Source organism: Echiichthys vipera (assembly GCF_963691815.1).
Source record: "Echiichthys vipera genome assembly, chromosome: 20".
NCBI lineage: Eukaryota > Metazoa > Chordata > Actinopteri > Perciformes > Trachinidae > Echiichthys > Echiichthys vipera.
In genome coordinates, this window is record NC_139845.1 from 13963264 (window position 1) to 14107442 (window position 144179).

At 41.2% G+C, this 144179-nt stretch overlaps 9 protein-coding genes across 11 annotated transcripts in view; 3 read left to right on the forward strand and 6 right to left on the reverse strand.

Moving 5' to 3' along the window:
- Window positions 1-5066: 5066 nt before the first annotated feature.
- Window positions 5067-35738, reverse strand: strip2 (striatin interacting protein 2). Of its 3 annotated transcripts, none has more exons than XM_083934841.1 (22): window positions 35593-35738; window positions 30745-30814; window positions 28273-28347; window positions 24810-24944; window positions 24350-24470; window positions 19552-19620; window positions 18519-18625; window positions 17703-17830; window positions 17343-17531; window positions 16610-16660; window positions 13152-13384; window positions 11657-11722; window positions 11507-11570; window positions 11094-11165; window positions 10870-10944; window positions 10031-10128; window positions 9500-9626; window positions 8520-8620; window positions 7917-7983; window positions 7673-7777; window positions 7096-7300; window positions 5067-5326 (listed from the first exon to the last, which is right to left on the reverse strand). In XM_083934841.1, exons 1-22 carry the CDS (start codon window positions 35611-35613, stop codon window positions 5076-5078), a joined length of 2430 nt encoding a protein of 809 aa, XP_083790967.1. In that variant the 5' UTR covers window positions 35614-35738; the 3' UTR covers window positions 5067-5075. The 3 variants fall into 3 exon arrangements, with proteins under 3 accessions (XP_083790967.1, XP_083790965.1, XP_083790966.1); XM_083934839.1 differs by having other exon boundaries at window positions 35503-35738; XM_083934840.1 differs by lacking the exon at window positions 16610-16660 and having other exon boundaries at window positions 35503-35738.
- A 4758-nt stretch (window positions 35739-40496) lies between these two features.
- On the reverse strand, window positions 40497-79227 carry ahcyl2b (adenosylhomocysteinase like 2b; the record flags this gene model as incomplete). Its single annotated transcript, XM_083934939.1, has 17 exons — window positions 40497-40621; window positions 42306-42426; window positions 43190-43268; window positions 43427-43495; window positions 44924-45022; window positions 45643-45737; window positions 46431-46501; window positions 46594-46682; window positions 47313-47376; window positions 47540-47656; window positions 48088-48194; window positions 48528-48622; window positions 48745-48847; window positions 48923-49023; window positions 49456-49599; window positions 54268-54376; window positions 78892-79227. The coding sequence occupies 17 exons, from the start codon at window positions 79225-79227 to the stop codon at window positions 40615-40617; spliced, it is 1806 nt and encodes a 601-aa protein (XP_083791065.1). The 3' UTR covers window positions 40497-40614.
- Window positions 79228-80251: 1024 nt separating this feature from the next.
- tmem209 (transmembrane protein 209) lies at window positions 80252-86426 on the reverse strand. The gene is made up of 15 exons (XM_083935638.1): window positions 86392-86426; window positions 85895-86056; window positions 85239-85297; window positions 85017-85148; window positions 84647-84876; window positions 84348-84552; window positions 83895-84070; window positions 83690-83761; window positions 83450-83546; window positions 82848-82973; window positions 82595-82692; window positions 82007-82121; window positions 81737-81834; window positions 81105-81178; window positions 80252-80899 (listed from the first exon to the last, which is right to left on the reverse strand). Exons 2-15 carry the CDS (start codon window positions 86032-86034, stop codon window positions 80845-80847), a joined length of 1677 nt encoding a protein of 558 aa, XP_083791764.1. The 5' UTR covers window positions 86035-86056; window positions 86392-86426; the 3' UTR covers window positions 80252-80844.
- Window positions 86427-87635: 1209 nt separating this feature from the next.
- Window positions 87636-94212, reverse strand: prdm4 (PR domain containing 4). Its single transcript, XM_083935419.1, has 12 exons — window positions 94171-94212; window positions 93767-93842; window positions 93534-93649; window positions 93217-93405; window positions 92348-93115; window positions 91912-92061; window positions 90969-91087; window positions 90795-90880; window positions 90430-90557; window positions 89733-90314; window positions 89206-89374; window positions 87636-89006 (listed from the first exon to the last, which is right to left on the reverse strand). Exons 3-12 carry the CDS (start codon window positions 93646-93648, stop codon window positions 88643-88645), a joined length of 2670 nt encoding a protein of 889 aa, XP_083791545.1. The 5' UTR covers window position 93649; window positions 93767-93842; window positions 94171-94212; the 3' UTR covers window positions 87636-88642.
- A 1592-nt stretch (window positions 94213-95804) lies between these two features.
- On the forward strand, window positions 95805-96353 carry LOC310962584 (achaete-scute homolog 4-like; the record flags this gene model as incomplete). Its single annotated transcript, XM_083935090.1, has 1 exon — window positions 95805-96353. The coding sequence occupies one exon, from the start codon at window positions 95805-95807 to the stop codon at window positions 96351-96353; it is 549 nt and encodes a 182-aa protein (XP_083791216.1).
- Window positions 96354-101566: 5213 nt separating this feature from the next.
- sapcd1 (suppressor APC domain containing 1) lies at window positions 101567-105452 on the reverse strand. Its single transcript, XM_083935164.1, has 4 exons — window positions 105227-105452; window positions 102091-102261; window positions 101841-101996; window positions 101567-101727 (listed from the first exon to the last, which is right to left on the reverse strand). The coding sequence occupies exons 1-4, from the start codon at window positions 105323-105325 to the stop codon at window positions 101638-101640; spliced, it is 516 nt and encodes a 171-aa protein (XP_083791290.1). The 5' UTR covers window positions 105326-105452; the 3' UTR covers window positions 101567-101637.
- Window positions 105453-117880: 12428 nt separating this feature from the next.
- Window positions 117881-123615, forward strand: cdkn1d (cyclin-dependent kinase inhibitor 1D). The gene is made up of 3 exons (XM_083935145.1): window positions 117881-118047; window positions 120120-120607; window positions 120712-123615. Exons 2-3 carry the CDS (start codon window positions 120124-120126, stop codon window positions 120768-120770), a joined length of 543 nt encoding a protein of 180 aa, XP_083791271.1. The 5' UTR covers window positions 117881-118047; window positions 120120-120123; the 3' UTR covers window positions 120771-123615.
- Window positions 123616-124082: 467 nt separating this feature from the next.
- slc37a3 (solute carrier family 37 member 3) lies at window positions 124083-132979 on the reverse strand. The gene is made up of 13 exons (XM_083935639.1): window positions 132802-132979; window positions 131357-131471; window positions 131177-131269; window positions 130986-131069; window positions 130027-130172; window positions 129511-129607; window positions 129344-129428; window positions 128714-128922; window positions 128469-128610; window positions 127533-127634; window positions 127062-127261; window positions 126654-126719; window positions 124083-125971 (listed from the first exon to the last, which is right to left on the reverse strand). Exons 1-13 carry the CDS (start codon window positions 132876-132878, stop codon window positions 125879-125881), a joined length of 1509 nt encoding a protein of 502 aa, XP_083791765.1. The 5' UTR covers window positions 132879-132979; the 3' UTR covers window positions 124083-125878.
- Window positions 132980-138320: 5341 nt separating this feature from the next.
- The window catches only part of LOC310962894 (DENN domain-containing protein 2A-like), a gene marked incomplete at its 5' end in the record, with an annotated part of 9435 nt that continues 3576 nt past the window's right edge, over window positions 138321-144179 (forward strand). The window contains 10 exons of the mRNA XM_083935504.1: window positions 138321-138379; window positions 139614-140699; window positions 140922-141013; window positions 141652-141746; window positions 141850-142056; window positions 142298-142391; window positions 142489-142539; window positions 142645-142850; window positions 143443-143552; window positions 143848-143917. Coding sequence (XP_083791630.1) covers window positions 138321-138379; window positions 139614-140699; window positions 140922-141013; window positions 141652-141746; window positions 141850-142056; window positions 142298-142391; window positions 142489-142539; window positions 142645-142850; window positions 143443-143552; window positions 143848-143917 — 2070 coding nt within the window. The remainder of the gene's footprint in view (window positions 138380-139613; window positions 140700-140921; window positions 141014-141651; window positions 141747-141849; window positions 142057-142297; window positions 142392-142488; window positions 142540-142644; window positions 142851-143442; window positions 143553-143847; window positions 143918-144179) is intronic.

Consider the following 144179-nt stretch of genomic DNA (forward strand, 5'->3'; position numbering starts at 1 on the left):
GCTACAGTGTCTTGACAAGTGTGGTCAACATATCTTCTCTACAGAGGGGGAGTGCAGCAGGTCTGCATCTGGGGTGATGATGAGGAGCGGCACTGGTCAACACACTTCAGCAGGGGGCATTGTATACACTGGAGAGTGGCTGGAAGACAAAGTATGCATCTACTATGTGTGTACTTGACTTCTTCTGATGTCTGTATGGTTGTATTTGCCCTGTGGTTGACCATACGTGATTGTACTCTCTGTCACAGATGCATGGCAGAGGGACCCTGCAGCATCCCTCTGGTGCACTTTATGAAGGCGAATTCAAAGACAACATGTACCACGGCACAGGAACATACACATTCCCAGACGGCTCTACTTACAAAGGTCACTTTCATAAGAACAGGTAAAGGGCAAGCCATTTTTGGCACTTTCTAAACAGAGCCATGTCCTCGTAGGAGTTTCCAAATGATTATACCGTAAGACTGTGGTCATCATTCATCATTGAATACTACTTCTTTCTCATTGCATCCAATGCATTTCACTGGACCGGCAATTTTTTTTTTCAGGAAAATATTTAGGCTAAATTGGACATGGGGTGTGTGCTATGGGCTGTATTCCTTGATTTAAAGAACGCATACAGTTAATCATGAGTTTCTAATGACCTAATGTAATTGATAAACTTATACAGCCCGAAAACAAGGTGTTCATATAGACCAGGGGTCTACAACCTTTACTATCAAAAGAGCCATTTTACCCCCTCTTCCCCCAATTAAAATTTGTCTGGAGCCACAAAACATATTTGATGTCAAAGCTTACAAAGGTTTATATATAATTATATGATATATTAAAAAAATAATGTTTGTTGCATTTACAAAATTATAGAACGAAAAAAAAAGAAAACTGTTGACATTTTATCCCTAATATTACCTGTTATAAAAAATGTTGTTTGCTAATTTCTCACCAAGTATCAAGCCTACAGGTAAGCCATCATCACTTGAAAGCAAATCAATGTCCACGTCACTATTTTTGGGGGGGATTTATCCATGGTTAGAATGGGCCATAGACGTAGGATGTGATGCATATTTTAGTTTCATAGAATATTTTATTAAAAATCCCCTTGAACTCCAAAATAACAGGTGTTCCCTCTGAAAGATTGTCTACTGTGCAAAAAAGCCCATGTTATGTATTTCCATGTTATTTTTTTGCAAAGCTAAAGGGATCCACTGAAAAAGCACGTAATGTTCATGCATGTGGCCCAAGAGCCGAGGGTTGCAGACCCCTGATGTAGACCATAAAATCTCACAAATGGTTGACAATTACGTTGGTGTACCCTAAGGGTTAACGTAGGGTTTTCTGTTATTTAGAGTATATGTTAATTACTGTGCACTGTGCCTTTTTAAATAAATAAACATAATTAATGTGCAGTGGTTCAGGTTAGCCCTCTTAACCAGAAAAAAGCAAGGCTCCAGTTTTACTAAAGCAATTAGTGGTTAGTGCAACTTAATATGACATGTGCCACTTACATTGTAATACATTTTAGCCATGTCAATCCTTGTTTCCAATATTTCCTTTAAATTTCCCCTTAAGCGGTTTAAAAGTTGGATAAAATGTTTTATTCAGTATGAACATGCTATTTTGAGGGGAAATATTGGGACCAAATACTTGGATGTTTTAATATTTAGTTTGCTTTATGGCCATACACTTCTTTAAATTGTAAGATAGTTGATGTCTTAACCGGTGTGTTCCAGGTTGGAAGGAGACGGGGCATTCACTAACGCGCAGGGGCTGGTTTGGACGGGGGAGTTCCATGGCAAAGCAGCGCTGGGCCTGAAAATGCAGCACAACATATAGGGAAACAGTGCATTCTTTTACATCACTGTATATGTTCTACATGGACAATAAACCCTATTAGAAAAGACTAATCTAAACATGTATAGGCTTTCACTTTATGTATGGCCTTTGTGGATGTGATCAATATATTTACTGTACAGATGGACCTGTTTCTGCACACACACACACACACACACACACACACACACACACACACACACACACACACACACACACACACACACACACACACACACACACACACACACACACACACACACACACACACACACACACACACACACACACACACACACACACACACACACACACACACACACACACACACACACACACACACACACACACACACACACACACACACACACACACACACACACACACACGTTACTTGCGCAAAACTTGAATTTTGACAAAGTTGTTATTCCGTCTATGATAAATCTGCATAATTTACGACTCATGTTGAAAAAAAACTCAACAAAACCCCCAACTATTTCCATTTCACGCTGCTTTTACCATATTTTGACTCCCATCATGGTGAAGGACATACAGGGCACTTTTACATCGTTACACCACCAGCAAATCACAAAAAAAGGAAAATGCACACGTCCCCTTCCACAACAGCTGTACCCGAATTGTTGGAACATTGACCCGAGGAAATGTGTGACGTGATATGAGTGTGTGGTCAGTTTGACCTTCAGTGTTGGTGGGTGTAAACGCAGACCCCCCTCAGCTAATGAATAATAACTTCAGAAACAATCACAACTGTTCAACATTGTTTAATATGCAACTCTGATAGTGTACTTTGTCATTCTATTGAATAATGCCTCTATGAATCTGTAATTGCACATACCCCTGAAAAAATTCAGTATTGAGTATTTCTCTTGACTCTACAGACATGGAAGTATGTGTGTAACAAAAACACATATATACCGTTGTAACACCGATAAATGCTAAACACTTCTGGCACAACACTGTACCAGATACATGAAACGGCTATTCTCACTGATTGTACAATTTTCAGGTAGAAAATAACATTTCTGTATTGCAAACCTTCGGTGGCGATTTGAATGAAAAAAAATCTTCCATATGATCATGAAGGCAACGACAATGAAATAAAAATAGAAAATGGCACTCAAAGTTTGGCACAAGATACAAAAAATACTTCTGAACTTGAAATGTCGCTGACATAAATAGACTCCAGATGAGTTATTGTGTTGAAATGAAAATACGCAGCCTGTGCAGTAAATGCTTCATGCTTCAGGTGTTATTCTCATGTAAGAATGTGATGATAAATGTGTATTCATCACTACAGGTAGTGAGCTAGATGATGGCAAGGAAGCTTTAAAACTTTTGCGATATATTATTTCTATAAACCTGAGAATCTATAAAGTATACAATATTATTTTTCAAAGATACGCCTTCCTGAAGAAACAAACACCCTTATAATGCAGAACACTGACTTTGAGAGGGAAAAAGTACACTTCTCATTGTGCTGGAAACATCATTAGACAAATTCCACGTTCTAAATACCATATCTAAATGTGACTAAGTACTCAAAACTAAACAGTGGCCATGCACATTTCCACAGAGAAGCACAAAATTATTGTTCTATACAGAGCTAATAAATGACCGTCCTTGACCCCCTTGAGGCAAGCAGATAACAAAAGGGCGACCATGCTTTTTGTTTTCTGTGCTTGTTTGTGTGCTTCAGTTTCAGACATTTCCAGGAAAACCCTCCGCTAAGGTAGTTTGGACGTGAAAGGACGGATAAGGTGCAGTGAAGACAAATAAGGATAAAGAAAAAGCATAATTTTTGTGACACCTGTGTTCTTTCAAGTTCTCACCAAAGGCCACCATCGAGGAGGACAGTGGTTAACGGATTGTGCTGTTGGTCGGGCAGATAAGAGGGGGAGTCAGTGGGTGGATCAGCACAGGATGGTTCCATATAAAAGCTCAGGGAAGTGGATCCCCCCTAATTACCACAAGGGGCAACTATGAGCGCATTCCACATTCAACAAGATTTTTTTGTTTCAGGAGCAATGTTGAAGAGCACCCCACAGCCACCTCCCTGAGCTTTTTATGGGACCATAAAAGGCCTATATGTGAACATGAATAAATCCTGGACATCGTTACAGTTTTTGTTCTGTGATTTCTGCATGTATAATTCAAAAGATATCTGGAATAGTAAAGATTCTATACAAGTTGGTATTGTTAAAGATAAAAATAGGATTTGTTTCTTTCAGAAGATTCTTATAGTCTCATACTTCAAAACCCTCCTCCGCACATCTGCTCATAATGCACCGTTTGCTTTTTCATACTTTTAACATTCACAGAAAAACCCATACACTTACAGTTGGTAAAATCATTTTGCTTTTTTGGTTCCATATTAGGTGAAATTATGCAATTAGTGGAAATACGTTTGGACTATCAAAATGACCCTGTGGTTTTGCTTCCAAATCCCCCCCCCCCTTAGAAAATACATTAAAAAAACCTTCAAATCCATCACCCACAAACTACAACCCATCACCTACAGTAGGCTTTGTGTAAACAAAACAACAACAAAAAGGACATAAACTGATTAGAAATCATGTAAATGTACATCTTATCACAAAATGTTGAGCCACACACATTGCTAAAAATAAATAGGAAAACACCAGGGGGTCAAAAAGCACCAACATTATAAAAAAAGTGAAGAAGAAGATATTTTGGGGGTAGTACAACTGGCTGAAACAGTCTCCTGCTACAGCGGTTTCTTTTTTTAACTGCTACCTCTGTGCTTGCCTGTCACGTCCATGTGTGTTCACAGTAGTCATAGGCACATGTTAGCGTCAAGTGTGTGTGTGTGTGTGTGTGTGTGTGTGTGTGTGTGTGTGTGTGTGTGTGTGTGTGTGTGTGTGTGTGTGTGTGTGTGTGTGTGTGTGTGTGTGTGTGTGTGTGTGTGTGTGTGTGTGTGTGTGTGTGTGTGTGTGTGTGTGTGTGTGTGTGTGTGTGTGTGTGTGTGTGTGTGTGTGTGTGTGTGTGTGTGCGTGTGTGTGCGATATCTATTTGTGCCGAGCTCACAGTACGAAGCCCCACTTGTTTGTCAAATTTGCTCCGTTTTGCCCGTCATCCTCTCCCATCACTGGATAGCCTGGGAGGCGGCTTCTCCATCTCCCATCTTCTTTCTCTTCACCCTTCTCCACCCTCCACCGCCCCCGCCCCCACCCCAACCCCCTTTTCAGCGACCCTCTCCCCCTCCATCACGGATTCTGCAGCAGCCCCTCCCACTGGATGGGCTGGGAGAAGACCTCTCTCTCCAGCCACATCTCGTAGCTATAGTGAAAGTCCTCCGGCAGCTCCACGCGCTGGCCCAGCACGCTCTGCAGGCAGTTGTCCACAGGCGCGAACTCTCCGTTCTTGTTCTTGTCGTAGCGGCGGCTGTTGAACTTCTCGATGCTCTCCCGCAGGGCGCACTCCTCCGCCTGGAAGTCCCAGGGGCGAGCGTCGATATCTGGGACGAGAGGAGGAGATATTTAATCAATCTGCTGTTGAATGTTCACACAATCTAACAATGATCCTTTTCGGAGTGATGGTGATACAATCCACCTGTGCCTTTATGGATTGATTGATCTCTTTCCCTGTCTTTCTTCCATTTGCCACCTTATTCTCTACATTCTCTCTTCACTTCGACCCGTCTTTCTCTCTAACACTCATGGTGACAGATCACTTGCTCTCCCGTGAGGGACGTGACCCTGAAAAGCCCCCCTTTTCTCTGTTGCTATGGCAACACATTCCAGGCTGTTTGCCAATGATTGTTGGAGCATTGTATTTCACACACGCACAGTACATACACAACATACAGACGAGTACAGTGGACAGCTAAGTGATGAGTGTCATCTACCATTAATTATACAATTAAAATGTATGAACCTGTATTAAATGTCATGTTCACAGAGCCTTGGGTAACTGTATTATTTATACTACAGTCTCTGTTCTATTAATCAGCTATAATGGAGGGTAGAGAAAGACCGCTGGGACGAATTATCTCCATGTATTATGACCATTTTATTTATGAACATTTGAGAGGCCAAACTGACCCGTGGGTCCAGGAGAATGACAAATAAGGGCCAGTGTGTTTTGTTCTTTCTAAAATAAAGCTGCCACACAAATTAACACAATAAACCAGCTCCAGTCTTTTCGTTTCTTCTTTCTGTGTATTTAAGACGTAGTTGATCACAGAAACTATACTACACTATACTACAGTATATACTATACTATATACTATATTATACTATACTATGAATCTTACTGTATGTTCCTTTTTTCTTTGCTGGTTATTTAATTGGCTGTTGTTTAGAGCGTAAACTCCCCTCAATTGAATTTTTTTATTAATTAATTTAATAAAATAAACCATTTAAAGAAGCGTGGATGTTTAATTGGTTAATGTCCAGTTTGGCACCAAACTGACTATTTTGGGATGTAAACCATAGAATTATAAAGAATTTCTGTCTGCCTTTTATTTATTTACTAATGTTTATTTGTTTATTTCAGGCAATTCACATGTCGGAAAGGGAAAGCGGGAGAAGCAAAAGCTTATCTAGAACCAGCCCTGTTACCCACAGAATACATTATCTTCATCTTACTATTTTTCTTATGACATTTGACATAACATGTTTTAACATCAGGTAGTTAGTAATCACAGCTGCAGTCTAGCTTTAGCTTCTTAGTGTCTCGATTTACAGGACTCAGCTGAGAGCTTCAGAAGTGACTTGTGATCTCTCACAATTGTACCAAAAAAAAAAGACAAAAACATCTTGCTTACGCGCAAGTAGACATTTGCCTGGTACTGTGCTTTTCACTGCTTTCACTGCTATTGTTTGGGTACAAGTGGTTTTTGTTTTTACTCACATTCCGTCTCAACACAGTGTCTGCTGATGCCTGCCTTTGACCTTTATCAACCCTCATCCTGGGTCATTCTGTAACGTTGAGCCATAAGTCTCAAAAACAAATTTCCTATATAAATGGATACAGTATATATATAAGTATACAGGTATATAGGTATACAGGTCAACGTATACACATATATATATGGACGAATGGTTCAGTCAAAGCGTTTGCAATCTTATGTTCTTCTTATGCTTTAAATGTTCTTTTAAGAACATTTAAAGCATGTGACTGCCCTTTGCAGCAATACCAGGGGCCAATCAATCGGCCTACCCTGAACAGAACCTGCTCTAGTCATGTTGAAGAATGAATCTGATTCCGCAGACTGCTATTTACCATTTCCATAGGCCCAGTCGTCATTGAGCCTGTGTCGGACCTTCTGGTAGATGGCTGACATGGTCTTCATGTTGCTCTTCCTCCATTGGCGACCCAAGTACTTGGTCTGGATCTTAAGCAGCTTGAGGACGTAGAGCTGCATCATGGCCTGCTTCACCTTCAGAGCTCTTTTCAGGATGGGGGCAGACTTGAACACCACCAGCATCTGAAAAGGGAATGAAGTTGACCTAAGGAGTATGGTTGAGCAGGCTGCAGTCTACCAGAGGCATACTGCAAACAAAATGCCCATCCACAAAGACCTTCACTGCGTCGTATACCCATGAAAATGCATATGGCTAGCTCATAATGGAAGATTTTATTTTTATTTTCCACTGCCCTGCTGGGCCCCTGGGTGGGCATCCAGATGGGGACACACAGAGGGTAGAAAAACATTAATTCCAGCATTATAAGCTTGTTTTTTTTTTTATACAAATGCCTGTTTAAAAAAACTCCATATGATTTATCAGACTCAATAGGATGGGTACATTTTACAGTGGAGCCAGTGGAAAATCCCACGATGTGTTGTAGAAGTACTCACCATCGTCCTTGAGTGTTTCCACTTTGTCAGCTTGTTTAATATTCTCAGCAGATTGATACAAGAAAACAGGTTTCTCCAACAGAATTGGTTGCTGTCTCCTGCTTCCTACACGCACACGTGCACACACACACACACACACACACACACAGAGAGAACAAACAAAGGTCACGATGACACTTGGAAGCCTTGAACCTTTATCCACTGAGGATCAATCAGGTGTCACGCTGACCGTGTTTTGACTCACCAGGCTCTCCGCTGTGAGCTCAGGCATCTCATGGACCACACAGTGGGGAAAGTCCAGCACACATATACTGCAATAAAAACACACACACAGACACACAAAAACACTGATCATTTAGCCCAGCACTAGCCCTCCACTGAACACTTTATATACTGTAACATCACATAAATCTGTCCAGTCTGAAAAAGCTCTGAAAGTACTAGATCAGTTTATACAGTCTACTTTATACAGAATTGCACCTGAGCTAAAAGAGACAGAGACTGCTATAACCTGCTGAGTAAGACTCCTGTCACCTAATTAGTTTTCCTTCACACCTGAATCTCCTGTCATCGCTGCTGTGATGCCGTCTGTGCCACCTCCTGGAAGCCTGCTGATTTTATGCATGATTGCATTCATGCCCGTAATACTTGGTTACATATCTAACCAACAGGTTCTCAAACACATTTTTAAAAGGTACAGTGGAGGCACTAAAGAGGTAGCCATTTCCAATGTGAGTTCAATGAGACAAAGGCACACTTACACAATTTTCCTTTGTCTGTCGCATTAAAACCGAGCTTGTCTTTTTTTGTAAGACAGAGGGTACAGAGTAAGAGAAAAGGGTCCTACCTGTTTTTGGCACTGATATAGGACATGATGTTCTGATTGAAGAACTTGAGGATGAGTGGGATACAGTTGGCAAACACCAGGTGCTGGGAGACAATTTCGAACTGCAGGTAAAGAGGAGGCGGCAGTGCGGAATAGTTAGTTTCACAGCGTGGAAAAGAGCAATCACTATAAATTGAATGTGAATAAATGAGTTTTGCACTTCTATTTCTTTATTATGATTCTTCTCTTGTGGTCGGAAAGTACTTTTCAGATAAGATGAAGGACATTTGTGATCATGATGTTGACGGGGAAAATCCCGGAACAGAAAATCCATATCTTGAGAAAGAATAGAAGAGGAATAAAATACTCCTATAGCTGATAATCCTGTATGATTGATTGACATTTTTTAATGTAATAAATGTATCTTTAAAAACTGTTCTCATCATGCAGTGTTTGTGCGCTTGTCAGATAATGTACCAGACTAATCCATTTGACTTCCCACTGCAATTGCATTCTGCTTTCTACACGTATTCCCCTTTTGTGGCAGCAGAGGGTGCCACCACTATGACTCTACAGAGCAGATTTTAAAACAGTGTGAAGGAATGTCTCTTCCTAGCAACTGAAAATATCTTGTATATACTCTGAACCCAATAGGAACTGATCTTTTTTTTAAAAAAAACCCAACAGATTTTAGACCAGATGCTCTCTCTCAGTCTGTTTTCTGTAATCATGCGATGAACAGATCAAATGTCAGTGTATCAGGCTCATGCGGTAGGTGTGAGGTGGGGGGTGAAGGTCCAAATGTGGGGGTGGGAGGAAAGTAATTGCATGTTTGACCGGATAATCAGGTGGAGGGGTAGGGAAGGTAGAAATGTGGGGAGAGGGGGTGCTAGTGTATGTGTGCGCTGAAGGGGGAGGTTAGATAGAGAAAGAGGAGTAATATAAAAAGGAGAGAACGATGGCAATGTGAGGTGCCTGCAGGAGGCGTGTGTGTGTGTTACCTGATAAATATGGTTGAGTTTGAAGTGTTTGAGGAGCAGCAGCAGCAGAGCAGAGATGGCCTTGACGATGATTTCCTTGTGGCGGTTAACGTCAATTCCCAGCTTCATGCTCTGAAGGACAGTGATACTGGAGGACACACACACACACACACACACTAAGGCCTTCAAAAACAATACAGCTTTGTCTCGGTAAAAGAAACTCTGCTTTGAAAACAAACAGATATTCTGATTAGTCTGTCGATGTTGCATCTGAGGTTTGGCCGGCAAGGAGTCTGCCAGTAAGTGGATTTGACTAGTGATGATGGGAAAAGTCAACTTTTCTTGCAGATAAATAAAAAAAGACGACATCAAAAATGAGCCTGATCATCTCTTAAACTGCAGGACACTGCTGCTCGACAAACAGGACATGTACCTTTTATCGTCAGCTGCTTGATCTGAACGTGGCTCTAGATGTGTGCGGACGCATAACAACGGAACGATTAAAAAAAGATTAAAATAGTCAAACTGTAGAAGGCTTTGTACAGTACTCACGGCATCTCCTCAGGCAGCACATCGGCCAAGATGTTGATGGAGTCTGTTTTGGCTTTGGAGGTTGGAGCTGCGGCCAGCAGCAGCTTCAGGAGAGCAATCTGATACGGGTAACAATGCACATTATTAGACCAAGGACCTGTTTGAGATCTATATTTTGTTGTGAAACAGGTACAACGTGCTTTGGATAATCTAAGATCACTGCTAAGTAGACTTGTTAATAACTAAGTGTTCACATACTTGTCTAGTTACAATATATGTGCATCACTGCAAGCAGCTATTGATGCTTTAAGGTCCCATGTTGTAAAAAGTGATATTTCCATGTTTTTTTTTTATTATAAAGTAATATGGGTGCCATATAAACACTGCGAAACTATGAAAACACTCAATCCACAGAGAAATACACACAGCCCGTATTCAGGAACTGTGTCTTTGCTTGGTTCTGTGTAAATGAACAGAAAACGCAGTTGAAGTGCACCTTCATTGCAGCGCTGTTGCGGCATCTCTGTGTGAAGTCACAACTATACTACATATAGGTATAAAGTGTATTTGTGTTCTTGGTGCAGAGACACCAAGAACACAAATACAGAAGACCTGGAAATGCTGACCAATGACCATTGAAGCATGTAAACATGTTCTTGCAGAAACACAAAATGGAAGTATCAACATGAAAATGAGCAAAATATGGGACCTTTAATAACTAATTTTCCCTTTTTGGAAGATACTGAAGATACTGTACGTAGATTCTGTCTGTTTGGAGTGTATTTAACGGCTCTCAGCAAAAAACACATTTGGTAGCAAGATGGTGTGAGGAGAGATTGTGTAAAAAGTGAGCCACTCACCACATACTGGGACAGGTTAGGAAGCATGCCTAGGTACAGCATCTCTGTCGGCGTCTCCTCCACCTCCTCCTCGCCCTACACAACACACATCAAAAAAAAAAAATCAGATCCGCACATTTCAGGAAACCAATACGACAGGATTGTTTCTTTCCTGATTACAAATTCACCACATTAAATATTTACAGATTTACAGTGTCACGATTGTTAAAAAAAAGAATACTTGCCAGAGTCATTGGACACTGTTGCAGTTCATCCTCTTTTCTGATCTGGACTTCAGCGATGGACACATATTTGTGCTGGAGTGAACAAGAAAACCATACAAATATAACACAGATTATATACAAGTATATAAAGGTATTGGAAGTGAAGTCTTAATAAGCATTGCTAATTGACACGCATAGGGGTATTCCTTTGTGTAACTACACTTCACAGTTTGTTAGCACGGTTGTTATGGATTTTTAAGTGGGATGTCAATGTCAGGGGGATTGAGCAGAAAGAGAGTATTGATTAAAAAAAAATTCCAGCCATAATGAGCCAAGGAAAAGACAGAAAAGGAGAAGGACATTTGGAAATGTGAATCTGTGTAGATTGAAGAGTGAGCGAGAGGCTACATGAGGCAGAGGTTTCCCCCACTCACCTGTTTGAGAGTCTTGACGCTCTCATGGATGGGTCTGGGCAATCCCACCAGGGTATCTGTGTCACTACAAAACAATACACAGCTGCACCAGACTGAAAAACTGACAGCACAATTTAAAGGACATTCGGTTGTCTCAAATGAAATACCTACTTTCCCAGGGTAAAACCGATGAACTTGTTTCTACTGGTCTCAAGGAAGTGCTCAATGTCTTTCTCCCTGCGCACAAACGCACAGACAGGCCGCGGTCAGATTTGCCACAGTTCTGCATCTGAACATGCAACTAAGCCATTTTTTTTTTCAAGGGAGCACTCACATGCGTGCGCTCACCCACACAAACACGTACAAGAGCAAAAGCACAGCGCATTGGCTTCCTCAAATCTCATCGGTCACACCGCATGCTGCTGCTATCTTTGAGCATCCTACAGATCAGCTCTTAATCAGCCCTTTATGTTGCAGCGCTCTGACCCAAACACATAGAAATACACACACTTAATGATAACCAGAAGACACACAGAATATAGGTTTTCTGATCATTAATTCGCAATAAATACACCGCTATGAAGCTTTTTGTGTCCTCTCTCAGATGCATTACTCATGTCCCAAAAGCAGAGGCGGCACGCTGGGAACACACCACGCGCTACTGTCAGGAACACACGTAGCGTATTGCCGGATGATAGCGAGAAGAGAAAACTGAGAGAGGATTTTTCTAATTTCGTTTTAACTTCTCGAATGGTGGTGATCAGGGTGGGAAACTGACACCAGCAGCCAGCCAAATTAAGTCCCGGCTGTGGGTGGGAAGTTTTCTCTACTGTATCGTAGTCAGGGCAGGCGGCCAACCTTCATTTACAGTAGAGGTTTTATTTAGTGGAATAAGAGCTCAATGCTTTGAAACTAAATCATGCAGGGATACTTTTTAACAGCTACAGTAATGAGAATCAGGGTTGACATAGAATGGTATCCCTTTACGCTAACTCCAGCAGCGGGGGTGTACGCTATACTTAGAATATTTCCAGCCTTTTACCTTTACGTAGTTTTGTGCTCTTTTCCATCAACAAAAGTGGTCATTTTACCTCACAGAACATGGGGATTGCTGGTCGTCCACTGCCTAGATCAGTTAGTTTGTTTGCGTTATTGTGTGACTTTTAAAGGGTAAGGAACTTACAAAACTGTTCGAGCCGCAACTTCCGTATTCTGAGGTAAAATGTTTTTTTTGGTCAATGTCGGGTGGCGTTAACGAGAGCGTAGACAACGTCTTCACTTCCCTCTGTGTAAACTTAAACTTGGCTGTCTGACGGCAAGATAAAGAGATGAAAATCTAAAAATTCAGCCTACACTTTAACTAAAATCATTTTTTTGAAGTGGACCTTTTTTGGTGGCTAAAATAAGTTTAGCTGCTGCCCCCGTCTACAGCAGTACATTGCTTAGCATCCGAGCCTGTCCTTCTGCCCGCCTCTCCAAATTGGGGACAAACTGACCAGCATCTACTGTAGATAATACACTGACAGATAAGTACCTCACACAACCCTACATGAAAAAATTCCAAATTATCCCTTTGTAATTGTTATATTGTAAAAAGTCAAAATACTTTTTATTTTACAGTCAATGAGTGTTTAATTCAGACTCAAATGAAAATTGTGTGATTAACCTGACTTTAGGGGCCCAGGGAAGACCCTTGGGGAAGTTGACCCTTTCTGTGGGGGGTCTGAGGGGAGGCGGCGGGGGCGGGGGCTGAATGATGACATCACGGTCCAAGGGGTCCACCTCGCCCTCGATGCCACTGTCTGTGTCCTCGGGGTCCTCTTCCTCATCCCGGGCGTCGTCGTTCTTGAAGGGGTCCCGCTCGTTGTACGTGTCCAGGCTGTCCTGCTTGACCAGCGGCTGGGAGAGAAAGAGAGGACAGGTGGTCAGCTGCACTGGGAGGGATTGCTTACGTCAAATTACCTAAATCTACCACATACACTTTATCTGATAGCGAATGCATCACCTTTAACTACTTAACAAGAAGACTCATGCTGTGCAGCCAACATTGTTCAAAACCACTTTATTTCCAAAAATATCCAATATTCAAAAGGTTTTGGGAAATTATATATAATGATGCACAGTCTTAAATTGAAATATTTCACCCACTGTAAACATATAGCTTTAATTAAGAGATGTGGGCGAGAAAACAGAATGTATATTGACTGATACTGTCAAGATAAAATTATTTTAACAACTTAAAAAATGTACCCAAAGAGGAAAAATCTATCACTATCCTGATACTACAGTACTAAAACAATGTATGTCCACTATTTTGAAGAGCACACAGACACAGTGGGCTATATTCATACTGCAGCTTTAATGACGAAACACACTGAATTCTGAATCAAATTAGTAGCAATGCAACCTCAGTCTGAACTCAATAGAACAATGTAGGTGAGTTTCTTCGAGACAAAGCATTTTTTAACTTTCTACCATTTTTACACTTTTCTTAAAAATGTGCACACTGAAATGTAAAAGAATCCACCAGGTGTTGAAACTCATCAATATTCAATTATCATATATTTCTGATAAAAGTCTGACCATTCGGTCCGAATATATTATTATTTGCCAAGCCTGCTGCCTGTCATCTGTCGCTCCATTTCACTTGCGCTGCTCATGATGTGTTCAGGTGTCATGGGAAGTCAGAAGTTTTTGACATCCAACTAGGTAAAGTGCACTGGAATGTCAATCTCCCCCAAATTAGCTAGTAGGAGGTTCCACTTTAACAGGCATTCCAGTGCATTTTGCCAATTTGGAGGTCCGAAACTTTGGACTTCCCATGGAACTTGAATGCAGCATTTCTCTCTAAACGCACAGGAGGAGGGAGTTTCAGAGGTCAGGCAGGGGGAAGAGGGTGGTACTCTTGAGGGAATCGCTAATTGCTCTAACTGACACATGCACGAAAGGTAAGAATTTAAAGACAAAGTTAAGCCTAATAAATAATAACATTTACTTCCAATTAAGGGAATATAAATTCAGCTTTAAGGCTTGCAGAGTTAATGTATTCAAAAGGTCTGGTGCACACTATTTACTCCTAATACTATATTTTTAGAAATGGTTCAACATCTTGGGAAATACTCCAATTCTCTTTCTTTCAGGGAGTGAGATGACAATTTATTTGTGGAATATGAAGCTACAGTCAGGAGACGTTTAGCATAAACAGCTACCCTGGCTCTGTCCAAAGGCAACCACAGCAACCCCAAGCAACATTTCGGATTCAACTTACCACACAACTGCACTTCAAAAGACATGGGGAAAAAATGCAAGCACGGCCCAATGAGGCTAAGACTTTACATCAAGCTCTTATCTACAAACAAACCCATTTAAGTGCAAAACAAACATTCACACACACATACACGTACACGCACGCACACACACACACACAGTATCGCAGTTCAAACTATTCCTCCGATGAATGACTGTGGCAGTAGTGCAAGCATCAGGCATGAGTCAGCGTTCTGGACATTAGTTGAGCCAGTGCAGTCAATGTATGGTGCACCAGTGGTAGTACTAATGCTGGACTAAGTGAGGAGCAGTGTAGTGAGTGTATGGCGGGGAGGAGGGAGGGAGGAAGAGGTGAAACCGAGTTGTGAGCCATTCTCTATGGAGAAGCCATTCACTGGGAGGTAAAGCTACTGTTTTGCTATCAGGGTTAGGGGACAATGACATCCATGTAAGAGAGAGGTCAACTGAAACCCAAATACAACACCGGCAGAAGAGAAAGTATGTTCATGACGATCTCAATTCACCTCCTCAATGAATGCATTTAAAAAAAGGACATTGACCCCTAGTCCAGAGTCTACAGTGCAAGGTGAGTGTTGCGGCCAAACCTGGTAGCAATGTGATGAAAACTACAGGGGGAGATGCTACTACAAGAAGATGTCTGAAGTGACTTTTACGGGAAAGTGGATAGTGACCGCTCCAATGCCAATGACAGCAGCCAGCAAGTCAGCCCTGTCTCTCAAACCCCCCAACCGCCTGTACTGAGGAGGCCAGAGTGGAGGAGGAGAAAGGAGGAAGAGGAAGAAGAAACAGGGCGAGTAGAAGAAGGGGAAAGACAGAATGAGGTGTTTGAGGATTGTGAGGAAGGAGGAGGAGATGAAAATGGAGGGAAAAGTATGGGAAGGAAGAGGGGAAGGGACAGGGAGAACTATAAGGAGGAAAATGAAGTGGAAAACTGGGAAGAATGAAGGGCAAAAGTAGGGCGGGCGTGTTGAAAGGAGTGGAGGATATACGCCGACATGTATGGGTGTGAATTTAAAAGATAAGCATGAAAGGAGGATATGCAAGTAAAGTGAAAAACAAAATGGAGGAAAAGATGCAGGTGAATGGAGAAGTTGGACGATTTAGGGAATGCAATTGTTAATTAATACCAATCTCATGTCTGTCGTCACTGTGACGTTGCCAGGCAACCAGCGGAGGCTTCAGGAAGTCACTGCCATGACCAAGAACTATTTCCAGCACGTAACTGCCATGTAAAATCACAAAACTGTTGTTTTTTTCCCACTTCAGTTATTGTGCATGTTTTTAGCAAGGTCAGATTAGCTGTTTCCCCCTGTTTTTAGTCTTTATGCTAAGCTAAGATTAGCTTAGCATAAAGACTAGAAACAGGGGGAAACAGCATAACGCTTGCTGTAGCCTCATATTTAGTATTCAGACACAAAAGTGGTATGGTAAAGTGGTATACTATCAGCAAAAAATGCAAATAAGTGTACTTCCCAAATGTCAAACTATACTTTAAATGAATTGTTAATGAAGCAGAGGGTAGGATTGCACCGAAACCACTTGGAGCATTACTTTCATTAAAGTGTGATTCATCTTTGCCAGAATAATGTAAAATTTTCAGACATGTTATATATTGCTTCCTCAGTTTTTGGTGCATCCTGTTATGACTGGATGAGGTTAAATGACAGGAGGAAAAGAGCAGAAGAGAAGATGAAGAAAAGAGAAAAGAGGGCAGGAAGGCAGAAAGAGGAGAGAGAAAAAAAGGTGGCACAGGTGTGGGGAGAGAGGGGTGCATAAAGTCCAGCTCAATGCAGAGAGAAAATGCAGAAGGACAAGAGGGAATTTGTGGGTAAAGACCTGCTTCTTGGGAAAGGGACTGTCTCCTTCCAAGCTATCAACAAAGGCACTCTGTGGGAACACAAGGAAGAGGGGCAATGAGAAACCAAAGGGCAATTAGAGAGAGAGAGAGAGAGAGAGAGAGAGAGAGAGAGAGAGAGAGAGAGAGAGAGAGAGAGAGAGAGAGAGAGAGAGAGAGAGAGAGAGAGAGAGAGAGAGAGAGAGAGAGAGAGAGAGAGAGAGAGAAAGAGAGAGAGAGAGAGAGAGAGAGAGGGAAAAAGAGAGCAAGCCTGTCCAGTTAAAAGTTCTACTAAAAACAAAGCCATCCCAGAACCAATATCACCTCTGGCGTCACTGACTTACGACAGAGAACCAGTGATGTTGGCGCAACACAATTTAGGAAAAACCTGACCAGGCAAAGAGTTAGAGGGATCACTTTACAAGGAACAACAAAAATAATGCAAAAAATGGAACAATTAGTTTGAAGTAGCCTTCACAATGCCATGTTAGTAATACAGTTCAGTTATACTGTAGGTTTAAAAGATACAAAACACACCTTCTGCAACACTGCCTCACATATGGTTGTCTTTAAGCTACAACACGCTAAATCACTGACATTTCCTGTTTTTGCTTTTTTTCAATGAATGCGTATTAAAATGCTGCATTTATAAGTTGAATTTAGGGGAGTAAAAGAGGAGAAGGATAAGCTCTGAACGTGTGTGGCGCATGCATGTGAGGTTGGGGGGGTCTGTACCCTGCGGCTGCGGCGGCCTCTCTTCTGCTGCTGCTGTTGTTCAATGAGCTCCATGGCAGAGGCCGGGGGAGAGGCTGCTCTCATCGCCCTGACCACCTTGATGCTGTCCTCGGGCAGCGGGGGCAGGTTGAGACCCTCCCGGCCCCGCATCTTCATCTCCTGGAGCTCCTCAAAACCCCCCAAGGTGAACTGGAAGTCAAGGATGGAGACAGAAACACAGTCTCGCTTTATGGCTTCTGTGCATTTAATCAAGGAGGAGTCAGGAGGAGGAACACACTCACAAATGCACACAAACGCCGATCCAGAAATGCACGGAAATAGATTTATGTGCTTTATGTGTCAATGCTATAATGTACTAACCAGTATTGTCTTCCAGAGCAGCAGTAGCACTTTCTTCATGGGGAAGTGTGGGGCATTCATGCTGCAGAACTTGGTCACCATTGTGAAGAGGAGCAGGGCGAATGGCTCTCCATTGTACAGAGGTGAACCTGATGGGTCAAACGTCAACGTATATAAAAAACAAGGAGGACGGCCGAGAAGCAGGGATTTTTTTATGTACTGTATATAAATAAACTCTAGTAGTCTGTATTATACAAAAAGGTGGTGGTGTACAAAGTCAGCTCAAAGGAGTGTACATTTATTAAAGCTCCCGTATTATTCTTATTTTCAGGCTCATACTTGTATTTGGGGCTTGTACTAGAACATGTTTACTTGCTTTAATGTTCAAAAACACCATTTTTTTTCTCATACTGTCTGTCTGAATATACCTGTATTCACCCTCTGTCTTTAGCACTTGCCTCTTTAAGGCTGAAAAAGTCTGTTCTGATTGGTCCGTGTTTCCGGGTCTTCCTATCCATGTTCTCGGTGTCTCTGCACCATCATTGCAGCTGGGGAATAGCTGTAACGGCACTATAGTGGAACTTTACCTATATATAGATATATAATATAGTTGTGAAATCACAACCGTACAGAAGTCCTGACGGCTCGTTTAAAAAACACAATTTCTGCATACAGGATGTGTGCATTTCTCTGTGGATTGAACGTTTTGATAATTTCAGAGTATTTATGTAGCACCTTGACCTGCTTTATAATAGAAAAAGAATGGAATTCTTACTCTACAATATGGGACCTTAAGTGCATACAAACACTGCTTGTTCCACACACACGAACACACACCTAGCTCATTCTTGAAGGCTTCTCTTGCTGCTCTCCACTCGGGTCTGTCGTCTTCCGTTTGAACTCTAATGGTCTCCACTATCAAGTACATGATGCTCAGTAGCACTCTGCAAAGAAAAGAAACACACAGTTGTCAGCTTGAACATGTGTGTGTATTTGTTTGTGAGAGTGTCTGTGTGTGTGTGTGTGTGTGTGGGGTAGACATTTAACTGGTGCCTAACACAATAACAATGGGCCTGAAAGGTCTTCAAATACAAGCGACAATAATATGGAAGAAATGATGAGTAACAGTAAAAGGGAAGGTCAAGAAGCAGAGGATTCTATGCAATCTGCTTGTGCATTTAAGTATGAGAGGAAATCATTTGTATTCTCTGCCAGGATAATGCACCATCCATTCAACATTACCTGATGGTAAGTCAGGTGGTGTTTTAGCCATTAAAACGCTTTGTTCGCTCAACAAAGCCTCTCAGTTCTAAATAACTATAATGGTTTTCAATTTTGTAGCAGCAATGAGGTGCAAATTTACACCTCTAGCCTGTAATTATTTGTAAGTGTTCAACTGGGGAATGCACAGACGGAGCTCTGTGTATGTGTGAACGTGTGTGTGTGTGTATGTGAGTGTGTATGTGAGTGTGTGCAGAGCAGCCGGTTTGGTCCAAAAATCAATTCCATTACACAGAAGGAGAAAATGAATGAGAGGGAAAGTGACAAAGAATATAATTAAGTGTGTGTGTGTGTGTGTGTGTGTGTGTGTGTGTGTGTGTGTGTGTGTGTGTGTGTGTGTGTGTGTGTGTGTGTGTGTGTGTGTGTGTGTGTGTGTGTCTGTGTGTGTGTCTGTGTGTGTGTGTGTGTGCTTGGGGTCGGATGATGAGAAGGTGAGCATGAGGAAATACTGAGGTGAATTCGGGGGAATTTTCAGAAAAAATAGCAAGACATGAGACATCAATTGGAAGAAAAGGAAGATATTTTTCCCTTTGTATGTGAAGTGAAAGGAATGTGGAGTAGCTGTGGCTCATGTGGTGATATTACTAACCTGAGCTCTGTGCTGTCTGCGAGGGAGATGGCAGGCTTTCTCACTGCACTGCTGCACGCCTGGTTGTTACTGCACAGAGGGAAACAAGGAAATAATTGCATCATTTTAGAGGTTTATTTGAAAAAAAACAAGAGCAAGTCTGTGCATACTGCCCACACAATTACCAAAACATGATGAATGATGCAGAGTTTTTAAAACATACACAATCAGACTCTCGTTTTTAATGTGGTGCCTTTTTCGTCCTTTGGTATAGTCGGCAGCGGGTGTGTTTACCTGACTGGCTTGCTTACACTCTGCTTTGCTGTGTACCATGCTGAGAGACCATATTGTGCCATGATGCCTAAGAGCAGCTTATGTAACAAAAACAAAAAGTGCCAGATCCCAACTGAAGCTGACACCAGTAGCAACAAAGCTGACTTGAAGGAGCCTCTGCCACACCGTGTCCTTGAAGTGCAGATCACAGACGGTGTGTTTACTGTATTCTGTCTGTCTCTTTCTCTCAGTGTCGTTCTGTGTTTTGCTATCCCCATAAATGTGGGAGGGAAGAAGTGGTTGTGTTGAGAGCTACACAAATATGGAGGATACTAAAGTAACAGTTCTTGGTTCTTGGTCCCAGTCCTGACTGAGGCTCTGCATGCCCTGTCACTCAGTTTTGCTCTAGGAAGTGTCTCGGTGGTGGATTGAGGCTCCTGGGAGCACTAAGCTTTAGAAATGGGTTTAATACCCTTGAAGTGATCTATTCCACTAGCTCTAGCTCACTTCATGGTTTGTTTTTTCACATGCAGTGTAGATGCTGGGACCTTAGTGTATATACACGCCTGTAGTGTACCTTTCTAAACTGTGTCCAATCTATTTAGTTTGCCACAGTTGGACTCAAGTCCGAGACACATCTCAAGGATAATTAAAGCAGAACAGCAAAGGGTCCTAAAAGTTATGTAGATGAGTTTTTAGTTTTTTTAATACATTAGCAAAACAAAATCTAATTTAATTGTCATTGTGAGTTATTGAGTGTTGATTGATGAGCAAAAATGGTATTTTATCCATTAAAAATTGTATCTACAGCACAATAAAGTGTGTAAAAGGGGAGAGGGTCCGAATACTTCCTGAAGCTACCGTACTCTACAGTATAATATTGGGTTTTATAAAGAAGTTACTAGAACTTATGAGAGTATTTAAAAAAAAGACTCAGAAATGTCTCGACATTTTGATAGAATTATTGTTTCTAAAATATATCATTTTATTGTATTATTTATATTTATTCATAATGAATTATACAAATATAATATTACATTATTTTTCTCTATGTGTCTCTGGATGCCAAGCCTCCTTAATCAAAACAAAAATGACATGTATTAAAATCGTAACATTGATTGGTTACTCTCCAAACCACAGGTAAACTGGTAAGCGATCTTTACCAAATCATTCAAGTTTGAAGCTGATGCGAGTCCAAGACATTCCTTTCATGGATAATTTTGTATACATATACACTGACATTCCAATACATTTTCTTATCATCAAACCTTGACTTACGGCAGTGTTTGAGAGACTCTAAAGGCACTAAGTGAACCTCCCTTGCCTTGAGCTCTCTTCGTAAACCTGCTAAATGCTAAAGAAAGAAATGCTCCAGTGTTTTAAAGCGTCTGTTTTCTTTGGATGACCAACATTTAAAATCAACTGAGCCAACTTCTATTTTCAGGCTATACGGTGCAAACGGACCAACTAAGATGACATCATTTTTATGTATTTATTTTTAAGGACTATTATTTGTGGAGCGGGCCATAAAAGAGCTTGTGGTGCCACTTCTTCCTCTGCTGCTTTTTGGGGAGCTGGAGATCTTCCAGCTGGGACCTCGTGGAGCTCTGGGCTTTCTCCCGTTCCTGCTCCTTTCTCTGCAGAGTCCGCCTGAGGCCATCTGTGGCCTGAAGGAGGGATGACTTTTCCTCCTGCCACTCAATGCAATGAACCTCCAACTGCTGCTCCGCCTTCTTCAGAGCAGCCACAAGGGTTTTGTTCCTCTGATTTTGCTCGTCTTGTTGAGCCACAAAGAAGGCTCTGGATTTCTTAGTCTCCTCCAGGATGGTCTTTTTTTCCTGCTGAAATTGAAGGCGCTCAGTCTCCAGCAGGTCCTCTGCCTTTTTCAGAGCTGCCGCGATCTTCCTGGAATCTGCTCTCTGCTCCTCCAGCTGGGCTCGATGGTAAGCCTGGGATATCTCCAGTGACTTCTTAGCCTCGTCCCTCTGCTTTCGGAGAGCTCCCTCCATCTTGCTGAGTTCATTCTGCAGCTTCCCAGCCCGAACCTTCTCAATCTCCAGGTAGCTTTCCAACTCTAACTCGTTGGTTTTAGCTACTCCAATGGGCCGCATCTCATCACGGAGCTCCAAATTCTTCACCTCCAATTCATTTCGAAGGGCCTCGTTCTCTCCCTTTATCTGCTCAATTTTGCCACGCAGGTCTTTGACGAAGCATAACTCCTGGCGGACATTTTCCAGTTCGAATTCCAGACACACTAACTCCAGCTGGGCATCCCTCTGTGCTCGGAGGAAATTAGCCAGCAAGTCCTGTTCCAGACTGACTATCCCCTCACCTAGACTTTGAAAGGGCCTTTCCTCACTGTCCTTCAGTACACGACTTAATCTTTTTGCTAATGAACTGTGGTAGACATTTACTGGAGGTTTAACCACCCTGGAGTTGAATTCCATGACTTACAGCTTTGTCTTCTGCTGGACTTCAGTGTTTTGTCCCCTCTGTCTTTTCCTGTTATGAGCACCTTCCACTATCACAGTGTAAAATTGGTCTTTGAACCAAACCGGCATCTGAGTGAAATGTATATGTGAACCAAACAGGGGTACCAGCATGTATAGAGTCTCAACATTCTAAGAAGTCTTGTGGACACAACATAACATTATCATTTGAAATATTTCATATTTTCAATCTTACTGGTTTCCAAGAGCAACGATGAGATCAATGATGGAACGGAACAGAATCTATTATGTGATTACTAAAATATGGCAAATTATGTAGACTAGGAAATAAAACAATGGCGCAAATTAATAGAACAAAATTGGATTCAGTCATGTTAAGTACAATCAACCAAATCAGACGACATAAACACAAATGATTTGTATTTAGTACATTTGGAAACACTCACTCTACATGTCAGCTATGCTTGATTGGAACATAGGGACCTGTTCTACCCGGTCCAGTGAGCTGCTCATCCTAAAGGTTCCCCCGAGCTCACTCCAGCCTGAGAAGGACTGCCTTTTTATATAGTGCCCCTACCTCAAGGAATGCTCTGCAGAGCAATCTAATAATGACTATTCTCCTACTGTACCTTTGGTTTATTGAAATCTATGATTTCAGATTTTTCCGATATACAGATTTACACATTCCACTTTACACATTCCACACTGAACTCCGTACCCATTTAGTGTTTTTTTCTATTTTATGATTGTTATTGTATTTATTGTGTGCTCGTCGCCACTGTACCTCAGTATCTCTCGAGCTGAAATAAAGGTCATTGATTGATTGATTGATTGAAATTCAACATAACTGTATGATTTAGCATTTGATCAAGACAGTTCGGTGAGATTTGGTTTGCAGCCTGTAGTAATAATCAATGTTCTAGCCTTTTTTTTTTTTACATGAATTCAACCCAGTTTTATGGGACCAGAGGACAAATAATTAAATTGAACAAACATTAAATTCCCAAGAGTGTAAGACAGAAATCATTCATCCTGCTGACGTTGTCAAATTGAGGCTCAATCTTTCTGTCTCTGTCCCATAGCATGATTTTGCCACCACCATGCTTCACCATAGGGATGGCAGCCAGGTGATGAGCAGTGCCTGCAGTTCACCACCGGACAGTTTGGAGTTCTGCCCAAGTTGAATTTTTGTCTCATCAGACCAGAGAATCTTTTCCCTCATGCTCTCAAAGTCCCATTTGGTAAACTCCATGCAGGCTATCATATGCCTTTTCATACTTCTACCATTTTACAATTGGAGAATACAACACAGTGCATACTTTCCTTCGCTAAAGGGTAAAATAAACTATATATATATATTAATGTCTCATCAATGCATGTTTCTAATTCAAATCTTCCCCAGAGTTGTTTGTGCTTTGTCGTCTTGCAGGTCCCTGCTGATCGTGGTGGTGCCTGCTGCCGTGGTCCTGCATGACGCTTCCTGCTGCTATTATAATCTATCACTTAAGCTGTGCTTGTTTCTACTATTCTGCTGTATTAATTGCCATAACATATAAGTCATATTCATATTACTATAGATATTATAATAGTTACTGGAAATGTGTCTGTCTCTGTCTTTGTGTCTGTCTTTATCTCTATCTCTCTCGCTTTTCTTCCTCTCCAACCGGTCAAGACGGATGGCCGTCCTCCACAGAGCTGGGTCTGTCTGACGTTCCTGCCTGTAAAAGCTGTACACTACGGGGGAATTGTTGGGTCTATGTAAATCATAAATAAGTCATAGAGTGTGGTCTATACCTACTCTGTAAAGTGTCCTGAGATAGCTTTTGTTATGATTTGGGACTATAAATAAAATTGAATTGAATTATATATATATATATATATATATATATATATAAATATATATATACATATATATATATATATATATACATATATATATATATATATATATATTGAGGGCATTATATTTATATATTATGCCCTTCACGTTCCTTTCTTTTACCCTCTATTGTAAATAAACAAGCATTTTATTGTAACTACTGAGGTAGTGACAAATGATTCATACATCCCCAGCATATGGAGTGTGCCCTACTCACTCTATCTCCATGCTAAGCAGCTCCAGCAGTGCCGTGAAGATGCCCATATTGTAGAGCAGAAAGACATTGTGTCTGGACCAGTGAAGCACATCCACCTCTGTATCACACTCATCAAACACTCCTGGGGATAAATGTGTGGGGAAAGAAAGGACACAAGAGGTGTGTTATTAGATTATTTTGTGTTTCCAGTTTGTGTGCACATTGTTTGCACCGGGGGTTTCCAGTGATTTACTAACCGAAGGCTCTTAAATAATACGCATTATATTACATTGTATTCTGTGGCTTACAGAATATGTGTCTGACACACATCATAGTTATGTGCATGCAGAGGGTTGTATATCATTTTGCCATAAAGTAGCTGCTACGGTGCATGGACCTTTTTCATTAAGGACTTTACTTAACTACTTTGACAAGACAAATATCAGCCTATTGCTGGTTGTACGATATTGTGCCTACGCACCCTGAGCCAGGTAGAGGATGGCCCTGGCCACCTTCAGCCTCTTGTCTCTGTCGGTCACCTCTAGCGCGTCCAGCAGCCTCATCACATATGTCCTCTGCTCCTCCACCGCCAGCTCGATCCACCTTCTGCCTCGAGCTGCAGAAGGGAAACAACAGAGTGAACAAGGTTATTTTCAGAAGCATTTTTTAAGTATCTTTTTCCTCTGCCTTGGACAATCCATTTAGTGTAGGCAGCCGCATCGTCAGACCTGGGCATTAAGGGCTATAGCCCACCAGCACACTCCTGAACATTGCCATTTTGGGATTTATCATCACTGCTAAAATATTTTTGTTGTGTATGATGCAGTTAATTGACATTATGACTAGAATACAGAACATAAAATGATGTAATTTAGGGCTGGTTTGACCACCTGTAGTTTTACTCAGTCACTTCACACTCACTATCTTAGTTGTTAGACTCTCACAGAGCTGGCATCTCATTGGTTCTCACAGAGATGGCATCTCATTGGTTCTCACAGAGCTGACATCTCATTGGTTCTCACACAGCTGGCATCTCATTGGTTCTCACAGAGTTGGCATCTCATTGGTTCTCACACAGCTGGCATCTCATTGGTTCTCACAGAGCTGGCATCTCATTGGTTCTCACAGAGCTGGCATCTCATTGGTTCTCACAGAGCTGGCATCTCATTGGTTCTCACAGAGGTGGCTTTTTGCACAATTTCAGTTTTTTTAATGTTCTTTTGTAAATTATAGGTTTTTAATATTCTCTTTAAATATTTAGCTTTTTTACATTTTGCAAAAATTAAGCTTTTTTTCACCGTAGCTTCAAATGCATTTTCTAGTTTACTGTAGTTATAGTTGTTAGCCTAGTGTACTATATTATCATACTTGTTACAGTAGCTCAACGTTACTGTAATTAGGCTATACTTGTACGCTTACTGAAGTTATTATACTTGTTAGCCTACTACATTGGCTGTTGTAGTTAGCGTACTTGTTTGCTTACTGTAGCTAGTTATCATGTTAGCTTTGTGTAGTTAACATATTTGTTATCTTACTGTAGTCATCATACTCCTTAGCTTACTGTATCATGTTAGCTTTCTGTAGTATTCATACTTGTTAGCCTACTGTATCATACTTATCTTTTCTATCACTCACTGTACTTGTACTACTCACTGTACTTGTACTACTATCACTTTGGGGCGGCAGTAGCTCAGTCCATAGGTGACTTGGCTGGGCACTGCCGAGGTGCTGTTGAGCAAGGCACCAAACCCCCAACTGCTCGGGGCACTGGTCACTGGCAGCCCCCTTGCTCTAACATCCCTCCTAAATTGCATGCATAGGTCCTGTCTGTGTGTGTGTGTGTTTCGGGCCTGTGTGTGTGACATGATTAATAATAATAGTGAAAAAATTCAATTTCCCCGTTGAGGGCTAAATAAAGTAATTCTTCTTCTTCTTCTTCTACTCATTATCATCTCTTTTATGTAAGCCACAGTGTCTGATAAACTGTTATGAGCAACACTACAATACATAACGACAACAAGGTAAGTGTAAATCAGCATGTTCTGCAATTTGGGGATTGAATAGTGCTTTCAGTTTTTATTTCCTGTAGTCGTTACCCTCACTCTTCACTCTCTGCATCATCTCATCTCTCCTCCTTTTCTTCCCTGTGTTTGGAAATCAGGTGACTGCAAATCATTTCAGTCAAACGGTCAAGAGAGAGAGAGAGTTAGTGAGTCAGTGAAGACATGAGGAGAAACCAGAAGTAAATATAGTTTATATATACAAAAAAAAAAAGCCTGCCATGCACTCCTGTCATGGATTTTTCTTTAACAGTGTAAGTCTTCTATTCTTAGACTCTTCACTTGATTATGCGGACAGTAATAGGCATTAAGCAGAGTAACATCATCATGATCGGTGGTCGGAGCTTAGTGCTTCTACTACTTAAGCTACTGACGTGCTGTCTAGTCATGTCAGAAGTAATTCTCGTTCTAATTTCACCACTGTCCCAAAAATGTCCCTTTCTTCAGTGTAGCGCTTCAATTAGACATGTGCTGATCACAGTGAGTTAGGTGAAATATTGATGAGCACAATGTCAATGGCCCTGACATATACACACACACACAAAGAGCACACGTCAATGAGGAGAACCACCCTCTGACAAGGAACATACAGTGCTCCGTCAACACACACACACACACACACACACAATCTAATGAAAAGAGCCTAATGTAAAGAGCCAGCTCTGCTCTATCTCTGTAAAACAGCAGTCAGAGAAGCTTTCATCTAATCCTGCTATTCATTACCGCTCAGCTGGGAGAGGAGGCGACAGATGAAGAGGATGAAGCCTGTCGTCTAGCTCTTTTTCTACACCAAATGGAAAGATGCCACAGTGAATTGGGACCTTTATGGCTTCTTGCTTATTCTGAGAGAGATAATTGGGGTATTTTTGCCAACATCATCACCCCAAAAACCTGCCTCTGTTGCCACCAAATACAACCATATATTGGAAAATAAGAGGGTGATACATTTAGATACTTTCTTTTCTGTTTTTTGGCAATATTTTACTTTCCTCACAAGACAAGTCAGATAGATTCTAAATATCTGGTAAAGAAACATTGTATCCAAGCATAATCTCTTGACAGTAACTCATGTTGGAAAAGCTGCTTTGCTCTTGGTATTCAAATGTTAATGTGAAAGGATGGGCCCTCCCAATAGTCATTCTTTGAACAGCTTAGAAAAAGCTGCACTTTGATGTTCCGGGTCACCCTCGCCTCACACAGGTTGGCTTAAAAAAAAAACACAGCAGCGCACTGACAGACTTGTGTTGCACTTCAGAGATGAGGAAAGTGAGTTGAACTGAGTTTAACGTCACTTTTACAGCTTTTAGTGTGAAGTTGAGAAATGCACTTGAACGGTAAAATGGTTTCATGATCACAGTACAATGTCAAATTTGTAAAAAACAAACAAACAAACAAAAAAAACAATTTTGTAATCCCAACTTCATGGAAATTTTCCTAGTTGAAGGAAAAAGAATAAAAACGTAAGTCCAAAAGTGATGGCGCCGACCAACGCTGAGCGGCAGTAACTCTCTGTGCTGCAATGTGAATACACACCTTCACTTTATCTATTTATTCCTTAATCCCTTCAACACACATTTTTATCACGTGTGTACTGTTTCATGAGCATTTTGTTTAGTTAACCTTCACAACCTCACTTACAGACACGGTTATCCAGCACTAAACTGGGACATTCAGAGCTACACAAAAGGACTCTGTCCTGTTCCGACAGTCAACTGCGGTCGCGCTGTTAAAGGAGTCATCAAGGTCTCTGTGATAAGCAACACCACTGGCTGTAGACTCCAGTGTGTTTGCCAAGACCCTACTTCGCAGTGCCACATCAGTATGAGCATTTTGTAACATGTAATACACTGCATACATACACAAACACACATATTCACACACTACCATGGCTCCTGAAGTCCTCCTCAAAGTAATCTCTGTTCAGGGCAAACTCTGGCTCCTCTGTGTAACTGTAGAGTTCTGTGGACAGATTACAATAGAAATGAGCTGTCAGTAAATCAGACAATATTGTGTTTCTTTGAACATTAAAGCATGTAAACATGTTCTAGTACAAAATCCAAAATCAAAGTATGAATATAAAAATGAGCATAATATGGGACCTTTAATCATTTAAATAATCTTTCAAGCAAAGACTCTCTGGACACAGTTTATGTCTCCAGTGAGGATTTGCTGTTTTTCTTGGTATTTTTCACAACTTTTGGACATTTTATTGATACAAAGAATGATTGAAAGATGAATCAATCAGGTAAGAAGAGAATAGAATTAAAAACAGTCGACAGGTTAACACCTGCAGCTAAACTGCGCTACCCTACGAAAACAAACAGACCAGCTCCTATCTCCTCGGAGGTGATCTCATCTGTTTCATGCAGCGTTTAATGATTCGTCACGCTTCTCCTCCTGTTCTGAGTGCAGTCGTCACCCCTAAATCTCTAGGAGCTGTGGCTAACCGCCGTGACTGTCTGTCTATTTGTGTTTGCCAATGTGACTAACACTCAACTGCTGCTCGCCATCTACCGGGAGGACAATCAGTTCGACTTTAAATCAATGTTGTTATTCGACGTCTCTCTCTGCACGTCACCTGGCTCTGAGGAAAAAAAGGTTTATACTAAAAAGGAACCTAATTTATACACTTGAAGGAAACTATTGTACCAAAGTACAGACACATGCATCAGCATTGTGGAATTCTGTTCTTCTGTCATTGATGCATCTTTGGTCGTTTAGAATTCAAGCTCCAAGTCGCGCATGAGCTAATACGAGACACAGATGCAGGAACAAAGCGGTTGTTCTGAATGTATAATCATAAGTCTTATTATTACGCATAACATTAGTGATACAGTGTGTCTTCTGTCTGGGATGTGTCAAATTGAAGATTTTGTTCTGTGCCTTCAGCGGTGTGTCATCTTATTGTCTTGTTTTTGTGAATAACACTGTAACATAAAACAGCTGAAGAATGCCTGAGGAATGCAGATGCAGAATTATATTTTTCCAATCAATAGCACATTGTAGTCTGTATGCGAAGTAGAAACAGAGGTATTACTGTAGGAATTCTGTGGAGGAAACCTTGTGTGAATCATCCATAGTTTTGGCTGGAAGTCTGACTCTGGTTTGACATGAAAAGAGAATCTGGACGAAAGCTGCAGAAGGAAAGGAGATTCATGGCAGTAACCGGGCCAGATGGGCGCATGAAGGTGCATCACAAACCAGGTTTACAAATGGCAGTTTGTGTTAAAACAAGACTAAGGGGCCCTATTTAGATGATCTTTAGGGTGTGTCCAACCCCACCTTGGCTAGTTAGATGGTTCATATTTTTGGCCCAAAGTAAGGAAGGAGAAAAGGGGTTGTATTTAGTCTCTTCATTACTCATTGGTGTGTTCTGGGTGTAACATGAATGAAAACAGAGTGTCATCTGGTATTCCATTCCCACTGTGTCGTTGACATAGACCAGGTTTTTGTTGGTAATTGGCGACATCTCTTTCTGATGACTCAAGACAGCAATGCGCCAACAATGCAGCGCACCACATTTTAAGACCAGCACACTCGCGGGCGCACAGATGGACGCAAGTTCACAGCGTGGAAGCTGGGCATGAAAATGAAAAATTAAATGCAATGATAATTGCGCTGTACATCGCCAAGGCTACACAATATGTATTTTTAAAATTAAAAATGGATGTAGCATACCCGTCAGGGTCCGTACTATAATGGCCAAACTACTCTAGTCGACACTTGGAGAACAGCAGTTTTTGGCACTTCTGTACTGGATCAGCAAGGAAGTCGCTGTGGTGGGGGCTTGGTGTTAATATGCCAGTATTAGCTAGATTGATGGAAATGTCTTTAGTTTTGCAGATAGTGGGTCATCAATTAAAATATTGGACATTTATTGACCAGTTAGTGGCAGAAATCTGTCATTAAAATTCATAATTTGGGCACCATAGATTTATATGTGCAAAATGTCATGGCATCAGTCCAATAGGTGGCAAGATATTTCACTAAAAAACAAAAATGTCAACCTTATGGTCAGAGGATCATCAAAGTCATTAGCATAAATGGGAGTATGAATGTCTGCACAACATTACATGGAATCCCTCCAACAGTTGTGATATATCAGGAATGACATTGCCATCAGTAGATGGCATGGCTAAATCATGGGAAAGCCACAATATGTAGCAGTCATGGTAGGAGAATCACAAATAACTATCTTAGACTACAGTCATTCCTTAGTTAACCAGATCATTACAGTACATTTCTGTACATTGAATGCATTGAATACAGTGTAAGAGAAGCAAATGGGGTACATAAAGGTTCATTTTCTAATCATTCTAAATAAAAGTCTAAAGTTTAGTAGCTGGTCAGTCTTACCTGAAAGCTCAGCAGTCAGCGTGTCTGTGTCTCCGTACTCAAACTCCAGGTTTGGAGACTCCATGGAGCTCTGTGAAGAACAAAAGCACACATGAGCATGTACAGTACTTTATAGTATGACACCGATCTCAGCTAAATCACAGATGTCTGTGACACCCACTCGCGCTACTCAAACATACTGCAGGCTATTCACATTTTCCAACACCTACCAATGCTCTGTACATCATTTGCGGTCACACACTAGGAGTTGGACGCAAATCACCCACGCACACTCTTCAGGCTCGTTCACAGTTTTGTTTCATCTTGTGTACTTTTGCGATTTTGACTGCCTGCTGAATATCCAGTCTGGGTTATTGATTAGTTGTTTACGTTTTCGTTCTCTCAGATTACAAGTGCTCTCTACGGGCACACACAGCTACAGCTTCGATCAGACTGACTGCACAGTTAAAGGGTACTCTCCCTAACGTAGATCCAGGTAACTGCAGCGAGGAAGGAGAGGGGAAAGAGAGGACACAGGAGCAGATAAGCAGCTTAGCTCCTGTATGCGGTCGAGGGTCTCTCTTGGCTCAGACTTTAGCCTCACCCTGTGATTAGCACGAGACGGAGCGCACACATTAAGATTCTATGAACTGTGAGCTATGCGCTTCACATGCTTTGGACCTTGCGTGTCCAAAATATCAAACCCTAACTCCTTGTTTTTATCCTGATGAAAAAGGAAGTTGGCAGGATTCGGATCTTGAATGGATCTTGAATGCTCAGATGCCCCTGAGGACCCCCAGATCCTCAACACTGTGGAAGGAATGCTCCCCTCCAAAACAGAGACGTGTATGACATGAACGTTGCGAGTGTAACCTGCTTACGATTAACGCCTGGGATCAAATAGAAGCTTGAAGGTACTATGTGATGCTCCATACTTTTAATTTGTGTACTTGGCTTGGGTCCTAAGGAGTTGTAGCATATATTCACACTGTACACACACTGCACTGCTACGTTCACAGCTAGAGCGTTATTGCTAACTTCATATTCACCGTTAACTGTCACTGTGTGCGTGCGTGCGTGCGTGCGTGGGTGCGTTGCTCACAGTGAAACTTCGACCCAGGCAGCAGACGAGAGGAGTTTTTTCTTTTCTCTCTCTCACTTTACACACACATATGCACCAAGTTCTTCCGTACAGGTGTCCTCTACTTGTTTAACACATTTTTACCAAGAGATATTAAAAATAACATTGTAACCTTTTTTCAAAAATCCCCAATGCTTAAGCCTGTTGGGGAGTCAACTTAGGCCCGGTGGGCACCGACACTGGCAGAAACCTTGACTAGAGCATGTTTAGCTCAGTCAGCTCTGATTGGTCTTTGTTTCAGGGTCTTCCACATTCGTGCTCTCAGTGTATCTTCACCATCATTGCAGCCGGGGGAATGACCTACCTATATATAGTATAGTTGTGACAACCATACAGAAGTCCTGACGCCACCTTTAAATTTGTGAATACAGGCTGTGTTTATTTCTCTGTGGACTGAGTGTTTTATTACTGTACTTTCACAGTATTTATATAGCACCACAACCTGCTTTATGATTTAAAAAAAGACATGGAAATCTCACTTTTTACAATACGTTACCTTTAATAATAGTAAGAGAATGAGCCTGGTGACTCGAACATTCTTGCTTTTTCTCTCTTTGTCTTTTGGGTAGAGGGTATGAAGTGATGAAATTTCCCTACAGGGACTATTAAAGATTCATGTTATGTTAATGAGAATTTAAAAAAAAGAAAAGAAAAAAAAGAAAGTTCTCCTGGGAGCACTGGGAGGCTACGAGTGTTAGATGTGTTTAACCCTGTGAAAAGTGCCCCAGGGCCAGGACTGTAAATAAGGATGTGCTCTGAGTCAGCTATCCTGGTTAAACAACACTGTGTGCTATCATATAACTGTCTATAAATATCTGCTGCAACCAAGTCAGCACAAACTGAAATATACAAGACGTCAGCCGGCCGGTTTGTTTATGATGCCGAGCCAAAGCAATGAGATTTGATGTCATTACTGCACTTGTAAACCAGGAAATGAGAACCACTTGGGAGCGGAGATGATACAACAAAATTACCCACAACTCTTAGTGCGACTGAAAGAAGCCTGGGAGCTGCGTCACTTTTACAATCTGCAATGAGCTCTGAAAATCATCATGCCAGAAGCTGAGCTGACAATCTACTTTTTCATTTTTCCACTCCTAAAGTTCCAGTGCATTGAGAAGATGGAAGTACAGTGTGGCCTTGAAGTTAAATCCCCCATAATGTTTCCCTTCAGCTCCACTACATGTAAATGTACATGTTTATGGCTTGTATAAAACATGTTAATACCGATCCAGCTGCAAGAGGCCTATTACGGACACCAGTCTTTATTTTGTATACTTTATAATATCATGGAAATTCACTTATCAACTGCCACTGTGCCTTCATATGAGGAACAACCTCAGATATATAACAGCCAGGCAAGACAAATTACACCACAGTCACAAAAGCCGGTTCGTAATTTAGTCACAACCAGGTCTCTTGCCGTTCCTTGAATTTGTCTGACGATTTCTGCCTTGGACCTTACAGAGCGAAGTTTCCAAATCTTGTTGTCTCTCCAGTTAGACATTTTCTTTGGCGTCTTCTTGTAAATAAGCCTTTTGGTTTTGTGCAAGCCGCATGGTAGAAACATCACCCGCCCACTCGCTCACTGTGAGTTCTTACACATGGGCTCAATTGGACATTACACAGTCTTTGCAGTGAGAGGAGGGGGACTTTTATAGTCTACAGCTCCAGCACCTCAGCTAAGTCTGATACTGGGCTAGTAGTGTTTTACTCTTTGGATTCAGTGATTAAACATTTATTCTGTTGTGTGTTGGATAATTGTGAACATTTCCTCACATTTGAGCAGCCTGAACACGAGAATGTTTGACCATTTTCCCTGATAAATGATGTTAACATGATTACAAAATGATTGCTGTCGTCAACCAAAACTGAGTAATGAAACAAGCGGCCTCACCCACCATCCATCTGGTGTCACCCAGGATCACACCGGGCAGGGGGGCTCGACTAATCCAAACCCACCTACTGAGATGTTACTTTAATTCCAGCATCAGCACAGGGAAACTCTGCCTGCCTTTCTCTGCGCTTCTACTGCTCTCTCTTTCTCTCTCCTTCATTTTCTCGTCCAGTCTTCTTCACAGCCCCCTCCTCAGCGTCCCCTCTCAGCCGCCAGCTGATAACGAAAGCCATCCTCGCTCCAAACTGGAACCGCTTCTGTGCAACCACGCTCTGCAGCACATCAGTGTGCAAACACCGGGCACAGTGTCAAGGCAGGCCGCCCCCACTGCCACCGACATATGCCACATAGACAAGAGCCGACTGCTCTCTCCCCCAGCAATAGTGACGGACAATTCACACACATGAATAAATCAGATTTGAGGTTAACCTAACGGAGACACACAGGAGCTCACGTCGACTTAAGTGCTTTCAACGTTCATCACCAAACCCCCCTGTCCCAGAATCCAACGGCCGTGAGATGAATATGCTCCAATTCCCTCAAAAGCATCCAATGTGCTCAAACAACACTCGTCAGGGGTGACTGGATTTTTGGCCTGGATGACAGCGTGGACCGCTTAACTTCTCTGATGTACTGTATCTGGGGTGAGCAACCCAGGAATGAAAACACCTCTTCTTCTATTTTTTTCCAGAGCCGCAAGGCATTAAAGAGAGGCATCATCAGACTGAGCACGAGCCACGCTGCTTTCACGTTTAGAGGTGGTGTATATTTCAGAGGGTGAATCCAAACACTCTTAAAATCACATCAAATATATAAATATGTTAGGAGGGCTCAGCCTCTGTGATTGGATATGAAAGGACATCTTGAAACGTTGCAGCTCACAATTTTTGATGGTTCCTGTTTCTTTGGTATATATTTAATTAAATTGGTTTGGACTGTTGGTGTGAAAAAATGACAAAGATAAAAGATAATGAGCATTTTTCACTATTTTCTATCCCGTTATAGACAAAACGATTAATTGAGGAATCAAGGAGACTGTTTACAGATGAACACATAATGAAATAATAAAAGTTGCTGCCCTAAATTCCAACACGGTAAAAGAAACAAATCATCCTCTTGAACATATAAGAACTAAAGGTCCATAGGATGATGGCCAAGTCTTAAACTGGTCACCTCATTTGACCATATCATTCATAAGGATATTCATCTATCATACTATTACTTGATGAATGACTTTAAAGTTGACCATCAAAATGTATTTTAGTTAACAAATCAATACGCTGAAGGGCAAAGGCCAATCTCAGTTATGAGGGATTAGAATTCATGGAATAATTGCCCCAAGAGAATAAAAAATCCATACATATGAAACGACTGTTATACTCAGATAGGTTTGGTATAGTAGTGATGTGGTCCTGACAACAGCAGCAGTCACATTTCACCACCTCCATTCTCCACGTTGAGCACCGCCGTAGGATTACTGCTGCTGGGTTATTTATAGGAGCCCGGTTGCCAAAATAACACATCGGTGTCTGCCTGCCTGACTGTCTGCATGCTTTTCCAGCCAAGACGTCGACTGTGCATGGAAAGGACATCCAGCTGGTCTGAAAGCTCCCCAGCAACAACACACACACATACACACACACACATACACACACACACACACACACACACACACCTCCAGTGCGCTCCTATACCATAAGCGGTCCTAACCAACTGTGCACAAACGCCTCTCCCAATTTACCTCCGACTCCTTCTGCTGATCCTTGAAAACATCTTTTCCTTTCGGTCTCTGTCTGTCGCCGTTATCGTTAAGGTTAGTAATGATAGGTACCTCCATGTCCTCCGACTGCATCTTTCTCGGTCGGCGCGGATCACTTCCTCCTCCGCGGGTAGTGCATACCGGTCCGGTGGAGAGCTGTGTGTGCCTGTGGTCTGCACCGCTACTGCCAGGAGGAGCACCGGTTCCTGAGCACCAAGTTTAGGCTCTCCTCCTCCTCCTCCTACTACTCCCCCTGTCTGTTTGGTTCACTGTCCCTGTGCGCCCCGAGAGGGCGGGGTTAGAGAGTCAACATGAGAGGGGAGCATCAGCTGACCAAAGTAAAACGAGCTGGTGATGCACACAGCATGGTACAGAGGGGGGCTGTGCACTGCTCTAGAGCAGAGATCTTTAATAGGGGGTCCAGGACCCCCAGGGGGCCAAATTGTTTAACATTAAAGGGTTGAATATGGAGAATAAGCAGAACAGCGCCATCTAGTGTCTCAAGATCCTAGTGGCAACAACAGAAAATAATTCCAGCACTCAGGTTGCCAGGTTGGTCAGACCGGGTCCAGCAGCCTACAGGAGGCCGGAGTCTGTTTGAGCCTGTTTGAACCCATCCCCTCCAGCAAATCACATCATAAAAACAAGCATTGCAGAGGAGTTTGACTGACAGTTACCGTCAGCCGTTACTGTTAGCTGTTACTTTTGCAAAGCTTCAAATGGTAATTTTCTGTGGCATACTATGATTTATTTTCTCCTGTGTTTTGAATGGCAGCAGGGTTGGGTACGTGCTCCCAGCTGCTGGTAGAAAACCATCAAAATTTACCAGCTTTGGTGTATAAATGGGGGTTTTACACCAGCTGTGTCATTACCATTAACGTTAAACAAGATTTTCTCCTTTCGTAATAATATGTCAAGTAATGCAGTCTGCTGTCAGGGGCCCAGATGAGTTCATGTGTCTTCCTCTTACGACACCTCCAGTTCAAATGTTAGATGGAGATGGGGCCCCCTCCTGCAGCCACTTCACCTCCCCTCACCCTCATTTCAGAGGAACAAATTAATTCTTTATATGTGGAGGTGGGGGTTGGTGTGTAGGTTGCCAAACACTCTGCCAACAGTACACACAACCCCCTGCCTGTGAAAAACCATTTACGATGACGTGATTGGACTGCACGGGTGAATGTGACCACATGGCGGGGCAGCGGGGGACCAGTTCATGATTAAATAATTATTCACTGCTGGTTGAATCAATTTAGACGAATTAAGTCTAACAGAGCTATAAAGCCATAGACACATTAATAATTCAAAAGTTTAAACCAATAGGACGTCCACAAAGGAGAAAAGTTGTATTTTATCGAAGAAATGTTTTCCAGCGATTGAATAGTGCACTTCAAAAGAGGTGGGGGTGGTCAAAATCAGAGCAGCCAGGGCCAAGGTACAACAGTGCAGTAGTAGAAAATTGATCTTGTGTATTATTGGTGGACTCCCCTTTTAAAAAACCTCTTTCTTAATAAAGCTTTGTAAAAATAAATAAATATATATTTTCCCTAAAAATCCAGCATTTAAAACATTCACCTTGTACATCTCAAAATATGTTTCAGTCAAACCTTGATTTTTTTATCACAGGGAAGAAAACTGAAACACGCCGAGAGAGAAGTGCTGACATGTGTAAATCATAGTTTGAATTGTTGTTAATGACATGTCATCTTATTGTGTGTGTCAAACATCCATTTAATCATGTGGTGTGGGTCTCTGTGTGGAGAATAACTAAAGGATCAGAGCCAGCTGTTGATGTCAGAGATGTCGCTGCTGGTCTCAGATGAGATCACTGTGGCTCTGACAGACCTCAGCAGCTGCACTCACAGGCTCCCCTACCCCAACATACAAACACAACTACTCAGAAATCCATATATATATATATATAAAAACATACTTCACACATCAAACACCTGCATAAGGAGGCTATTACTGAAAAGGAGTCAGATCAAGGAGATGCACACACAGTGGTTACAATTTTTACAACTTTATTCATTAAGATTACAGAATGTTTTAAATTATTGCTTATCATCTACCATTATCACTTGCAATATTTAAACATAGGTTGTTTTTTTTCTTTATTAGACAACTTAAAACATGTTTGAGAATGTTGCCAGTTTGCAGTGTATGAGGATTTACAACAATAAATACAGGAGTGGGTTCTTCTTGTACCTTCCTATACTTTTAAAGGTTGTCATATCTGTATATAGTATGTATATACATATACGATGCTGGTGTCTTCCCCGCCCAACTATCTGTTGGTCAGCTTACGGCTGACAAAACAACAACAAAAAATGGTTTCTCCCCCTAACGCACAGGCTAGGATCCTGAGGCAGCTGTTAAGCAACCATTGAACTACAAAAAGAGATGTGTACAAACACAGATATTTAGACACACACACACATCATCATGGGCGTACACTAGGTTTATCTGAGGTTCCAACTCACCTTTAAAATTTCAGTTACTTTAGACCTAAATTGCCTTTCCCTAATTAAAAAGGAATTGTGTAACATTTTGGGAAGTACCATTATTCATTTTCTTGTTGCAACAGTCATTTCTGTTTGCTAAATGCTAAATATGTGTCTGGGGCCAGCAGGTCGTTAGCTTAGCTTAGCATAAAGGCGGGCAGCAGGGCAAACACCTAGCCTGGCTCTGTCCACCTAATAGCGCCTTTAAAAATCACAAATTAACATGTTATCTGTTTTGTTTCATGTTTCAAAAGCTTTAGAATAGGTTTTGTACCTTTATGCTAACATAAGCTAACTGGATGCAGACTCTAAACACATATCATACAAACATGAGAGGTATTTTTCAACTCTCCGCAAGAAAACAAATATGTACATTTCCCAAACTGTCAAAAGTATTCCTTTAATGACTTTGGTTGGTATTAAATATGTAATAATATGACTCATACTGTCACACAGAAAAATTGCACGAATTATGTATTTTTGAATGAGAAAAAGTGTTTATTTCAACTGGTAAACAAAGCTTTTTGTGCTATCCCCTCCTGTTCACAATCTGTAAAATCTTCAAATTTGTTTTTCCATATAGTGAACAGTAAACTCTCAGACCTTGATAATGAGCTACCACGTTTGTTTAAGCATTTGATCCCTCTCTGAGAGAGTAGAGCTGGCAGCGTCTCTCAGCAGGTTAGCAGAGAATCTGACTGGTTTCGGGTGCAGAGCCGGTATAGCAGCGGGGTGCACTCGGCTGTCAGGTGAAATGACTGTCAGGACTTTCTAATTTCCTCTGTCAGGTCAGCTGGGGACAGGCTGCTGCAGAAGATGCAGCTCATTATACCAGTATAATCCAAGCCAGGGCTGCCCAACCCTGCTCCTGGAGGGCCAATGTCCTGTATGTTTTAGGTTTGTCTCTGCTCCAACACACCTGAATCTAATGATGTGCTTGTTTTCAAGCAGCTGAAGCTCGTCACAGGTTTGAAAATCTTTAGACTCAAGTGTGTTAGGATATGCAGGATAGTGGCCTTCCAGGAGCAGGATTGGGCACCCCTGATCTAAGCCTTTCAGGAGGGGAAGAAGGAACTTAAATATATATATATCAGGGCTAGCACTGAGATCTTTAAAAAGGTGAGAAGTCAGAATTTGCAGAGAAAATAAATGTGCTTCTTGGATGGAAAGAAAACAAATCATGGTCATTTCATTTTGGGAAATGAACCCCTTGACTAAATCTGAGTACCAAAGAGTTGTGGGGTGTATGGTAAGGTAAAGTAAGTCTTAACAGCACCATACTTTTCAACGAGGACGTGACTGATCTGTTAAAGTACCGGCCAGGCAGCAACTTGCTGCTCATTTGGTTTCTCTGTAAATATTTTATGTCACAGTATTCGAAATGAGGGTTTAAGTACATTTATTACACTTATCAATAGAACATTTAATTGCTTATCTTTATGACATGTTGATTTTCTTCCAAAAGTAAGGGTATTAGATGGCGCAGGAGAGAAAAAGATAGAAAAATCTTAATTTCAATATAAATATCTAAATATACAGTATACCCCTTGTAATGCTCTGACAACCTGCCATGCTTCTAATACAGTATAGTCATTCTTGGTAAAGGAAAGGACAGAATGAAAAGGTTAGCGCTCACTATCTTGAAATACTTCTCATTACTTCAACACTGGCGCCACGTGAGCAGCTGGAAGCCTAGAAAGAAGCAGCCAATGAGATGGTTTCACTGTGGCTTTGAGTGACAGGTGGGAAGAACCGGTCACCATCCAGTGTCACAAAGAAAAAAAGTTATGGAGGAACTACAGGCTGATCCGAAAGGGACAGAACGGATAAAAAAAGGTTTAAAAACAGACAGCGGTGAATCTCAATGAAACGATGAAATAAAATACATGATATGATTGGACCCTGAGATCCCACCTAACCCCACCCTCAGCCCCCGCCCCCACAGCTCTAACCCCGCCCTCGCAATATTACACAAAAGAAAATCACAGGTAGAAAAGAAAAGACAACAACAAAAAAAAGGACAGGAAAAAGCGCCTGTCGCTTAATCTTCAATGGTCATCTTCATTCACACAGATTTTTTTTTTTAAATCAAGTTTTTTTTAATATAGTATATATCTTTTTTTTAGCATCAATAATTTCATCTTTAATAGTTAAACAATAAAAGATCTGACAATGCAGGAAGGGAGGAGGGAGGATGGAGGATGGAGGATTTACATACAACTCAACACACAAATAAGAAAGAGAAAGAGATAATGGTGGTGAAATGACGAGTGGAAGGGAAGTAAAACCTCCCCCGGGAGAAGATGTCGATGGGAGCTAGCTAATGGGGAATGGCAGGAGTAGCTCCACAGAGTTAGAGTTAATGTAATCATTATTGTTGTCGAGCGTGAATAAATAAAAACGGCTGCCATAAGCACAGGGAAAGCCACGCCCCTCCCCCCCCTCAGGCTCAGTCAGAGCTCCTCCCCTACCCCCTGAATATAAAGCAGGTATGTTGACTGTTATGTCCGTCCGTCCTCCTGTTCTCCCTCTACGAGTGTGTGCCATTCATGGAGTATTTGTATTTCTTCAGTTCAACTCCAGCACTGGTTTAATACCTGAGGGAGAAAAAGAGAAAGCAGGCAAGTTAGGATGTTATTTGCAGTAAATATCTGGGGATGGGCGTGAGCAATCGATTTGGACGTCAGTATTCCTTCAAGGTATCAAGTACTTTCATAGGAATCAATGGGCTCTGTTTCCAGTTCCCTTCATACCTCCGTGAACAAATGTGGCTCAGAGTAACGTGAATACAACTTGGATGTGCTATTATGGAAAGTTAGCCACCAAGCTAATGTGTATGATATGTTGTAACGTTACAACAACGTTCAACACGCTCATAAAGTTATTTTCAGTACGAATGTTTTGACCACAGATAACAGTGCTGGGGTACATCGCACAACTGAATTTGCCACGTAACGTTACAGTGGCTGTATGGGTATTCAACCCATCCAATGGTTTGCAAGTTAATGCTAGTTTAACATATTACTTGAAACTCATTTCATTAGTATGAAATTATATAACGTGATTAAACTTAATGTGAATAAATAGCGTTCCTGTATCTTTTCCAAGGTCAAATTCAAGCACTTTTCAAGCATTCCAAGTTGCATTTTCGAGCTTGTCCAGCACCTTACAGCTGTGATATATTACATATTTATATACGGTTAATATAGTATATACAGTACACTGAGTATTGCACTTCTTCAGCACATTAAGTTAGATGTCATCGTGCTTTAAATAACCAAAATTTTGTTTTGTGACAGCTTTTTAAATTAGGGTGACATATCAAAGGAAAGGAGACTTGGCATCCAATATAACCTAAATGTCAGGCAGTTTCAAGCACTTCATTCCAAATCCAAGCACTTTTCAAAAGTTGAAAACACCACATTAAAATTCAAGTAATTCCAGAGGTATCCAGCACCCTTAAGAACCCTGAATAAAACTTTAAAGGAGACCTGTGATACTATCAGGTTTGTGATTCTACTACAACATATTAAAATGCTTTAATGTTCAAAAAACACTTTTTTTTTCTCATACTGCTCATGGCAGCAGTCTGAGAAGCTCTGTTGCAGCATTTGTCTATTTTAAGCCCCCCTCCCGATAAGCCCAGTCTGCTCTGGTCAGGCACTTCCTGGTCTCTTCCCCACTGTTTCTTATTACTGCCGCTAGCATATGTTACATGTAGTAAACAGTAGACTGTTGGGAAATAAAGCAGCGATTTCTACTGTAAGAATACACAAATAATAATTTATTAAACCAAACATAACAAACCCGGACATGTTGTAGCAGGCTCTCAAATTATGGCGCAATGAACAACGCAAGCAACAAATATTACAGCTTTCTCTTCTGCTAGCACGTAGCTACATCTAGTAAACAGTCTGGAGCAGATGACCTTATTCAAAAATCTGAGAAGGCTTGATGTCAGACTGCCAAGAAAGTAAAAGAAACTGTCTGAAAGAAGCCGTTAACAGCAGTCTGTATCCTGAGCAGATCTGCTCATTGGGGATTAGACTGGTTACACATAAACACATTTGCCTTTGGTCATGGTTAGCATGAACAGCCGACATAATAACAAGATATATATAAAGGAAAACCAAGGAAAAGCATAAGACCCCTTTAATACATTAACTCGTCCATGAAGATATTTTCTGCCTGAGTCATGTCACATAGATTTTTCATTACAGTTTTCTCTAACCACCTACAGGCCCGTAAAAATAAGAATACTACGTAGAAGTTTTTCCATACCTATAATAGTTTGGCTTGAAGGGCCCGTTCTTGTTCAAGCCCAGATACTTGGCCTGTTCATCACTCAGCTCTGTAAGATGTGCATCAAATGTAGGGAGATGTAGGCTGGCCACATACTCATCTGGAGGGAGAGAGAGAGAGAGAGAGAGTGAGAGAGAGAGATAGAGAGACAGAAGGAACATGTTAACATTCATCAGGCATCTGTGGTTGATTAATCATTCAAAATGAGAAAAGAGGCTTTTTTTCCCCCTTTTATCTTTCTCCTCGTCTGCTTTCCTCTCTTTATCATCCTTTGCGTCTCTTCATCCTGTCTTTCTTTCCCCATCTTAGCCCTTCCTTTCGTTGCTTCATTCTTGCTCTGCATCATCTCTCTGTCAGTGTGTGCTGTGGTGGTAGCAGCAGCAGCAGCAGCAGCAGTCACTGACAGGGTGACCTACATTTGGCTCCCTGTTTTTCTTTACTATGCATGTGCTCTGCTCTAACCCAGCGAGGGAACGCTAAGATATGTGACAGGCGACGCTGCAGACATGCTGTGGGCTGTATGCACCCACACATGAACTAAGCACTCATTCTACTGTGAACGATAAGCTATCCAGGGAGACGTCTCTGGACTGAACAGATGAGACCGACTGTGTTGACTATACAGATTAATGCACTATGCCTACAGGCTCTCTGCTGAGGCAAAAACTAACTCTCTGTAATCACTTCCTGCTTGGTGGCTACTTGAGTACCAAACCAGGCAAGTTTGTTTATCCCCGGCCTGATATCTTGCTATGTTTTTGACGCATTTATACTTCTAATTTGTGTATTTTTGTATTCTTACATTCAGCAGTCTGTTCAAGTTTTATTCCCATCACAAATTCTGAATGGACAAAAATTCTTACCCATCTTCTTGGGCAGCAGGTAAACATCCTGTTTGTAGCGTCCCTCTGGGGCATTGTACAGCTCTATCAGAGCAAGTGCCTGGGCAGACACACACAAGTGTTACTCACACAAAAATATAAACTTCTTGCATCAACATATTTACAAGTGATAAACTCAAACAACAAAAGAGCAAGGCACAAAATGTAAAATACAAAACTAATCATGACAAACAGACAGAAAAAGACCCAACGTTTTACCTGAGTGGTGGCGGTGATGGAAAGCACAAAAGTGGGCACAGTGGAACAGCTGAGGTTCAGCAGACGACCCTGTAGAGGAAAACAACACAAGGTAAAAGGGTGGAAAACACGCAGGTTCTTAAGGTTCTTAACTTTGCAGTTGAGGGAACAGAGTTTCAGGATATGTATTTTGGATGCGATGATGTATGTGTTAGAAATCTAAGATTTTCAAGCCCCTTGCTTTTTGAAATCTATCTGCAACCTTGTGTTTGTTTGTTTTCACTAGTCTTCCCTTTGACAGTTACTGTGGTACACGTTCTATGAAGAAAGATGTTTTGTTTTGCCCCCAAACACTAAACTATTGCTGCTGTCTGAGCTGCTGCATTGCAGTAAAATAATTTTTGAGAAGTGCTGCAGAAAATTATGTATCGAGTAAGTTAAACTGAAACCCTGCAGATAGGAGGAAGGGGGAACAGAGAAAGGTTGGGTTGGTTATGTAAGAGGAAGACAGACCTACAACAGTTCTTAAAGTCCAGTGCACACACACACACACACACACACACACACACACACACACACACACACACACACAAAAATAAACACATGACTGATCGAAAGTCAAACCTTTAATCGCTCCCATGCTCTTTTAAGGTGATGTGTGGTTTTAACTGTGTGGAGCTTTACTTTCATTATTGTGCCGTTTTGGCCCCTCACTCAGTACTGCACCAGAAAGAGCGTTTCTCTCTGTATCTCATTATCTTTATTTGAGAGATACTGAATTAAAAGCAATGCTTACCTTTCTGGAATTTTTACACTTTTCTTTTGTAATCTTAAAATGCTCCTTGTAAGCGTATGGCACACTAAAATGTAACAGGAATCCATCAGGTGTTAAAACTCAATATATATTCAATGCTCATATATTTCTGATAAAAGTCTGAGCAATCATTTTATTCAGACAGAATAAAAGGATTTGCTGAGCCGCCGTCCGTTTCACTTGCGCTGCTCATTCTGCGTTCAAGTGCATTTCTCTCTCAACGCACGTGTCAAGGAAGGAGGGAGCGTCAGGGGTCAGGCAGGGGGGAAAGGGTGGGACTGTGAAGTGAAGCGCTGAGTGCTTTAACTGACGCATGCAAGAAAGGTAAGAACTGCTTTAAGTTAAGTTAAGATGATGTATTACTTGTTTAAATTAATGGGTAATTTTTGTAGCAAAACTATTTTGGATCAGAACGGTTAGAACAGAGAGTGAGGTTGGAGGAGGTGGTCTACCGATATTAGATCAAACAGCAAGAGAGACTCAGGCATCAGTGGGCTGGCAGGTTGGCCCTGACAGACTGCTCTCATTCTGTCATGGTTTGTCTCACACGCACACACACACACTCTAAAAATAAACTTAATTTATTAACAAAACTTAAGTCTCATTATATTTGGTGTAACTAAATAACAGGAATTTAAAGTTCCTATACTGCTGTGTTCTTCATAAGTCCTCTTCATAAGAGTGTACGTGCGTGAAGTGCGTACCTCAGCCAGCAGCACTATCCTCTTGCCATCAGGCCAGATGACGTGGTCCACCTGGGAGCGAACTCTTTCCCAGGTCAGTTCAGGAGTCCGCAGGCTTGCCTACAGGAGAAGCAGAACATCATGAGCAATTATTTATTTTAGGCCATCATTTTTTCCCCCTCGTCTTTTTCCAATTCTTATTTCTGTCGGGCTGAGCTGTCGCAAGTCTATCCTCACGGGCCAGAGGTTGACTCAGAGTGCTTGGTCTTTTCCAGGACCGAAGTACTTCAAGCAGTGAGTCACAATTTCCTCTACTGTCTGAACTAATTACTATTTTATTCATTAAAAAGGCACTGTGTACGGTTTAAAACATAAATGTCACCTATGAATGCACATTACCAGATTATAGCCTGAAGTCAATTCACATCTTTAGTTTCATGGCAGTTCAAAACAAATCAACAGCACAATAACTAACAAACAGTAAAAACGTACTGTGGTACAAGTTATACAAGGTAGAACAAGCTGTCAGTTACCGCGACAACACTGAACAATCGTTGCCCAAGTTGAGACTTTTATTACAAGACGGCATTCAACGTGCTGTCACATGTTATCAAGAATTGCTGTTCTTTTGTTTCTCCGTCACATATTCTTGATTACGTTTTGATCTTCGATCGGGTCTCTCGCTTTGTTATTCGCTATTATTTTTGTGGCTTCTGTGTTAATGCAAGCTGGTAACTGACCACATCGATCTCAGTGTTGGAGTGCCCCATGTTGCAGACAATGCAGCCGTTCTTCATGCGGTCGAGGTACTCTCTCACCACAACGTTCTTGTTGCCTGATGGTGTGGGGGAGGTGATAAAGAGGAAGAAAGATGAGGACAAAGAGCAAAACAGTGACAGAGCAAAAAATGTGAAACAGACACAAATAACTAGTGTTTGAAGTTTTGTCCAATTACTTGTTGAAAAGGGGACTCAGTAAGGTTCAGAAACCCATTGTAGGAAATCCGGGGGCCGAGACTACAGGTTGAGGTAGTGCTCCACCTGTCAGCACTGTGCTTATTTAACAAAATTCTATATGTAGTTACATGTTTGTAAGTTGGGAACATGCTGAAGGATGACTGGAATTTAGCTGCAAAAGGATGGGAATGATTTAAGGTGTGATTTCTCAGCAGATTTACATATTTGTCACTCACATTTACACCACTTTGTAACTTCTTCTACATTATTATGCTCTAATTATCTTTTCTGTTCAATTTCAGTCAAAGAGCCCTCTGCTTCAGGCCTGCCAGCCACATTTGGTAATGAAGCAGAGAGACAAGTAATTCTCTGCTCCAATTAAGTGTTCAGTCCTTCTCCCTGGCTGCTGAACTGAGACCTTGATTAGTGACTGTTGGACACTGAATATCTGTCCAGTAATCCTGAATGGACACTGACAGAATTCTATGTTCCTTATAGATTTACAACCTCGACAGCCGAAAGTGAATGAAAGAGTCTTATTTATAGAAAAAAAAGAGAGAGGCTGAACCAACCTGTGCAGGTGATGACGATGTCCACTTGTCTGATGACTTCGTTCAGTTTCACCAGTCTAAAGCCGTCCATGCTGGGATCGGGAGAAAGACAAACAAAGAGCGTGAGACTGTTGTCAATCCCCGGACCAACAGTGAGCCATGAGAAGCTCAACAGGCATCTTACCAGGCCTGCAAGGCACAGATTGGGTCGATTTCCGTGACGTAAACGATGGAGCCCATTGCTTTGAGGGCAGCGCAGCAGCCTTTTCCCACCTGAGGATATTAGACATATCATTATCGTACAATACAACAGGAGGTTTCAAGAATTTATCCAAAATGTTGAGCTATTAGGTCAGGAATGTTACCGTTTACAGTATTGAAAAAAAGTATCTTATTTCTTTTTTAAAAAGGGAGACATTTTACAAATACTTCCATATTAAAATAAAAGTTTTCATTCCTCTAAAGGCAATTGTAACTGAAAATCTCATGCCATTGCAACCCTTATATATATATATATATCATAACCCAGGGAGGGGTTATATATATATATATATATGATAGCAAACCATGTGTCCTGGTTAATACTGAGCATTTGATGAAAGTATGATAAGTTCTAACAGACGCTGTCTCCAGCATTTAGCCTCTGCTACAGTCAGTGAGGATTTTCTACGTGCACAAAGCTCTCTAGTGATCTGTTCTGTATCAATAAAGTTGTTTCAAGGCAACAAAAAATGGGGAAATTATCATCTTATTTGTCTTTTAAGCAACTAAGTCTAAATCTCTCCACTTTCACAAGTGGAAACACCTGTTCTCTCGCCTGTATAACAGGCGAGAGAACGAACACATAGACCTCTCGGTGAACAAGCATTTGTGTTCGAGCCTGTGTAAAAATATCAGCCTTACCTCTCCGTAGCCGCACACCACCACCTGCTTGCCTCCAAACATGACATCAGTGGTCCTCTTCAGGCTGAGGACACAAACACAATTATTTCACTGGCAGCCTAATATTTATTCACACCGGAGCAGAGGGGGAGGTGGATATGTATTCGCCCTTCACATTCAAACAACCAACATGTTCTGTTTAATAATAATCCCTAATAAGGTGAAACAGCACAATGCTTGATTCGTACCCGTCTAAGATGGACTCCCTGCAGCAATAGAGGTTGTCAAACTTCTGCTTGGTCACTGAGTCGTTGACATTCATGGCTGGAACACACAGCTTTCCTGCCTTGGACAGCTGGTACAACCTATACACACAAAAATTGTGTAAAAATCCATGATATTACAAATCCATGATATTACAAATCCTTTTTTATGTTCTGACAATGCCATTTCAATCATTAGTCATATGTATTAAGGGATTCAATTTTAGGTTTTCTCACTTGATGTTTTTCATTACTTATTAAATAAACAAATATGCTACTTAAACGTTATCTCATATACACAGCAATGCCTCAATAGTGTAGTCACAGCGCAGTGTTAAAAGTGGTAATATTTTTACCACTAGATGGCGATGTTACCCCACCCAAAACTGGGTTAGACTGTGTCTCTCTGTTGGTGTGAGTTAGTGTTTACTTGTACATTCCTCTGGTTTAAAACAATGTAATATTTAACCACAGACATTATTAAAGACAACAACAAAGGCAAGGAAGGATTCTGAGAATGTTGTGAGTCCCACCTGTGCACACCGGTAACACTTTCCTCTACAATGCCCTTGATCTTCTTGAACATGTTGGGGTATTTTTTATAGATCCAGTGAGTCAAGTCTCCACCGTCATCCAAGATCTGACAATCGGAGACGGAGATGAGCAAAGTGGAGGAGAAAGAGGAAGAAAGATTGAGTGGAGAAAGGAGAGGAAAAAATCCAAAATATAAGAGTGAAAAGACAAAGACAAAAAAGTCTGTATACCTGAAACTGACTCTAAAGCTTGGAGTTAATTTGGAAATTTGCATTAACACACTTGCAATTGAGTTAAGTATTTTGCCAACATAATTATTCTACCCAGAATAAAAAAAGATGCATTGCATTTAAAAAACGATCTAATTGTCTGGTGAAAATACAGCACCACCAACTGTAGGATGGAAAAGGAAGCTCTATTTAGAATGAAAGTGTGCTACCATGTTGGGTTGCCAGCCTTCCACGTTGACGCAGCGATCGATGCACCACCAGAAGTCGTCCTCTGACTCACCCTTCCATGCAAACACACTGAAACCTAGAAATAGGCATAAAGCAATTTATGCATAGACAGGAAGTGAAAGCATCTGATTAGGTTAGGAAGTGAAAGACAGGAGGGAAGAAAAGGGCAGGTGTCACCCAGGGGACTCCCGGTCTCACCTCCCTCTGCCAGGGCAGCTGCCACTTCATTCTGGGTGGAGTAAATGTTGCAGGCTGCCCATCTGCACTGAGCCCCCAAAGCTGACAGAGTCTCCATCAGCACCTGAGGAAAAGAGGGTCAAGTTTGATTTTTTGGCTTTATGTTTGGGCTGTGTTTGTGTTTTGCATTTCTACTCACAGCAGTCTGGGCAGTGATGTGGGTGCAGCCCACCACCTTGGCACCGGCGAGGGGTTTCTCCCCCTGGGCTCTCTTCCTCAGAGCCATCAAGGCTGGCATCTCTGAGAGACACAGAGTGGATAATTGGTTAAATGGTTAAGAAATTGCAATCATTTAATCCTTTGAATACTTCACTAATCCATCGAGTTATCCAGCTGAAGGAGTTACTGATGTTAAGGGTGTGTGTGAGTGTGTGTGTACGCATGAATGTAGCCTGCAGGGTTCAGCTGACGCCCTCTGTAGCTGTGTGAAGTAATTAGGGGATGGTGTCAATAATGTGTGTTTATGTGTTGGCTCTTAAATGGTGGTCTCACTCACATTGGCAGGGGACATATGGCCTCTGAGCAGTGTGGAGGCAGCAACACACACACACACACACACGCACGCACGCACGCACACACGCACGCACGCACGCACGCACGCACGCACACACGCGCGCGCACACACGCACAAAAAAACCTGACCCTTAAGCCCCACCCCCTGATCTTTTTTACCTTGCTCTGCAATCTCAATCTCTCTGCGGCCAAAGTCGGCCTGTTTGATGTTTTTGATGCAGAAGTCTCCGTTGCCCTTGGAGTTCTTCTGCTGTTTGTCCCGAGGAGACGTCTCGTCATCAGAGCTGTCCGTGTATGACGCCGCTAAAAGAGAAACACGCATGTAGACAAAACTATTGTCAGTATGTCACATACACATTAAAAGGTTAAACTGCCTTAAGAAGCCCACAACGTTAACACGACTCAAACAAGAACTTAGTGGACTGCTGACAGAATCTCTCCAAACCCGATTGGGCCCGACCTTATCCGCTGTATTCGGCCCGGATGATAATCTCTAAAAATTCCTGCATACTTGAAAGGGGTAGTTTTTTTCTTCTTCTTGAGTTGAGCCATAACTGCTTAGTGCTGGGATCAATGAGCTTCTGTCATGCATCATTTGACTAATGTCTCATTGATTTTTCGCTGCTGTTCAAAAATCATGTCCCCGACAGCAGTAGGACAGTCCCGGGAATCCTGGCTCTCATTAATGAGGAGAAATGTTATAAAATCTCCATGTTATACAGCATTTGACAGATTTTGGGCTGTGCTGAACATTAGAGAAGGCGTATGTCAGAAACTATGTGGGTTCATGTAGGGTCGGGCCTGACTTTTTGGACCTGATCATAGCTCTATGCTGGACTACACTATACCTCTGTGCTATCAGAATGGACAAAGAGCACAAAGATTACTCGTATTTGAGCAAGGATATCTGCAATGGAGAAGTCTTCTGACCTCAACGACACTGCGACTATGGTCTGTGATTATATCAACCTCAACATTACAAGAGGAAAACAGGTTTGAACCATTTATGAATCTCCAAGACACAGGGGTGGAGGTGACTATTTATACATTTGGAGTGTTATGAACCAATCTGACAGTTTGACAGTCATTTAGATCTCGCCTTAATGCCTATATGTGCTGTGGGTGTGAATATGAGTGCGAATGGTTGTCAGTCTCTGTCTGTCTCTATGTGCCCTGCGATAGACTGCCGTCCTATCCAGAGTGTGCCCCGCCTCACGCCCAATGTCAGCCTAGGTCGACTCCAGCCCCCTGCGACCCTGTCAGAGACAAGCAGTTGGATGGTTTTTCGTAAAGCACATTGAATAGGGCAAAGCAAATGTATCTGTATGGACCTTTCAACAAGACAGCAATTCAGAGGTTTGACGTTTCAAAGTGCAGAACAAACACACTGTTCCTTTGCTTTCTTCCCCTGGAATAAAGCCTGTATTTTTTTCCCCAACCCTGCTATTTGACTCTGGTAGACCACAGATTCTGCATGGTACCAACTTTAATGGATTATAAAGCAGTCTGCAAACATTTCTGCAAATATTCCAGGCTCTTTCCAATACAAAACTGCAGTAGAAACAACACAGTACAAATGTGTTTTAACAAGAACAGAAACATGTCATAGAGCGGTATCTTTGCACCTCTGGGGGATATAAAAAGTAGTACCCAGAGTCTACAGCAGCATACTTAGTAATAAGATGCCTCCATGTCTGGAACCAGAACTGTGTTGTGTTCCTGTGCTTCAGGCTGACTCACTACAGGTGCAATTCCTTTTGTGTGGAGCAGACCAATGCCAATATCACTCCTACCACCCTTTCAGAATGACCATGGATCAGTACCAGACAACACTGGGTACCTTGCCAGCACTGTCACGATTCTGAAGTGTAAGAACATGCTGTACTGTGCCAGGAGGGGAAAGGCTTTAAGGGGAAAAAAAGAAGATAATAATCCCTGAGACTACCATTTTCTTTTGAAATCTTCCATCCGTACTGACAGAAGGAAAGGGTGGGGGAGAGCGTGAGTGGAGGAGATCTCAGGGGTCATGCGGGTGGATGTACTGATACTTGCAAAACGATAGTGGTAAAGAAAATCCTCTACAGTCACTCACAGAAGGACTTTAGTTGCAGCCAAGAGATAAAAAGGAGAACATACTCAACCTATATCACTCAAATACTCAAATTTTTAGACTGTTATTACAGATTAACTAGCTACGTAAAAATGTCCTCATAATTTCTCCCAATTAACACAAACATGTATATTCCTTATTTTTCTCACATTTCTTTCCAAAATACTGCCATGTTGTTAAACTTATTACAAGTTGATTAATACTGTAAATGTATCTTTGCTTAAAAGAAAGGCTTTTACAGACTGGGAACACCACCTTAAGAGGAACCCTCATAACACACTCATGGAAAAAGTACTACTCATGTGTGTCCTCGGCACTGTGGGAACCATCAGATAAATAAGAGGCGCTCTGGTGAGGGAATTATGGGAGATGACAGGGAATCAGCTGTGACGGGGGGGTTGAAAAGGGCGGATATGGCCGCACAAGTTTCTGAAAATAACCTTCATTTTAATAACTGACACAATTTACAAGACTCAAACAGTGCAGGCACAATGAAGTCTGTCAAGTCACTAAGTAAAACAAATGCAGACTAAGTGCTCTGCTCACTTTCTCAATATACAGAATAAAACTCCAGATCATTAATTAAGTCAAGACCTAAAAGCCTCAGGCTGGAGAGGAAGGTTCTTGGGAGGTCGAGTGTTTTAATGAGTTCTGATCTGGTTGCAAGAGGGAAGTGAATAAGAACGGAGGTGAGAGGAGAGAGGCAAAGAAAAGTCAAGAATGAAGAAGATGTGTGTAACAGAGAACAAATCCAACTCTCACCTTAGAAATATGACCATTTTTTACCTTAGAGCTGCAAAGTGAGTACAGAGCTCAATTTAATAATGAAAAACATTAAATATAGAAGACTCAAATGGGTAAGCCACTGGTCTTGTGGTCAAGAAACAGTCTCTTGTTCAGAAATGTACTTTAATTACATCAAGCGTGGTTCTTAACCACACACATGATCAGGGCAACGAAACGACTGATGTGGGATTTTTGAGACTGATGCCGATAGTGGAGGGAAAATTTCACAGATTACCAATATGGCAGCCGATATAGTAAATATTTGAGCTTGATTGTGAAAATATGACCCTGTAAAGATACAGGGTGCTTTAATAACAAATAACTTTATTAAAGAATATCTAAAATGATTATACATACAATGTACATTGTCAATCAATTCTAGAAATGAACACAGAGAAAATAAAGAATATATAAAATTAAAATGGATAACTACATAAAGATCAGCACTATATGTTCAGTATCAGTCAACGGCTGACCACGCTCTGCTGGAAAAACTACGTCACGACACAATTTCTAAATCCCCACCAAGCACCGTTTTCTGCATTGTGGGATGTAAAAATGAATTTTCCTACAAACATATATGCCGATACAGATATGTCTGTGATAGGCCGATATCGATATCAGCCAACGACCACTCGCAAATACCTCCCTCTGCAATTTGTATATTGTATTTTAGGCATTAGCTGAGGCTCTGTTTCTAAAGAAAAAATATTAAGGATTTTGCATGGGCCCAGGTGTGTCCGCTTAAGCCAAGCCGCACGCACAGCAGGGGGTAGCCGCACAAAGACGTGCTCCTGTGGTCCTGCATGACTATATCCTCCCTGAGCACACCTCTAACACATCATCAAGGTAAACAACTTTACCTTGCTGTGCTGTGCAGCAGAAAAACACTCTTGACTGTGCCGGAGTGGATTGACTGCTCACGGCTATTTACGACATGGCTCGGCATGAATACCTCACCTATATGTGAGCAGTTGAGGGTAGGTGTTTGGATTTTAAAACATTTTCAGCCAGATATTATTTATTTCCTGGAACAAAGACACACACTTTCATTTTTTTAGCTGACCCCGATTGATGCAAATGTGCCGATAGGAGGTCAAAACACTAAAATGTTTCATCCTTTGTCAGTTAGAGTACTGAATACTTTAGCACCCCTGACCTGAAGGGGCCATTACAGCCATCCATTAATACTGACTGAACGTTCATTTGTCCATCTGTCATCCGTCTGTCCGTCATGTTCTGCCACTAGAAACACGCCGTCCAAGTACTGCAGATTAATTCATCATGTTAATGGTGGCATTGGAAGGATCTATGCCTGTGCATGACCCTGACACACAGCAGGAACTCTAAAAGCAGAGTTTTTGGAAATGTTTATACACTGCTTAAACAGTTAGGATGACAAAAGATCAGGAGTGACAACAGGAAAGCCGGAATATGCTAAAGGAATAGTTTTGTGAAATACAGTCTCTGATTCGCTGAAGGCATTTCCAGTCTTAATGCTAAACTAGGCTAACCATCCTGGCTGTAGCTTCATATTTATCATCAGACAGGTGTTAGAGGTCAGTGCACTGCCCACTTTCCTTTTTCGCTGACATTATATGACCTTTGTTAACCTTGCGCTGTTGTAAATGTACCAACAAAGCATATTCCTGTGAATGTATGCTGCACAAAACTAATATACACATTTCTCTCACACCACCATAGTTATGAATGGGACTGGGGATTCAGCTCAGTTTCAACCAAACCGAATACTTCCCACCTCTCTCTTTCTCCTCTCTCTCTCTAGCAGACCACCGGCAGCTAATCCTCTACAGAGCCCACAGTTTCACATGAACCGCAGCGTCAGAGTGTGAGAATGAGAGCCAGAGAGACAAGGCCGCAGGTGGGCCGGGCAGAAAGTAACCAATCATAGGAAACAGACAGTCGACCGACTATTTCTCCCAGGTGAAACACTTTCTATATCATTGGGGTCATAAAAACCGTAATGGAAACATGTCATATCAACTGGAGTGTCTGATAAGAAGAGGGCTATTGAGATTGAGCAATAGGAAGAGAGTGTGTTTGTGTGTGTTTACCCGAGCTGTAGCTGTCTGTGGAGGACTGGGAGATGGAGCGCGACAGGGAGCGCCGGCCGATCTTGGAGGGACGCTTGTTGAACTCCTGTTTCTGGTCCGCAAACTGGATCTGCTGGTGCAAAGAGAACAGAAGGGGGCAGAGATCAGAACTCGATACAGATTTGACAAGAGCATTAATCTAGATCACGTGAACAACTTGTTTTTGTCACTTTTTACAATATAGGACCTTTAACTGGGGTTGTGACACTTGAAATCCAATAGCCAACCATCAAAGAAACTTGGACTGCATCTTTAATGACTTTCTTTTAAAGTCAGGTCATATCTGGTTTATGCAATGATAGCAGAATAACCACAAAATGTTTTTAGATACAATATTAAGAAAAAGACTGATACTAAAAAGGAGAAAAAAGAGACAGAAAAATGCTTTGAGTTCACTGTGACATTAAAAGATAATGTAGACAATGGGGCCATTATCAAGCACCGACAAGGCCACACAGCTGACACTAGGTACAACAGTTCCTGCTGGGTGCGAAATAGGTGGGAGGTGTTTGACTATTTACTATAGTCGGGCCACAAACTGACCACGGCTCTATCGCTTTGTTAATCTTTCCATTACTACAGAGTCAATAGCTCGGTGCATCATAATTCATGTACTGATAATGTTACAGAGTATGAATAGTTGACTTATTCCCATCATAAAACCACGCAAAAGAACAAAAGACGCGAGTGGAGCAGTGTTCAATGTGAAGCATGAAAACAACATAAAATGTCCCTCTGACTGAGGAAAGTTGTTGAATGATGCCCACAGATCAGAGCATGTTTTGTGAAGCGAGAGATGTTTGCCAATGCCACGTTCCTCTTACGGAGGCAGTGAAAAGCTTTAAAGAAAAAGTTAATAAAAAAGGAGCAGAACGAGGGCCATTCCTTATTCATGTTCCATTCATTAGCATTCTCCTTGTTGAAAAAGGCTGTCCTTGGGTACAAAACAAGCAAATATGTTCAGAGAGAAATTACATTATTCAGACAACTCCTGTGTGCCTGTACGTACGTCAGATACTAGGAGCTGTGTGTGTGTAGATGTTTTCATTCACTCATTCAGTGGTGGACAAAGAATGCAAGTATAATCTGGAAACTGTACTTAAAAGTATTAAAGGTCCCTTTGACTGTTGTACCATTATATACATACAGGTGTTCCAAAAAAATGCATATATTTTTTTTAATTATCGGGATACCTTAAAGACAAAGTCTACGCTATGAGACCTGCAACAGTTGCTGAATTGAGAGCAGCCTTTGAGTGTGAATGCCCGCAAATACCAAGATATGTGCGATTCCATTGCTGCGCGTTGTCATCAGTGTCTGGACCAGAACGGACATCAGTTCGAGAACAGTGACTAAACTATGAAAATTAAATTAATTTAAATAAAAACCTCCTTAACATTTTTCGGGACACCCTGTTGTATGTATATAAATTAACATTTAAAAAGTGGGGCTTTACTGTTGCAGTAGCAATAATGATTATTTTCATTATGGATTATTTTCTCAATGAATCGATTGTTTTGTCTGTAAAAATTCTGAAAAGAATGAGAAATGCTGTCACAAGTTCTCAGAGCCCAAAGTAACATTTTCAACAACCAATAATACAAAAAAAATCCTTGAATCCTCACACAAGCTGAAGTTATGAAACGTTTTACAACAATGATCAGAATTGAAGTGATTTTCTGTCTATCGACTTCACTGTTTCAGCTGCAGTTTGGGTAGGTTAATCTATAAGAAAACTTGAATCTTAATAAGCTCTCTGTGTGAAAAAAAATGTTAATTTGTCAAGCAACTTGTGACTAAAGCTGTCAAATAATTGTAGATTTCCTTCTGAAATGAAGTACTTAAGTACAACACTTGAGTAAATGTCCTTTTTTTCCACCATTTATGTGCCAGACACTCAGCAAATGACACAGGGCAGAGCAGCTGTCCAATCACAAAGAACATTGAGTCCTCATAACCAGAGCCGTATGTCGACACATGATATCATCGATTCTCAATTCTGTATCATGCTTTCTCTCTCAGTTCACAGATCTCCTTTCTTCAGTGGTGCCCCACACAGCCATAATGCAGATTGGAGCATCAACACAGGCATGGAGGGGTCAACAATGAAACATTACAGCTCTGTGAGAACAAGATAATTATATCACGTAGAGACAAGCCAGGGAGCTATTTACCGATATTGAAATAGTTAAAAATCCAATGCAAACAAACGCACTATTTGCTTAGTTTCACTTCCAATATCAGTCAACTGTTGGCTAATGAGTTTTCCAGCTTCATCCAGAACCTCCAGAAACTCATGTCATATACTACAACCCACTGTAAAGTCAGACTAATCCATCCTCTCTTCCGTTATGGCTCGTCCTCTTACCTTTTTCACGCAGGGTTGGCTGCTTTCCCCATCCTTTTTTTTCTTCAGCATTGCCACATATGTGTGGGGGTGTGAGATGAAGTTTCAAGTATAGTGCGTGTTTGATTCAAGGTCCTGTGCATTGAGGGGGAACCTCGTCTTTTCAAGGTCTGACCATTTCATACGCTACCTCTTCTCCCTGCCTCTTTTTAGCCTCCGCTTTCCTGCAATCCAGCCCAGACTGGCCCAACCATGTGCCAGCAAACACAATGCAATTAATTGTTTCCCTTTCCTTTCATTTTTCCCTCCCTCTATCCTACCTCTGTATTATTGTTTAATTGTTGATTGTTCAAAAGATTGGGATCCCTTAAAACCAAAGCTTAACTTTGCCTCTGCTGACCCAAGATGGCTATTAAGTGTGGATAAAAAAAAAAAAGATTGCTCAAAATCTAGGGCGGGACTCCACGGAAATATTAAAATGTATTTTTAAATTGGAGCACCAAAAACAACTTGTTATCTGAACAATTTTCTATCCAATAGTTTCCTGAGTCTTTGCCAATGTTACAAAACAGAACACACACACACACTCACACTAATCATACCATAATATACAAAAAGGAGTAGTTAAACTAGAAAACAGAAGCGTTACTATAGCAACATAAGCGGCTCTGTGAAGTTGTGCTTTTGCATGCAGGTTAGAAGATGATAAAGAATAAATTGATACTACTGCGGGGGGGAAAAATCATTTAGAAGTGCAGCTAAAAGGTGCTAATGACCCTGACCCTTATAGCACGCTGCAATGGGGCTATTGGTCTCTTCAGGTTTATCGGATGGAGGTTAGATGAGGGGCTTTAGGAGCTCAGAGTTGCATGGAAGGATTGAGGGTCATTTTGGGAGCTCAGGAGGAGGGGATACAGGGGCTTACAACACATATTTTTGGGACACGATTATCACAGGTTAGCTCAGGCCCCAGAACAGGGGGTACTGCCAGAGAAAATGACACAGTGGTTTTCTTATCGCTCTCATTCTTTTAGGCCTTTCTCAGAGTACTGCTCTGCACATATTACATGCAAATCTATCTCACTATCTTTTTTAATACGTGGTTCCTACACCATTTCCAGAGTCAAATTCAAGCCCTTTTCAAGCATTTCAAGGTATATTTTCCTGTTATTCCAGGTTCTTACAACTGTAGTAGACTATATATTTGTATACAGTGTAATAGTCAGTATTCACTATACTTATTATAGCACTTGTTCATCACATTTAATTAGATGTTATTGTACTATAAACAACCAACATGATGTTTTGAGAAGAACAACAAATGAAAGGAAAACTAACTTGACAGATAGATTGACAAAAATATAATCACCAACTATTCTGCTGATCATCAAAATATATGCAAAAAGGTCGGAAAGTGCTGTTTTCAGTCTATCAATCTTATTTTCTCTGCGTGATATCACATGCCATCCCATATAACATACATTTCAAGCCGTTTCAAGCACTTTACTCAAAATGCAAACACTTTTCATTAACCCTGTTAATAACATAGCATTTTCTATTCTGCAGATGGTCCTTGACAAGCAAAATCAAAATCTCTATCTCTCTATTATTGAACGAATGAGCAATAGAAGGAAAAAAAAGAACATGGTGCAGATATTCTTTTATTATTATTAACCATCTTTTCACTTATAAACAGGCCATACAATACTTGTCAAAATATTTGAGCTTTCTGCAATAAAGCGTTATGATTTATTTCATGGCAGTGAATGAGCCGGTGTTCTTATACACAGCCGCTTACAATAACTCGCCAGCCAAATGCTGGTCAGCTGTTCATGCGGCTTACTGCTCTGAGTCTCTGTATCTAAGAATGAAGCGTGTAATATTATAAGCAGTCACGTGATGGTATGATAAAAACAAAACAAAAGAACGACATAAGATTATTAGGCGTGTGTTTATCAAATCTGGATGACCTGAGAAATACAAACATGACCTCATAGTAACCTGACATGACAGTCTAACAGAGATGCATTATGGCTTATACTGTATAAGGCAGCCACTGAGGACAACTAATGGAGACATCAACACTGAATAGGTCTACATGACTAAACAACATGTGAAAAGCATATTTTCCAAAACACTGGCTGCTATTTCGGAAAAGTAATTATATTGAGTTCTTTCAGTCTGTCATTTAGAGACAGCTGGGCTTAGAAATGTCAATATGAGAAGCAAAAAAACCCTCCGAATATTTACAACAAGGTTTTCTTTCATCTCTTATTTTACATGGAAATCATCAAGGCAAGAAATGAACAAACTTCTCCGTCGGTCTCTTTCCTGCGTCCTTCCCGATCTTTCACCTTCCTCCCGGCCTATCTAAACTCTCGGTGCACTGCTTTACATTATGAATGGCGACTGATTGGGAACCTAATGATGCGTGAATAATGAATGTTAACTCAATACTTGGACACACGGGAGCTCACCCAAGACTGTCACCTTCCACTCACCGGTGTGCATATGTGTTCCACGATTAAATTGGACTGTGGGGAATCAAGCAGTAGAGTTGCTAAAGATTTGGTTTTCTACTGGCAAAAACACAAAAGTAGTGACCACGATTCACTCGCTACATAGCAGAGGGGATGAGGGGCACTGGGGGTGAAACCAGATATAGGCCATCCCACTGAGGTGGACTGTGATTGTTGGAAAGGATGACACTTGTTTTTGATGCCAGCATTCCGATCTAATGCATGTGCACAGCGCAGATAACAGTTCCTAATGTTGCTAAGCAGCTAGTACAAATCTGTTTCAAACATGGTGCTCTCCTGCCACACACTAGCACTCTTAGTCTTCTCTTTTCATTGGAAATAAAAACACACAGACTAGACAGACTTGCTGATAGTGAGATGACTCGATAGAGATCACTCTCACCTCTGTTAAAAAATAAAGCTATTACCCATTTCAATAAACTCTAGAGGAGAAATGTCGAAATTACCATTTCCACTTGTGTGCTGTGGTAGAAGAGGCCTAAGCTTTACTCACGATTTATATCTGTTCATTTAGGACATGTATCTCTAGCTGAACACAGTCAACAAGCTAGTTGAATGGCCCTGGATCATCAGCCCTGAGCCGGGAGAAAGTCTGAGCCGCCCTGATGAGACAACAGAAACCCCTCTGGGCGAGAGACAAGGAAAACAAACAGGCACAGATGTACCATAGCAGCGAATGTGATGAGATATGATACTGATGATGCTTCAGCGAAGCCATGTAGTGCACAGGCAGCACATCCTGCTCAAATGGCAACTCCCTCAGCTTAAGTAATCAGAAATGAATGTGTTAAGTAATGCAGTCAATTAGTGTAACTTCTCCTATGAAAACTTCTTATTTTATCATTAGTGTGTTTTACTATATATTCACTGATTATTTGTTTATTCAATTCAAATTTATTCAAAGTGCCAAAACATTACAAAAGCTTTCTCGAATTCACCAGCCTCCACTCGTGACTCAAATTTGGGTATAATCTGGTAAAAACAAAATAAAAAAACTTTGAGCCATAAACAATTAGCCATATAAATGCCTTGAGTTGCACCCCCATGAGTACTCATTACCTTGATGTGCTTAGAGTCTCTGTCCCACTCCATCGTCTTGAGACCCATCAGGTTATACACTCATTTCCTTCTCAGCCAAAGTCACTCCGAACCTCTGATTGCAGTTGATTGACGCTTCAGTAACAAACATATGGCACAAAAAAGATCTCCCTGCTTGTACGGACTTTACCCTCACTAAGAGACAGGCTGAACAAAATCTTAACTACGGACACTGTAGCTGAAACAATGGGTGGATTTGGTTACAGGTAAGGTTGTGTTTATGTATGAAACTTGAATCTCTTATGGCAAAGGAGTGGCACGCAGCTGGTTGTAAGAAGAATACTTCAAATCTACCTGAAAAAACAGCAGGGTGGGGCGTTAATAAAGACACATAAATATGCCAAAGTCAGGAAGAAGCAGCGACAGGCCAACTCCAGGTAAAAAGCTTGGGTTTGGTTGCTAAGGCTGTCTATTCTAAGATAAGGCACCCTTCTATTCTACATATCAGCTTGGTGAAATCATTCTTTATGTTTTCCAATCAAACACAAACCTCAATCGTAAAGAATATTGAACATATTAAGTGCAAAATAACAAACTCCCTCTGCATTTCGGCTGCACCCAAGAAGCCTTTGGTATGATTCCAAAAGGGAGAAAAAAAATCACAATGTTTAGTTAAAATGTTTCCAAGTTTTTGGAAGCTAAATGAAAGCCAGAAGCTGGAGAAGATAAGTCCGCAGCAGTGAACGACGTCATGAAATAGTCAAACAGTATCTCCGATATGACGACTTGAAGTTAACGAGACCCCGACCGTAAGAGTTTGACGTCATCTGTGATGTCGCTGATTGACGAGCGAACACATTTATAACCAAATGCACTCAGGCCTGACATCACGCACATTTCTTTGGCTTGTGTTTAACCAGGGGAGGGTTGAAAGAGCAAGCCATGTGGTCATACAAACAAAACCTGTGAAGATGAGTAATAGTCAGTTTAATGCCGACCAGTGAGCAGCCCGGTTGAGGTTAGGCTTTAAACATTAGAGAACATTTACATTATTTGCTGGTTTTCTTCGTCTTCTGTGATAGAAAACTGGATTGATTTTAGTTTGGGACGGTTCCAAAGCTCCCAGTCCTATATAAAATAATAGAGAATGAGTTACTCATTAAATCTGCCCTGAAATTAATTTTGTCTCTTCTTTGTTTTTCCTCTTGGATTCTTTCTGAAAACCAAAATACACTCTATGCTATCAGCCAAATGTTTTACATATGAAAACGTTCTCATCGTGATTCGTTGCTACACGACCCTGCATGTGTGCCATCGTGTGTGTACTCAGCTGTACCTACAGGGATACAAGCTGGTATGCTAAAGACATACAGCAAAATATCTTCACAGCTGCATTGTCTGCAGGGTGTCAGTACGTGTGAAAATCCCCTCCTTCCAAGTTTCCAAAGAGGACCCGAACATTATTGCTTTCTCAAAATAAAGTTCCCACAAATATAAAGTTTATATGAGCCTCTTTGCCTGTGCTTACACAGCTCGATCCATACCAGAAGAGATTCATCATCTGTATGTTTCCACACCTGTGTCGGAAGCAACCCGAGCCTAATCAAACACAACGAGGTCATGGGACGAAGACCCCTGCAGCAACCCAACACTGGGCCTCTTCAGTCGTCAGCTGGGTCTGAGGTCCTCTCTCAGGCCCTGCACATAGAAGCATGTCACTACTGACATTTGGTTGCAAAAATGTCTTGGGTCTATGTGACTTAAGCCTAAAATGCAAACCATATTGAATACATCAGATTTCTTTGTTTAGTGGCAAATGGATGCCACAAATTAAATATTCAAAAGGGGGTCTTGGTTAACTCATAAAAAACTGCACGTATATTAGACGAACTTATCAGCCTATTTAAAACAAACCTTTCGCATTACCCTACATGAATATTCTACAGGCCTACAGCCTCGGGGCAGACAGTAACTGTGTGGATGGTTGACAGATTGCCATGTTTACCAAGTTGAGAGACCTTAGGGGAGAAACAAAGTAATGCAGTTTGGGGTTAGAAAATCATTCCAAGGTTGCTGCTGACAGAGCTTTTATGAAGCGGTAATGTACGAGAAAATAAATTGAAATTTCATGATGTTCATTAAGGCAAAATGGCCAGCTGGCTTTGGCTTCATTTGCTGCGATGCACACAGACTAAGTTCATTTGCACACTGCCTTCAGTTGTTCAGCTCCCAACCCGACCAGCATCTCTTTGAAACAGGTCAGCAAGGTCACAGGCTTGGTTATGTTATCCCGCATGTTTAGTCTGGCTTACATGTTTCTGATTCATTTTGCTTGTTTCCATCACACTCTGTGGTCATTTCTATTAATTTCATCCAAGCTTGAGGCTGCAGGGTTGTGTGCTTGCATGACCATTCAAAGCAGGGGCTGGAAGCCCAGTGACCCCCCCCCCCCCCCCCCCAGCTGTTCCATCTGGTGCCAAATGTCATTGTATAAAACGCTGTTCCATAGACGAGTTTAGCAAATAAGCCAGGCTTATTGAGTCTGTCTGACTCATTTTCAGTTGATTCTGTTCCATTAAACACATTCAACTTGTTCCTAGTGCTTGAATTATGCTGTATTTGCTTTCATTTCAAAATGAATTAGACTAAGCAACACATGCCTGGCTTATTTGCTGAACTCGCTTTATGGAACAGGCCTCTGAAATTGCTTCAGATATTAGTATGCAATGTCTACAGATGTTCACCCTAGCATAACAGAAATGAGGACAACAGAGATGAGCGAGTGAGTCAATATAAAAAAGGACAAAAGAAGACAGGTCTCTTATCATTAAGTAATATTTAAAAACACTCCCAAAAATCAAGTCTTTCAAGCTGCAGGACATCTATAATTACTGCAAGATCACCCATCGACTTAGACAGCTGTCCACGGTTTCTAGACATCGACCTCAAAGAGCTGCGACAGACCTCGTCTGACATCTGAGTGTGAGTGTGAGTGTGAGTGTGAGTGTGAGTGTGTGTGTGTGTGTGTGTGTGTGTGTGTGTGTGCACGCACGTTTCCCTGAGTTAGAAAACTCTTTTTTATTGAACTTGATATGAATGAACAAGGACATCCAGATGAAGAAAAAAAACACATTGTGTTTTCCACTTCACAAGCTTTCTGCAAGGCCCTGAGATGATGATGTAACATTGCTGATATTCACATTAGAGATGCACCGATGAAGTTTTTTCCGATCCAATCCTACACGATACCTGGGCTGAGCGTATCGGCCCGATACCGATCCAATCCTACTGTTGAATGAATGAACCGTGTACCTTGCCATGCCAGTGAAGGCATCAGGTTTGACATAAACATTTAGCCCTGTTAAAAAAGGTAACAAATTAACGCAGATATATGTACTTAATATTATTTATTGACAAATAAAGTGTATATTAGCAGCAAAAAGAAATAAATAACACTTGTAAATGTAATATTAAACCCCAACCCCTGTTGCAAACATAGAACTGAAGTGACTAGAGCGCTGTAACTGTATTGCTGTGTAGGATATTAATAAAAGAGAAATGACTGGATTGGCCTCATTAATCCGATATCTGATCCAGCTAATTTGTCAATATCGGAGCAGACATCTGATCCGGGTATCGGATCGGAGCATCTCTAATTCATAGCGCCACTAATCACAGACATTTTGAGGTGTCAGTTAAGCAACTTGGCGCAATTTAAAAGCTATTAACATTTAACATTGAGTAGCAATTGCCGGACCTAGGGGGGCTATGACCTCACTACTTAGAATTGATGTTTCTCTGCCTTGTGGTTCTGAAAATGAGTTTTTGAATTAGCTGCAGAATGATGGCTCCCCGTAGACATTTTGGTGACATAACACTTCTGTCAACATCTTTCTGTCAGCCTGTATGTCTATCTGAATCAGGAAAGATAGACGCACCAGAGGCAAACTAGGCCGAGCAAGCAGAGATCTGTTTCAAGGTCCTTTGTGAGGAAATCCAAAGGGAGTGAAGGGAAGGAAGTTCTCCATCAGCCCCTTTGGGAAGCTGGCTGTTTATACCTACTCACCGTAGCTCCCATCTGAGGGAACCCAGGCCCAGCCGTTGCTGACAACACAACCTGAGCTCTAGCCAAAGAGCACACACTGGATGAGTATATGTGCCAGGACTGTGTATTAAAAAACACAATCCATTAATCATTCTGGTTTGTGTATTTTCTGTCCATCGATTGATTATTAATCTCGACAGAAAGAAATGTCAGCCTGATGTTTATGCAAGTTGAACATTATGGTTGTAAATATTGATTTGGCACTGATTTTAAAACAACATAAATAGCTTGGGCTGCCCCCTGAAAGTCGATGGGTCAAATCTATGGATTGCCATTTCTTTGTTTATTTGCTTGTCAGTCAGTGTGCATTACATTATATCTTTATATTATGGTGAGCCGGTAAACATCGTTTCCCAGAGGCGGTCTATATGAATGGTGATGACACTGCAAAAATGTCACACCCACAAAGCATGAGAAACAAGATGGGGACTGTGTTTCATGAGGTTGCCGACCCCTGAAACTGAGGACAGTCTGCCCCAGAGGACAGTCGACCTAGAGCTGGTTGTGCTGTGCTTCTTTGGGGGTGCCAAAGAAGAAATATGCTAGTCAGCACAGACGAGACGAGGGGATCCTTCTACACTGAGCGGCTGTCCCCGACCTGCCAAGTTGAATCCTGCGGGACTACGAAGACTGCTACTCATTGAGAAATGTAAAACTATTTTCTGTCATTATGTGTGGGTTGAATTTGACTGTTAATGTGGACAAAATCACCACTGAAACTCATGCCGTTGGATTTTCTGATTCCCAGATATTCATTTATTCATCTTCAACCGCTTGTCCCTGTCGGGGTCGCTGGGGGGTTGGAGCCGATCCCAGCTGACATTGGGCGTGAGGCAGTGTACACCCTGGACAGGACGCCAGTCTTTTACAGGGCACAGAGACGAACAGAGAAAGACAACCATTCACGCCTATGGGGAATTTAGAGTCATCAATTAACCTAACACGAGCATGTCTTTGGACTGTGGGAGGAAACCGAAGAACCCGGAGAAAACCCACGCAGACACGGGGAGAACATGCAAACTCCACACAGAAGGGCCCCAGCCGAGATTCATACCAGTAACCCTCTCGCTGTGAGGCGACAGTGCTAACCACCACACCACCGTGTCGCCCTTGATTGCCAGATAGTCTATTTTCTTTAAAAAGAGGAATGTATAGTTGAATCGCAGTATTAAACAGCCACATCTGTTTCATATTTTAAAAAATCTGATTCTGGTAAAAGCAAAAAATACATTAACGTTGGCATCACATTAATACTCACCTATGCTTTGGTCATACCAATGCACAACATTTTTGTTAAATCAGATAGTGGGGAAAAAATATGTTTAATGAGATACACAATCCCTTTATCAAGACTGAATTAGACAGGTGCATCAGACCAAAACCACAATACAATGTAGCAGTGACCCATTTCAATGTCACCTGTTTGAATGTTAACTGAAAACTTGATTTGCTACTACAGTATGTTTAGTGTTGTGTCAACACTTTCTCCGCTCTGGGAAGCTGACCCGGAAATCTCATATTACCAGACAGACACAAAGTCTGTATTGGTGATGGGTGGGATGGGTGTGATGACGACAAGTTGCTCAATCAGGCTTGTGATATAACTTACATCAAGTAAACAGGTGGAAGCAAAGCCTAATAGTAGTTCTAGTGTCCTATAACTGGCAAGTTCTCATAAAAGGATAAGAAATTATTGGGGAGCTCATGTCAATAAGGCTTTTTAGACGACAACATGAGCACTAATAAGACACCTGTTTGGTAGACAAACTTGTGCAGCCACAGCCAGCTTTCACCAGCATATGGCACCAGTTGGTTTAAATGCTTTTCCATAGCGTCTGGCTGGGTATCAGTCCAAGTGATGATAGCAGTAGAAAAGCTGATGGGGACTAAACAAAGTTAAAAGGAGAACACACAGGAAGAGAAGATGAGACAGGCTAAGTGCAAGGAGGGGTACTCTGAAATCAAAGTGCCAATGGGCTTTTAATAGCTTAATGTTTGGAGGCTGTCAGCCACAAGGCCTGGACAAGTGAGTGATGAGTAAAAAGAGGAAAGTGTCCTGTTAACAGCTTAACTTTATAAACAAATGTCTGGAAATATCCTCAAAGCCAAATCCTGAGAGTGCTTCTGTCATGCTGGGAGTCATTTAGAGTCCATCTTTTCTCTCTTTCTCTCTCCTTTTCTTCCTCCACAACCGGTCAAGACAGATGGCCGTCCTCCACAGAGCTGGGTCTGTCTGACGTTCCTGTCTGTTATAGGGAAGGTTTTCGTTGCCACCGTACTCTACGGGGGAATTGTTGGGTCTATGTAAATCATAAATAAGTCATAGAGTGTGGTCTAAACCTACTCTGTAAAGTGTCCTGAGATAGCTTTTGTTATGATTTGGCACTATAAATAAAATTGAATTGAAAATTCAGGCCAACTATAATCTCCAGAAAATAAAATATGGCAAGAAGTGTCGAAAAACCATGATCACGCAAATAGAATACATCCATTTAAAATCAATCAGAACATGACTTATTTCTATACAAGCCTCTACGAAGGGATATGGGCCTTTTAAAGCTCTGTACAGGCTCTAGTAACTACGTGTTGAATCTTATTGTGCAGCAGAACAAGCTGAGGTCATTTTATTTAGGCGTTTTTTAGGCCTATATAAAAGACTACGGAACAAAGCGCCGGATGTCTTGTTTTTCCGATTCTACCACACTCTGTGGAGAACTTGCAATTGTTTGTACTTTCTACTCCCTTCATTTTAGTCATTTCACGCCCCTTTCCCTCTTTCTCACTGCTACAACGCTCGTCCTTAAACAACTTGACAGACTGGAGAGTCGAGCAGTTTATTATATGCGTGTTTTAAGGAAGCCGTTGGATTGCACATCAAAGAGTAGTTGTCTGTGGATGTGTTTTTCTATGCTTTCAACTGCTATTCCTGGATCACTATTGTGCTTGTGTAAAAGAAAAACAAAAATAGACTGTAGCAGACAGATAGGTGCCTATGTTTTTCTTCTACTGTCTCTGTCTTCACGCGCACGCACACACACACACACACACACACACACACACACACACAGTTCAGAATCAGCTACTTATCTTATTGTGCAGCAGAACAAGCTGAGGTCCTTATATTTAGACGTCTTTTAGGCCTATATGAGAGGCTACTTAACAAAGCGCCGGATGTCTTGTTTTTCAGATTCTCCCACACTCTGGAGTACGTGCACCTTCTCATTCATCCCCGCCGCGCCACAGCACTTTACAGAGTCGGTTGTTCAGCTTCTACTGACTTCAATGGGGAAGTGTAGAGCAGGTTGTTCCACTGCAGCGAAACTAGACGGTCATTGGATAAATGCTGGGCTTCGTCTGACGTGCAGCGTCTCTGGGGGTCTAAGGGACAGTGGGCTGGCCCGGATCCTCGGGTTCTGCGTGATGATTGGATGAGCTGTCTGAAGCGGAACCCTTTTTGATTAACGAATCAGCAATCTTGAAGAAAAAAAAATAAAAAATCAGCCAACGGAGCATTTTCCAAGTTTTTGATTCCGTTTTTCTGGACTGATCCGGAGACTTTACCGATCCCCAGTGGCCTTGTCTTTGTTAAAATCGCCTAGCGCTGTGTTTGGCGACTCTGTTCTGTCACTCTGCAGTTTCTTTACCAATCGAGCAGCAGCAGCTGCATAGCTTACTGCCGCCCCTACTGTCCTCATTTAGGGCGCACTCACACGGTCCATTCCTACCGTGCCCTGTGCTTTCATCTGACCAAATCTGCAGTAAACACCTCCGCATCAGACCATTGCGGCATGAATACCAGTGAGAACCATGAAACAAGTCTGCATGAATTTTGGCCCCTGAAGTCCATCCAAAAATTAATGCTTTTATTTTTCCCTGTGTTCATTTTAGGTTCTGCTTTATTTTCCTGATCATTTCTGTGTTAATGTTTGAAACTGAGCACTTTATATTGTTCAATAATAACCACCATCAGGACTGTAAGAGCTACAATAAAATGCATATTTTCCATTTCTCTTTTGTTAACTTAATGCCCTTCTCCACATACTGGACAGACAGAGAACGCTGACTACAATTTCTATCTCTGTTGTGCAGAATCATTTAATAGTTCAGCAGTTTTTCTTACAGTCCATTAAATCAAACTGGCCAGCAGGGGGGCAATGTGCATGTTTAATCGCCCCCGTGTTTACCTTTTGCCCTAGTAAAGCCCTTATTTTGCGCATCACCAGCACTTTCTGAGTCACAAGTCAAGTTACTGTCTAACACATTACAAACATGATAACAAGAGACAGTTTTCATAATGAGAAAAGACTGCAATTAAAAGCATCGAGAAAGAGCATGTTCAAATTTCAGATTTTGGGTGGAAGCGATTGCTGGTGGAAAAAGCCAGCGGCAGCGTTAATGGCAGAGGCCTGGCTTTTGTGGAACAACTCGCAGTTGTTGGCAGCCACGCAGACGGATGGATAGACAGGCAAGTAAAAGCAGGGAGGTACTCATGATGGTAGAGAGCCGGACAGAAAAGAAACAGACTAAAACATAAACATATAGGCTACATCTCCACAAGTGCACGCACAGATTACTACCTTGTGTAATGTTCACGAGTACAGATGGGAGATGAGAGCCAGCTGTTATGACCTTGACACAGAATTTCCATACTAGGGTCAATATGGCGGCGTGTCCCACTATTGGACTACTCATGCATTACGATTCTCCATAGGACAACATTTCTGTGCAACATATGAGCAACAACAGGCTGCTAGCAAGACTGTGTGCATAGTGAGAGACTGAAAGAGGGACAAGAAATAATAATTTTTAAAAAGTAGAGCAACCGGGGCGTGAGTACAAGAAAATCCTGAAAGGGAGGGTGTCTGCTCAATTATCCTCCTCTCATCCAATAGTGAAAACTTTCAGACCACTTTGACCAATGAAAGGAAGAAGGAAGCAGCTAGTGTAAGGTGGTGTGTATGCCTGTGCGTATGAGAGTGCAGCATGCTGCCCTGAGGGTGGATGTGATGTAAGAATGGGTCCTGATGATTTATATACACGGACAAGTGCTCAGACTGTAAATAATGGCGCACACACACACACAAAGAGTCATGAGTCACACACACCCAGCATGCATACGCTTGGCAGTTACTGAGCCCACACGCAATTACCAATGGCCTAACACGTGCCCACAAACACACACACACACATCACATTTTTGCCAACACGGGGCTTCACTACACTCTGTGGAGCCACGTCATCTGCTGCCCTTTCACTCCGACCCCTACATACAACGGCAGCATGTGAGGGAACACACACGGATACATTATACAGATGAAGGACTAACAGCATAAGTACCAGCTGCTCAACAAACTGGTGTTCATTTAGACCACCATGTTTAAACTGTGTCCCCCATAAATGACATTTTGCTACATAATTACAAGCAGCATGAACAAGTCGCAAACAAGATTATTGCGCGCAATGATAATGCTAACATACTGCTTTACATTATCTTATTTTGGTGCCATAACATGCTTACAATTGCTATTTAGCACAAGACACAACGTAGAACTGAGTCTGATAGCAATGTCTTTAGTTCTGGATGTGGTTATAAAGTCAGATATATCACATCTCTGACTTGTGGACTGCACACAAGAAAAGCTAAGGCTTCACCAAAGCTTCTTCAGGAATCTTCAAGGTGAAAACTTCACATGGGAAATTATTTGTAATTACCAAAAATAAAGGAATAAAATGGAATTACAGGAGTCTTTTGCTTAGGCTTTATTTACCATATCATATCATATGCAGGCAACAGAATTCATAGTTAGCTAGCTAGCAAGTTAACCAATGGGGGAGTGCAAGACAATGATGACTGTCGGCAAATTTGGAGGTTGAAAGTAAACAACTAATTTATAAAAAAAAAATGTTTACAATAAAGAGTGGATTAAATAAATCCATCTTCAATTAGAATGCTCAATTAAGCTACATCTCACATAGTAACAGCGAGCTAGCAAAAAAACGAATTCCAAGGCAATCCATTCAATACTTCAGTAGTGTGTATGTCATGGTTGGGCTAAATGAAAAGTCATGAAATCATCAACATCGGAGGGGTTCCTTGTGTGGGGAAACATGAATCTCTGTACACAAGTTAATTGCAATCCATCTAATAGTTGTTAATAGTTGATATTTCCAGGGCATCCCTAAAGCCACACAAACTGAGCTCTCTAATTGCTAAGAATTGTAGATGAGAATCCCAAAAAGCTGGGGTTTCTTATTAACCTAGCTTCTCTTAGGATGGGTCTAACTGACTGCTACAGCCCTGAATAAATTGCGGCTATGAAACTATGGAAAGTATGCAGGGACAGCGACACTGAACACTGCCCACTAAAACAATCCTTGTCTTTCTGATATGGTCTGATAGTCACTGTAAAAGCCAGGGACACTGATACTAGAGGAGAACAGGCAATGAATGATGGGGCTTAGTGACAGATTAAACCCTACCTACTTCTTAACAGAGAGGGGGAGAGGAGAACAGCCAACACACTGGGCTTTCCGTAACTTCGTTCTTTTCGTTCACATGCCTTTCCCTTTTGATTTGCTACTGAGCGGAGGAAGAGTGCCAAGACTGCAGGCTTCACACGTCATTCAAGGACAAATTGAAGCTTTCATCAGGTTTCTGTATTCTACCGTATAGCTCCCTCTCTCATATATAGACAAGCACACTTCAGTTGTGTAACAGGGTCTTGTTGCCCATGTAGACCAAAAAACTAGGGCATAGTTTCCCGGGGCTGAATAAATGCATCGAATGACATGGACAGCAAAGTGATCGACATTGATCGAATCGTTTAAAGAGCTATTGTTTCAGACTCAATATTGCTCTCAAATCTGAGAGAAAACTAATCACAATATACTTTAGATGCTGATATTTGACCCAATGGTGTATCAACAATACAGGGGCTTTTACATGAATTAAACAGCAAGCTGTAGGCTATGTTCTGAATGTATCCATATCTCATTGATTTACCCATAAACTCTGTCTCCATCGATGCATGCTTTCCATCATGTCAGTCTATTTCTCTCTCTCTTTTTTTAAACCACTTCAGCTCTGAAAGTCAAATCCTTTCACTGAATTGAAAAACAAATGGATTGTTAATGTCTGTCATTAAGCTAAATGAAACCTTATATAAGCTAAAAGAAAAGAAAAAAAGGTAGTGGTTCATTTCTAGAATTACATGTTTGTGTTTTTTTTTTCTCTTTCCTCCTCTTGAATGATTAAACATAGCCATGTCTCCCCGTGGGGAAGGTATAATTACATCAAAAGGCACACAGACAGGGTTGACACCGCTCTATTTTTGAATAATCCCATTAGGGGGTCAATTTTCTATGTTTAATTAGGAATGTGAAGCAATTCTTCATCAGTGATTAGGCTGGATTTGGATTTTTTTCTTGGCAAAAGCTCTAGATCACTTGATGCTGGCAAAAAAACTAGAATTAGCTTTGTGACGATGTGAAAGCGGTCACTCGTAGTAAGGATGAGCCCACAGATAACTGTCATCCAAATCTCCCTTCACCTCTATGGGATGTTTAAGTCTCTTTCAGTTTTATTTTTACTGTTTTAGTTCACTGCAAAGGGCCCTTATCAGCATCATTTCCAGCTGGAGCAGGTTTTCAGCAAAAAAAAACAAACAAAAAAAAAAAAAACAAGTGGCAACCTGCAGTTCCTTGAATGGCCACTTGAGGCTGGCTTCAAAAGCGAGACAATATCCCCATGTTAAACTTGAACTTGAAAATCTGTAGCAGAAATAAACATATTTACAGCCTGGTACAAAAAACAGCTTAGGTTTCTAGAGCCAATTTTAATGTTTATATTGCTTAATTAAGGGCATGACCGCTTTAAGTGACAGGTGGGTTCCGTCACAGAGCCGGATATTACCCTCATGAGTTGGTGGATACTAAAACACAGCTAGAACGAGAGTGAATATTGGACTTCAATTCATCGGGTGGCCAGAAACACAACACCAAATTTTGCTAGATGTGAGTATGTACATATATGGCTGAATGTTTGTATCCAACAGCTCTGTCCTCTGTCTGTCAGAGGTTGGTGGTTTGGCCTGACTAATAGGAAGCAGGGCAGACAGATGGATGTGTGGGGGTTCATTTCAGCTTTGTGAGACAGCACTTTCTGAACACAATATTGGCCCTTTGTTCGCATCGAGTGCTTCAGTATGTAGCTGCATTCCTTGTCAAGCTGCGTTGCCAGTTCAGTGTTAATGTCCACTACTGTTTACTGATCCTCGTGTAAACCCAATGCTGAGGACTAGTGGGAACACACACACACACACTATATCTCTCCGTTATTCAGAAGTAACTTAACCAAGGGGTTTAATATTTCACATCATACTGGCTTCTTTCAGACACTCAGGTTCCAGGAAAAAAACTCCTTCTTCCTTCCATCCATTTACTCCTCTGTTCCAAGAACCTGAGCCTTGTAAAAGGCATTTTAATGGAAAGATGTGTAACTCAATGAGCTGAACATGCTCAGCGATAGAAAGCGGTGATGACGTGGCAGGAAATGAATGTCAACCGGGGAGTCACAGTTGTACATGTGTGGGTGGACACACTCAGGAACAGGGAAGCACAGACACTGGCACTGCCAATACTGGCATAAAACCACAGCACATGCATGAGAGGGAGCAAATACTAAAAACCCATTACAGAAACCAGAGCACAACTACTCTATTCTCTGGCTAGGTGTTACGGCTCCCAATATACTGAGTGTGAAAATTGATTTTGGCTTGTCGATTACGGCACTGGGTGCTCATTCCGCACTCACTGAGATTGGAAAGCAAACATGGAGTGTAATGGCAGAGGCTGACACAATTCATACACAGGAGGTAGCAGGTAGAGTACAGGTGTTAGCACAGGGGATGGCTATCCCACAGTCACTCTAATTACAGGTTTTGAAATATCACAAAAGGTCACATATGATCATTACAGGAGAGCTACTGGCTAAAAGGCAAATTTCTTTGACATTTAGGAAATTTTATTAACATTTGAACATGGTGTATAATATGGTTAAACACAGCTAATTGCTTTGCTTGATATTTTGCTTGACATATCAGCGAAAGGCACAACTGCAGCCATACATGCATGCTATATAATAGTAGTATCAGGAGCATACATTATTAAATTACACAGTAAAAAGAGCCATTTTAATAACTGGAGACTTTTCATTTGAACAACATTGCATTTGCATGTTTATTATAGGTATGTTGACACTGTCAGAAATGTGTTGAAGTGTCTGGAGGCAGACAAATGTGACTGCAATAAATATTTGTCATTTAAAATATATTTTTCCTGAGAATCGTGAGAACAATTACAATCCTGCAGCCGTACTTCATTGTAGCTGCTAGAACATCCTGTCTGGACAGTGATGCAGAGATCACTATCTGGCACACTGGGGGTGAGAGAAATTCAAACTGGCGTAAAGTACCCACAGTCAGTGTCCTAAGTCAGCCTCTGTGGCACGGATGAAGATGGTTAGGGAGGTGTGATCTCACACATGCTTTTGCTGTGTGGTGCTGAGTGTTACAGAATGCACAGTGAACACAATAAGACTGTGAGAAAACTAGACAGGGGCTCAAAAACAAAACAATAACCCTGGGGTGAGCGTAGTTTGTAACTCAGACGGAGCAGCAAGTGATTAGTTTTTGTTTATTCTAAAGTAGTCCATCAATCCACTTTATGGAATGTAAACAATGTTGTTGAGTAGTGTGATACGAGGCAACTTGACTTGCGAGTTACAATATTTCTCCCCAGTCATTATGCTCGTACCTACAGCATTAAATGCATGTGATAGGTTGTAATGTTCAATATAATCCATGATTGTTCATGACATTGCACAGGGCTAGTATCTGCCAAGGAAACCAGAATTGATGTCCAGAGGATACATAAATACTGCCAACTTCTATTCTTGATTGATTCAATTATTACCAGTGACTCAATAAATCATTAACATCCAAGGTAAGTATGTGCTCAAACAAACAAACATGTAAAAACTCCATTCCCTCCCCACTCCCATTTCTCATTACTGCCATAACAAAGCGTGCAATATCATTAGCAAGTGTTTCATATGTAGGCCTGGCTGAGGCTCTGAATCCAGCATTATGATTGGGTTTCCTCTGCTCAAGCCAGGGACTCTACACTATGTCCTCTTTCCAATTTCTGTTGTGTTCTTCATAGCCCTGGGTCAAAGTCTGTCCCTCATCCTCCCTGCTTCCCCAGTGACCCTGCCAGTGCCCTCTGACAATGGTCAATCCTACTTGCGGCCCCCCAACAGCCAATGAAAGCTCCAATCAGCATAATAACCAGCACAGCACTGTTTAATATATTACAGGGTTGGACAGAGAGAGCAGGAGCTGCAAGGCAAACTCCCTTCACTCAGTTTCTAAAACATGAGCAAACTCGACTGCAACACCATTGCTCTGACTTCACACGAAGGTTCCACATTCCCCGTGTAAACACAGAGCAAAAGGATGCGTGCATGTGTGTTTATATGCCTTAAAAGACACTCTCTATCTGTCTAATGTGGTAAAGTGTTTAAGGCTGGCAGTATACTCCAGATGAAAATATCCACTTTTTTATGTTGCTGCCAAAGACAGCGTAGCTAGCAGATGCTGGTTAGTATACTCACTGTGACTCCAGATGTGGGGATTTTAAATGTTGTGTATTAGGGATTTTAAGCCATTTCTAAATATGAGTACTTGCATTAAAGCAGTGGTTCCCAAACACCCCATACATTTATTCACATAATATAATTTCACGAAACCAAGAGATAAAATAGCCACAAGTTATGTTAGCTAACGTAACGTTTACTTTGCTAAGTTATTATTACATGAGTCGACTGCCCATAAGGGTAACAGACTGCATGTTATGTGGTAAATTATTAAAATTACAATTTTAGATAACGATACTACTACTTTTACAGATACTGCTTATTGATCCAGTACTTTAGTAGTACTAATTATAAGTTCTTTTTTAGAGAAAAAAAGAAAAGAGAAACATTTTAAATAATCGAGTTGAATGACCAACTGCTTTATTTTTTTGTATCTTATAATGTAGCCTACTAAACAAACTGTACTGTAATAAACCAAATCAGCATAGTTTATATATATATAAATAAATAACAGAGTCTGTTGAGGAGGAATACAAGGACCGCTAAGCAGAAACAATAATGTCCGAGCCTATTGATACTACGGTCATTAAAAATCTTGCCCCGGAGCAAATTTAGAACCGGTTTCGGTGCCCATCCATATATTTGAGCAACTAATGCAATACATAACAGGTTCTCAAAAAGGCTTCCAATTTTGCAGAGTATGTGTAATTAATGAAAATTCAGAATCAGACTGGAGAAATTGAAGAATTACATTAAACACCACGTCTTTTTGAACACATAACCTCACACAGTTCTCTTCCCAAGTAGAACAGACATAGGTCACTGTAAGCCTATTTGCCAGTGAGCCTTTACAGGAACACCAGCTTAGTGGGTGACATAACATTATATCAGTGAGGGATGCCCTTACCAACACGGTCACTGCCAAATGTCAAAGATCAGGGGCGAACTGTTGTAAGCCAGTACCATGAAGGCTTACAAGGTGAAAAGTCTTGTGTTTGGTCACTTATGTGTCTAACAGGTAAAGCATCTGCTTAAAATGAGGCCTCAGTTCAGCCACTCAGGCAGATAACCCTCCTGACCAATTATGAGACTCAAACAATGTTTACCGCAGATTCAGCAAAAAGTCACTGTGGGAATGCTCGTACTTAGGCCTGCTGCATGCAGAACTCTTCGCCAGTTCACTTCTCACCCTGGACTTCCCAGAAGCTGTAAAACATTCGTGCCGAGCCATGTGGGTCACAATGAAACTCATCACTGGACTCAAAAAGCTTACATCTGGGCCCACCTACTACAGAGAGCTAGCCTTTTAATCCCCTCATGTGGCAACATAATAAAGGCATGGATTAAAAGATGGCCAGTCATTCTGTCAGTCAGTCAACACTGCTGCCTGCCTGTCTGTTTGCATCAGCCCCACTGCTTCATTTACCCTTTAATGTACTAGGCAAGCAGAATTCAGTTGATGTGCAAGGCCAGGCTGTGGCCGTGCATCTATAATGCAGTGTGCCATAAGACCCACGATGCCTTGTGATCTATAAATAGGCTGGAGGCAACCTTCTGTCCCAGTGGATATACACTGAAGTGGTTAACCAGAGTATTTAAATTAATGGACGGATATCTGCCACAATGCATTTAGAGTGTCTCTTATCCATTACTATGGCTTACTGGTCTCTGCATTATATGAAAATAAAACAAAAACAATCTGTGACCCTAAAAATTCAGAGATGCACTCTTTTAGGTTCAAATGATCCCTGCTGTACAGTTTCTCACTACAATAATATAATCTCTTTAAATTAAAATGGATTACACAGAGAATATCTTACATATCAATCTTCATATTAATCTGACATTATAAAAAATAATCCATGTTCTTATCAAATATAAAATAGTGTAACTACATTGGGTCCTGAAAAAAAGAGCCTTGAAAGTTTCGATTAAAAAAAACAACTCTGATGCTGCTTTAAGGAGTATTTAAAAGTTTTTCAATGAAAGACTACCCAGACTAGAGACTAGTTAGAGAAATACTTGACAAACTTTTGATCATGATTTATTTTCACTAAATAGAATAAACATACAGCTACAGCATTTTGGAAGTTATCTTTTTGTACCATGGTCCTGTATGCAAAATTGGTCTTCTCAATATTCCAGGTGTGGCTGTTGCTGTCCTGTACATCCGGTTTCAGCTGATACCCAGTCCTTTCTCACACCCAACTTTCTAGCTCTACTCCTATGGGTCCCCTTTTGGGGTTTTTTTGGGGGGTTGTCTTAACGGGATAGGGTCATTGTCGATGGAGAGAAGCAGTGTGGGTGGTGGGTGTGTCCCGTCCTACTTGTTTTGCCCCTTACAGGTTTCACCCTTATAACCACCCTTTTGGTTTTCCATCACAAGGGTTCATTGTGAAAACACACTTTCTTTGCTGTTAGGCGCTCAATTATGCAGTATCTGTCCATATACTCGCATACTCACCAATACCACAATCTTAGGCAGTATCGGGGCATTTAAGACCACATCTGACCATCACTGATAAAAGTGCAACAGAGTGAGTGACCACAGGCAATAAATGACTGTCAACTTTTAATAATAACTCTGATCAAAGGGCCAGAGCTGGAAGCTTGCTCAAAGGATTCCTTATCAAAAAAAAAAATTCTTTCTGTGAACTTTGCTCTTCATTTCCACCACTGTCATCAAGACTTTGTGAAGCACAATAAGATAAAAACAATAAGATAAGATGCATTCAGGTCACAACCACAGCTGAGCAGTTTTTGAATCTTTGCTCGGCAAGGAAAAGACATGCTGCTAAGTCAGTCCGACCTCTGAATTACACCGCAAGGGCAGAATCTCCCTTCGCTGACGTATAGGTGCTCTAAAAGGTTAAATCAGGCTTGAGAAAACTAGGTGAGAGGAGTGCTCCGACGGTCAGGGATTACTGACTAGTGTTATGTCTGAGCTAGATCACAAACCTCAGGTGGTACTGCATCAATCCAACCAAGATTACCATGGTATTTATTTTAAGAATTGTGGATATCTGTGACTATCTTCAAAGTACTAACCTGAGGTCAAGCAAGGAGCAAAGATCATTTGAGCTAAAATATTAAAGCAGTCTTTCACCTACAGACACACGCAAGCGCCTTCTACTTTACTGTATTCATCCAGCTTCTTCAAACATATTTGTCAATTAACTACTGTAAGCTCTCACTGAAAACAATTATACATATAATAATAATAAGTTTATGTGATATATAATGCGCTGACACCTTGCTGCAATATGTTCCCACAGTTTCTGAATACAGGCTGCGTGCATTTATCTGCCGATTGAGCTTTTTGATACTTTCACAGTATTTATACATTTAGATTTTTAATTAAAAAGACACAGACACCTCACTGTTTACAATTTGGGACATTTAAGCTTTCACCCAGTACACGGACACTTCTTATTTTTAGTTTAGTTAGCATCATATTCTGTATTCAGTATAAGTTGTTTTGTTCTTCGTGGTAGTTGTTAGCTATAATGGTTACATATGGTCACACATCCATAAAGCAACAAAAGTGTGAACTATTATGTTTTTAAAAAGGTTGCTAGCACCACACACAAAATTTCCACAAAACTTGTGAGAGCAGTTGGAGACTTTTTATCAAGCTAACGTTACTGAGTTCATGTCCTAAAGGTTTAGCTATGTCAGCCTAAATTAAATTGGGTGCACCTATTTCCAAAACAGTGTTGAACCCTTATTACACGCTTTACGGTGTTATTATTATGGAAGACCATTATTAAAAGCATTATCTGACACCGCTGAATCAGATCTCGGACCAGCTAGCCTGTTAGCATCGTCACACACAATGCTTAGTGGTGGTCCGATAGCACCGTGGATATAGTAGCTGTGGAGAAAATGTAGTCTCACTCGCCTTTTTCATCCGCGGAGCCTCGGCAACGGTACCGTCACGGTTGACAAAAGCCTCCCCGCCGTTCTGTTGCGGGTCTGTCCGCTTCATAGCCGAAGCCTGCGGCATCTTCGCGGGGTTCGGGGTGAGCAAACCCAGGCTGCCTTCCCCGGCTTTCTCCGCTGTAGGGGACGCCGCAGCAGCGACAGAGGAACCGGCCTCGTGCGGGTCATTTCTGGCGAGGGTCTTGCCCTCCGAGGTCGGTGTCACCGGGGAACCCGCCGGGAAGTCTTTGCCGGTATTGGGGACGTCTTTGAGTTCGACCTCTGCCATTTTCGCTGCCACAACCTGGACTGACATCGCTGCAGTTTGACAAAGTCCTTTTTTCCAACACAAATAGCGAGTCAAGCTGGATGTTAGCGGAGGAGGGACTACGTCAAAATGCATTGTGGTCTTTGTAGTTCCTCAAAGTATCTCACAACCCCACAGGCCACCTCCAATACCAATGATAAGCACTCATGTGACATTTTTCAAAAGGTTAGTCAACATGAGGGAGAACAATAAAACAGTTGACATAAATATATTTCATATAGCTGAAAAGCAGTCCTAATGGATACAGTGACCACATTTCCCTACAGGAAAGGCTACACTGCGAAATGCATTATGGGAAATGACGTTTGTTATAAAATAGAACGACACTAAACTACAAAACAAACCCTTTTTTCTTTTTGACGTTATTTCTTTTTTGTTTATTTTATTATTCTCTCTCATGTCTATTTTCTATATTCAACACAGATGTCTCTCTGTTTCCTATAAGTTTGTTTTTTTATTTTGTATTAAATAGTTTGTTTAAAAACAAAAACAAACAAAACGCATGCCAGACATGGCAACCACATCTAAAAATTCTACATGTTTTCTTTAATTAGTCAATCATTTTCTGAATTACGTGTCTTACATGTGAGTATTAATAACACCAGGGTGTATAAAATCACTTCAATAATTAGAATTACATCATAAAGGAATTTTCCTGCAAAACTGTGTACTCTACCAAGGTTGACCCAGAAATATTTTTATAAACAATGCTTGAAATTGTCAGCCAGCATTGTTCTCCAGCCTCAAGTCATTCACTGGACGTTGTTGCACAAGATACTGCATCACATCACAGTGCTCCTGTGGTGGTCATGCAGTATGCCATGAGAAAATGGGACCAGGTATTAGGCAAAAGATTTTAAAAAAATGAACTACATTGCCACCAAGTGGATGTCTATGGTTGTGAAAAAATATCATTAGTTGGTGGGAAATGAACATGATTCAACTGTTTCTTTTTAATATCTCAATTTTATTTTCAAGTCTAATGTGACTAATGTAAAATGGCATTATTGAAAACAAGCAAACGTGTAGAAGGTTTGGTTTAAACAAATGGCTGACACACAACGTCAGAATAATTGGCTTTTTGTAAAAGACGTTATAGTCAGAAAAAAAGACTTTGGTGGTTCATAGGCTTTTCATTTGTTCTCTGTCGCATATCAAAAGAATTAACATTGTACATACGCCTAGTACTAATACTTTTTGTGTATTGCTTCAGTTTCTGTAGGTGACTTCAAGTATGTCACAGGTTACTGAAGCGGAAGATAGAAAAGTTCACACATTGCATTTACATTCATGCTAAATGAGTCTGAGCCCTTTACAATTCACCAGCTGAATCTGAGGTATATTATTTACAAGGCTGCCATGCTGGTACATTCTCAACATACAAAATCAGAAAACCAGACAATGTTAAAAAATACAGCTCTGCAGTACACCATAAGCGCACTGTAGTAAAATGAAAATGCAGAATATTACCCATTTGTACACTAACATCGAGAAAAATCCAAAAATATGCATTTATTGTCTTTCAAAGTGAAGTGCTGCTTTTTCGAAAGAGCAGTCCTTAAGTTGAGGAGGTATTCCAGCATTTTGTTGCTTGTAAAAGATGCATCAGTTCTCGAATATCCACAAGATGTTCACACCAGAGAGGCCGAGATTTACTCTCCTGAAGAAAGTATGAAAAGCTATTTAATTACCATAAAAAAGACAAGCAAGGTCTAACAGATCATCTTAAATCAAAACGCAATCTCTGCTCTAGTGTATGACCTTTGTGTTAAAAATAAATCAATATTGCATTACACTCTAAATGACATATACCATATAAGTTAGCCAGCCTTTTACATAATTTTACAAGGTTTAGAAGTACTCACCCCAGCATCCCTGACTCCTTCTTCTTAATGACATAAAGGAACATGAGGATTGTGTGGAACAGGTTGTTCCTGCCCTATAATGGAAATCAAGATGGGTCCATGTTATTGCAATCAAAGTATAACATTAGAGAGAGACATACTGAACTGTCTATGAATGAGATGTCTGTTCTGAGTTTCCTGGCTTTGGAATGGGATATGTGTTACATATGTTGGGATTACTGACACGAGGAAGTACTCTACATACAAAGCATGCTTTATTAGCGTATAACAAGACTAAACCCAGTGCTTGTGTTTAAAAGGTAAGGTGCTCTAATCTGAAATGAACTCTTAATCTAGAGGAACAATCAGAAAATCGTCTCTTTTTGTAGGAAATGTGTGCAACTTTGTTCCCTATTGTGTTTTATGTGCTTTGTATTTATTATGCATTTTATAAACATTTGAAATCTGTAAAGATGATTTACAGATACTTGCAGATCTTTAAACTGCCACCTCAGGACGACCTTCTAATTGCACAACTTAAAGTGTACAAAAGAAAGAAAACTGACTTCTCTAAGATTTTATTTTAAGCCAGTTAAGGCAAAATAAGAGCAAGAGCCGTTTTGTGTGGGAACACTGGTTGCTTTTGCTGTCACCTTGGGTAGACTGTAGATATGTCCCTGGTAGATGAGCTGGTAGTGAGGGGGAGTGGTGCTGCTTTGGTGGATACAGAAGAGGCTCTCCTTTGTAACATCTAGACTCGACACAAAAAAGGACACAAGAACTGAAACAGCAAGTATGAAGTACAGACAGGCAGTAGATGCTGCATTTTAAGAATGACAAGCATTCACGGAAATCACTAACATTTTATTATTCCTTCTTCCTGTTCATCCAGTGCGTGGGTTTGTTTGTGTGTGCACACTTACCAGGCTTGTCTGGGGTGTGACTGAAGTGCTGCGAAGTGAAAGTCTTTCCGTCTGGGTACTTTGGGTGTGGGGGCAGTCTGGAGTCCAAGTATGTACAAAACATATGCATGAGGATCTAGAGGGAAAGATAATATCAAGTATCAAGCAGAGAAGTGGGCATGTGAACCCTGATGAGGAAATACACCCAGACAGATCTAGTCAAAAGTCTATAGTCAAAAGACTCAGAAATTGCCAAATTCAGAATTTCTATGGCCAAGTGAAACAAGTTGTCACAATATCGAGTCCCAACCTGATATCTTACTGATGTATGCGTTAGGATTGGTCTTATTCCCAGAGGTTATCTGGACAAGAAAAATACAACCCTACTAGGGAATACTAGCCTCCACCTCAACAACCAGTCAAACAACTTCATTTCTTTTTCCTGACTGTTTAAAAATCAAGAAAAAAAAGCGATGAGCTCGTCATTGCTGTAGTGTCACGTGACTGAAGTCATGTGGTTACTGTCACAACTCTGCTGATTACTCCAGTCGGTTGTACCCCTGGCTTGGTGTGTTTATGTGTGTGTGCATGTGTTGTGTGTAGACTCACAGCACAGTCAGTGGGGAGGTCTGTATCCCATTTCCTGTTCTTCACATCACCACCACCATTCCAGCGAAAGGAGCTCATGCAGCCGCTGTGGGCCAGCTCTGACAGGACACAATACACACACAAAAAAAAACAAAAGAGCACAAATGTATTAGAAAAATGCCTTCCACTATAACTCATACCTTTTTTCCCTTATACTCACACACATACGATCACATTAGGCGGACATCAAACATCGCTGTATTGTTGAACCTACCTTTTACGCGGTCCACTAGATACTCTTGGTTGGGAGTGATGTCCAGATACTGAACGATAGAGTTCATTGTGGGGATGGATGAGGCTTTCATAACTGCTGCCTGTTTCAGGCTGCTTATGCTGGCCTCTGGTGGAGAAAAGAGTGGAAAGTAGTAAGACCCAAAAATCATCAGAGAAGGAATACATCAAAAATAGTAAAACTGTAATTTCCATATTTTAGATTTATTTTTTAAATGTGTGTTATACACTTTCCTAAACACACTTATCTGGCATTTTTGTTTTTGAGAAAATCAAGAAGAAAAAAAAGCTTTGTTGCTGTAACATTGCACATTTTTCTTCAACTTAACTTTGCATGTCCGTTTAGATATCCAAGTGCTATACCCAATAAAACAAACTCATATGTTTTTACAGTAATAAGCAGCCTTTCTAAATGTATGAGATGTATTTTGAACATAAAACATTTTCCTCCAATGGCATTGATATGACATTTCTTAGACAAAAGGTAATACTCTTTGGTCCTGTATGGCACATTTCATTGAACCCAACAGCAGGGTGAGGACAAAGCACATTTCCAACAATTCATCTTCTCTCCAGATGGTTTACCTCCTATCTGGAGCTCAGGGCAGCCCATCCTCCTGAGCTGGCTGTTGATAGAGTCTGTTTCCTTGACCAGGGGGACCAAGATGGTGTCACTGAGCCACTGCAAAACATACAAACAGATTTAGTTTCAGATTTATTGTTTTTTACTTAAATCAAAATTCAAGCCTGGTGGAAGTCTTGTGACAAAAATCAAATGTGAAATGTAAAACATATGTCGTTCTAGAAATATGTTTGAACGCTCACATTTCTAAGCTTCGCAGTCCAGCTATCAATGCGGTCCACCACAGGGCGACTGGTTGTGATTCTGGCCCACACCTACATGCCAGGTAAAAGAAAAAGATATGATATCATGCCAATCATATATTCTACTCTGACACCAGCAGTCACGAGTGTCTCATTTATGACTCATTTATCTTTATTAGACTAATTAAAATGTTGATTTACAGACCTCCTCTGCGGCCTGTTTGGAGCCCAGGTCTGTCTCGTCCTTATGGGCGGACGGGGCCTGGGAGCGGCAGGCCGGCTGGTACAGGAACTTCCTCAGGCTTTGGGCATAATCTCCCACTGAGCGGTTGTAGTTCCAAAATGTTGGGCTGTGGCTTGGAGACACGGACTCGGGACTCCCTATGGAGAGCATCATTTCATCATGATATATCTAAAAAGGTCTCATTCTGTGAGCATATACATTGAGATGTTTTTTGTTTGTTTGTTTGTTTGTTTTTACAGAGTAATCCAGATTGAGATAATAATTACTAAATGATTTAAAGACCTGGCTATACTTTGTAAAAACAAACTCTTGGTCTGCCTGTCTTAGATATGCCAGTGACTCCAGGTGAATAAAGTTAGTGTCCTGCTCTGTTTATACTAACAATGGACTCCCTACAACACTGGTGTGGTGTACCTAGCTGGCTGCGGTGACTCCTCTCCTCCTCTGTGCGGAGGAACCTCTCCAGGCTTTTCAGATCCTCCATGTAGTCTTCCTTGCTTCCTGGGGAGTTAAACACTGAGGGGGATGTGCGATATCGAGCTCTCAGGCTGGAGCCTTCTGCTGGTCCAATGCTGCTGGGGTAGGGAGAGGAGCCAGGGGAAGGACTGTAGTTCAACACCTGAGAAAGGAGGAACATAATGCTGAACTGCGACAATTATCCGTTATATTGACCCACCCACACATCTCCGGGCTACAGTGATGCGATGAACTACCTTTCCGAAAGCCACTGAGGGGGAAAAGGGCCCCCCTGCACTGCTTGGGGTGGATGGGCCGCTGAGAGGAGGGCTGTATCCGGATACACAGCTGGGGGAGAACTTGGGGCTAGCGGTGGCTGGCCGTGACGGGCTGAAACTAAGCACGCTTTGGCCCTGTAGAGGAGAAGACTGGGCTGGAGCTGGGGACTCCTTTTTTTCTGGCTTTTGGGGCGGAGAGGCCTGAATACCTGCGAGTGGACAGGCAACAAAAAGCATACACTATAAGTCACATACTCAAAACTAAGGAACCTCGTTTGTTTACGTAAAGATTAAACAAAATGAATGAAAAATATGGATTTTGCAGGGTAAAAACAAAGTGGAGCCTCACTTGTGTTTCTCAAACCCAGGAGTTGATGCTGCGCAGGGGATACGGCAATGCTAGAGGGAGCCATTGTGTATTTGAAATATTTCCAGAAGTCAAAAAGGGCATTGAGGCTAAATAGAGAGGCCAGCACTAGTTCTGTAGACATGACAGAAGAGAAGGACACACATATATACAGGGTCTAATGATATAATTCAATTGTGGACAGCAAATGAGTTAAGACCTCACCGATGTACCAGATAGGCCAGTAGGTGATGTTGTAGAATCGGCTCAGCAATTTCCCTGACCTAATAAACAAATACACAACAGAAATGGGAGATGATGGGATAGTAAAGTAAGTAAGTAAATGTATTTATAAAGTGCTTTTCACAGGCAAAAGTCACACAGTACTTTACAATGGCATAAAACAAAATACAGGGCAAACAGAAATACACAATACATCAAGAAAAAACCCAATAAAGACCTAGACGTCTAGTTGACCTGGTGCATACAGGTCAACTAGATGCCTGCATGAACAAATTAGTCTTTATCTGACTTTTAAAATAGTCCACAGACACCGCAAGGGTGCAGGCAGAGCCTTCCATAGTTTAGGCGCTACAGACTGAAAAGCTCGATCACCTTGGGTCTTAACGTGGGTGCGTGGGACAAACATTAAATTTAACATATTTGATCTAAGAGAGCGAGCTGAGGAATATGGGTGATGTAGCTCAGTCACATATGCAGGAACCTGTTCATGCAAAGCTCTGTTAAGATTCTTAAACAGGATCCTGTATGCAACAGGGAGCCAGTGAAGAGATTTGAGTATGGGGTAATGAGACCGTCTGTTTGTCCTAGTGAGTGACATGTTTGGAAGAGAGCACATTACTGAACTTGGAACAACTTACATTTCAGTGTAAATCATGCCAGCTAGAGACACGTTGAGCACAGCCCAGGCCAGGACCACCTGACGAGCCTGTTCCTCCCTCCTCATCCTCAGCGCCCTGTCTATCATACTGGGCATCCCGTCCTTCACTGGGGTCATCATGATGTGATCTGTTCTGCTCAGGCTGAGATAAGGAGCAATCACAAAACGATCATGCAGTGAGCTCAAATTAATCCAAACTAACACGTGTTACGGACCAAATCACCATCCTTTAGCTATATATCAAATAACAATATGTCACATGAAAACTGTAGCTACATGAAGAAGTGGAGCACAATTAGCCGACCTGCAAGCTTAGCGGTTAGCTAAAGTTAGCTTTCTTATATTTCAACAACAAAGAAATGCTGGGGGAAGTGTGGTTTCAGTGTAAATTTCAACAGACAATATTACAAAAAATATACAAATAGTGAGACAACCAAAATACAAATTCAACGAGTAGGAAATATAGATAATTCATACCACGCTAAAGTGAATGACAACTGCAGCGCTGCATGTTTTTGTATTTTAACCGGAAGCTATACTGCGCACTTCCGGCGACGGAAAACCGCTAAAGTTTATTTCCTTGCTTTTTTTTTTTTTGATATGTACTTAATTTATTATTTTATATATGTTGTTTTATATATATATATGTGTATGTGTGTATGTTATGTATTATTTGCACATTGGTCTTATTTGTATGAATACATATTTTTGATGTCTGTTTGTTTTTTTTTAATCTGAAATAAAAAAATCTAAATTGAAATAAAAGTACATTTTCCTTCGGTGTGGACAACACATGGGAAATTTGTAAAATTGAGGAAGAAACTATTACATATTTATTCTGGGAGTGTCTGTGTACTTTAGAGTTCTGGAAAAAAAATGAGAACTATTTCAACATTTAAATAACAACACAATGCATTGGATTGTCTATGTATTAATTCTACAAGGGAAATTTCACATCCATAAAGCTACATTTTCAAAATCTTGGCCAATTTTTAGTCCCTTTAAAATTTAATTTCTGAAATATTCTGAGTCCATCCAAATTATTAATAAGAAGAAAAGTACAACTGATACAATATTTTTTAAGTAAATGTTAGTATATAGCCTACCTTACAATTCATTTTTTTTGTATTTGTTTATTTACTTTGTAGTTCTTGTTTTATTTTGTATGTACTTCCTTTCTTTTTTATTGCTTATTTAAGTGCACTTTCTTCTTAAATTTACATTTGTCATCATAATGTAAGATTGTAATGTAAATTGAGAAAATATTACGCCGAAAAGTGTAATTGTTTGTCACATGTTTATCACAGTATGCAAATAAATTCTGAAAACAATTTTTTCTCCAGAATGTTTCTTTAATATTCAGTAGTTGTGGGACAACTACACAATTTAATAATATTTAATCATTTATTTATTTAATGACCATAGTCTGCTTTTAGTGATACATTATATCAAAGTGAGATATTCACTCGTCCAGACGGGGCGCTGTCTCTCTATTTTCTGATTTTAATGAGTGAGAATGTGTTGAATGTACAGCAGGTGGGAAAGCAACGACATGCAGCCCATGATCATCATGGTTTTAAAAAAAAACAATAAAGACAAGAAAATGATGTAGTCAGTGCAGTAGTAATTTATGCTTTCAACTATATCATTTATATTAGTCAACAACATAAGCAGCTGTAAAAGTTCATTTATTAAACCATTATGCAACAGAAAGGATAGAGTTATAGCAGTTTAACAATAAGTCACTCACACAATGAGGAATATCACATTAATGCCCAGATTCGTGTTTTCAAGAGGCTCACTTCCATTCACACAGACATTTTACATGAAAGAAGCATAAAAAAAACACACAAAACTCTACTTTTAATAAATAAAGAATCAAAGCCAAGGCCATATAGCAATTACATGTCAGGACTAAAATGCAACAATATGGCATCAGAAAATTAAATTATATATCCGCCATTCATCTCATGATGTTATTGAGCGAGTCAAAAAAAAGAAACAAACAACAAAGAGCCTGTGAATATTCTCATTTGTCCAGGTCATCGTTATCCCCATAGCTTATACGAACCCCATCAACTAATATTACACTGGCCTGAGTTAAAGGAAAAGCGAGAGAGCTTTGTAGAAATGCAGTCAGATCTTTATCAGTTGTCTTCAGCACACATATCTATATAGATATATATATATATCTATATAGATATATATCAGTTGTCTTAAAATATAAAAAAACGATACTTTAGTAGCACCGAGAGTATTAGGGTCAGGCATAAAATAATAGAATAAGGAGGAAGATACAAAGTCAAAACGTAGAGAATAAAGTCCAAATGTCAGCACTAGTGCCAGGCATTGGAAGATAAAAATAAATATTTTTTGCGTTTCAAGAATAAAGTTGAAAGCACTTGACATATTTACTTAATAGTCGATATGCAAAATAAATGAAAAAAAAAATCCTCTTCCTTATTTCTTCCCCTTATGCTTGGCCCTAAAACTCTTCCATAGATACACTTGTGTGAGACCAAACTATTATATATTTCTTTATATTATATTTTGATTGTGAAATTTCTGATAATCTAAAATATGGTCATTAAAATGTACTGATTATGGAAGATATTGCAACTGTAATCTGACAAAGATCTGATATGATATTTGGCAAAAACTAGAGGTAAACATCAGTATTGTAGTAACGTATATAAATAAACAAAACATGTAAAAAGGCACAGTGTTGTCAATGAGGGGGTGACAGAGACTTTTCAGAGTTATATCCTCCAACATCTAAACCGCAGTCTTCATTGCTTGCTGAATCAACAAGTCTCTCTCCTTCTCTTCCCCTACCATCATCCTCCTCTTCCTCTTCCTCCTCTTCATCCTCTTCCTCATCATCCAATTCCTGCTCCTTACGGGACGCTCTTTCCGTCTTGGGCCCCTTGCATATTTTGAGGTGACGGGTGAGGTGGTACTTGGTGAGGAAAGCTTTGTGGCATTTCTCACAGACAAAGTCTCTTCGGCCCTCGTGAGAGTTCATGTGCTTCTTCAGGTGGTTGGTCTTGAGGAAATGTTTGTTGCACTTTGGGCACTGTATTCGGCGTTCGCTGTGGTGGAAACGGGGAAAGAGCATAAAGACAATTCACACATTAGGTGATCTCATTGAGATCAAGATCGCTTTTTAAAAAACAAAGTACTATAAGCACTGCAAAACTGGCCACAATCATTTTATCTGCTGACTCATAAAATAACTTACTTAATAATAAAATAATTAATTCTGCAGCATTATCTAAATAGGTTACATACTGTGTGTGAGAGAACATGTGCTGTTTCAGGTCGTGTTTCCTGATGAACGCCCGGTCACAGAGGTCACACTTGAGCTTCTCTGCACCGGTGTGGATAAGCATATGCGACGCCACATGGGATTTCTGGGTAAACAACTTCTCGCAAACCGTGCATCTGTAGTTCTTCTGACCTGTTGTCGGGAAAAAGAGTTGTATTGATTAAAAGCAGAAGTTTGTAAAATACATTTATTTGCTTTCTTGTCACTCTCATTTCTGTCCATTCAATATGAAGCTACAGCCAGTTAGCTTAGCTTAGCACAAAGACTGGAAACAGGGGGAAACAACTAGCCTGGCTGTGTCCAATGTTAGAATGAAATGCTTGCTAGCTGTGACTTCATATGTATCATATATATGACGGTTGCTGTGAAGCTTGACATTTGTATATTTCTATTTCTTATGAGAAACAGGGTTTTTTTAGTAGGACAGCTGAAAGGACAGATTTGACCAAAAATCAAACCTGTTAACACTTAAGTAAACTTCTGCACACACCTGTGTGAATCTTGAGGTGCATCCTGAGGTTGCTGGGATCGCTGAAGGCCTTACTGCAGTATTCACACTTGTGAGGTTTCATCCCCACGTGCCCCATGAAGTGCACGTTGAGCTTTGTGGATGTGATGAAAGCCCGGGAACACATGCTGCACTTGAATTTCTTTTCCCGTACATGACCCTGACCTTTTGCTCTCGCTGCGACATTATTAGAGTTCCTATTACTGCTGCCCCTGCTGCCCCTGCTGCCATGGTTATCGCTGTTTGTTTGTCCCGCAGCATGGGCATGGCATGGCCACGGGGAAGAGGAGGAACTTGAGGTCCCGTTGGTGAGCTTCTCTTCCTGGTGAGAGTGTTGCTGTTGCTGCAGTTGTTGCTCATGTTGCTGTTGCTGCTGCTGTTGCTGCTGCTGCTGTGGTGGTTGCTGTTGCTGAGAGTGGTCCTGCTGTGATGGGCTGTGGCTGTGTGGAGGTTGGTTATGGCTGTGGTCACTGTTATGGCTGCCAAGATGAGACTTGAGTTCAGAGAAGGAGGAGCACTCTTTGCCACATTGGCAGATCTGGCCCTCAGGCATCTGAGTAACACCTGTGGAGACATATGAGAATGTGAAATGGTCAACATCATATCAACGTATAACCAGAGGAGGAGTGTGGCCACTTTAAAATCAAAACTATACACGTTTAATCATCTGTCAGCTCACCCATCAGCCTGCAGTAGTCTCTGCTGTAGTAGAAGAGCAGCTCCTGGTCTGGGTGGATCTCTGTGGTTGTACAGAAGAACAGTTTGCCGTTGGCAGGGTAAGCAACCAGGTTCTGCTCCTCACGGGTCCTAAACACACACGCACAAACACAGCAAATAGGAATTGTTTGTGATATATTAAAATAACATGGCAAAAATGTTGATCACCGGCACTGACAATCTGGAGGAGATGATTGTGAGCTACTTTATCTTACTCCATTTATTTGCTGTCATTCTATAATGACAGTACAATTCAGTTCATTGTGGCAGCTATAATCACAATTCTGATCTAGTCCGGATATACACATTTACTCAACTCTTTCATACCTTGCTTTGCGGACAAACATCATCCAGTTGCACTCGTTCTCGTCCGTCGTCACAATGTAGAATTCCAGCACATTGTTGTGGTACATCTGAAACAGGGACATGGGTTCATCACTTATTATGGCTTTGCACTGTGAAAAAACCCACTGGTTAACCAAAATCCACCAAAGCACTGACTTTCCATATTTGTGGTGTCTCCTTTTCTGGCCAATCAGAGAGATCTACGTTGCTACAGTGCTGGCCCACCATTGGTCCAAAGCAAGTCCTCGGAGGAATGACGTCCCGCGCAAAAACTCCTAGGAGGGGCATAGGCACATTTAGTCAATAATCATTAGATACGGCGTCTTAATAAACTTTAATGGTGCTTCTTCTTTGTTATGGCTTTCACAAATAATTGTGCACGTAAAATCTCTGGCTCCATAACACATGTATGAAACAGGCAGATAAAAATAAGCAAGTGTTTTAAAATTTAGTCTAAGAAATTAGATGTGGCCTCACAAAGCCGAACAACGGGAGGACAAGAAATAGACTAAGGGCGCACTCACACTGTCCATCCGTACCGTGCCCAAACAGGTTCCACGGGTAAAGCCTAGTTCGTTTGACCAGTGTGAGTACAACCGCACCGCGCTTAGCTGCGGCCAGCCTGCCGGTCACGGCCCGTTTGGGAGAGGTGGGCTTTTGTACATGTACAAGCGTGCGCACATGTGCGAGCACGAGGCCTATGGCGGCTCTGACGTCATTTTATGTGCGCCTGTTCGAACAAAGCAAAAAAAAAAAAAAGACGGACCATGCGTGGACATTTAAAACAATGACGGCGAAAGGTTCACGTTGGTGTGATGCGGAGGTGGAGTGTTTACAGCAGATTTGGTTGATGAAAATATTCAAAAACATTTGGACAAGACGCACAAAAACGCCAAGGTCTATGGAAATATTTGTAGACAAAGCGACGCATCGGGATGACGTCAATCAATGCATGTGACATGTTACGGCGATAGGCAGGCAAGAAGCATTCGCGCGAGGCCCAGGCAGTGTGAGTACAAACGGGCCTGGGCACGGGGGACAGTGTGAGTGCGCCCTAACAGCCAGCTGTGTCATTAAAGTGCTCTCCAGAATTCCTTACCAAGTGGTTCGTCAGCCACTGAGATGCGAAGGCACAGTGGACGCGGCAGAGAGAGACGAGCCCGGCTTTGGATGGGCGCGTCGGGGATGAAGGTGACCGGGCCGTGTTCTGGGCAGTCTGAGGTATACGAGCGCTCGCACAGTGTGCACCCTGGAAGACAAGTACATCACAAATGTTGCTACACGTGAAAGTCACTAATACATATTGCCTTCCTACAAAGTCAAGTGCTTGCTTAACGTACACTCACCATTCAATTCTATGACTGCTTTTTACAATGCCTTGCTATTTAAATTATATATTTTGGGGGAACAATAACATTTTCTTAAGCTTTGTAGCTGTATATGATTTCCAATACTTTTTTTTGGTCTAAAAAACATGACTTTCAAATTCATTGCTATATCCAAATCTGATGAAACTGTAACAGATATACACTCACAGATGGTGTAAGCAGTGACCATGTTCTCTTTATTGGAGGTAGAATCCTCAAGCTGCAGGGTGGAGTTAACCAGCACCAAGTTGTTTTCTGGCCCCAGAGACACCTCCGCTGTGATGGGGGACACATTCACTGCCTCCAGCCCCATCCCAGAGTGTCCATGGAGCGACACCGGCTCCAGTTGGCCCTGGCTGGCCATGGAGCCGGTGAGCACCACACTGACAACGCTGGAGTTCAGCTCGCCATTTGAGTGGAGCTGCTCCCCAAGTCCTCCTCCTCCTCCTCCTCCTCCCCCAGCATTCCCCACTCGGCCTCCCATGTGATCCGACTCCATCACCACCGGTAGTTCGAGCACAGGGGGTCCATGAAGGGGCATCACCCCACCGGATGAGTCCACCCCAGTCAATCCCTCATGAGGCTGCCTTCCCCCACCGAGCTGCTGCTGCTGAGTATCAGACACTACCCGGACTCCATCCATGGTGGCCAGCTCCTCTCCCATCCGGTCAGGGGACATGGGGCTGCTGACGCGTGACTCCATGGCCAATCCTGTAGAGCCCAGCTCATGAGCACCAGTCTGGTGGAGGTCTCCCTGGCCGCTGACCTGTCTGGAATCCATGGGCACCAAGCCCTGCTCCAGGGGACCACCGGGGCCGCTGTAGGGATCCAGACCTGAGGGGTTGTTGCTGGCCACAGACAGGGTCCCGTCCATGTTAAGGCTGCTTGGATGAATGTATTGAGGTGGCGGACGGTCTGCCAGGTAGGACAGGATACCTGCGGCAGGGAAAATGGAAGTTGAGTATCACGCATCTGTGATTAACCACAATTAAAAAGCATCCGCGCTACAAGAATCTCACACATAAACAGCACCCGACCTGGCAATATGTGTCGGAAGTAGCTGCTTTCTAGATGGGGGTACGGAGGCGGTGGCAAAGAGTAGTTCCTCTCCGGCAGGCCGCACATCACTCCTCTGTCACTCAGTGGACCCATGGGGAGCATCAACGAGAGGGCAGAGGGAAGGGATCCCAGGGAAGGACCCAGGCTGGGGATGGCCACTGGCATGCCTGAACCATAATAAAAGAGTCAAGACACAGATAATAAAATAAGCTGAAAATCCAGCGGAATATGCAATGCTGATTTATATTTAAACAAGCGACTGGAGTGCGTTAGGTCAAGCATCTATCATTCATACCTGGAGCAGGAATGGGGTTGTGTGTGGGAGAGGTGGGCAGACCCAGGTGGCTGGCGCTCACTGAGGGCACACTGAGCTGGTCCATGCCCACAGGACTCAGGTTCATGTCGTTCATCCTGGAGAAACATCGGGAAACCGAGAAAGAGCAAGCTCCATAAAATCAAGAGATTGTTTTGGGTTTCTGGCTGCTGTTAATATGACATGAACGTAAGCTCTCTTATCTCGTGATGTACCTGAACTCAGCAATTGTCCATCAGTAACCCTGTATCGTTACTGCTGAACGGTGCTTTTATGAGGTTAGTTCTCTGCCTGTGAAAAGAAAAAAGAAAAAACAGTGGTGTGAAAACAACTTAAAACGACATACCAATCATACTTACTATACAACACCAGCTTAACAGCTAAAACAAGTTTGCATGTGATTCAAATTCACTTGTTTGCAACTAGTCAACCAGTGTTGTCCCACTGCTAGCGTTAGCATGGCTGCAAACAACATCTACATGCATGGGCAAAACAAAGAATAGTCACGGGTGTCAGTTTTCTTAACGTACACAAACACCTGTCACCGCCGAATGAGTCGCTCCAGTATCAAAGATATTGATTATAAGAAAAGGAAGAGGCGTTACATGCAACAACATACCAGCACAATAGCTCCCTGAACGGGGCCATGACAGCATTGTGGCGACCCATGGTGCGCATGCGCCATAGTGGAGGCGTATTTGGGCTGATCTCAGGTCAGTTTTTCTGATTCACAAAAAGCAGGTGGATAATCACCAAATGTGTTTAATAAGAGTTATTATTATTATTATTATTATTATTATTATTATGATTATTATTATCATCATGGTAGTGTTATTATTATTGATAATGGCGGTGATAGTTATAATACTTATTATATTGTATTATGATGTTATAGCGGTTACTGTTCTCCCATTTCACCATGTTTCTGTCGTCGGTTTTGGTGTTATTTGTTTTGTTGTTTATTTTGTTTTATCTGCAGAGAAAAAAATAAAAACAAAAAGTCCAACACTGAGACAATGATTATGGCAGTTGAAACAAATAAGTAGTTCAAACCATTTTTAAGGTAATAGCTGAGTGTCATTTATATTTATTATATATATATATATATATATATATATATATATATATATATATATATATATATATATATATATATATATATATATATATATATATATATAATATTATTATACATCTAAGAAATAAGGCAAAGGAAGCCGAGAAGAGAAGTAAATCCGTTTTTGTGTTATAAGTAATGTCATGTTGTCATGCTGTTTTGTGGTCTACTGTTTATTATTATTATTAAGACAACCTACACTTTTCCCAAAAGGAAACTGATCTGTAAGACATCCGAAACATTCATTAAGAAAAATGTGATCAAAAATCTAATATATATTGGAAATCTTGAGTCATTTTCCAGTAAATAAAAAATGTAAACTGCTTAAAACAATAATGTTTCAGTAAATGCAGGATTTTAATATAACAGACATTTTTAGGTCATTCAAATACCAAAATCCCATAATGTGACTTGTAACGCAATGTAAAACTTTGACTCAACTCAATCTAAATCATTTCAGAATCAATTGAATAAAATAAATAATCATTTTCTTTAAATAGATTTGTGCATGAGTGCATGAACTGAAAATGATGTGCCACCACACTATTTTAAATCATTAACATTTATCGGGTGACTAAACTCCGGTTTACCTTGAATGGTCATTCTTTCAAACCCCACATTTGTATATAACACAGGCCTAAATTAACTCATCTACTCAATTTTGGAACTGTCAACCCCAAATCTGCACTCTAAAAACGTGTTATTATTAATGGCCTTTATTTATTTAAGAAGCCATTTATACGATTCAATAATCAGCATGTATAACCCTTAAAGTTTGCCTTATCCGGGATGGGAGTGCTTCACATTGTCAGCAGGAAGAAAAGCGTTGTGTAAACAGTTTTTATCTTGATGGGAAATCCATAGCTGCATCTCCGCCCCGGATAACACCCACCATGCCTTTCAGCATCAAAACCCCAACAGACATGTTGTCACATATTCTGACAAAGTCCCGATCGAGAAGTGCTCACTTATATAAAGATCATAATCTAGATATTTAATCACAAAGTGGCGAGACTCTTACTGAAACGGATGGCTGTGAAGGACTCTGACACGGTAAGCTGCATCAATAGTGCAAAATAATATATAATAAGCGTAATATATTTGATAACTGTTTCATTTATCTGCTTCTTAGAGAAATGTCACATTATCCCTGTAAGGAGCTAATGGAGCATGTTCCATATGTGCCTCCACTGGCTCTGCGCGGCTTCTCCATGGAGACCACTAGCGCACACTACAAGGATGCGCTTCGACTTGGACTGCCCTTTCACCTGGACGCTGCATACCTCGACTCTGTGCCCGCGCAGAGGTTACCCTACAGACGATTACCCTATATCCCCTTTCACGTGCCCCTCGGCGTGTGCGATTATTCCTTTGAGCCCGCGTTTATCCGGAAAAGGAACGAGAGGGAGCGGCATCGAGTGCGCTGCGTAAACGAAGGTTATGCGCGGCTCAGGGAGCATCTGCCGCAAGAGTTAGAGGACAAACGGCTCAGCAAAGTGGAGACACTGCGGGCGGCTATTGACTATATCAAACATCTGCAGAGTCTGCTGGAATTAAACGCGTCCGGGATGGAGATGTCACTTGGAGACGCGCGTAACCGTGCGCCTCTGCCGCAGAGGACTGAGAGCAACAGTGATGGAGAGTCCAAAACTGGCCTCAGCGACAGTGGGGGAATAGTTTACTAACTCTTTGTGTGTGTGTGTGTGTGTGTGTGTGTGTGTGTGTGTGTGTGTGTGTGTGTGTGTGTGTGTGTGTGTGTGTGTGTGTGTGTGTGTGTGTGTGTGTGTGTGTGTGTGTGTGTGTGTGTGTGACCTGCTGTAGCTTACATTCATTTCAGTCATAATTTCGACTGTGTGCCTTTTTCCACAGTCTGTACACTGAGCATTAACATCTTTTGTTTACATGTAGGGAGCTATTTGAAAAAAAACCCTCAGAATGCACTTGTTTTTCAGGCGGATAGAAGATGAATGAATTAAGTTTTTTTTTTTTAAGAATTTAAAGATTCTTTTCAGGCCTTTTATTAGATAGGACAGAGAGGAAATGGGGTGAGAGAGCTGATATAATTTTTTTGTCGTGCCTCATCATATTTTCAACCATGTCAATGGCAGTGGTGGGATGTGACCTACTGCCTATGTTACCTTCTGAAGTACAGTTTTGAGGTTCTTGTACACTGTACCAAAGAAAAGCTGTAAAAAAACGGTAAAATGACTGGCAGCAAAGTTTCCAGGCAGATACCGTGAAATTACAGTAAATAACCGTATCACAGGATTACATTTCATAAACTGTAAAAAAACAAAAAACTGAGCCCATTTTAAAGTCAAGTTAAATTACATTAAATATACTGTACTTTGATATGATTATTGTATTGTACGGTATCGGTCTGCTGCCCATCGTTTTACCATTTTTCTTACAGTTCATGTTTTCAAAGTGTACTTTATTTGATTAATTCTATTTTTGCCACTTTAAACTTCTATACCATTACAAATCAGAGGGAAATACTGTATGTTTTAACTCCACTAAGTTTATTTGATACCTTCAGTTCGTAATAACTTAGCAGATTATAAATAGAAACTATAATCAACACATAAACATGATGTTTTATGGATTAAGATAAGATTGTATCGAGCCTTTGGTGAAAATTACAGGCTACCGAATAGTGAAATATGAGCCCCATGCCGGCTGCCACATTAAAGTCATGTACACATTAATGCATCAATATTACAATTTGGTGTTATATTGACCGTGCCATTCTGCATAGTGTGTCTTCTACTTTTTGTACTCTACTACTAATTTATTTTGATGCTGATTCTTTTGTACCTTTACATTAGTAATATTTGATTTGCAGGACTTTTAATAGAGCATCTCTCACTGTGGAATTGCTACCTTTACTAAGTAAAAGCTCTGAATAATTCTTTAACCACTGAACATTGGTAGCTGTGTGACACTGGAAACATATATATGTATGTTTGTACATATGTATATGCCTTTTTTTTGGTAGGTACAATTGACAAGTTGAGCACTGATGAATTTGGAGGTGCTCCATCCATCACTTTAGACATTTTTAACAAATATATATTTTAGTAATATGAAATTATTGTGAACTTAAAAACAACATATTTACAATTGAATTAATCATTTTCAAAGCTATTAAGGATGAGTCCAACAGTTTGAGGCTATGCAGAAACAATACCATCGTTGTGGCAGGAGGAGCACAGATGTAGGTAATAACATTAATTAGTAACGAGAACAATAGGCTGAATGTAACACAACCATATACTCATTCTAATCTTAAATATCTTAGACTAACAAGGTTGCTTCTGTCTGAAACGGATCATTCTGTTATATTTTAAGTATATTTCAATAATAAGGCTTAACTGGCCCATCAAGCATAACAATGTGACCTCAAACCACGAGTGTCCCTTCAGAAGAGTCATCTAAGTGCTCTTCAAAGACCACCTACTTACTGTACTGTGCGTCTCAGGATTCTCAGGAAGTCTTTCTCCCCTAATAGCTTAAGGAATGCATTTATCAGGGAGCCCTCAGCGCCGCGATAGCAACCTCCAACACGTCCTCCTCTCCTCCCTATTTGTGTTTTTACTTCCCACCTCCGCTGACCTGCACGGAAACAGCTCACAATTTCTGATTTTCTGAAATACCAAAACCACAAACTGAAGCTGGGGAAGTTACATGATATTGTATACAAGTAAAAGGGGGTTTAGAGATACAAGCAGAGTGCAGTTCAAGTGAACCGTGCTGGTATGGAAGAATGGCATAGATGGCCAGGAAGGCGTGACATAACAAAATGGTGTCTGGCTGCATAGTTTGTGAATTAGACCCAATAATTAGCCAAGTGCTGGTACCCCGGGCTTTATGGTTCAGTGGCACTCTGAAGATAGAGAACATGAAGCTACTTAAATGAAAGCCTCTGCCTTAATGGATGTTTTCTCTCCTCATGCGCACAGGCTGATTCTAATCAGATTCCAGCACAGATTCTTGGCAGGAATAGCTTTTTTTTTTGACTGGAAAGTTTGTTGCTAATGCATGAATGTGAGTGAAACCAACAGATACAATAAAATGCCCTTTTACCGCGTACATTTTTCTCAGATCTATTTATATTCTAAGCCCCTTTCAGACATTCAGTACAAACCTGAAATTATGAAGACATTACTCAGTTGGGCTTGCTTGTCAGTACAAATACTGTTTAATCTTGGAGTGAGCCCATGTGTGTATACAGCCACTCATTCTTTTGGTGTATTCACGGGGAGCGAATGGGTGAGTTGGCGGCGCTTTTAGCATGCCGCTAAGGGCGATTTACGCAAAAGGACAATGTAAAGTCTCTGAAAGGGCTGAGGCTGAAATTATCGCACAGATTCAAGAAACGATCAGAGACCCTGTTGTTTCTGAGCAAATTAAATCAAGTCCCATTTTTTTAATGCTGTTATTGAGTCAATTTGATCTTGTTCTTTGGTGTCATGGTTTGGGAATTTGTCTTTGAAAACAAAAACTCCTTGAACCAGATTGTAAGGGGGGGGGGGGGGGGGGGGGGGCACTACGCTTGTAGTGAACTTGGAGTCTCTGTACACCAGATAGGTACAGCGGTGAACCACCTCCGTTATAAATGACGTCTCACACCCGTTGCATTGTGAATTTCAGCACCTTTCCTCTGGACGGAGGTTCAAGGTCCCAAAATGTTGAACAAATCAATATAAACACTTTTGTTCCCACAACATTAACCCATATGAATAAGATGTTACTGCATAATACTGTAATACCAACCCTGTTCTGAGGCTAGATCACTTCTGTACCCTTTCTGTATTGTTTGTGTCTGTGTTTTCTGATGTATGCTAAGATGGATGCTATTTCCTTCTCCACATGTACTGCAAACCAAATTGACCTGAAGGGTACAAATAAATAACCTGAACCTGAACCTGAACCTGAGTCCTGCCTCCCTTCGAGCTCTACCCAGGGACCCCCTGTCAACTAAAGCAAACAAAGCATTTCCAGTATGTGAGAACACATCTGACAAGGAGAATCTCCTGTTGTGTGCCGCGGACCTGATTCTCCTGACATTGTCTTGGGTTTGGATCTGGGGTATATATGAGAGCCTGTGAATGTTCTCATTTGTCCAGGTCATCGTTATCCTCAAAGCAATTTCAGTCAAAAGCAACTGGACTTGGTTATTTGTCTAGGATGTTTCACCTCTCATCCAAGAGGCTTCATCAGTACATGTACGCCACTGACCAGGCTGGGACTGGTCCAACTTTCTGGTGTGGAGATCCAGGTATTTACATCGGCCTCGTGAGAGTTTAAATACCTGGATCTCCACGCCAGATATTTGGACCAGTCCCAGCCTGGTCAGTTGAGTACATAAACCGATGAAGCCTCTTCGATCAGAGGTGAAACGTCTTCCTAGATAAATAACCAGGTCCAGTTGCTTTTGACTGAAATTGCTTTGGGGATATATGTGAAAACAACTTTAAAGTATAATTCCGGTGCAAGTTCACCGCTTGGTCTTTTTCGGCACTTATATACATCAAAAAAGTAACTTTAACAACTATTAATGAAGAGTCGCTAAGTGGCTAACGTGAAAAAGAAAAAAAACCTCAAAAAACTCAAATTACATGATCAGCAAACACCTGTGTGAGTCGCCAAAGTCGTCTTCTGTGCGTTAGGGTGCAGATTTGTGCAGAGCAGGAGAGAAAATACATGCAAACACGCACGATGACTCGGATAGATAATGTTTATCAGCTGAAGTAAGATCAGTGCGGGACCACCGGGAAAGGTTGCTGCGACGTGTCGAGACAGAGAGCCCACATTCAGAGGCGGAAACGGAACAACTGCAAATAACAGGATACGCAGTGAAGCATGGTTGTTCCCTGCACACGTGTAGAAAAAAATATTGATGCAACTAAAGTCTCTTTTGTTGCCTTGGAAATGGTATTTTACTGTCAAAGAACATTTACCGTATCAATGCTGGAAAACGTTCACCAGCACGTTCAGCATTTGGGATTACATCTTTTAAGATCAATTTGAATCAACATGCTGCGAGTTCAATCACGAATAAATAATATCTACTGGCATTGCTGGGTTGTAAAGCGCTGCACACTATTTTTTACATTGCATTTGTTGGAAGAAGAAAAAGCTACACCAGTTAACTACTAGGTATTAGAAACACAATGTATTTAAAGGTCTCATAAGTTAAAAGATATATTTTCTGATTATAAAGCTGGTTGAGGTGCTGTATAAATACTATGAAAGCATTAAAACGCTTCAATCCACAGAGAAATTCACACAGCCCGTATTCAGAAACTGTGTCTTTAAACGAGCCGTCAGAACATTAGTACTGTTGTGATGTCACAACTATACTAAATATAGATAGAAAGTGCTGCTACAGTCATTCCCCATCTGCGATCAAGAGACAACAAAAAATATATATAATAGACTAAAAAATTACAATACTTCCCTCTGAAATGTAGTCGAGTAGAATTAGAAAGTAGCAACAAAAAAAGAAGGAAATATTTAAGTAAAAGTACAAATACCTCAAAATTGTACTTCTTTGGTACAAGACTTGAGTCAGTGTAATTTGTGTATATCCACCGGAGACACTGTACTTTATTTTAAGGTGTTGCTGTTATTTTGTCCACCCCCATCACCTCTTTCCCACAGTCAACTACAGGAGTATACATTGTACTTAAAAGCAGAAAACCTTAGCCTCATGCTACTATAATGAATCTCAATATTGTTATAGTGATAAATATGTAACACGTATCATTATAACAAATTGGGATTTATTATAGTAGCATGAGGAAAATATAATTATTATCACAGTAAAAATGAACTGCAAATTCCTATTATGCCAGGAAAAGAACACAACGAAGCAAATGGTCCATCCTTTACTGTTATTTATTAATTTAAATACATATTTACAATAGTTAGCAACCGTGTGAAAAAGTTAGTTTGCAGTACAGCTCATTGTGTCTGGAGTTCATCAAGCTGCCCAAGGAGAGCATCTTTTTCCACTTCTAACTTGTGGATCTGACGATTCTTGTCACTCACCTCCTGTCAAAGGAGAACATTTCAATATAGTTGTCCAAAAAAAAGAAACAAAATAAATGGAAATAGATTTATTCACCTTCTTGACCAAAAGATACTGACTATTCAGTTCTCCTTACCTGAGTCAGTACAGTGTTGTGCCACCGGAGGTCGCTGTCTGCCACTGCATCAGGCAGAGAAGGGGTGCTGCTGCTGGTGACATTGGGCTCACTCATCAAAGAGCCCAGAGAGCCATTCACCCGCTGGATACGAGACCTGAGGAGGCAAGAGTGAGCCTGTGGGGACACAGACAGATGCACCATGAGAGACAGTACACTTAATTATGATCAGTAAAGTCTATTAGGCCCCAAACCCAGCCTCGCCTCGCACCTCTGCTGCACTCTCCTGGCAGGAGGTGACCCCACTTTTGGCCTCGATGTTGTCCTGCCTGGCTCTGTTCTCCTCCAGCCGCTGGAGGTACCAGAGACGTGCCTTCTCCAGAATCTCCAAACCAGCGCACAAAGCGTCCTTCTCCTTCTCTAGATCCCTCAGACGCTTAACCTGAGGCGGGAAGAAGAGTCACGTTAAGTTGTGTTTTGTAACCTGAACTGAACTTCATGGTCATCATCCAGGAACCGGTTTATGATAGATACCAACTAAGAAATCGTGGAGTGTCCAAGTGAAAGTGCTGACCATGTAAATCACATCCTACGTCAAGTTCAGCAGGTGACGTTTGCGTCATGTAACCCCCCTTCATTTCTTGTCACCCCTTACGAAAAAAAGAGCATGTGACTTATGACGTGAAATGATCCAGTTCATCAGTGAGAAAAGCTCTTTTTTGTTTTTAATTTGTGAAAACTTGAAATCAAAAATGACCGGAGAGTTGTCTAACAATGTATTTCATCACGTGAAATCACAACATCACGTGTGTCACATGTGAAATGTTTCACTTCACATGTGACATTAAAGTGTAATTCCGGCGCAAAATCATCCCATGGTCATTTCCGCAAGTACATACATTAAATAAGCCATTGAGATTGTTTTTTTTTTTCGCATATACATTATTAAAGGAGAAATCCTGGAGAGTCGCTAACAGCCGGACGTGGCCAACCCTGATTAGCTCGGGGCAGTACGGTGAAGGCTTTAAAACGTCCTTTATAACCACTAATACTGCTTAAAATAACACCAAACCTCTGCAGTAGCATGATAAGTGTTCCTACACATAAAACAAAGCACCAATGGGCTCCTTCCTTTTGGAATGCATTTGCTAATCGACTTGAATGGACTTTACTATGAGAGGAGCTGGTACCAGGGCCAGTTGGTAAGTGTTTCACAACACTCTTTTAATAGACTCCGGGTTCACTAACTACGTTGTTGGTGCCTTTTATCACGTGTTAATTTTAAAATGCATGTCACTTTGTAGAGGTGAAATGTCCATCAACATGTGAAATGTTATTTCACGTGACGTGTTTCAGTTCGAATGTAAAATTACATTTTTCGCAGGTGAAAGACTGCATTTTCTGTGTCTTTTTTCCATAAGGGACATATCCACTTTCCAATATAGCAGAAAAGTGACCGCAAATACTTTGAAACACAATCATGAATTTGAGTTTGATGATATAGCCAGTTTCGTTCGGTATGTGTGTACATTTTGACGACACCAGGGGGCTGACCAACAAGCTTGACCACCAAAACACCAGCCGACAGCCTGATGCAAAGCCGTGTGATTGGCCTGTTGTCTTCCAGAGGCCCCGAGGCTTTGTTTATAACGGCAGAGCCAATCTACAGAGCAGCAGGAGGCCTTTAGTCCTATTGTTCACATTCAGTTGGATTACATGCACTTTAAATGGGCTCACACAGAGCTAACAGTGCTACAACAAGCAGGGAATCATAATATATGGCGTTGGGTGATTCACCTTTGGTATCATGAGGTCAGGATGTCACAGTCAGTTAATCAGTTTTAAGGCAATCAACAAATGAGTTAGATTAGAAGGACATGACACTTCAACTCATGACTCTATTGTATCACTACTGAATGATTCATTTAAGCATTTGATTAATCACATTTAGAAAAGTTCCTTTTTATTTATGATAAGATCATATCTTTATCTAGCTGTATCTACCACAATAATCTCAAAGCTAGTTATTTACCGTTTGACAACTCCTCTTATAGATACTTGATTATACTAGTAAAAACTGGTCTTATTGAACCTTTAACAGGAAGCTGTGAGGGGCAGACTTGACATGTAGGAATGTGTCACTGGGATGACTGGTATATCCAAAATAACACTCACATGAGGCAAAGTATGGGAAAAAATGACTGAAGTCACTCTACAAGCATTTAATTAAATGATTGGGTATGAAAAGCAAATTACTATTGCGTTTAAATGAAGGATTCAGTTCATGAATATATTCGAATCTGATTTCTTTATGGTCAAAAAAGAATCCAGAATTTTCCTACAAGAAATGTATTCTTTGCAGCGTGACCTAAAGCCTTAAATGTACGTAACACAGAATGTAAAAGCCCATTTCAGAATAATATTAAATTACTGGATTATAATTATTGATGCACTCATGTGTACGTCACTTTAGTGTTGCAGCTGGTAAAGGTGGGGCTCATTTCAACTACCTACACACCTAGCTTGCGAATTTCCGACCAACAATAATATATCATATTTTTATGTGTTGATTATATTTTGTATTTAAGGTCCTGAATTATAAAAAGTTGACATGCGCATGCTGTATTCAGAAACTGTGCCTTTAAATGAGCCGTCAGGACTTCTGTACGGTTGTGATTTCACAACTATACTATATATAGGTAGAAAGTGCCGCTACAGTGCCGTTACAATCATTCCCCGGCTGCAGAGACTGTGCAGAAATGTCTAGAGCGCAGAAGCGGAAACGATGACCAAGTGTTTCGGACAGAGGGTGAATACAGGTATATTCAGAACATGAAAGCATGTAATCATGATCTAGTACAAACCCTAAAGATACTATCATCATACTTTATATGATATATATATACATATCTAAATTGCTTTTAACCTGTTTTTTCTCAAGTTGAAATATAACATTTTGTCAACAGCATACTCCAAAATGAATAATTTCAATTATTTGTTCCCATTCCAGAGGAGCAGAAGAGGTCATGTGAATGTACCTTGGCTAAATGTGACAAACATGTGACACTTACACGGACTCGAGAGTCAGTAAATGCTTGACTTCTAGTAAACAATTACATCTTTTTTTAACAGAAAATGTGTGTAAGTGTTCAACTCTCATGACAGCATGCCTCTGCAGTGGAGCTGGTCATATTGTTCATAATACACTGCGCTGAAAACTGGGAAGCAAAGCGCACAGGCACAATCAGATGTAACTGATAAGAATCAAAAACATTTTCTTTTTCAAAACAAACAAACACACACACACACACACACACACACACACACACACACACACACACACACACACACACTCACAGACACCAACACACACACACACACACACAGCACCACCACCTCCCTCTCACCCATAGGTAGAAGCGAAGTGCGTCCAGGCTGTAGAGGCCTGTCCTGAGCGGGATGATAACCACGGTGTAGGAGCCAGAGCTGGGGGGACGACAGGCCATGGAGAGGAGATCAGTCACTGACAGCTGCTGCTACTGCCCCATACAGCTGGCTGAATAACAAACAACAACGCAGCTCCCACCGGCTGACTCACAATAATACCAAAGAGAGAGAATGAGAGTATGTGCGTGTGAGAGAGAGAGAGAGAGAGAGAGAGAAGGCAGGGGTGGAAAAAACAAGCAGCACGATACACAGGCACAGACAGCATGGTGCCCCTGGGGCGAGGTAATGAAAAATTCCACATGTCACTGCCATGACTGGTTCATCGACATACAGTGACATTGACAGAGACATTGACAGAGACAGAGATGGAGCGGAACGAAGGTTAAACTGGCAGCCCACGATCAAATAAAGGAGAAAAGACAACAGCGAGGCAGGAAATATGAAAGCGGAGCTGTAGAGGGGAGATATGAGGATGCAGGTGTGATCACACATTTGCCAGCTTCTGCGTTTAAAACGACTGGCTTTTAAAACAATAAACCGCCCAAACTCTCAGCTCTATAAGAAGGAAAGCAGGAATACACACGCTATAAACGTGTATTTCTGCTCAAGGGATGGGCAGGATATTCGAGGAATCATGTCATCCTGCAAATGAAGTGGAAACATGCCATTGTGTACAATGTAATTATTTTCTCGCTTGGTTTCAAGGCAAGGACTCTGTTACAACACGTTCCCTGGAATGTGACATAACCTGGGGACGAGGTTTGCGTGCCAGTGGACATTAGAACAACAGAATGTAGCAGTTGAGACAGATAAACAGAGCAGCCAAGTTCTGGTTCGAGATAGAGGGTGGAGGTGGGGTGCTGATGGAAATCCGGCCGCACTGCATTGACATTAACATCATTATTATCCGCGCTCAGCTGTTCAGCTGCTCAATGCCAGCACCGAAAATCAGTTGCACATGTTTTTTTTATTTTTTATTACTGCTTCAGGTCAATCTGGCTTCTAGGAGTGGATTGATGCAAATCATTAGTAACACTGTTGGGAAGATGTGAACTGATACAGTATGTATGAGGGAAGAATATGAAGATTCAGCCCAAAAACATGATTATCAAGTTTTGTTGCAGCAGTGTCACTACAGTCATTCCACCGAAAGTTCATACGAAATACCCGGAAACACTGACGGATCCGAGCAGACTGGCCTTTATTTTCAGTAGGGGAATTAAGAAGACAGGCACTAAACAGACAGAGTGTGAATATAGGTCATTCAGACAAAGTATGAGAATAATAATGTGATTTTTGAACATTAAAGCATGTAAACGTGCTCCAGTAGAAACCCAAAATATAAGTACTAAACCGAAAACGAGCAGAATATGGGACCTTTGAGCTCCAACTACTCTGCTGAGAGTACATGCAGTACAAATTGTGTTGTGATTATTCAGAGGGTGTGAGTCTGTTTCTCTTGACAACAGAGGGAACTCCTTATTCGACGCCACCAACACGGGTCCTCCCCTGGGTCCCACCCACTGAATTATCACACTCCTATGGTAAATATTTTTTTCTTTTTTAGTAAGTAACTTGAACTTTGCTATGGTTACATGTCATCAGGTGATTTCATGCATACGCCTCTGAAACCTACTGAATACTCACTCACTGCGTTGCGTCACTGACTGTCTTTCTCCCCTCAAGAAGCTGCGGTCCTCCTTGATCCCCAGCAGAGGGAGCTATGAGTGCACGTCGCCTGCCTGGAGGTGAGAAATACAGTATATTCAGAGCTGACATTTTGTGACTCCTGATATTCTCATTGAAGCGTGAAGCTGTAGCTTTTACAAAACACCAGATGGCGCAGCACAATGAAGATAGAAAGCACTGAGATTTCCCCAAAAGGTATGTCAACTTTTTTTTAATGTTCAGACATTTCTACAGCCTGCAGTTTGTGGAAAAATAATAATCACAATCATAAAAGATGGACCGTATGAAGATCTCTAAGAGGTCATTTTTTTCATTTTTACATGACACACCTGAACATTATATACTGTAGGTATTCCCTGTATTTGAATTAAAGGCTGTATTTATGTAATATCTTCAGATATAGAAGCTCAAGGCCAATCAGCCCCAAGGTTTGACATCAGCAGTTGGATCAAAACATGGGATTAAAATGCTCCAGAGGAGACGCTCTCTATGCTCCAGAGATGAAGCCTACAGGAAACCCATGACCCTGTGTTTTCATGACCCCATCTTACATCACGAGACACATGATTATCACCAGAACGAAGCCTAAAGCTCTACATGAGTGTATGATATCATGGACGCTAACACATGATGTGTTTTCAGATATGACTCCTTATTTTCTAGCTGATCGTAGCGACTTCAGAGCTCTGTTCTGGAAATAAAGATAAGATCAAAGTAAAGCCACAAAACATTTCAAGTATATAAAAATATATTCATAGAAGCTACGTGTCACACATTTACTCACATTGGTATTAAGGTGCACTCTCAAATTTTAAATACACGCAAGTTTATATACACCCTAACACATACACACACACACACTCACACACACACACACACACACACACACACACACACACACACACACACAAACACACACACACCCACACACACACTGCAGTGACCGATTTCCCCCTGTACAGACTCTTTTTAGTCACTACTATGACTTTGTGGCTGAGAGTGGGCCCCTAGTTGCTTCCTGTCTCACTCCCTCACACAAACATACATTCACACACACACACACACACACACACACACACACACACACACACACACACACACACACACACACACACACACACACACACACACACACACACACACACACACACACACACACACACATATTTGCTCTCTTGCTGTCACTGCTACTTTCACACATAGTTTTAAAACCACTTAGAGTGAGAACGACAAGTGAGAACACACACGTAAGCAGCTGGAGTGGTATACACAGTCACATATCTTCAAAATAAAGATACAGGACTCAAGGGGCCCGGCCAGAATGGACACATTATTCAGGACCGTAGTAGCCGGGCACTCCCCTTCACCTCTCCGGCCCACGCCAGCACTGGCCATTCAAGGCTCACTGTTCCAGATCATAACTTCAAGGAATCTAATCCAGATATGTAACCCCCTCATACATACTCCAATTGGGAGCGAAGGAATTTCATCGCTAGTCTCTCAAAGGGGCCTCATGACAGACTGACACTCACCTCCTTGTCCTGAGAAATCTAAGCAATGGATTGGGGAAAAACAAACGTTATTGCAGAAATAAAATCAGTGAAGCTGAAAACTATTGGAGGTATTCTTGCCAGAGATTTCATGATTTTTTAAGTTACACCAAGCAAGATTTTTCTCTAGTGTAAAAAGGTGTAGATTTGGACAGAACAGATGTGGATAATATAACATGTTTCATTTTAAAGGTCCCATATTGTAAAAAGTGAGCTTTATATTGTTATTTATTATAAGGCTTGTCAAGGTGCTATATAAATTCACTGTAAGTATGAAAATGCTCCATCCACAGAGAAACGCAAACAGCCCATCTTCAGAAACTGTGCGTTGAAACCAGCCATCAGGCCTTCTGTACAGTTGTGATGTGACAACTATACTTTATATACGTAGAAAGTACCGCTACACTGTTGTTACAGTCATTCCCCGGATGCAATGATGATGCAGAGATTTTGAGAGCGCATATGCAGAAGACCCAGAAGCAATGACCAATCAGAGCCGGTGAGGTGAAATAAAAGTGTGTGTGTGTGTGTGTGTGGTGTATGTGTATGTGTGTGTGTGGGGGGGGGGGATTCAACAGCACATTTACATGACATGCTTAAAGTTACTTGACAGCCTACGTGCTGACTAACTTGATTTGTCCAGTTAACATTACTATGGCAGGTAAAGTTAGTTAAACAGCATATTACATTGATGGCAGCGAAAGTTACCTCAAAATTGTAAGTTATCACCGCAAAGAGTTGTCTTCATCCATGGAAAAGAAGACGGTTCCGTTATCTTGACTCTGGTTGTTCAAAAGACCCGAGAGGTCGCATCAAAGATGTTTTATCGAGAAGGCTGTCTGTGGGAAATTAGAGTAGTTCAGCCAAGATAAATGTGGACTTGAATGTGGAGTAGCTTCAATGAAGAGTTGAAACAAGAATATATAGTGTAAAATGACATGATATTTTCAAACCTTAAAGAACTGGTCAGGTACTAATTTCTTATTGCACTTCCATCAAGTTCATAGACTCACAAGAGACAGATTAAAGAAAGAATGGTCAACATTGAATAAGCAGAGGCCGAGATATCCTGACTTTTAAGTCTCTTGTACAGGTTAAGCTCTTAAAACACATGATCCGACGTTTCCCATAATGTAACTCAATAGAGTCTTTTATTAGACCCAGCCTGCCTTTCCTTAATTCCCATTTCTTTAAAACTGCACATCTAATGTAATGTATGCTCTATGTTAAAAATCAAATCAGAAATGACCCTGATGACATCACCATGACATGGCTTTGGAAAGTAAACTGAACTTTGTACGTTCAACTGGTGGAGGATAATAATTATCAAAAAGAAACATGAAACGACCCATCTTCTCATCATCATTGACAGTTTCATGCAGTCAGACAAAACACACTGCAGCGTATGGATTGTACCTAACCCCAGCTGGCCCTGTTTCCATTAATACCTTGGGCCCCCGACAAGTCTCCGCTTTCTTCCGCACCACATATCCCTTTTTCCAAAGAAATGTCTCATCACCTGGAGGTCTCTGCTCAAGCATATCAGACTGTCCTACTCACAAATCAAATTAAAATCTGCTATCTCAATGATCACGCTTGTACTTTCATTTTTAAATATGCGTTCTAATGACTATTGAAAAGGGTTTCATCCCCAGAGGAATCTTTGCACCAGCAAAACTCGTCCAAAGAGGTTTCTACCCACAAATGTCAAGCTGATAAGTCTGAATGCTAAGTCGTGCATGCACATTCTTCTCTGATAGTCACAGGTGTTGAACTGGTTGTATGAAATATCTGATTTTCCTTGTAAAAAACTGTTATGTCATAGATGCCGTCTGTCTATCTATCTATCTATCTATCTATCTATCTATCTATCTTTTTATCTATCTACAGTATCTATCGTAAGGCAGATAACACTGTACAATCACACACATACCATTCTATACCATTCTCTCTTTTTTTAACACAGCCATTTACTCGTTCACTCATGCATTTCTCCTCTTATACAACCGTGTGCACACACACACACACACACACACACACACACAAAACTATGCTCCATGCCCTATCCTTCCCGTTCTCTCACAAACACAGATATTGTCACGCTCATGCACAGCCCGATACTACAGGCCAGGGCCAGATGCAAACCAGATGTTCCCCAGATGTAGATAAGGACGAAAACACATCAGCTGAGGCACACCACCTTTTCACCTCAGCTGCATGGAGCAGAAACAGATGCAGAACCTTCTGGAGTTATGAATGGCAGATGCGCTGTGTTTTTCAGAGAGGGAAGGTTATTAATTATCATTACTGTAGTGGCTTGCATTACGTTGCTATGAAAATAAACATGTATCGTTTTAGAGGAGAGTGGGGTTTTCTTGGGAATGCAGCGTTTCATGTTTTATTTTGGGGAACGATGTAACCTTTTTTGGTCCAAATAAACATATTTTTGCTATACTTTTACGGAATGTTTCACATTTCAGACCTCCCTTTGTCTTGCTGCGGCTTTCTCTACGGTTTTGACATTGAACTGGTGTCAAAGTCACCCCAGGGAGACCAAAACAAGTCCCCTTCAGACACACATACTGGGACGAAAACAAAGGATCGATTTACACTTGCCTCCCTCCGCCCTTCAAGCCCCCCCCCACTCCCACCCCAACGCCCCTCCTATCCCCACGCCCATAAACACTCTCTTTAAAAACAATATTTCAAAGCGCAGATGTTATCAAAGAACAAAAAGTGCTTTATATTTATAGAAAAATGCACAAGGGGGCTACACTCAGTGGCCACCACTACTCAAAGAAAATAAATCTGAGACCCCAATCTATAGGTTACATCACACACACACCCCCCCCCCCCCCCCCCCAAAACAAACAAAGTGAGTCAGGGTCTCTTTGGGCACATTTCATCTTAAACCCTTTCACCCTGACATGCAAGCTCCCCTGGTGAAACCCCTGACAATATCCAGCTGCCAACGAGCTGCCTTGCTCTCCCTGCACCCCAAATTTCTGCAAAGCACACACACACACACGCACGCACACGCACACACATATGTATATAAAATCAGAGTGCCGCCTCCCCCACAAGCCCACCTGTGGCCTCCACAGCTGGGCGAATGCTCCCATGGAAACTCCTCCCACTTACACATGGAGTACTCTTACTATGTGTGTGTATGCGTGACTTCATTCATCACTGCCATTTTTATTCCCCTGTGCATCTCTTCACACCTCACAAATCTCTTGCAGAAAAAGTTGCATTGCGTAGCCCCGCCCGGAAGATAAGTTACTCCCCATTCAGTATTTATATGCCTGTAAGAACAGGATTTGCAGGTCAATATAACTAGATTCGATAACTTCTGTTTATAAAGCACTATAATAGCTATAATTCAGGGTAGTTATGTTCTGCTAGACATTTAAATAAAGTCATTTAACTGTGGTTGATCCATGCTTAATGATCAGTTAATTAATTTCCCATACTCCTACTGAATATAACACTGGTTTACTATTGCTATTACTATCTACTGTATGAATGTTTGCATGTATCCTTGTGCGTATGTATGTTTGCGTCAGTGTGTGTGGATGAGCTGCTTCACAGTGATAAGTGGTTTTCCAGTGTGCAGAAGTGAATCAGTGAACGTCCGGCATTTCATTTCTTAAAGCACATGTTAGCAGACAGCTCTGAAAGCTTGCCGAAATGACGTGCACATGGAGGGGCAGTGTATCTTTAGCCACCTGTGGGAGGCCCCTTAAAAAGTGCTCTGCATGCTGTTGTTTTGCACTTGCTTTTTGGATTCCTGCCCACATAGTCAAGGCCCATATTGCATAAAGAGTACTCAGCTCCTCTAAAGTCCTATGCGGTGTTTAAGTCTGACGTTACGGACTTTCAAAATACTATTTCCAGGTCTAAATGCTCCATGGAAGAAAACAAAATCACTTCTTTCTTCACCTTTTCATCGTTAGGAAGTAAAATGACAATATTTACCTACAATTCTGTTGTTTTTTAAAAACTCAGATCTGTTCAAACAACGGTGAACACGAGGCATGGACCGGCTTGGATCCTGAAGGGCGTTACGTCACAACTTAAAGAACAGATAGATAACTGAGGGGATAAACACTCACTGAAAACATGTTAAGGTTTCTTTCTTATGACATCCTTAAAGTGAATGTTATACCTTCAGTTTTTAAGGAGGACATTTAGGGCTCTGTTATTGACAGGAATGACAAGGCCCTGTGACTATTTGACAAGAAATGCAAAGTTAACTAAAGACCACCTTGGGATCAAAACAGCTGCGACACCAAATCCGACCAAAGGTGGCGGAGCAGTAGCCCCTTTCTTATCTCTTACTCCAGCCCAAAAATCAATCCCAACCTGACATTAATCAAAATATTTTCTGTCCAGTCTGAACTACTGCAGCAGTTTTACACATGAGCCTGATTAAAAACCTGAACTTCCATTGTTTTTTTTTAATTCATGCGTGTAAATTGCTCTCCAGGAAATAGGCAGGTTCTGCCTACGTTTTGCCATTTCCAGCACCATGTTTCCACAAAGTCTCTCTTTGTCTTGTTCTTGAGACTGTATCCTGGTGCATCAGTGAACTATGGTTGATGTAAACAATCTACTGTCGGCGGTGAGCCTCTTCTCTGTATTTGTTTCCACAATTGCAGGGCAGAAAGATGTGGAAACCCCCGCACTGCACCTGTAAACCAACAACTTCCTCTCCTCTGTTTTGCATCCTGCTCTCGCCAACTTCCACTTCACCACAGAGACTTCCTGCTGAAATGAGACCGCCATATAGTACACACTGTACATCCTCTTGGGGTTTCACTCAAGAGCACATTCGGCACAAAACTCAACGAGTGAAACCAAGCAGTATTTTCATCTCAATACAACAATGTTATAAGTGGCATTATTGATGATATTAGGTGGTTGGTTGTACGGTAGCCGTCGTATTGTGCATCACATTAATTGAACCCACAATTTGATGTCTTTAAAGGTCCAACATTATGCTCATTTTCAGGTTCAACCTTGTATTTTGGGTGTCTGATTATACCTGTATTCACCCTCTGTCTTGCACTTTCTACCTATATATCACACACAACTGTACGGAAGTCCTGACATCTTATTTAAAGGCACCGTTTCTGAATACAGGCTGTGCCTTCCTCTGTGGATTGAGTATTTTGATACTTTAGGTGTATTTCTATAGCACCTTGACCTGCTTTATAATAAAACAGATATGGAAATCTCACTTTTTAAAAATGTATTGGACCTTTAAAGGCACCGTACTTAACAGTCAGAACATTAATTTAGCAGAAAACGAGCGCTACGTGTCCAACTACTCCCTTTAATAGGACACCATTAAAGTCTCTGGATATATCAGTTATTTACCTACTCTGTAAAGTGTCCTGAGATAACTTTTGTTATGATTTGGCACTATAAATAAAATTGAATTGAACTGAATCAAATTGAAGTGACTTCATAATGATTACATCTGAATCGTTCCATAAGGCTTTGCTATAGTTGTATTATTCCCTCTCTTGTGATAAATGTCCTTCAATAAACTTACATACATTTGTAAAAGACTGCCTGCCTGCCTGTAGGACGTATGTAAGGTCAGCTTCTTAATGGCTTCTCTGTTGTGTCCTTTGTTTGTTATACGACCTGGTGAATCAGTAACATTTGAATGAATAGAGTTGAATTGATTTTTTTTCTCATGGCACAAGACCCACCGTGACAGTTCCCTAGCACATCGTCTTCTGACCCAAGTCACATTGTACTGTGTGACTGTTGTTTTACTAACAAGCAAATGTATTCAAAGGGCACTGACCGAGGAAGGGCAGACAATGGACTTAATGACTGTAACCCACTGTAACACAGCACAGGATTAAGCATGGGAAGGAAGGGGGGCACACCAAAACACACACAGAGCTGTAGACAACAAGAAAGGGATTAGGAATGTAATGTCGAACAAGAAGCTGACTGTAAATACAGGTCAGAGAGCTGACAAAACAGTGAGGGATCATGCCGCTAAGGCCTCATTGTCTGCTGCTGATTTCTCAGATATGACCGTGTATAAAGCCCACTTGACACACAGATTAGTAGGGAATTAGGGAACTGGGGCACAACCCTAATTGACTATTATGTATCACGGTGGGAGCAACCTAAAATAACTCAGCATGTAAGAAAACAATAAGAGATTGTGCTGAAGATATTTGGTGTCAACGGAGGTGCAGTTTGTCCAGCAACTTTAATCACATCTTTTTTTAATTTATTAGGGACTGTACGGAAATTATTAGGGGGATCAAAAAAGGGAATGATTACGTATTTTTTTTCTTTGTTGAACATCAAAATAGTCATGTAAGTATTGTGTGTGCAGAATAGACCAAAAAAGTGCATTAAAGGCCCTGACACAGCAAGCTGACAGTCGGACGTCGGTGAGCGTCTGTTGCCCTACTTTTTGCAGTGTCTCCCATAGCTAGCATTAGTTGGCTCTATTCAGTGAGCGCTAACTCGCGTACCAATGCCTGCTGGTATGGAGAGTTATTTCCTCTCACAAAGGCGCAGAACGTAGCTAGATGGCCGCTCGCTGTCGTCTTTGTCGTATGCTCAGTGCAACTATTTGCCCAGGACCCAGGCAACGTGAGGTGATGCAAAAGTCATCGCCACAACAGGACAACAATTGAGTAGCTGTATCAGGGCTTTATTTCCCACTTTATTTCCCAAATTACAGTAACTGATCCACGTAATAATTCAGAACAGATATACTACAATGTGTGAACTCGGGCTGTGTAAATTGTTTTGTCTTTGACTGTGGGAAAGGCGCCTTTAGCCTGGTTCATGCAGTGGCTGCTGGGGAGGAATTGTTTTGGGAACTTTGGAGATAGTTACTTGTGTTTTCTAAATATATCACCATGACAACAGGTACTGTTCAACTGCATGTTAAATTACTTAATTCACTTTTTATGGTTTTGCCAATTGCCAATTCCACCGATAATGTACGATTTGGGATCTGAAAATCTGCAGAAATTATGATGGGAAGTGTTGCGATGTTGTTGCAGAGTGACAGGGTGATGGATGGAGACCGCTGTCCGTTTCCCATTTCCTACCGACACTCTACCACGATTGTGCCCCTAACCTTCGCCGAGTTTGTTATAGTTACCATGACGACAAAGCTCCACAAACCTTAGCAATGAAGTAATTTCAAACCATGATGTGTACCTAAACCTAACAGTCGTTTTTGTGCCTTGACCTAAATCACAGAGTTGTCACATCATGAAAATTCATTCATTTTTCCAACCGTGGTTTGTAATGGTTTTGGAAGGCACAAACCAATGACGTCATCCTGCTGACCGGGCGTCAGATCAGTGGACTTGATATATTATTTGCGCTTTGCTTTGCCCCCTTCCTCTGTCATTTTCACACGGTCCCTTACCATTCAGAAAATAAGTAAATCAAGTCTATGATTAAGTTTAACTTTTATAAAACTCTTCATCACATTTGGATGCATGTAGGGGAATTGTTTTGTTTTCTTTGAGCCCTGTGCTCAACTGCCTTGAACTTTTGATAAGCCGATAAAGTGAAAATAGCTTTTTCCGACCAAGAAACATTCCATAGTGTCATAATTACTTCTCTGTCAGGCACACAAACAATGACCGCTCCACGATCGGATGGCTGCTACCTGCTTTGACACTATTTAAGCAGAGCATCACATTAAGCACTTGCAGAGACGTGGGACCTGCATTTACAGTGTCGGGGCACGGAAAACATTACACATATGAGGTAGTCCAGACAGTGACTAATGTGTAATAATAGCAAGTGAGTGTGTGTAAAACCTGGAATAACCCTTCTAAGTGAGGGGCGTTGGCGGGCTAGCAGGCCTCTCAAATGACTTCTGTGTCACTGGAAAGCTATGCAACAATAAAGCCGCCTGTGTAATGTAACAGAGAGGCTAAGTGGTAATAAGAAAGGGGATATTTCTCAATTACAACAGAAAGGAAGAATCTACAGTTATTTCATAATAGTTCAGGAATGAAAGAAAGGTGTGGTAATAGGTGTAGGAAGGGTCGTGGTAAGCGGAAAATGATGATGTAAGAAGAAAAGACGATTGAGCAGTCATTCAAGAAAAAGAAATAAAGATGCAAAGGCGTTTGTAGAAAAAGTGTAACGCAAGACAGAGAGGAGAAATGACAATGTCATACTCCACTGGGGATTAAAGAGATTCATATTCTGCTTTTTCACATGAAAAAAATGTCCAAGAGTTATTCAGTTTATTATTAAAGTTAAAAAAAAAAAAAAGAATATATTAACATAGGCTATTTAAGAGGCCGGGACTGGGGAATGTGTGGAATTTTGTTCTTTATAATGACTTGAACAATTGAAGCGTTGCACATGAAGCTCTATTCAGTTTAACACCAGGGTACATTCAAAAAAGAAAACCGTAGAGAAGTCATCAAACGTGTGCGGGTGTGGATTTTAAGTATATGGCTATTGCCAGAATTATACTGTTACAGTCAAATAAGAGACATTATCTTGTGCCTTCAAAAATCAGAATGGTCTTTGAGCAGTGAAAACTAACTGTTTTTTTTTTTATACCACTTCACTTGATTCTGATTTATCATTACAAAGGCATGAATCAATGAAGAGGTCAAGAAGTCAGGCACTATTTTTTCTTTACATATAAAGAGAGCATAGCAGCGTTTCCTCGTACGTTTCTTCCATAAGCAACCACATTCACATGACCGTGGCATTGAGCTTTCCCCACCCTATAGACTACAGTAAGTATCCAAACGGGGAGGTGGTTAACCTAGAGAAGTCAAAAAGGAGCTGTTTTCCCCCCGTGCTCACGTTGCATTTCAACGTGACTTGAGGAGGTGGGCAGGGTGCCAAAAGAAATGTGATGCAAGCACAACACGAGAATGTATGTCACATTTAAGGGAGAGGGGAAAGGCCGCCATTGCCAAGTTATTTGACCTACTTCTATTCCCGCTCAAAAAGAAGTGGGACACAGGGTGGAACGGAGTGTAACGGAGTGCAGGAGGAGCAACGGAATTGGAGCAGGACAACTCAGACTGAACCAAGGGGGTTTTAGTATGATGGTTACAGGGTAAGAAACTTTACAATTAACACCTTCACAGCCTAAAATAAGAATGAAGTTACATTAATTGCAATTATATGACATGTTTTCGGTCGTTATGCATTTAGATATTTAGTCTGCGTACTTTCGCAGCGCTCTAGTTCGTGGTGCGTTTAATTGTCGCAAAGGCGTGGGACGTTTACCTCTTGGCTGCGCTCCAGCGACAATGACTGTTTTGATGGAGACCACGTGACGCGGACTCCTCTAGTGGGACGGGCCCCGCTGTCTTTTCAGTCCATTACAAACAAGTCGCAGATAAGAGGACAAGAACGACCCTCCCGTGGGTAGTACCAACCGAAACCTTTTCAACGTGACACTTGTCTCCGCGAGGCTGTCAGGAACACCTTTGCGGTCGAGACGCACGACTCAACTCAACTTCGAGTACTTACTTTACTTTGAGATATTGACGCTGATGGTAAGAAGGAAATCTATATTTTTGTCCTGTCTTGACGTTTATTTTTTATCATCATTATATTATTTGTTCTTGTTTGGCTTCATTTTAGGTTTGGTGTGGATACATACACTAATTTGAATGCAGATTTAGTAGTTTTCCACCGCTTTGCCACGCATTTAAAAGCACCATTGTCAGTGTAAAATGTCCATTAATAGTATTTGATTGTCGTTCGTAGCATTCATATTGTTATTATGTGGCTGTTGTGTGTGAAATACGAGTGTTACAAGTGCCTCCATGCGGGTTGTTTGTGTCGCATCTCATTGACCCACATCCGCAGTGACTGTAGCTGCGTCACCAAGTTTTTCCTCCGCACTTTGCAGCGCCTTTGAAGTCGTAATTCGCAAATTTGCAGAGATGCACGGTGCATTTTTTTTAACTGCAGTCATTTTCGAAGAGTTTGGGTCACATCTTGAGAGTTGTGTCGGTGTTTTTCTGCAAGTGGGGACGCCGAGCAGTAACCCGATCTGCATGCCGCGCCCACGTCCATTTTCGACGCAAACAACTTTCACTCGGGAGTGCAGCCGTGTCGGTGAAAGAAAAACACTAAAGGCTTGTTTGAATGTGTCGCAAGCAGTAGTTTAAGGGGGTTATGCGAGTACACCGACATGGTACAATTAGAGGCTATTTGACTGGTGAAAGTGCTCTTCGTGGCTTTATCCTGAAGGTGTCAAACACTTGCCCCTCTGGGCTGTTTTGCAAGTCTTCAAGGCTGATCTTGGGCTGATGTGATTGCACGTTACACTCTACACACACACTAATCACACTAATCACGCAACCACAATGAATGCTTTAAATATATATATTAACAATATTTAGTGTCTAGTCATTGCTACTTGTGTAGAATTCCCCTAACTAGAGGTTAGGGCAGTGCTGGATTAACCCACTATGGGGCCCCCTTTTAGTTTTAGTCCACAAGTTACTTTGTGATAAATTGATTACATTCAATTTAATGAGGTGCAGGCATGTTAACAGTATAAACTTAAAGGTATTGTTACAATGACAAAGGGCATCAGGATCAAAAGATAAAACAGGAGCCATGTTAGGACCCATATCAATGTACTTAATATTGTCTGTTATGTCAACAAACAAATTTGCAGTCCGTTCTGTTAACCACAAACCAGTTGAAATAGTGGCGGGGAAACCGAGGGCCTGTGACCTACTTTACAGAGTTGGTAAGCCTGCCCCTTTCTGGGGGTATGTGGTCTCTGAGAGAAAAAAACAAATGCAAATAATGTAGATATGGCTAAACTGACAGACATTTGTCATTGAATTAACTCACTAAAAACAGTACATTTTGCAACATTTGCAACATTTAAGATTGGGAAAATATAACTCTTTAGACCTTATATAGTATAGTATTATATCAGCAGAAGAGCCATATGTCTCTCAGCCCATCCCAGAAAACCCATATCGTCTTTTTACTGCCTATGCACAGCTGATAAAGCACTGAGGCTCTGTAAGTACAGTCAGCAAAGGATCATCCATGTAGAACAATATCTCACTCTGTATAGAGAGTATAGAGATAGGATGGGTGGTGATACAATAGAAAAGAAGCACGGTAGAATGTGTAAAAATCTCCGAATTCAACAGTATTCCTCTAATTAAATGTGGCGCGTAGCAGCTGGGAGATGTGAAAAAACATTCCATACCACAAGTAGCCCACATGGAGTTTTTCTCTGTGTGACCTGCCGACCTTCCCTGTCGACCTTTGACTGGCAGACACCGGAGCAGGTGGAGGATCAGGTTCACTATGACACGGCAGGGCAGTGAATTTTGTTGGAGATTAATTTGGTGTTGGTTCAGTTACCTGCTGCCGCAGTAATTACTCAGCGGGTTAGGGCACACATGTATTTGATCACATAAAACACAAAGAGGGCACATAACTGCTGGTGTGTAGGGGGGTTTTGGGCACTTAATAGCTTGTATGTCTGCAAGTTATTTATGCCAGTAAAAGCCCAGATCGCACCTCAATGAAACCCTGCAGGCCTAACCTCTGACCTTCCTCTCACATCTTATGTTTGTTTCTCCGACAGGGACATGGCCATGGCTTTTTCATCAACATCATCACCAACACCAGGATCAGCTACATCATCTAACCCAGAGCTCTCAAGCATGGGGGGCATTGAGGCCTTGAAATTGAAGGTGGGGCCAGTGCGGAGGAACCTCTTCGGGCCCGTGGACCACCAGCAGCTGCAGCAAGATTTCCAGCGGCTGCTCTGCATGAACGTGGAGGTGGCCAACAAGCGCTGGAACTTTGATTTTCAGAGTGAAATTCCAGGAGAGGCCGCCAGCATAGAGTGGGAGGAACTCCAGTACCAGGAGGTGCCGGCGTTTTACCGCAGCTGCATGGTTCGGCAAGCGCCTCGTTTAGGGGCCAAAAGGCGGACATCGTCTTCGACAGGCGAGGGTTCCGCAGGGTCCAGCAGCTCGTCTGGGTCTGGGGATGAGTACCTGGAGGTTACCACAAAGGGGTGCTACCGGATCCACCGGCAAAGAAAACGCAGACAGGCTTCCATCACAGGTCAGTCCACCAAATATCTTCAATAGTTTAATAATACTTCATATTAGTTATGAGACAGTCTGGAGGTATTTTTTTTCTGACTTTGCATTTCTTTCACGCTCCAGATTTCTTCAAGGTGAAGAAGACGAAGCTTCTCCATTACAAAGCATCTTCTCGGCAATAGAAAAGCACAACTATAACCAGTGGAGGATCACTAAGTGGTCAACCTCCCTATACACGTCACTTCACGCTGATATGAATCATATCATATGTATATATGTAGCAATTTGTAACTGACTGTCCACAAGCTCATTCAGCATGGGCTTAAAACTCCTCTGACACCATATACCTTAAGTTTTCAGCACAAGGAAGCTAACATTTTCCTAGTTAAACAAGTTCAGACTGTAGGAACGGTTTTTTGTTGATAATTATAAATATTCTATATACTGTTTTCCTCATCTTTTGACTATACTGTGAAGTAATTTGATGAATGCACTCTTAATAACAGGCTCTAGTCTGAAGAGGTTAATTTTCTTCTGAACGGGCCTTTGGATCGTATTTGACCTCAGTCCTCGACCTTTTTTTCTCCCTCTCGCTAAAAGCCACAAGAGGTTTTGATAAGATGAGTTACTATTCCTGGCCTCGCACCACACTTTAGTTCCCCCACAGAGCTCCGATAGCACGAGTCAAGCCAGGGGTCAAAACCTCACCCAGGGCTCAAAATTTGGCAGCACGACTGTGATTAGCTCCAGGGCAAAGGTCAACGGTGGAGGTTCAGCAATGAGGTAATGCGGCTGTACCTGTTCAACAGTGGCTTCAATTCCTATTTGACTATTTATTATTCACGATGCTACATCGTCCAAAAAAAGATGAAAAAAGACTTAATATGTAAAATGAGGTAGATAAGGTGTTTGTGGAAACCTGTGCCAATACCCCCAAATTATGCTTTCAGTCATTATGGGTCACATACACACCACCGTTGACACCTAAAGGTATTGACCATTTACATTTAACATCATCACAACAAAAAAAATACACAAACTACAAATAATATTCCCCCTTTGCTTTGTTTTATTTAAATAATGTGGCTGTAAAAATTTTTTTTTTTTTTGGCAGACCAGAACATACCTTCTTAAATTGTATGTTCTGTCAGCTTCATGCTTGTAATAATGTAGCGTTTTCCACTCTTTCTTTTCTTTATCTGACGGTCACCTTGTAGGTGTTAAATCAGCCTCTTTTCTCCATGGAGGGAATGTAGCGTATTATCAGTGTTGCAGCTCAAAGGACTCCAAATTTTGGTTCCACTTTTGGTATTTTTTTTTTTAATATGAAGATTGGAGCTGCTTCACTCTTTCTGTCTCTGCTGTTCTGTAAATGTTTGTGTACATATGCATATAAGTGTTTGTGTATGGTGGTTTGGTGTTTATCCTGAGGTTTTTCACCAGTCGTGGCAGCTGAGGCAGTTGAACCAAAGAGAAATTGTTTGCCGTTAAATTGGAAACACATCAGTTATACAAGTGGCTCACTGTTTGAGTGATTCCATTGGGATGTGCCTACTTCTTTTTCCCTACCTACAGTCCGTTTAATTTGTACATGGATTAAAAGCCATAACCTGGATTAATCCACTCATACTACCTCATCAAGTGATTCAGTTTAACAAACAAGTTCAAGTTAAAGGCGAAAAAACAAAACCAATACAGGTCATGTTGTTTGCGTCCACGGGCGAAAGAGAGACGGAGAGACAAACAGAGCGGGGTTGGGGTCTTATTATTTTGTTGTGGTTAAAGCTGTCGAGGTTCAGCGCTCAGTGTTGAGTTTCACATCAGGTAAAAGAGTCAGTGTGTCAGAGCAGGGCCCCAGCTTCTAGCAGAGGAAACTCGGGTCCCTAGGGGGAGGGGGACTCACTTTCCTCCCCCATAAATAGACAGAGCAGAAGAATAGAGGTGGGGCTAGGAAAAGGGACACTTTAATAAGGGAACCTTCACTAGAACATGTCTCAGACCCCCTCCGGATCAAAGGAGTTCTCCAGCCGGACAAGTGGGCAGTCTTTCAGAGACGCTTTTGTCTGCCCCCTCTTAAGTCTCTCAGTGTCTCTTTCATGAACCAACCGCCCCAGTCTGCGAAAAATCCGCATGAAAGCAGTTGTTCACAATCATGTTAGTCTGTCAAGGCTCAACAAGGCGATAATTCACAGATCTAAAAATAGCAAACATGGCTATCTGAAATTGTTTTAAATTTTCAGGGTTGTTTTTTCAACTTGTATGTGTGCGTGTGTGTATGTGTGAGAGAGAGAGAGAGAATGTTTGTGTGCACCTATCTTTTCATACAAAACTTTCAAAGACTATATTAACTTATTTTGAGTTTATATCTTTTTTGTGTAGGGAAATAATTATAAATGTCCCTATATTTCTTGGTATAACTAATTGTGTTATTTCCGAAACTATATCTTTGCACTACTTTAAACATTGTTGACAAGATAACTATTTTTTTTATGTTAATCTTTAAAAAAACAACATAAAAATCAAAAATTGAGGCACAGATAAGGAATTTCTTGACATGTACAATTTACTGATGGAATTTATTTTTTTTTTTTCCTCCAATCCGACTTGTCACTCTCGATAGTTGCTAACATTTGTTCGTTGTTTTTTGTTGAAAAAAAAAATGAATCAACGAAAACTAAAATGATAAATGTCAAGATTGATCTGTTAGTGTCTCACTGTGCCCAGGCAAACTTCGCTTTCCTAAATTTCCTGTCGCAGCTAAATCAAAGTGTAGCTTTGTTTAGTTATAACTTTGTATATGCATGAATGTATGGTAGTTTGTAATTTTATTACAATATAATGCTGGTTTATTTACCCTTGCAACATGTAAGAAGTGCATTTGTATGGGATCAGAATCATATCTGTTTTGATAACTAAAGAGAATATATTGCTGGGTTGTTGGTTCACTGTTGCCTTTCATGTTGTTGATTTCATGTAGCGTGCTGAAAATAATAAAATGAATGAATGAGATTGATATAAACTACAAAATACTGGTCTGAACTCATTTCATTCTGTTGAGTATTATGTGCCTGGACGTACATTAGGAGAAACACTACTAGCACCCCCTGGTGGTTTTAAAGTAGCACTGCACACAGTTAATCACACGGCGATAATGTTTCTCCATGAAATTTAGAAGCAAGAATATAAATTCAGAAAGGAAACAAGTGAGAAGATCACTTAAAAAATGGATCTCAATATCTTATCTGAAATATTCTGTAAATAACGTTTGGGATTGAATTTTTTTGACATAATCTTGGAACAAATTTGCACTTTTCACAATTTTTTTACACTTGCAAATTTTAAGAGTAATAGATTGGTTAGATAAAAAAATGACTATGAATAACTAAAGACCATTTCACAGTTGATTCCAAATGTGTCCCAGTTTATTTCCTGTTGCAGTGAAAGTTAAGGAGACAGTCTGTTGCCTAGCAATGGAATTCCATGGGAAAAAAAAGTATGTTTAAAAAATATATAAATATCATTTGACTTCTTAATATTACATATACAGTTATTATTCTTTACTATGGAGACTTCTGTAAATAACAGTAATATTGTGATAAATTGTATGAATGAATCTGAAAACTTTACAGGACTCCCTGGCCGACCCCTTCGGTAGATAACTCACAGTTACAAAAAAGTAATTTGTATTTATTTAAAATGAAAATGTGCATTTACATCAGTTGAAACTTAAAAAGTGCACATAAATAAAAAATAAAACAAAAATACACCACAGATAGTGTTACACATACATTTCAATTTACATTCTATTACACTTGTCAAGTTGAGACACTCATTTTCAGCTCCTGTGCTCTTGGTTGAGCATAAGGAACACGTCTCACACCAGAGATGATGATGCAAAGAGGCACTGATGTCACACCCGGATGTTAAAAGCACTTTAAATGATCTACATGCAACAGTGCAAACTACCTGCTGTGTCTATTGGCCACAGTAGCTGGGAAAAATAAATAAAATTTAAAAAAAAATCACAAATTATACTTTTTTTTTAGGGCTGGTTAGCCATAACTGTCTTATATATAAGTGACAACCCACCCAAACATTATCTAGCATATGGCTGGTGGTGTGTGATAATTTCCCCACCCTGATCATGTGTGTTTCACCTTCACTGGCCTTCAAAACATAATCACAAATCTGATTAGACACAGATCTGCAGTCAAATTCGCCAAACAAACGTGCAAATGTGCAGCCTCGGCGACAAAACCCGTCTCTTCTGCAATGTCAGCAAGCAGAAAGCAGCACTTTAATGTGCATTACGCATGCTAAACTGTAAACTAAACGTGTAAGACAATGGATTTTCCTAATTGTGTTTCTGTCAGTGAGTGAGTGTGTGTGTGTGAGTGTGTGTGTTTATGTGAGGGGTGTTCACAGCGATAGCTTGTAACTTAAGACCCTCAAACGTGGAAAAAGGAATAAGCACATATCAATGAGTGACGGACGTATACAGAATCAGGGGAACCAGTCCCCGTATATAGAATAGTCTCTAACCCTGATTACACAAAACTGTACACAAGAAATCAATCAAGTGGCTGCGCGGTGACAGTTTCCCAAATCCCAGCTAAGATCGGAGCGATTTTTTCTACTATACTTGTACTACAGTGCAATAATCATTATTTTGACCAAAAACAACTAAAATATCATACATATCTACAAGAGCTGACAATACATTTCTACATTACAATTATTATTCACATTCTTTAGGAAATCCTGAAACCCAAATTGTTTCTTGAGGGCCTGGTCTTTAAGTTAAGAACTCCTGATTTAAAAAAAGGTCAATCCTCATTCAAGCCCATCTACATTTTAAAAATGCCCACTTAAATCCTGAAATATATACACTAGTACATTCTGTGATAGCTCTGCAAGGCCTTTATTTACAGACTGGACAGCTAGGTCCATTTAAAAGCCTCTTTCAAAATCAGGCACTTCCTCGTATTCACATCAAAAGAAGGTTGCAATTACATTTTTAGGCCTTAAGTGAGTTGATAAGACTTCAGCGTTGTGCTCAAAGAGTCTTGGCTCACATGGGTGTTCATAGACAAACACTGACCATTGTGGGAGTTAAACTGGTAGCTCTCTAACTCCGGATCACCTTCACCATCGTGGCTGTGAGTAACGGCACTCCGCAAATCTTTCCGACTCCCGAAAATTCCCCTAAAATAGGAGATGTTTGTGCGCAGCGCTTCTGTGCTGTCACTGACAAGAGTAGGAATGTTATGGCTGGCAGATGTTGGTGCATTCACAGCTGGCGACGCAGCGCTCGTCTGTCTCTCCACATGGCAAGCACCTCTTTGATGAGCAAAGGAGTGATGAACACAATGCTGCCCGCTGTCTGTGGCATAAAAAACCCGACAAGAAACAAAGTTATACAAGGGTTTTGTTAATGTAATGTTAAACAATTACATGCTGTGGGTAAGAACACACTGATATTTCCACCAGTGAACAAACAAGTGACCATAAAAAGGAAGATCGTTAAAAAAGTCAAGCTATGTTATCAGATGGAAATTTTATTTGACTTTAAACCCATAAAACCACATAAATATGTACAAAGATAAATATACTTACATAATTGGCAATTAAAAAGTCTAATGAATGCGTGTACTGTAAAAACAAACACCTGATATTTCCGTGACATTTTGACTTGTAGCAGGAAAATCACAGGTGTTACTAATGACATTAACAGTGACTCAGTTGGTTAACAGCACTCATTATATACACCTGTGCTTTCTCCCCTGTGACAAGTCAAAATGTCTTCAGTTAAAAAGGCTTATTGTGATTTCAGGAAACCATTTTCTAGGGGTGACCTCTACTAATACGATCGATGAGTTGATTCAATTGACAGATCTTAAAACTGAGTTTCGCCACAAAGAATCATACAAAAGCTCCACTGTAAATCTGCCAGAGATGTGCTCCTAACGTCTTTGGAAATACGTCGTTTAACATGAAAAAAATGACCGACTGACTAAAGAAATCTTAGTTGACAAGGACCAAAACGGTCGAGCCCTACGTCTTACCATGACGACGAAGAAGTAGAACACATATGTCCACCCCAGCTTGCTCTCGATCAGGGACACCAGGTACTAGAGGACGACAGAGATATCAAGTCAAATGAAGTGTATTAAGAAAATGCCAATGCAAAGCTGGACTCGCATTACCGGTGTTACTGTCTCAACTACTCAAAGCACTGCGGTGTTCTCCTAATTCAGAAAATGCAACTTCTTCATAATGCAATGATGTCAGTTTTAAAAACAGGATTACATAACTGAGCCAATGATGCACGCTAATCGATATTCCTTTCAGTATATTGGCTGTTTTGACGCAAATTGAGCTGCCATGACAAACTTTTATGTCCTGTTCTCTGTCATATAATAGTGTCTTTATCTGTTTTTATGTATAGAGAATAGAGTGTTTATTTTTGTCACCTGTCCCCCAGCAGCTCCTATACTTCCAGTTCCGTCCACTATGCCGGTTACAGTTGCCAAAGCCTCCTGACTGCCCCTCAGTGCCTCCTGTCTCCCCAGGTCAGCAGAAATGGCGGAGCTGATCATATTAGATGGGCCGCCGATGAAGAAGCCAGTGGTGGCCAACAGTGCGGCGTTTATCACCTGGTCATTAGGTGAGCCTGAGAAGGATGATGAGATGGGGAGAAGGAGGGAGGGAGGGAGGGAGAGGGAGAGGGAGAGAGAGAGAGAGGGAGAGAGAGAGAGAGAGTGAAAGAGAGAGAGAGAGAGAGAGAGAGAGAGAGAGAGAGAGAGAGAGAGAGAGAGAGAGAGAGTGAAAGAGAGAGAGAGAGAGAGAGAACTGTGACATTATGGCTGATACTACAGTGATATCAATGTTTTACCGTATTATGAAATTTTGATTGTTGCAGATTGCTAATACTCTATACTCACGGCTGTATCCCACCAGGGCTCCCATCGCCAGCACCAGGCTCATGGCCAACACTGGGGATCTTTTTCCCATATAGTCAGAAATCAAACCCTGAACTGTCCCTCCTGATACAAATAAACGAAAGGACACAATGAGAAAAAGACAGTTAACATCCAAACTCTGAGAACGTTTATGTATAAAGTAGACAGAGGAGCGATGTCTTATTTTACACTGAAAATGTAGTTGACCAGTACAATTATGAATAAGGCTAGCAAACACTGTAATACAGTATACTAGCTTCTGTGACTGCTAGACCAGTAGGACACCTTCCTGGATCAGAGACTATAACCTATATATAAACCCAATATACTTAACGGTCCCATATAATGCTCATTTTCGAGTTAATAATTGTATGTAGGGTTTCTACGAGAACATAATTGCATGGTTTATTGTTAAAAAAACTTTTTTTTCCTCAGACGCTCTTTCTGAATATAACTGTATTTACCCTCTGTGTGAAACCCCCCTCCTAAAGAAAGCCAGTCTGCTCTGATTAGTCACCGTTTCCGTGTCTTCCAAATCTGTGCTCTCTACTCTCTGCACCGCCACTGCAGCCAGGGAACGGCTACAACAGCACTTTCTACTAATATATAGTATAGTTGTGACATCCCAATGGTACAGAAGTCCTGACAGCTTATTTAAAGGCACAGATTCTGAATACAGGCTGTGTTTTGATACTTTTACAGTATGTTTATAGCACCTTGACCTGCTTTATAATAATACAAAAAATACACGCATAATACATTCCAAACAAATTTGTTACATTAAATGCACAAAACAATCTAATTTATTTTTCACATATAAAGAAATCTATATATTCTGTACCATTGTCCCTTGAACATTTTTTTCAATGAGCCTAAATAAAGGATCAAAGAAAAAGCATAAATTTGCCTGCCACTCACCGAGGATTCCTCCAACATCATACCACACAGAGAGGCGGTCGGCCTCTGCCTCCTTCCAGCCGTAGTTGTTGCTCAGATAGAAAGGAAGCCAGAAGAAGAAGGAGTAGTTGACCAGCTTCAGACACGCATAAGCCAGGGAATACTGCAGTACAAAGAGACATAGAGTCAACATGTATTTAATTTCTGTTTGTTTAAAAGCCCTTTGTAAATGAATGTGTTTTGACTTGTTGGAGCCGTGGACTCACAGGTAGCACTCCAGGCAGACAGAAAGCCTGGCAGAAGCCAATGGCGCGAGGAGTCTCAACCAGCGGTTCGTCCGGCTGCTGAACTGACTGGTATCGTCTGCCGTACACCTCCGCCTCCAACTCATCCTCCTCGTCGCTCATCAAAGGCCTGTGGCTGTCTGTGTCCGTCTCCACCGGACTCAGTCCAGTCTCTGACTCCGAGCTCAAACCTGACGCACACAAACACACGTTCAGGCATAGATATCAATTTATGCAATTAAACTATTTCAGGCAGAGTTTAAGTTCAAAATGGCTTCCGTGGGAATGAGGTCAATTTAAAGTGAACATAGAGTTAGGTTGTTCTGTTGAAAAACCTCACACACACAAGTACACACACACACACACACACACACACACACACACACACACACACACACACACACACACACACACACACACACACACACACACACACACACACACACACACACACACACACACACACACACACACACACACACACACACACACACACACACACACACACACACACACACACACACACACACACACACACACACACACACACACACACACACACACACACACACGAAAACACGTTTTTTCTAACATGTTTCTTGCAGTCCTTACCGACTTCTTTTGGGGAGGTAAGTAGGCCGAAGAACACCACCACTCCACCGGCAAACTGCACCACTGAGGTCACCAGGAAGGCATACTGCAACATAAGGTACACCACCTTAGCATTTAGTTGCTGAGACAATTATAGTAAAGATCATCAATAAATGTGTTTTTCTTACCTCATATCCATACTTGAGCACGCTAGAAGCCAAAAAGGCCCCCAGGATGTTGCCTACAGAGGCACAAGCACTCCACAGACCAAACACAAAGCCACGTCTGGAAGGCAACATCAGAAAAGTTCAATTGGAAAAAAGTTTTAAAATATGGATTTCGTTTTTTTTTTAAGTCACAGTTTTGAAGTGCCTCCTGTTACATTTTCAGACAGAGAATACTTTAAAACTTAAACCTTTCTAGAAAACACAACTTCACAGACAGGGCAATAAATTGCTATTTTTATAGTCAGCAAATTATGTTGCCACCGAGGAAAACGGAGTCTAAATGGCATCTATGTTTCAGCAGCAGTACTGGTGAATGGATGTCATTGTGTGGGTGTGAGCGGGTACGTTTCCGTGCGTGGGTGTGTATCATAAAGCTCCACTTGACAATATTTCTAAGCGGGATAGATGTTGCAGTTGTAATACTCGAAGCGATGTTAAGATAAACACAGCGTTTGTAAACAGAGAAATGTCACGCACCCCGTCTTGCCGAACCAGTTGCCCATGACGGCCACCACGCAGGGCCAGACGGCTGACTGCAGCAGGCCGTTCAGCACCCACAGGCCACAGTACAGATAGATGTTGTAGATGTGGAGCCATTCGGTGAGAGTGCCAAACACAAACTCCTGCAAATACACAGTTACAGTTGTATTACTAAATATTATATGTGTACAGTATATTGGAAACAAATGTGAGATAGATTTTTTTGAAGAGGGGTTGTATGAGGTACTTGTCCATAGTCAGTGTATCACCTACAGTAGGAGGACAGGCACGAAAGCTAAGCAATGTACTGCTGAACGTATTTAGCTAGCTAAAAAAATCAGGTTAAGTGTACGCTATATTTAGATTATTTTCACCATGCCAGACACCCCTGTTTAAGTTTACGTGGAAGAGAACAATATCAATTCTATGCCCTTATGAAAGCCACCTGACTCAAGTAATTTGACCTCACAGAACAAGGGAGTTCCTAGTCTACTACTGCCTTGACTGGTTTGTTGCTGCTACTTTTGTGTTTTAAAGGGTTAGGAACTAACAAAACTAACACACAAACAAATAAACAAACTGACAGAGGTAGTGGTAGACCAGCAACTCCTGTGTTCTGCGAGGTAAACCACGTTTTTGTCAATGGAGTGTGGTGGCTTTGACGAGAGCATTACAAAATTTCAGTTTAAGGTGGCTAAAGTATGTTTAGCAGCTGCCAACCACCTGAGCAGGCCAATGTTTAGCTTGTGCCCGTCCTCCTGCCTAGTTCTTAACTGGGGGAGTGATGACCGCCATTTACTGTCGGAAGACTAAGAATAAGTTACTCATACCACCCATGTTAAAACAACAACCAAACTATCCCTTAGATATTCAATTCAGAAATTGTACATTAATGGCATGCGACATTTACAACAAGGCTTACATAGCCAGACAAACACAAAATACTGTCTACTCACCACTGCAGCAGAGCCACACAGGCCGAAGCAGAGCACATAGCGCAGGTTCACCCTGTCCCCAATCACACCGCTGAGATACAGACCCTGTGTGGACAGGAACAACACAAAGTGACACAAATGACAGAATAAGTTTTCTGTGGCGGACGTCGCTCATCTCAGAAACTCGTTGAACACAGAAATTCACTACTCACCACCGCATATGAGAACAGGAAGATGGAGTCCAGAGCTCCCAGAAACAGAGTGGCCTGCTTTTTATCTGCAAACAGATGATTGTCCTCCCATGTCTGGGACAATCAGAGGAAACAGTTAATTATATGCTGTTTATCTTCACCAAGGGGTTAAACGTTATGGACTGTCATGCAGCTCGGTACCTCGCTGGGAGAGAAAGCTGGTGCGCTGCCATTCTGGACGGATGGTGTCCACTGTGCTGAGATGCTGACTTTCACATTGCTGAATGTCTTCCTGGACGCATGTAGCAACACATAACTGGAAGGACAAAAAATATTTTACTCAGCAAGTTAAGGCCATGGGGATTTAGAGATTTGTCTAAACCATCCATTTTAGTTCATACTTGAGCTGGAGGGGATGCTGTCTGACGTTCCTGCCTGTTATAGGGAAGGTTTTCGTTGCCACCGTACTCTACCGGGGAATTGTTGGGTCTATGTAAATCATAAATAAGTCATAGTGTGGTCTTTACCTACTCTGTAAAGTGTCCTGAGATAACTTTTGTTATGATTTGGCACTGTAAATAAAATTGAATTGAATAATTCTTGTTCTGTTCAACATCCATGTAAATGTTTTTTGTTGTTTTAAGGCATTCATTTACATAATTATGCCATAATATACTTCATTACCTACCTGGACTATTAATAGTCCTTTAAAAGGTCTTGTTAGTTGTCACATAAGGGGCGCAGAAGGTTAAATTCCAAAGCTGTAACAACAGTTCACTGGAACACTGGAATGCAACATCTTTATTTGAGAAACAGGAAATGAGCAAAATCAAACTCAAGCCCAAAATTTCTGCTGAACAGCAGTTTTCACTGTGTGCTGCAGACGGCACAGGAGTGTTTTGACATGTGATACCACATCTACTGTAATCAAAGATGAACAGCACTGACTGAAATAACATATGGCCTGAAACTAACTGGGTGGCCATAAATATGATTTATATCCTGCTGTGTTTAACAGTGATATACATTCTCCATTTACAGGAGTTTGATAGAAAAGCTAGTTATCTTAGCTCTGTAAACCTTTTTTTAATTTGCACTTCAGCCCGGGGAATGATCACAACTCTACAGAAGTCCTGGCGGCTCGTTTGAAGGCACAGTTATACAGGCTGTGTGTATTTCTCTGTGGGTTGAGGGTTTTGATACTTTCACAGTATTTATATTGCACCTCACCCTGCTTTATAATAAAAAAAAAGACATAGGAAATCTCACTTTTTAGAGTGTGGGGCCTTTAAGACTTTTTAAATCAATGTAGTAACCCTGTCTATTGGAAATCAGTACTTACTGTCCATGTTATCTTGTCCTCGTCAGACCTGGGTTAACCTTACCCTGTAAACCTTTTACCTAAATTTAAAGCACACACCCATTCATGGCGTGTTTCTGCACACTTGATATCCTTTTATTCAACACCACTTTTTTCTTGTGGTTCGTTCTTGTGGCTCAGTGGGCTATAAATGGCTAGTTAAGAGAATAAAACACAGAAGCCGTACAAAGTCAAAGACAGGTGACTTGTCGAGCTCATTGGGGTTCCAGTATGTCTGAGGCCATGAGGACTGATATCACAGGGTCATCTAGAATCTAACATTTACCTAAAAAAGGTGAGGAGGAAGGCAACCAGATGGTGATGAGTGTACTGTGACAGGTAGCCACAGCACGAGGGAGGCATCACAGGGGCGGCCGGACGGAGGCGGAGGAGGAGGAGGAGTAGGAGGAGATGGAGGAGAAAGAGGAGGAGTAGGTCTTCAGGGGAAACAACAACGAGACAGGGAGGGGATTCAGCTATAGTGTCCCACTATGCCAGATGGGACACGCAAAACACTAGAGGAACAACAAAGAAAAGAAGGAATCGGGAAGCAATGTTAAAATGTTTAACTGTACAAAGTTTATTATAGACCTTTTCAACAGAATTCCATTGCTAGTGAACAACCTTGCAACTTCCTGTCAGCTGATGTCATTCACATTCACTGCAACAGGAATCGAACACATTTAGAATGTTTATGTTGACAATTCTGAAAAGGTCTATAGGACAACAGCTTATAAAAAATACAAATAGCAGAAACATAGTGCCCTTGGATGACTAAGTGAGAACAACAATATTGTTTGTGTACGGGAGAAAATTAAAGGCAGTGACCAGATACATAGAAACCAACGTTAGTCCACCTTTGGCCTTGACAACAACTAACACACATCCCAGCTTTAAAGCTCACCGCACAGTGTTTCATGCGAGTTTAAGTGTGCAGTGTTTGAGTTTGTCAAAGTTTGTGGTGACCATGTGACGAATATTATTGTACCTGGTTTTGTCCTGGACTTCAGGTACGTAGAAAGTATCCATCCTTTTGGGGTAAAAGTATGAACAGATGAATCTGGTGTAAATGCAGGGGTGTGCCCCGGCACCCACAGGTATCAATGGGCCCAGTGTGACTGCCCCTGAAACCATTACACCTCCCCCACCAGCCTGTTCAGCTGGAACCACGCATCGCCTCATGCTGTTTACACAGCGCTCCACCTCTTTCAGCACGGATATGATTCTGATACTTTAACTTGTATGTGCGGATAATGAGTACTGATCCAATACCCGTGCTGTCTTTGCCCCCCAAATTTAAAAGCTAATTAGACTTATGTTTTTGAAAGGTAAACATAAGACCAGAAATTGCTGTTGTACAAAAGAACGGCACAGTGACTGAGTGAATGTAAGCGAAACCAAGGAAAACTGATTTTTTAAATGAAACTGACAAAGAAACTGAATTTAATGTGGACCATTTATGGCTTTATTTGGCTTTCGTTTCATTGTTGAGAACGATTCATCAAGAAAGTCAATGAGACAACTTTCATTTCCTTTATCCATGATTTCATAACCAGCTGATGAGTTCCCCCATGAAATCCTGGCCATTATTTATTCTTCTGGTGTGGTAAAGAGTAGAGTGCTTATGTGTAGAAAAGGTAAATCCACTGCAGTGGGACAGAGCCTGCACTGAAAATGTTACTGAAGCATGTATAATCCGAATAAATGTACTCAACACAGAAAAAACATCCGTGTGACTGTTTTTATCCTCCATTAATTGATTGTTTAGTTTGTAAAAAATCTGAAAAACAGTGAGAAATGCCGTCACAAAAAAGTTATAATACAAATAATTACAAATCCTTGAAAATTACAAAAGCAGCAAATCCTCACTTTTGAAGCTGGAACACGACATCTTTTTTTATGAATAACGACTTAAACGATTATTAATACAATTAATGATTAACAGTTGCCAATTCATTTACTGTCGATCCCTTAATTGTTTCAGCTGCACTTGAACATACTGTTGGGTAGTTTCCTTTATAAGAACACATCATATTTTACAAGCTCTTTGTATTTTGTGTCTGCAAAAAGCTTAATGTTCAAAGAAACTAGTAACAAAAGCTGTCAAATAAATGTGGTAGGCAAAAAGGTACAATATGTCCCTCCTATGTAGAGGAAGGACTTCAAATGTGTACTTAACTGCAGTATCTAGTTAGTTACCTGCCAACACTCCCTCTCATTCAATATTTACCATTCTTTTTGCAAACACAACCTCTTATTAGCTAAAGTAGGCCCTTAGTGTACAATGCTCACCTGCAAAGTACTTGTTACAGGACAAAAGTCATGAAGTAAATGGGGTTTATAGGCTTGTGTTTGGTATCTGGTGACAATTTTGATTGCATATAGCATATGCAGCTACTGGCAGGTGGGTCTGTTACACTGTACACTCAGCAAAGCGACACAAAAAGGGAAAATGAAAGCAGGACGCCCTGACCTGTTCAAAGGACGTCATCAATTCTCGACAGATTACAGAACAAACGGGCTCTAGTTTGTCTCCTGTAAATCACTGACTTTTATAGCTTTTGTGTTAAAGAAATGATTTAGCTTGCAGCTCACGTCATTCTCAATACCTCCATGCACATTCAGTCGACTGAATTAATTTACGGCGACATTTTCTTGTCCTCTTTTAGAGGTAGCATTTGTCATTTCTTCTCCTACGGGACGGTTAGTGTCCATCTCAGTGTGACAACAAGGCACACAACGGTAGCTCGTTACAGTTGGTGACAGCAGCTTCTCTCCACATCCGCCACTTCAAACTAAAGTCCACGAACAAAACAGTAACAGTTTCCAGCTCTTAATAAACCACACACAACACAAAGCATTTCTTTTACCTGTCTGCTGTTGTAATTGTCGTTAGCCGGCTCGTCCTCCTCGGTGTGGCAACTGTCTGTGTTTACTGGCGGACTCCTGTGTCACGGATGCGGCTGCGCGCAGAGCAACAGCGGCGAACTGCTGCCGCCAGCAGGACAGGAGGAGAATTACAGGCACACGGAGAAGGCGACAGCTGCTCAGCTGAGTAGCTCTCACCTGTCACCGTGACACATGTGGGCCAGCAGAGCCAGCCAACCTATCATCTACACAGTTTAAAGTCTGCCCCGCCAAAATTCACATTTATTAAACACTCTAGTCCACTGCCTGCCACTGCAACAGGGGATCCAGATCTGAACTTGGCCAGCACTTGAATTCTGGTAAGCCTTTGGTTTGCTCAGTGTGTTTAAACTGTGTGTGTGTGTGTGTGTGTGTGTGTGTGTGTGTGTTTTGTTTTAATTAAACAAATGCAATAGATTATAATTTCATAGGAATGGGTGAGCAATCAATTGCATTTTGGTTGAGTTAGGGAAACATATAATAAAGAAATAAAATGAAATAAATGTATGACAGAGGAAGCTGTTAACTAACAATGAAATTATGGAGAAGGGTGGGATTAAATAAGTGTATGCTTCTTTTCACATGTCGAACGAAAAAGAAAAAGTATTTGTAAGACCTTTTCTGTTCTGTTTTTTACACGTTTGACATAAGATTCAAATCAAGGGGTGGTTCTATGAGATTAGACATTGTTCCAAAGTTCAATTGTGGATACATTTACATGTATTACATGGTGTTATATAAAATCAACAGTAACTTTAAAACATTTAAGGAGCCAAAAGATTATTTGTTGAAATAATAAGTGTAGTAAAATGCAATGTAGGTTGTGCTAAAAGACTAAAAGAAAGGAAAAAAATTATAAGGATTCAAATTCGAGACAAAAATGTTAAAGGGGTATAAAATACATTTTTAAAAGTATTGTAACTTTGTAAATTGATTAAATAGACACCAGAAGGCAGTAAAAAGTATTTCATTAATATTGAATCATCCCCTCTTGGCCATGTGAGTTCATTTGTATCATGACAGTTAAAAACACTTACTTGTAATTAGTTTCTTACTGGATGTCAATTTTTTAGAAAGCCCTTGTCATTTCTTTGTTTTCCACTTTCTAAAACCCATTGGGTCTCTTTTATTCATTTCTGTGGAAGTTCAAATACACACTGGGACAAGGAGCATGGGCTGACACGCTACAGCTGCATGAGCAACTGTAGCTCAGACGCAGTTGTGATGTAAATTCCAACAAACTTCAGATTTGGAGGGAAATAATGTAATACAATGCCGTCCGTCCCATGTGTTTGTGATTTCCCTGCGGCTAGAGGGAAAGATTATGGTATTTATAGTTTCAGTCAGAATTTAAGAATCATTCATTCATTCTACGTATAGTTTCTTCATAACGTCAGCTAAGGGAGGGACAGCCAGCTGATGAAGACATATATAGATAGATAGAGAGAGAGAGAGAGAAAGACAGATAGACAGACAGAGAGAGAGTGAGAGAGAGAGAGAGAGAGAGAGAGAGAGAGAGAGAGAGAAAGACAGACGGATAGACAGACAGACAGAGAGGAGAGAGAGAGAGAGAGAGAGAGAGAGAGGGAGAGAGAGAGGGGGAGGAAGTCATATCTAGTGTCTGTGGAAGAGTGAATGAATGTTTGAAGATTGGAGAAGAAACAAGGAGAGGCTCACTTCAAGGCTTAAATCAAGTTAGAAAACCTGTAAATACTGTTGGGTTTAACCTGGACGTAGAGCTCACTGTGAGTGTTATACCAATGGATACTGTTATAGCAGCATCAGTTGTATTATGCTCCCATTTCACTAATGAACACATGGAAACTGTACGGCAGAATGAGGTAAGAGGCAGATTTTAATTCCGTGTCTTTAAATGCACAAAATGTGATGCGTACATTGGGATTTCAGCAGGTTCATATTTTCACACAGGATAATACGATTTCATTCTGAATTAAATGGAACAACTCCATTTAATATTTTGTGCTTAGTCACCTTAATAGCTGTAAAAAATACATTTAGAAAGGGAGAAAATAAGATGTGATATATTTATTTAGTTAAAAAAAAGTTTGGGAAGTCATCTGGGCCAGCGTATTTTGTAAAAGCACCTCTAGCATCATGAAAATCACACTTTTTTTGCTTGATTATGCAGCTCTGGATGGTTTTCTTTCTTTATCACACATATATCTCAATCTGTTTCCCAGCTAATCAGCTACAGCCTAAGTCTTTAAGGGCTACATGCAGTCCCTCTGCTCATGCACAATGTCATTTATGCTACACATCGACTAAACAAATGATGACAACAGCCTCCAAGCTGGGACATTACCAAGTATTATCTTCGAGGCCACTGAACTAGGATACTGAAACATTGGCTTTAGAGATGTGAAAGTATGAGATTCAAGAAGAGTAGAGAAGAGCAAAGGTTGGTCCCCTGCGAATAGAAAGCAGCAGAATAAGGAACAAACACTAAAGGAAGGAAAGGCATAGAAGAGTGATTTAATCATGCAAGAGGTCCCTAATGACTATTGATGGTTTGTGTGATGAACTGCTCGAGGGAGTTGCACTGAGTCCCTGGCTGTCATGTTTTTTTTCATGAGCTCACCCAGCTGGCCCCCCAAATACCATACATTGTAAGCTGTGAATGAACGGTCAAACTGCTTAAAATGGCAGTCGATCTTATTCTCATGCTGATACATTGAGTGAAAAAAAAAAATCTTCAAGTGTGTGCAGATTTTCAGTCTCAGTGAAAAAAGGCTGACGCTAATGATCAGTTGGAGCCAAGCCAGACAGGATGCTAATAAAAATGTTAATGTCAAATTTCTGAGCGAAGAAATGCTAGGAGAAATCCATTGATTGGCTTAAAATGCTTTCCTCTCTATCTGCCTCAGGTGTTCAGCGATCATGGCGGCCACTAAGAGAATGACGATCACGCCAGACTCAATCTACTCCACTGTCAACAGGTTTGTATCAAAAAAAGGGTTATCAGTGAACATTTTCCTCAAATTCCTCCTGAGAAATAAATTACCCAGTGTAGGTTGCCCTCTACTCATCGCATCCATTAAGGAAAAAAGTCAGAAAAGGTCTTTCAACTTAGGGCTTCCCATTTCCTCTTGTTTATTTATTAAAACATAACAGTTTGATGAAATGGGCACCGGTCCAAGTATGTGTTTATTTAGCGAGGTCTATGAGAAGAAGATGCTCGGTCATAGGCTTGTCCTCTGGCTTTTACTCTCAGGCTGAATTTTCCCACTGTCGCCAGAAAAAGACCAAGTGTCCCCAAACTGGCAGCCTCTGGGAGCTCTCAGTTACTAGTGGTGTAAGAAAACATTGATAAACTCGAGTATTGCGATGTTTTGTGATATCGTTTCTCAAAAACACTATCGATTTTTAATTGACATACTACATGTAATTATTTGTTGCAGACAGCGGTTCACTTTATGTTGTTTAAACCCCCAATAGTATTATAAAATTGGCTATTTTAATGATATATTGAACACCAAACTGGAAATGTCCCCAGTTTTCATTTTGGGAAATTTGGTCACTTTACTTATGAATCCATTACGAAATGTGTACGTTTCAGTTGGTTTTTAAAGTAGATGCTATTAATTGTTTTACTTTTTTTTAAAAAGTGGATATTATAATAATATATTTTTTATTTTATTAAGTTCAAAGTCAAGTTTTTATTTATACTTCTATCAATTGTAGTGGCAAAAGCTTTTCAAGACCTTTCAACCATTCATTCATCACTTTTAACTGTTTATCCATTCGGCCACTTATTTGAACTATTTATTCATTAGCTAAACGTTGTCTCCCACTTAAAAAAAATCAAATTAGTATATGAACTGTTTATCCAGTACTTTTAGCTTACACGTGTCTATTTCACATGTGTATTTATTAGCTAAACTGTTTATTATTACTTTTAGCTAGTGAGGTCTAGCAATTAACAATAATAACAAATTATTTTATCTCTATCCAGTATGTTTAGTAAACCATCCATTACTTTTATCAGTTTAAGGTGTTTATCAATTATTATAGGTAATTGTTTCAATGGCCTATTCATTACTTTAACCTAACTGTTTAACTACGTCCGGTCCCGTTTTAATTTTGTCATGTTTATAGTTTGACATTTATCATTTTAAGTTAATTTGTAACTTTATAATACCCACTGAAAGTGTCTTTTCTTTGTGTGGTTAGGGCAAAGAAGGACTGTGCTGGTGAGAGAAGTGATTTTCATATTGCTTCAGTGGAAAAGAAGAAAGCTGGACAAAGAAGAGAGGGGGCACCCAAACTCCCCTTCAGCTCATTAGACAACCTGAGCAACCAGAGGGAAGAACCACCCATGATGGCTCACAGGAGGCCGAGCTTTGACCCTCACAGCAATGACAACACTCTATTGGTAGGCACCAAGCTCCCCAGATCCAATGGAGGCAACATCAAGGACAAGATTTCTCTGTGGGAGGGGAAGGAACCCACTAATTCACCCATTACCTCAGGTTCTTTGGGCCAGTGCGCCAGCATAAAAAGGACAGATTCCCTCACAAAAAACAGTAAAACTTCCGATGAGCAGAGTGCAGAGAGTTGCAGGAGAGTAGCCCACACAGAAAAGGAAAATATTAGGAAAGAGAATGCTGGAACCCTTGGGGATTCAAGGCCCTGTTCACCTATTGAAACCGGGAAACAGCAAAGAGGGACGCTCAAGAACAGCAAGCCCGGTGAGAACCAAAAAAGGGAGGATTGCGGAAAAGGTGACCACAAGGAAAAGCATGATCACGAAAAAGAGAATGTAGAAAAGCTTGGGGATTCAAGGCCTTGTTCGCCTACAGCAGCAGTGCAGCAGCAGGTAGGGATGTTGAGGAAAAGCAATGAAAGGAGAACAGCAGAACAAACCAGCCAGGAGAAGAGAGCTGTATTTACCCTTTTTAAAAACCTGGAGGCTATGGGGGAGAACCATGGGAGGATTCCTCCAGAGCTCGGAAACTACTTCAGCCCACATAGCAAGGACAAACAGGTAGTTATGGCTCAGATCAGTGCAGTTAAAGGGAAGCAGAACCAGGAAAATGTGTACACAGAGCCTGGGGCACCCCCCATCAACCCAGTCCCCAAACCTCGACGCACCTTTGAGCATCCAGCTTCCTCCCCCATTGGGAAGAGTCAGAGGCAGGGGAGAGAGCAGAGGAACCTCCCCCCGCTGCCCTCCATCTCTACGAAAACATCCTCAAAACCTCCTTCTGGTGTCTACGGGAGGCCCCGGGGCGAGAGAGTCAGAGACAATGCTAACAGGTACAGAGAGGACAAAAATTGAATTTGTAGCTTGTATGCTAGCCAGAGCTAAACCAACCTAAAACAGGTCTATAGCTTTGTGTCCAAAGGAACCGGTTACACCGGATGTTGCACTGTCTGAATGAATGAGGAAAGATAACATAATATTTAACAAATTAATTCATACTTTCGACGCACATATATTGTGCACTTCATTTGCACTTTTCTCTTTAACCATGACAGGAAATCCTTTGAGTTTGAAGACCTTGCAGGGTCAACTAGCCCGCTCTTCTCTCGCTCATCGTCTCAGGAACATCACTATGAAGATATCCCAGGTCAGGAACCTCTATTATCCATCACTGCTTTACATTTTGAAAGAAATAGTTTGACATTTTTGGCAAATACACTTATTCGCTTTTGTACCAGAGTTAGATGTCAAGATCGATAGCACTCTTGTGGTTGTTTGGTGAAAGTTAAGCTACAGTTATCTTAGACTTAGCTGAAACAGGGAAACAGCTTTGTGGTTTTAAGGGCGGGTTATTTGCTTGACTAGTTCTTGGCTGGGTGCAGTGGTTACCTGAGTCTCTCCTGGTTGGCAGATCCATATTTATTTTTACTTTGGACAAAGTCAGGCTTGCTGTTTCCCATTTCAAGTTGTTCTTTGTGCTAAGTGCTAACTGTCTCTTGGTTGTAGCCTCATATTTATCAGCCAGATATGAAAGTGGCATTAATCGTCTCATCCAACTCTTGGCAAAAAAAGTGATAAGGGGAATTTCCCAAATTGTCTAAAAACTTCCTTAAATTCCTACTAAGATGTGGACTGTACAATGCGGCTGCAGCTGTCGCTGATATTTTCTAGAGCCACTAAAATTATCAGAATAGCTGTGAGAATCCCATATTGTTCGAACCTTGTTACTCCAGGAAAAAATGCCCATAAACATGTTGAACATTGCCATCTTTGATCTCCCTGCAGACTCATCCAAAGAGAATCCGTATGAGGACATAGAGTTGGAGAGTCAATGTTCCCAGCAGTCTTTGCCCTCCTCTCCTGGGGCCGATACTACCAAGGTTCCTGCGTTACAAGCCACACATAAATGACAGTGACATGACTTCTTATTTAACAAAAATACGAATGCCACGAAAATCTATCAAATTACTTTTTTGTCGACAGACCTCGAGGCCCGGCTTCTTCAGGCAGAATTCAGGCAGGAGCTTTAAGCTGCTGGACCTGCGGAGAAACAACCAGTCGCCCCACAGCACCAGAAGCAGGGGTGTGCCATCTCCACCCCAGCTCAGCCCTCCCTCCACTCCCTCTGGGGCCGAACACACCTGGCTCCTTGGGGATCCCTACACTCGCACCTGCCGCAGGATACCAACGGTGGGTGTTTGAGTGAATGTTGCAGAGCTGAATATGTATTTTCTTATCCAGATTTTCTTTGTCCTAGAGCCAAAATGCTTACCATAATACTTGATCAGCTTTTAATTTAAATCAAGTTTGGCTGCCAGGTTCCACTGTAGGTGCCAAAATATTATTAATTGGTGTTTTGTTCTCGTCCTTGAGGAAAGATACCATGTATTGTATTTCTTTTGGAAATTGGAAATAAGCTTTTTTTCAATAGGTTGTCCTAAGAATCAACAGCATTTTTGAGTCTCGGATCGGGAAGAAACACTTACGAAGGATCTATCACTATGCTGAGACAAGCTCAGGAAGAGGTGAGGATGTTGAAATGAAACTTGATTCTGTGTTTTTTTTAATGCCTATGATGTAAATTTGGAGTTTTGGCTAAAGAAACATGACTTTTGTTTGCAGTAACAGATGACAACAGCGACTCTGAGAGTGAAGTTGAAGAAAGAGTCAAAGGTAGATTAGCACAGAACACCTCTTCATGTCTTCATGTTTTTTTTGTAATATCGTTTGACATCTCCAATTTATAACCATCCCGTATCTTACTCTCCTCTTTTCCAGCTCATCGTCAGCGTCTCGTGTCAGTCCAGTCCATACTGAGCAAGCCAAGCCAGGCCCGCTACAACGGTAGCACCACCAGAAAAAGCTCTCTGGAGCAGGAGCTTCACCAGCGTCTGCTCTTTGAATATTTTCTAGTTGTGTCACTGCAGAAGTCGAAGGCTGGTGCCCACTATCTGCCGGAGGTCACACAGCAGTTCCCCCCAAAGGTCAGGAGCAGAAGAGTGCTTCAATCTTTACTTGCATCTGTGGCAACTTTTGTGTTAAAGGGGCAATCCACTGATTTTACACATTAAGTTCAGTGTAACTCATCATGTGGAGCACTGTTCGTGGAATGTAGGATCATGTCTCAGACTTAGGGAGTTAGGAGACTAAAAATTCTGCTGCACTGATTTTGGCCACTCTCTTTTAAAAGATCTGTCTGTTGTGAGTCTGCAAACTTCAAGTTAGGGCAATACTAAATCCCTGAAGTACCCCTTTATCTATTACCCCAGACATCATATAAAGTCAACATATAAAGGGGACGTATTATGCTAAGTTTAAAGTTCGTAGTTGACGTACTTGTCTCTGCACCATCATTGCAGTCAGGGAATGACTGTAACAGCACTGCAGCAGCATACGTTTTATATATAGCAGCATTTAATCGGCCCTAATTCCAATCTTTAAATGTACACTTTAAAATAAGAACACGCAAGCCTTTACCTGTTGATCATGGATAAATATGCATGAAATAGTAACAGATATTAAATTACTGAAAATGTATGGAAGTAAAATTGAGTCACTGCTTTTGTTATGTTGCAGCTGGAGCGGAGCTTCAAGTTCATGAGGGAGACGGAGGATCAGCTGAGGATCATTCCTCAGTTCTGTTTTCCTGACTCAAAAGACTGGGAGCCGGTGGAGAACCACCCAAGGTAAGAGTGTATTAATTAACTTAAGGCTACTGGTTATAAGAATCCACTTAAAGATAATTTGATTGTCAAAATAAAAGCCATTTTGCTCCCGTAGCAACTCAAAACACTGAAAATTCAAATCTTATTAGCACTTGCTATCTATCCCATGACTGGAATGATGACGTATGAGTCCATTTAGGCTGTGCACCAAAATAATAAATGTCACTTTTTACGTATATAATTATCCATAGTTGTGCAATAAAAATATGCTAATCACATGTTTATTTGTGTATTTGTTGTGGTTCATCCCTCATAGCGAGATGTTTTCCTTTGTTTTGACTGGAGAGGATGGAAGCAGGAGGTTCGGATACTGCCGGCGTTTACTGGTAAATAGAAACGAGCAGAGTAAATAAGTGAGCCGCTACTGAACAGGAAGTGGCTAAATACCACGATGACGGCTGAGTAAATAACCGTGCCAAAATAGTTGGTGTGCCCGTGGGAAAATAGTTCATTTTAGAGTCTGGGAGGAAGTGCGTGTGTGTTCGTATGTGTGTGCATTTGCATGAGTTTCTGTCTATGTGATTCTACAGTATGCGTGTGTCAGTGCTGTTGATGTGTATAGAAATATGTTTGGATTTTTCAAACTTT

Coding starts and splice junctions, on each gene's coding strand:
- strip2 (XM_083934839.1), bottom strand. CDS start 35,613: ATGCAGTCGGAGGACATGGAGGTACCTATCATTACTAACCTTAACGAT. Junction 17,831..18,518: donor AGCCTTCAAGAATGAGCTAG/GTGTGTGTTCGT, acceptor TTGACCCATCAG/GTTCACCTCTGTACAATGGA. Junction 11,571..11,656: donor ATCGGTTTTACCCTGGGAAA/GTAGGTATTTCA, acceptor ATTGTTTTGTAG/TGACACAGATACCCTGGTGG.
- tmem209 (XM_083935638.1), bottom strand. CDS start 86,034: ATGATGACCCCAGTGAAGGACGGGATGCCCAGTATGATAGACAGGGCG. Junction 84,553..84,646: donor CCTCAGTGGCTTTCGGAAAG/GTAGTTCATCGC, acceptor CTCCTTTCTCAG/GTGTTGAACTACAGTCCTTC. Junction 81,835..82,006: donor TCACACCCCAGACAAGCCTG/GTAAGTGTGCAC, acceptor TGTCGAGTCTAG/ATGTTACAAAGGAGAGCCTC.
- prdm4 (XM_083935419.1), bottom strand. CDS start 93,648: ATGAACGACATGAACCTGAGTCCTGTGGGCATGGACCAGCTCAGTGTG. Junction 92,062..92,347: donor GGTCACTGCTTACACCATCT/GTGAGTGTATAT, acceptor CTTGTCTTCCAG/GGTGCACACTGTGCGAGCGC. Junction 90,881..90,968: donor AGACACCACAAATATGGAAA/GTCAGTGCTTTG, acceptor TCCCTGTTTCAG/ATGTACCACAACAATGTGCT.
- sapcd1 (XM_083935164.1), bottom strand. CDS start 105,325: ATGGCCTGTCGTCCCCCCAGCTCTGGCTCCTACACCGTGGTTATCATC. Junction 102,262..105,226: donor CACTTCGCTTCTACCTATGG/GTGAGAGGGAGG, acceptor TTCCCGCCTCAG/GTTAAGCGTCTGAGGGATCT. Junction 101,997..102,090: donor GCCAGGAGAGTGCAGCAGAG/GTGCGAGGCGAG, acceptor GTGTCCCCACAG/GCTCACTCTTGCCTCCTCAG.
- cdkn1d (XM_083935145.1), top strand. CDS start 120,124: ATGGCCATGGCTTTTTCATCAACATCATCACCAACACCAGGATCAGCT. Junction 120,608..120,711: donor CAGACAGGCTTCCATCACAG/GTCAGTCCACCA, acceptor TTCACGCTCCAG/ATTTCTTCAAGGTGAAGAAG.
- slc37a3 (XM_083935639.1), bottom strand. CDS start 132,878: ATGCCTCCCTCGTGCTGTGGCTACCTGTCACAGTACACTCATCACCAT. Junction 129,608..130,026: donor AACTGGTTCGGCAAGACGGG/GTGCGTGACATT, acceptor GTTGCCTTCCAG/ACGTGGCTTTGTGTTTGGTC. Junction 128,611..128,713: donor GTCTGCCTGGAGTGCTACCT/GTGAGTCCACGG, acceptor TTTGTACTGCAG/TATTCCCTGGCTTATGCGTG.